General features: G+C 42.2%; 3 protein-coding genes across 3 annotated transcripts; 2 read left to right on the forward strand and 1 right to left on the reverse strand.

Moving 5' to 3' along the window:
- Nucleotides 1-412: 412 nt before the first annotated feature.
- EAF1 (ELL associated factor 1) lies at nucleotides 413-19,879 on the reverse strand. The gene is made up of 6 exons (XM_086614408.1): nucleotides 19,760-19,879; nucleotides 16,548-16,642; nucleotides 13,620-13,756; nucleotides 10,877-11,043; nucleotides 4,093-4,323; nucleotides 413-2,069 (listed from the first exon to the last, which is right to left on the reverse strand). Exons 1-6 carry the CDS (start codon nucleotides 19,860-19,862, stop codon nucleotides 2,023-2,025), a joined length of 780 nt encoding a protein of 259 aa, XP_086470534.1. The 5' UTR covers nucleotides 19,863-19,879; the 3' UTR covers nucleotides 413-2,022.
- Nucleotides 19,880-20,047: 168 nt separating this feature from the next.
- On the forward strand, nucleotides 20,048-28,991 carry METTL6 (methyltransferase 6, tRNA N3-cytidine). The gene is made up of 6 exons (XM_086614724.1): nucleotides 20,048-20,083; nucleotides 21,595-21,977; nucleotides 22,663-22,797; nucleotides 24,033-24,203; nucleotides 25,718-25,859; nucleotides 28,526-28,991. The coding sequence occupies exons 2-6, from the start codon at nucleotides 21,696-21,698 to the stop codon at nucleotides 28,672-28,674; spliced, it is 879 nt and encodes a 292-aa protein (XP_086470850.1). The 5' UTR covers nucleotides 20,048-20,083; nucleotides 21,595-21,695; the 3' UTR covers nucleotides 28,675-28,991.
- A 32,250-nt stretch (nucleotides 28,992-61,241) lies between these two features.
- SH3BP5 (SH3 domain binding protein 5) lies at nucleotides 61,242-112,781 on the forward strand. Its single transcript, XM_086614613.1, has 9 exons — nucleotides 61,242-61,322; nucleotides 63,489-63,551; nucleotides 74,056-74,184; nucleotides 95,183-95,347; nucleotides 103,414-103,544; nucleotides 107,670-107,712; nucleotides 109,627-109,846; nucleotides 111,603-111,863; nucleotides 112,567-112,781. The coding sequence occupies exons 1-9, from the start codon at nucleotides 61,242-61,244 to the stop codon at nucleotides 112,746-112,748; spliced, it is 1,275 nt and encodes a 424-aa protein (XP_086470739.1). The 3' UTR covers nucleotides 112,749-112,781.
- The last annotated feature ends 2,681 nt before the right edge of the window (nucleotides 112,782-115,462 follow it).

A 115,462-nucleotide genomic window follows, 5' to 3' on the forward strand; every position in this document is an offset into this window, starting at 1 on the left:
TCTTATCGCCTAAGTTTCATGTATTTTATTTACAGATAATTAGTAAACTTCCTATGCTATGTCCTGGATTTTAGAATGCATGAGCAGCCAGTGAATGATAAGCAATGAAAACGCTGCACTGCTGCTTTTCCATTTAAGCGCAAATAATGTCAACAGAACTCAGGAATAACCTCCAGTAATGGGGAAATGGCATCAGAGAAATGTCTCCCTGCTTATTCAAATCTTAAGATGGGGAAAAGTCAGAAGCAGTATTAGCATTAATTAGACTGCCAACTACCATGCAGATCTCCTGCACCAAAATATAAAATCCCAAATTGGTGCAAGCTTGGTAGAACAGAGTACTTTTAACTGTCAGAGGAGAAACGGGAAGAAAAAAAAAAAAACACAAAAGAGAAAAAAAAAGGAGAGCAACTGTGGCTTTACATCAAGTATATTTCATAATTGTCTGTTAAAATATGTACCCACATCATAAAACACTTTTACAAAAACAAGTATTTTTAAATGTATGTACAATAATGCAAAAATATGCCTAAATATGTTTCTAATGCAAAAAACCCCACATTTAATAAAATCTCGCTTCAAATGTCCCCTTGCTCTTCAACACCTTAAAAAAAAAAAAACAAACGAAAGAGCTCAGTAAACAAACAGGGGTTAAAACCCAAACTAACAGACAGACAAAAGCAGTGCAAAGCAGATACTTAAGAATGGAGAGGCATCCAATTCAGCTTCCCATTCCCTTGGATTACACCACAACTAGTGTCACTTGTCCTATGTTAGTTGAATTTTGGTTTTCAAAACTCAGTCTGGTGTTCAAGCTATAAGAGGCTGCCCATGGCACTCACTTTCCATGTGAGCAAAAAAAGTTAACGATAATCCAACCAAGTACCCTTTAAACTCCTTTAAACAGAGGTGAATTTCACCCTAGGCAAATATTTCATGTTCTGTATAATCCTGCCAAGCACAGAGATCCTGTCCAACAAACAATATGAACTGAAGTCTTCCTAGACAACTGTGGTGGGAGAGAGACTTCTGCTGTTTCACAACTGTTAACTCATCTCTTCTTTCTGCATTCTCTAGGAAACTGCAAACAGGGCTCTGGTCTTACAATTTCAGTAGTCCAATATCTTGTATTTTTGACGTTGCAATTTCACTAGTAATCGGGTTCATAAATATTTCTGAAGACTAGGTCTGAATGTCTGAATTAAGTAAGACACTTCAGCTGAAGAAGAAAATGCTGATCTGGTTCTTATTTGGATGTGTTCAGGTGACCAATGTATATCTTTGATCTTGCTAGAGTAACTATCCTCAGAGTACAGTTGGCTGTATGTGAAATACAGCTCTTGTTTGCAAAAGCAATCTGCTCCCTATAGGAAAGGTAGCAGGAATTGAAGCTCTATTTAAAAAAACTGCTTATAAGGCACTGGTGCAGCAAGGTTTGTTACCAATGTGGTTTTATAATTTCTCTTTTCCAACTGTTTAAAAGTAAGTCCGTTAAATCAACCATAAATAGCAATAAAAAGACATTATAGAAGTCCCAAACCAAAGAAATCAAGTTAGCATTGGAACTTAATTTATGACAGTCCCACTTCAGTGCACACACTACCTTCTACGTATTTTTTAAACCTCCTTATTGGCTCATGCTCACCCTATATACAAAAGTCGCCCCCCAAAGTCATGATGGGCCGAATATCTTCTACAAACAGGAAGTTTTTAGACGACATCATAAAGTTACACATTAAACTTACAGATGATAGACAGGAAAATAGGAACATATATTGGCTTACTCACTGTACATATCTATTTAAAGCTTTAAAAGAGTGAGAATATACACAAAATATACACTTAATTCACAAAGTAAAACGGCCCTCAACATCTGCTATTTTGTAGGGCTATGCATTTCTTCCATTAAAATTCCACACATGGAACTATCTCTGTGCCAGCTCCTCTTCGTAAGCAATAGGATCACTTCAAGGTAAATTAGTTCTTCATGTATATGTAACAGAAACAGCAAAAGCTCAGCCTCTAGTCATCACTGTCGCTCCCAGACTCACTCAACTGCAAGTCATTTCCTATGGAAAACAAAAACCAACAAAACACAACAAGCGGGTAGGCGTTAATTCACATTTCATGGCACTCACACCAAGGAACAGTCGCATTTACACTGGAAGATTTAAATAAGAATAACATGAGAAATGAATGTAAACCTCATCTGTCATTTCATGGAACTGCTCCTCATGCCCAAGAACATTAAGAGCTGCACGGGGCTAATACATGGTCGGGTGCAGGCCAAACCGAGCCTCCTTGGCACTCCCGGCGCTAGCAGCTGCGGAAAGCATTCCACAGCCTCCACCAGCCAAGCTCCATATATGGCTCTGGGACAAGGCACTGGGGAATTTCCTGGCTTTCTCAGCCCTTTTAAAATACATTTTTTTCGGTTTAAGGCCCTTTGGGTAGACAAGGCAAGGCCTCCACATGTCAGTAAACCAAAAGGAACGTCAAAGCCATCGCAACTCAAGGCTATGGGCTGAACTAAGCCAACACGTGCTGTGAGAGTGAAGACCCCCCTCCAAAGTGCAAAGACAGATGAGACAAAAGGCGGCCGGGATATGGATCAAACCTCCAGTCTCACAATCTGTTTCGCAAAGTACTTGTGATTTGGTGAGGTGGAGGCGAAAAAAGGGGCAAGAATCATGCTTGTGTTCTGGTAACTGAACCTAGCTCTTCCAGCATTCTCCCATGGCCGTGCTCCAAACACCCATCCCCTGCAGAGCAGCTACGCAATGGCTGTGCCCTGAATTCCTTCATCTCCTCTCCCCTTTTCTGAAACAAGAACTTCTCCCCATGTAGACGGTCAGCAGTGTCTCGAATGCTCAAGGACATATTGACTTTTGGCAAAAAATTTTAAATCCAAAGGCAAAAATCATTGCCTGAAGAAAGGAGCTACCCTACCAGTTCCCAAATTCTCCTGGAGTCAGAGGCTTCTTGACATTAAGTGATCTATGCAGTATTGTCGTTGTGGCCCAGGAGAAGCAGGGAAGAAGCAGCTCACAACTAGAAACACGGAAATGGAAAGGGCCCTACTGACTTGGTTAAACTTTGGATTTCACTTAGGCATTCATTACTGACAGGAAGACTGACTGACAGGCCTCTCCAATCTTCCTGCAGGCCTTTCAGTATTGTCTGTATTATATACTTGTCTTCTCGAAGCTGCAAACCCTACATTTATCTGTATTTAAACTCCACCAGTTCCCTATGGGTGGGTATCAAGAGATGTACACAAACTTGCCTCGGGAGGAATTAAGAACCATTTATGATAACAAAGTTCTAGTTTCTTGTAAATGGGATATTTTAACTCCACTGAGTTAGAATATACTTGATCTACAACAAGGAAAGGGCAACACAGATGTACACCATCTCCCCAGAGTCTCGAGGGATGAAAGTGTGCTTTAAAAATTTTTACACATTTTAAATAGTGGAGTGAGTCTGTAGTGATTGCAAACACCATAGCTGCAATAATTTAATCAAATACATGGCACTTTAAATTTCCCTTCAAAATGTGGTATTTGTGAAAATACAGCTGAGACCAACACAGTATACAGTAAATACTTTGACAAAGCAATGCAGCTAATAACGAAGACGCCAGAGACTGTGCATTTATGACCACAGGACAGCCTTGTGTCATTCAGTTCTTTACAGAACTTTAACTGACACACGTAACAACCCCACTATATATGTCTAATCTGTGTTTTCACATTAAAACAATTTCCGTCCTCCAGTGCACCAGATCCTCCTGCACTGATGCTTTGCTAACCACTCATTCCACCCCAAGGCCTGAATCAAGGCTCGGCGCAGTCAATGGGGACTATGGCACTGATGCCCACAGGCTCTAGACCAAACTAAAGCCATCTCCACACCTTCAGACAGGTCTTGGCCTTCTGTTCAAAAAACCTGCCCACGTTCTTCAGCCAGGGCAACAACCTGGGATTACTATTTGGCAAACTGCACTTCAGTTTGAAAGTTAGCCTAACAGGCTAAGAAAATAAGTGGTCTCAAGCAGCTTCCCACAGCGATAAGACACAAGCCTTTACTCACGGAGCGTGTTCATGAGCTGATTGCTTCCTTGTGGCCTGCTCGTGCCGTTAGCAACAGCATTCCTGTTGTTATACTGCTGGTGCGGTGGCTGGGAAGGGGAAACATGTGCTGGCTCTTCCCCCTCACTGCTGGAGCTTTCATCTTCGCTCCCAGAAGAGCTTTCTGAATCCGATGAGCTGCTTCCACTGCTGCTGCTCATCTGCTCAATAATTTCAACCTCTGCTCTCAGCTCTGAAATAAAAGGATATTCATCTGGTTGAAACCATAAACAGGGCCCCATGGAATTTTGGAAAAGAATGTGAAAATGCAATATTTTTGTCAAGTATAATTTATCACATCAAAATATCTTACATGAAAGAGAGAGACAGAAAGGAAAACCAAAAAATTCTGAAAACTTTTTTACTTTGTTGTTGTAAATGAATTTAAAGAAGCAACAGCATAGGTTAGTATAAAAAACCCTTCACTTCCACTATTGTTATTTACATACTTTACACTCCCGAAAGCACCTGCTGCTTCATTATTTTCCACAGGTTGTATGCTCTACATACAAAGTAAGTACATTTCCTGATTTGAGTTTTACAGGCCAACAGCCAGGCCATTTTTTAAAAGCATCTAGATGTGGAGAAATTGGAACTGTTAGATGTCAGTGACATTTAGGCCTTTGGAAAACACAGAGACAGGGGTGGGCATAGGCACAGGACCACAACAGAAAATGCCTTGACTTCATATAATGCACGAAACTGCTCCAGCGCAAAGTCATGCAACTCATTTTAAACAAACTTCAGAAGGAGACGGATGAAATCAGATAACTTTGCAGTGGGGCAGGTGAGAATAGATGAGAATATTCACATGTGGGGAGTGGTAATAATACCTTAACCTGCTATAGAGCTTAAAAGTAGCCAGGAAAAAACAGAGACTACTCTGAAACTGGGAAGTTATTCAAGTCAGACACACCCCCACTTCAGGGTTTCCAGTGCAAAGAAACACTGGAACACTATGACAGCACCACGACAGCTGCATCAGCAACAGCTAGAGTTGGCTGAACAACTGGTTACTAAACAGCTATTAAGGGAAGTCACCCCAAATCATACCGTATTGATACATTTGTCATAACTGGCCTAAACACTATTAGAAGACTATTCTTTTGTATCCACCCACAAAGTCGAGTATCTAATGACTCAGTTCACCTAGGCAGATTTCCATGAAAGAACAATATTCACACACACGTTAAGTACAGGATGTGAAACTCTCAAAATTTAGGCTTTTGTTATGCTAGCAGTTCTATACCCACAGGGCTAGAAATCAGTGCTTGTCCTGGAGAAGTCACAGGCTACAGGGACAAGAATGAAAGAATCGAGAGATGAGGTATTATTATCTCTGCCTGACAAATAGAGAACAGATGCCAGGACTAATTCACCTTAAGTCAGATGTCTGTCAGAATGAGATGAACCCCAGGTCTTCAGCTGGGGACATCCTTCTTGTGTGTGGCATAGCCAGATCACGTAAAATGAGTCCTTCCTTTATGTAAAAATGGTACAGTTTTAATGCTTCCTATCTTCAGTCCCTGCAGGAGTAAATCTGAGCAACTGGAACTCTTCCCATCTTCCTTGGTCTGCTTAACACTACAGAGCAACAGCTAAGTTTTCAGCCTCCACAGTGTTTGCTGGAGAGAGTTCCTCTAGCTCAACATGTATTGGTTTTAGAAAAGGGTTTTTTTTACCGGTTTTAATACTGCTATTTTTCGATTTCCCAGTTCAGCGCTCAATTTCAAATGCTATAGTTCAATCGACTCAGAGGCAAGGAAGGTGTATTGAAAGAGAACAACTATATGCCTAAATCCAATTGGATATTTAAGGATCGTGGGGTTCCTCCAACTTATTTCCTAAATCTAGATCCCTGGCTAGACCACCTGTGTTCTCTGTACTTTATTTGTATGCCAGGTAAAACTTACTCTTTCATCTTGAAGACAGAGCATAAGAGACCATTGGAAGAGTACTTTGTACTGTAATGTCTTTCTCCCTTATTCCCTCTAAACATAGTCTTGCAGGTTTTAAAAATCCATTTCCTGTCTGGAGTCTGATACACAGACAAATGACCACTTGTAAGTCATTGTAAGCCTGCCCATACCGAGGCTTTCAAATGCTATTCTCAGTGTTCAAGGCTAAGAAATTCATAGGGGCAAGCTAAAGGAAAGAGAAACAGAAATAAGTTTCTTTCCCTTTAAAATGCCCGGATTTATTGTTTTTTTTTTTTCCTAGCTTAATGGTGTAAAATCTACACATACCTCTAGTGACAATTAGAGTTGTTAGTTGTAAGTTATAGTGACAATAATAATAATATATTGTTAGAATATCCTGGATTGTAGCAAGCACAATCACTTACAGACCACAGTCCACAGTGCAAAAAGATTCAATGAACAAGTCTAACAAAGGACAAGTGTCTGAGAATTACACACATAGGCTTACAGAGCTCGAGAGTCTACGGCTGAAATGGAGGAGTGCTGGCACACAGGCTGACCAGAACACAGCAGACCAGAAAGCAGCACACAAAACAGCGTGAAGGTGGTGAAGCGATCTAACAGACATTGGTGGTGAAAGGAAAAAGAACTAGGAAAAAAAAAAACTAACCAAGAAGTTTGAACTCAATACACTAGGTGAGGAGAAAACGGAAGTGATGCAGTGTGATGAATGGGAATGGAAGATTAGCCTGGCTAATTTTAAACAGAATTAGAGATTAATGTCAGATTGAAAAGTGAGGGTCTTCTGCTGGGGAAGCAGAAAACTAAGAGCCCTTTAACAAGTTGTTTTGGTTATGCGTAGGGAAAGGGAGAATGCCTTGGAAGAAGTGTTAAGGCCCACTATGCTGAGTACAGACAGAGAAAGCAAAACAGCACCAATATCACAGGCTTCAAGGACTGGGAAGTTAAAGGTGTTATCAGTGACAGTGGTCACTGGTGGAAACTTGGTCTGAGCCCATCTTCTAGTCAACTTTTGCCTCACAGGCTGTCAGCTTCCCCTCAGATCTCTCATCTCTTAATTCCTTGTGCCCAGAATTCTAAACATCTCGTCTGTGGAGACGAGAAAAAAGTAACTGTTTTCACTAATGTTATGGTGGCTGCTGCATCGCTAAGTCTGTCAGGTAGAACTCCAGCAGGTCCACCAAGGAAGTCTGTTCAAAACCCTCTTCCTGTGACACCCTGTCACAGATGACGGCTAAGCCAATGACGACACCAAAGCCTTGTAGGAAAAACATATCTGCTTTAAAACCGCTTGATTTTGTATTTTCCTATTTGCCTGTTACGCTTAGTACAGTTACAGGTACTGAAGCCTTGGCTAAATGTTTCCTTGCGGTGCTTCCAATTAAAATAGTTGTGTGTATACGTGTACATATGCGCTAAGCCGAACGAGGAAAGAGTCAGACCTTTCAAACGCCTCATGTTGATGCGCCTTTAAGGTTTCAAACACGACAAGAGTCAGGATGTGCAGCAGTATACTTTTAAGAAAAACAGCACAGTTTTGAACGCTTGCCTTAATTGAGTCTACATTGTCTGAAAAGGCTTGGCATAGCTAGGGGAACCTTATCTTTTGCACATTTCATGTTACAACTGTAGGCTTGCTTTCAAGAAAACAAAACAGCTTACCGTTTTATACTGGCAGTCAACACAGTTCTCAGAGTGAAAAAAATTCAAGGTCAGAAATCATTATACAAACAGAACAGCCTTTCTCAACAGGGCTGTCTTCTGTATATATTCAGTATTAAATGCCCTAATTTCTTTCCATAATCATATCTAAGGGTTCCTACTTCTCCTCTGAATTCCAATAGGCTATGCAGAATTTTTAACTGAAGCCCTAACCTTGGGCTGAGAGGATACCAAGGACTTATGGAAATAAAGTAATTCAGCTTTAGGGAGGATAAGGTTGTATGGCCATAGCACAATGCTCACTGTTAATAATGGTATGCAAGGTGGAGAGAAATCAACTTCATACTGGCACTTTGAGTATGCGGAGATTGCAGCTAGAAGAGGCAGTATTTTACACTGAAGTGCAAAAAATTTGATTGAGATGTTCTTGAGAGACAAACACAGTGCTATGGCACAATCCTTACAGACTACAGCTGCATTTTAGGTAAACAAGATCTGCTCAGATCTTTAAGCACTGAATTTACAGTCTCCAAACCAGAAATATGTTTCTGCGGTTTTTGTCCAAGTACAGCATGCTGTAATTATGTCAATGTTATTAAAAACATTTCTGTTGTGGTCAAATATGTCTGATAAACGTCTATTAGTTCATGCACATAAATGGCTGTATTGTGGTATATGTGTGCAAATGTTCACTGCTTAATGAAATGTTATCCGATATAGTGAAGTACTCAAAAGAACAAGCTCTTACTCTCTCTTTTACTCCCTTCAGGCAGGAGGAAAATATAAAAGCTTGCAGGGGAAGAGATTCCTCTAGTGCAGGGCTCTAGACACAGCCCTTCAAAGGCCTCTCTGCATGAAGGAAAGGACTGGTTCAACTCCCACATGCTCTGACTCTGTCCTCAGGCACTGTTGTTCAGACGGCTGTGTAACGGGACAGAGAACTGACCTGCCTGAAAGCTTCCCATCTCATATGTAAGGGAAGCTATGGGAATGCACAGCTGAGCGTACCAGGGGAAAGCAGAAACCTGTATGGATGTTACCTTGAAACTACTGTTAACATCATGAGGGCTGTGTGTCTTACCACACCCTTAAGTAGGCCATACTGGGAGCAAGAGAGTGTCATAGCACCAGAGATGCTTTCAACCACCTCCTCTGGGATTCTAAGTTCTGTGCTTTGTTCATGAAAGAAAAAATACAGAATTTCAGCTTTATGTTTATCTTTCCTTTGTATAAAGGGGGTACTTCACCCAAAAGGAAAGCTACTGCTTGAATGGAAAGAACACAGCCTCTTCAGAACTTACAAGTCTTTGTTCATAAAAAGACATGTGAAGGGAAGACAACAGGACTGAAGACTTACAGCTTTTACAGTTAAGTTTTATTAATTATTTTCATTGTAGGATGGTGCCATTTTAGTTCTACCTTTCCCAAATAGGTTCTTACGATATAAATGGTTTAGTAATGTTGAAGCTCTAGATAACCAATGCTGGAAAAAAGTAATAAAGTGTATATACTACAAGCAAAACACCGCCTGCCCAGGTATTTGCACTCTCTTTTTAGGTCTTGAACGACGCTCTCTATAAAATGTCAACTTGAAGTCCTATTTTTAGTACAAGTCAGGTGTTCTTTTGCTCGCTTTTGGAAACAAAACTCTACAGGTTATTTACTTCAAGGTACTTTCCAACAAAAAATGATTGGGTGGCAAAAAAATTACTGAGTTCTAAACAACGTGACTTGTATTATAGGTGACTAGAAAATGGTCTTTGTAGATTAAATGCCACATTAGGCAAAGGTAATTATTTTACTATGACATGATCTTTACGAATTGCTGTCTGTATATAAGAGTCTCCCAATGGTAAAGTAACTTATTACATACCACAAGAAAAGACATTTAAAATTCACAACTGATTAAATTTTTAAATTAATGTATCACCTGTTATGTTTCTCCTTACCTATCACACAGAAAATAAAAATGGCAATGCAGCTAAGGGAACTGTAGCTAACAGACTCTCAGACGTTGATTCTGTCTGCTGACCAGCATCCAGGTACTGAAAATACTACTGCTGGGAAAGAGTGAGACCAGTCAGCACCTATGCAAACACACAGATAGCTTAGCAGCAAAAATGTCACCTAATAATTACCATGAATTGAAAAAATACCCTGCTAAGTAATTAACATAGTCTGGGCAATTAAAATAGGCTAAGTCTAGAGGCAAAAATAGCTATATGGGACACAGAAAAAAGAGAAAGAAAAAAAGAGACCCAGAAAAAAAGTTACTAGGCAGGAAGAACAATCTTAAAGTAAAATTATGTCTGGTGCCAGACAAGAAACACAAGAGAACCAAATAAAAATTTAAAGTCTTCCTCATTCTGACTGTGTTATCCACAGCAAAACCAGGTATCATATCAGTATGAAAGGAAGAATATGGGCAAAAAAGTGTGTCCTGTCCACAGCAAAACACCGAGCCAAAGTGTTGCTTGAGCAGGAGACCGAGTTGAGCCAGTTATCCCTTCAAGGTACTTTAATTAAAGTACAGCAACTATATGGCAGATGTGATCGGAGCAGCAGAGGAGTGGTTGTGGTAAAGGGGAAGCTGCAGGGTTGTTCACTCTCTCGTGCCTCCCCTAATAGCACCGCTTGGCATGGCACAAACTCCACATCTTGTGATGGGGACACAGCCACCCAGCCCTTCCACTCCACTGGCAAATGATTCCAACCTTACTCAGTGCAGGAATAACTTTTGTCCAAGTTACTTGACTGCATAACTAATCTTGGACCATTAGCTTTTGTTGTTGCTGTTGTCATTGCCTAAGACACCCATTCAGCTTGTCTAGCACTCAGCTGCAGGTTTCTGAATTGATGCTTATTTTGTCTTCTTTTCAGAACAGAGAAACAGTTTGGAAGAGAAAATTATCCAAAAAGAGGAAGTTCTCTCGTGCCAGAGAAATATCTATGCTAGCAGAAAAGAATAAATAATTCACTAAGACGCCTTAAAAGGAGACATAAAGATGACAAACCAGCTGTCAAGTATAATCTTTTAATCCCTGAACACTCTAACATGTTTTCGTAAATTGCACAGTCAGTTTCCATTATAAAGAAGAAAGGCAAAACCAACCAAAACTCAGGAAACTACAAACCCTTCTTTACCTCTCTTAATGTCATCCAGCTGAGGCTCAGGAGAAGGATTATCTTTCAAAGGAGAAGTTTTAGGTCCAACTGCTGGCTTGGTTGGGGCTCTGAACTGTGAAGGAGGCTGAGACGCTCGGGCAGACTGTTGTTCTATTCGGGCTTGGATCTTACTGCTGCCCTCTGCTCTGAAAAAAACAACCAGAGACATTCAGCAGTACTGTGCAACTTGTGTTCTGCTTTTTCAATATCACCTGTGACTTTCTTTTGTACAGATCTCTACTTTGTTTTATAAACAGTGAATTACAGCTTTCTATACACAACATTTGCTTTCAATAGCAAATATGCATATACAACTACAATGCAACACCCTTACAAAATGTATTTTCAAACCCAGATGTGGTTCAGTGGTGCCAAATTCTCTACTTGAAGAACAATGAAGGCTTTAATTTAGCAATTACTATTTGTATTTTTAAAAAAGAATAAGCAATCATAGTAATTTAAAGTAACTACATGATAAAATAAATCCATTCGTAACAAAATCCTGCTTAAAACAATAACAGCAAAAGAAACAATTTTCTCACTTGCAATTAAATAATCTCAAACTGAACTCTCTTAGAGGTCAACCTGACTAGAGCAATCTTTCTTACTGCTAAATACAGCATGCAAGCACTTAATTCCCGTTTCTCATTCATTTGCTATTATCCCTTAAATATAGTTTAAGCTGTTTCCTTAGTGGGAAATAGTCTCTGGAATAATACTATGCCTCGCTGTTGAATTCAAATCAGGTGTTTCTTCCTTTTACTGAATCAATGATGTAATTCAGATTGTAGGACAGTCAGTAACCTTGACAGAAAAGAACCCTAAAACAAAATAGATATTCAGGTCCCTCTATGGTACACCATAATTAGGTTAATGTCTGTGGTGTATTTATCACATAGCATCAAAGTCTCTGGAGGTATGGCTTTATGTAGCGTATCACAGAAGCAGTTTATGTGGATATTAGAGCCCAGTTTCTGTTCTAGGAGGGTCCCAGCTCAGCAACATGACACTTTGTGCCTGTAAGCTAATCCCACTGAGAAACAAGTTAAACTAGTCCGCGTGGAACTTCCTGGGACTTCACCTAAACTGATTCTGGTATCTGAGCTAGTACATTTAGCACCTACTCAGGTATCTCTGTGCCCCATCGAATTGTAGATGCAACCTCAAAATTAAGCACAGAATCATCTCTTCATTCATCACTGAAATGCAACTATTAGATACTACATTAATACAGTTTACACAGTAATTTACAACAGACGTGAGGATTGGGAATATGCTCACTGTATCAAGTGAAAGGTAAAAGCAAAAGATTGTTTCCCGTATTAATTATGCTCTTGAGACTACAGAAGATTTTATGTAGAATAAGTGCAATTACTCCCCCAGGAACATAATCAGGATGTTAACACTAAAAACTCTGCTCCCACAGAGTGTCAACAGGTCGTTAAAGATCAAAGTAGCCATGAAAAAAAATGACACTTCTCATCTATTACACCGAATGACTTTGCAAAGCACTATTCCTCAAAACAAGGATCCCCAATTTTTCACTACCCTGCCTCTGCTTGAGGAAAGCTGAAATATTTTTCACCTCACCAGAGCCAAAACTCAGTGGATCCAAACACTTCATTGAACTCAAGCCCTCCTGCACTTCTTTGCTCCTCTCTGACTTGAGCTTCACCTGGACAAACTCCAGCAGAATTTAAATGGGGAATTCAAATCTCATCTATGATGTACTCATATCCACTGGGCATCCAAGTGCCACATGGATGAGCTTTCACATCACTGACTCAGAGGAGTGTTACAATCCTTTCACTCTGAACTTAAGGTGTTCTTGGTAAACTTCCAGCCAACTGCTGATGAGCTGCAACCCACACTTCTAGTAGTTTTATCAGCTAAAAGTTCTATGCTGCAACAGTGGTTTTTCTTTTTTTTTTTTTTTTTTTGTAATGTAAAACTTGTAAAATTACTTAAGATTTCTTCCTCACGAGACATCTGAATAACTGCTTTCTCTTTAGATCTCAACAACCTGTGATCCAGTGATGCTGAAAGAACATGATCCAGAGACTTCAGGTACTTGCAGAGCAGCAAGACTACTAAAAATGTTCGAACTGCACACTTTGTAGTATTTGTGCAGTGAAGTGAGAACATTGGGTCAGAGAGGATTTCTGGCCTCAGCAATTGTAGGCAAAACCTCACAACCATTATTTCTACAGTTTTCTCCAGCCAACTCCTCAGCTGGAGGCTTTGAACTTGTGTTCTGCTTTATGTATCACCAACCCAATACAGGGATGAGTGCTTCTTGTTCCTTAAGAGCATATTATTAAAGCATCGTGACTCCCACAGGAAGCTGTAGGGAACAAACCTAGAAAGTTCAACAGTCCTTTAGACAGTCTAATATTTCCATGTTTTTTTTTCAGCTAACTAGAGATTCCTGAAACACATCCCATCTTCAGCCAGCTTCCAAACCTTCAAATCATCAGCGGCATTTCACTGCAAACGATAATTATGTCCTTTCAGCAGTGGAGAACTTACAGATTCCTTACTCTTGGATTCACGCTCCTATTTGCATTTTTAGGCAAGCTAATTTGCCATGCAAAGCCCCTAAGGCTTAGTAACTAAACATTACTACAAAATAAAAGAAAACTGAGTTCTGGTTCAAAAGACAGTCTGAAGAAGAAATTTCAGCAAGAATTAATCATATCAACAGCCCTGTCCCCAGCTTTACCTTGTTTTCTTGACTTGAATGCTGCTGCTAAGTTTTTCCAGCACATATTCCCCAGTGTCATGATTGATAATAAGCACACAGTCCTTCTGATATGGCCTTTTATTTCCTTTAAACACAGTCATTGGTGGAGTTGAACCCTGGTACCAAAGAAAGAGCACACATTGTTTGGTTATATTCCCCTACCCAAAAGTTTGTAAGTACTAAGAGAAATGAATATATGTATTGTTCTGACCAAGAGGATAAGCAGTTAACATTTAGTTCCTACAGAAAATGCTCACTCATGAAAAGGGAAAAATGTGGTTATACACAGTAGATCCTCATAGCAATATTATGCCTTTCATCATCTTAAGTGACTCTGCAGTGACAAAACATCTTCTCCATGGTTGCTATTATTTACAGTTCTCATTTCCAAAATGGTAACATAACTGAATTTGCATAGCTGGCTCTGACAAGTGTCAGAAATCTTCTTGACATTTCTACTCTGGAAATCTCAGGTTTGGATAAGAAATAAAGTTCTAATTATTTGTGTAGCAGAACTGTTGCCTAAAGAAATACACGGTCAATTGAAAAATAATTTAAATTGCTTTGTGTTTTACCTATCTGGAAAAAAAAGGCAATATTTTCATAATGGATTATGAGCAACTGTCACAAGCTATGTAGGAACAGCTGCCTTCTTCCAAGTCAGATTAGCATGTAGATGCCATGTAATTATACTGAAATGCCTTCTCAAAAGCAAACAGGCTATTTTGACGCCTTCCAGAGAGTCCCCAAGTCCACACAATGCTCCATAGAGCCACAAAAGTCTAATGACTTAGACTGAGAGGCAATAAAGACAAACTCATGTGGTGGTGCACACTGACTAACCGATACTTCTGAGAGCATGCTAGCTGTACTGCATGCATGTGCAGGCTGGCTCATACACCTGGGTTTGGGGTTACAAGAGGCAGAATCAGTTATGGTCTATCTGCATATAGCAGCATGGACACACACCTGGCCGTATCAAAAAAGGGCATGTTACTCAAAGGGGATATATGGCTCAGCTACGAAACCTCAGACTTCTCTAATGTATAGCTACTGTACAAAAGAAATTTACTCATGTGCAGCTTTGCACAAGCTGTAGGAAAGCAACCAAAATGAGGAAAAAAAGGAAGAAACGCGCTCTTCTACATTTTGTTCGGAGCAGCAAAAATGAACAACCGTATTTTAACTACTCAGAATGCAATTCTTATTCTCCATATTGCTAATAAATAGAATATGTTTGAATTTAAAATGGCTTTGGAACAGTAAGGGTGAAAAATCTGAATTCCCAACAAAGATACAGTATGAGATACAGAAAGGATTCAGAAAATATGTCTCAAGAAAGTCCAGTCTTCAAAAGTATGTTACATTTTTATCATCCATACATTTAAGAGATGAAAGCAACATTTTAGAGAATAAAAAGCAAGCTGAAAGTCAAATCTTGCTCTCTGTTGACAACTAAGTCAGGAAATGCGCAAAGCACAAATTTAATGAAAATTTATCAAAGTTTGTTGGGTACTATTCTGCTACCCAGAAGCCTCCTAACTCAGGAAACATTGATTTTGGCTAAAAAAATAAACAGCAATGGAGGCCCCACTTAAGCAAATTAAGAGTGTCACCCTTCTACTTAGATTTAGGTTTTAATGTTAGTGCCTAAATAACAGTGGCTTACAGATTCTTCTGATTACAGGATACAAAAAGGTGGGAGGTGAAACACGTGACATTTAATTTGTTTTCATGTGTGAGGGTTTTTTTAACAAACAGAAATTCTTCACTTACCCAAGCAAAACTGTTTATCAAATATTAAAGCCACTAAATCCACAAGCAGAAATAGTACTTCGATTTATCCAAACAGCAAGGGACAGCAAAATATCTCCACTGCACAAATCACCACAGCTATCCTCAGGGACCAGGCAATTTCAAAAAACAACTTAGAATCTGAATCCTATTCAGTTGTTGGGCAACTGAGAACCAAAGCAGGATCCAAGGGATTCAGTAAATCTTGTCAGGATGAAACAATCTCAAAACTTCTCACTCTTTCCCAGTATGCTCAGTGTTTTCCAGCTCTCTGCTGGAAAAAAACCCACCAGTTGAAAACACCAACATGCTAGAATAAACAATACCGGAAGGATCTGACACACGGCTTCCAAACTGACTGGTGGCCCCCTGCAACCACCAAACCCATCAATGTCCATGAATTCTGGTTTATTGGCTTGACACATAGCATGAGCTTCAGCTAATAAACAAATTCCGTTCCAGCACGCAAGCGCTTTCTTTTGTTTTGGTGAGGAAACCACTGAACCTTCAATTACAAACCAGCTGCACCTATAAACAGTTTCATCACTTGTTTTATTGCTGTTTGACCGTCACCCTCACACAGTAGATCTTTATGACATAATTTGAGGAGGAAGTGGATGGGAAACCACTTCATTGCCACTCATCAGAACCCCCTGCCACCTCGCTCCCTCTGATAAAGCTAAAGGCAGGGAACTCTCTATGTTATCTGTTTTAGGACTGGGAAAAATATGCATACAGGCCTATTTGTGACTTCTGAAGACCAAATCTTGACTACAGCCCATATTATTCTGCTTTTCTTTAAGCCATAGCACTAAAAATGGATGGAAATCAGGCATAGAGCTTCAGCTAACAGTAAAAGTCATCTTGTTATTCAAGGAATAGTAGGAAGGAAGGAATCAAAAGTAAAGAACAGACTGGAATCTTACAAATATAACCCTTTACAAAGACGTAATTGTTACCTTTCCTAAGGTAACACACTACAAGTCTGGCTGCTCATATATTGAACCCACTTGTATTAACAAAGATGAAAGTGAAAATAGCATTTACATTAGACTGTAACTACATTGCAAATTTTTTGGAGAGTAAACAAGGACACACACATAACAAACTTACTGGAATATGTGGTAAAGTGATTGTTACGTCATCTCCTTTCCCAACCTGGAGGTCCCCCTCACACGATGTATCAATCGATGCTGGCTTAAAATCATCTGAAGAGGAAAACAATTGCGGTTACGTTTCTTAGAGTCTTCCGAAGTGTCATCTTGCCCTGCAAAGAGTCCCTGCATATTTACTGTGATTATAGGGAATGTTAAAATAAGCACTAGTGTTTACAGCAGGGGTGGAGTAACGCACCAGTACAATGTGTGTATGCTCAGTGCCCAGCCGTACGACAGTATCAGATTCTAAACTTCCTTTTTAAAAATGGAAACAAGGTTCTAGACCTTGTGTTTGAAGACCAAAAGCAAACTCTCTAAGCCTCAGACTTTAAGTGACACTTAATTTTGCAGGCAAGTGTAAAACTGTACCATGCATCTCAGAACTTCCAGACGAAGGGCTCTGTGTGGCTCCCGCCAATTCTAAACCTGAGGACTCTCTCTGTGACAAAGGCTAATTTAGTGACACCAACTCATTTAGCCTTACTGGTATTTCTGGCTATTTAACAGCCATCTTGCCTCCACAATGCCTCCTCAAGGGTAGAGACCTCAGATCTCACCTATGAGGACAAAAGAGGTGCCCATCTTACTTCAGTAGGCTCCACGCTAGTCCAAAGCCACTGTAGATGGAAAGCATGACTAAGGTGAGACGCTGTAGTAGCTTTAAACTAACACTAGTTTTAAGTATTTTTGCTGCATTGTATAGAATGCTTTGTCCCCAAAGAAGGCACTTCTGTTTACCGTATTTATTCGAACCAAGAACATTTTAAAGTATTTTCCCCTCATTCATCTGTCGTGCTGATGAGCCACAAAACCCAGCAAAAACTATCAGAACCTGTAATATTTTGACAGAAGTTTCAGATAAAGTGAAATAAGACCAGATACCTATCAGTCGTTTTGTTTTGTTTGTTTTTAAAAGAAGCCTCTATTCAATTCTAGCATCTCTGGATATGAACAGATACACTTGCATTCATGATCAAGGCTTTGAGTTACTGCATTAGTTAAGAAATTAATATCTCAGAACAGATTTAAAAAACAATTCCACTATGAAAAGTATATTTGCAGAAAAAAAACCAAAACCCCAGCTTGTAATAAATTCTCATTAAGATGATGTTAATATCTAATTGAGTCTTACTTTGACAGCACAACAAGCAGAATCAGGCACACTTGACTTAATCCTCATGCCCTAACTGCCAGACCAAATCATACCCTTCATTTTCATCTGAGCAATCTATTTCTAGCTATTGTTTCCCACCTACTTTATGTGCAAGCTTGCTAAATAGAACAAACCAGCTACACAAGAGCTGGCATCTTTGCCAAAAAAGGATCAAGAGTTTTAACAGCGCAGTCACTAAATTAAAAGGAATATCACCATCATATTTCTTTCTTAGGTATCAGCAAAATATAGTTACTCTAAACAAACACTCAACAAATTGTTTTCATTCAGTTAGCTTACTACGTGTACGTGCTTGGCTAATCTTGCTGTAGATCAAGTGCACATATGTCCCTCCAAATGTACCCACACTTCTTTTCCAAAAGCCAAATGTTTTTAAGATGTGTTTTCCAGGGATAATCCAGTTTTTCAGTACAGAATTTCATAAACATTACAGAAAGGAATGAAGTATTTTAAGAAGGCCAAAACAAATGTAGCCTACAAAATCCTCTTATTGTAGTTTGTGTGAAGAGGATTACAGGAACAATATAATGCTTGGATCCCAGATAAATCATCCCAGATCAACAGTCAGAAAAAAAAAAATCTAAGCAGGAAATAAAGAGATCTCACTTGAAAGTAATGGATGGAAAACATAGCACACAGGAAGCTCTTTTGAAATAAAACTGCATTCTTTCAGTTGTAGTCTGAAGAGCTTTGTCTTGGCAATCCCTTAAGAAACTGATGATTGAAGCACTTTCAATTCTAGAAACCTAGTGTATTTCTATCTGGGTATGGCTTGGGTTTAATTCATACACTATCAGACAACAATCTCATTCATTTGATAGTTGGGCTATTTTAATATTTTGATTTATAAGTGGAGATTTTCTAGTATGTTAGTGCTGGATAAAAATGTTCAGTGTTATGCATAAACAGTTAAACGTACCAAACATATGGTATGGTATTTTTTTAGCATGGTGGAATTATCTAAAACCAGAGAGGTGAAACACGCTAAATTTAAGTGTTAATCCACTAGACAGAGTTTACTATTGAGCAAAATAGCTTTGCCTCAATCACTGACCATCTGCTTGAGTAACAAGCTCAGTCTAGAAAGCTGTTCCTCCTTCAAGTCGCACTTGGGCGACGAATATCACCAAAATTACTTACTCGTAGTGTACGAACACGGGCCATGAGACTGGGCCTAAGATGGTGCATCATAAACCCCAAAATCCTACTGTTAGCCACGTAAATTCCCCACCTTAACACAAAGCTACTGAAACATAACATTAGTATTACTTTCATTTAGTGTTGGTGATTTACTACTCATAAAACGAAACGGCGAGCCACCCCGCCACGGAGGGGCTTGCTTTACGCTCCCCAGCGATTCATGCGCGTTTCGTTGGAAACTTCATAAGCCGCCCGTCCGCCCCGGCCTGCCCGGCTCTGACCTCCGCCCTGCCAGCGCTCTCCGCCAACACCCGCTTCCCTCTCCTCTCCCCAGGCTGCCCGCCGGGTGGCACGTCTGTGGGGAAAGGACCCGAAAGGGTCGCAGGGAGGGAAGACGGGCGCTGAAGGAGAGGGAAAGGGGGGAGATGGGCGCTGAGCGGGGCGGGAGGGAAAGCGGGGAGACGGGCGGGAAAGAGGGGCGGGAGGGAACGGAGGGTGACGAAGCGCCGGGGTGGCGGCGCGGAGCAGCGGCGGCCGGGGCGAGAGGAAGGCTTCGCCGCGGCGGGCCGCAGACCCCCGCGCGCCGGCGGGGAGGAGACGGCCCTTAACGCGGCAGAAGCCGCGGCGCGACCCCGCGAGGAAGCCTCGGTGAGGATGGCGGGGCGCCGGGAAGGCACTGCCCCCCGCCGCAGGGCCGCCCGGCGGGAAGGGGTCCGAGGAAAGGGAGGAGTGGTGGGTGCGGCAGAAGGAGACGCGCCGCCGCGACGGGGACACGGGACGCAGGGAGCGGGAGAGGAGGGAGGAAAGGGCGGCCGCGGCGGGGCTCGCCGGGAGGGAGCGGGGGTGGCGCTCACAGCGGATGGTGTGGAAGGAGGCCTTGGGCCGCCGCTCGAAGCTCTCGCCCAGCTGCAGCGGGTGCTCCTCCTTGTCCAGCAGAGAGTTCGCTGAGCCGTTCATGGCCCCGATCCGGTCCCGTCCCGTTCCCTCCCCTCCCGCCCCGGCCAGTCCCTTCCTCTCCTCCGTGCGCTGCCGCCCGGCGCCCTTCCGGGGGCCGAGTGCAGCCGGGAAACTGCTCCGGGGCCGGGTGCGGCGGGGCGAGGCGGGGGCGCTGGGCCGAGGAGGGGCTGCTGTCCCCGCAGAGGGAGCGAGTCCCCGCAGCGGCGTCCCTCGGGGGAGAGGTGGGAGCGCGGCGCTCGCTGCCCGCCCTCGGGAGGGGAGGGGAGGGCAGGAGGGGCCTGCCCAGCCGGGATTCAGCGTGGCGGCGGCGGCTCCGGCCCCTCCGCTGGAGCAGCCGGAGGCGGGGAGCTGGTTTCGCTGGGGGGGGGGGGGAGGACCGGGGGCTCGCACAGGGGTGTTATCTGTTTGCAGTCTTAGGGCTGGATTAAACACCTTTAAAGGGCTTTTTAACCTAAACATAGGCTGTCAAAACCGTGTTTATCATCGTGCTAACTTCCCACCATGGAGTTTTCTAAGCGCAAATGGGTCAGTGAAAGGACTAGTTTTGATTTTTGTTTTCCTAGCTTGTCCTATGAAGGAATATAAGTGTTGATGTTTTTGTAGCGTGCGAGGAATATAGTAAAAGTATTGCTGGTTAAGCTTTTTTAAAGGATGTACTCTTATTGAGGAGACTTGCTTTCAAGTGAACCTCTTGTCTATAACCTTTTCCATTGTTTTTGAAAGAAAGAGGGAGTGTCCCTCTCCTGTGAAGCTGGACAAAATTTTGATAGTTCTTTATTTCATTTGCACATGTTTGTATTTTATATTTGTGTTTGTATCATGTAAGATAAAATACGTAAGTGAAGTACCGCTCTTGGTTTTGCTTTAGGATGAGTATTGTTGGGTTTTTCTCATTTTCCATTTTGGTAAAATGACACCAATGCCTGTTTCTGGGCACTGACATACACAGGTAGCACGTTTTGGCTGCCTGGGCTTCCTTGGGAGTTAGAGTGGTGCAGGATTGAGTTCACGTGTGCCGTCATCCAGGATCTGGATGTTTGTGGCAAGGGTCAGAACTTGTTTAACATCAGAGATAAGATTTGGATCCCTTCCCAGCCTATGCAGAACTCTTTTCATTGCTCCATTTTGCTTAACTTCCGAAAATAAAACCACCTGTGATTGTTAAAACCGGCATGGATCCTCAGGAGGAGGCAGTGGAAGGCTGATACAGACCAGCTATGGGCATTTTGGCCACAATATTGATTATGCTCTCTTGTTCGAGTGACGTGGTGTTACAAATGCTGATGTTTTCACCAGTGTTTTCTCACAGAGGTGAGAGCAGGAAGGAGAAATGCTAACATGAATACAGTTTGTTTCATGAACTTTAACGGGGCTTTTAAATGTCCCTTGTTTTTCAGTTAAGATTTTTCTGAAGTGTTCTAACTGGGATTAACAATAAACAAAGCCCTTGCTTTCCTTTTAAAGTCAATTTTAGTGAAAATAAGCTTAGACCTGCACCATGTATCTCTTTAGGTGGCTTTCTAGGATGCAGAGAGAAGACTAGCAGTCTCTGTTAAGTATCTTCTTTAACTTTGACATCAGTATGGTCTCATGCAGTTGTCAGTTTGGGTGGAGGATTTCTGAAATTAAGAGAAATTTGTTGACTTTGCAGTCCACCAGGTAGGACAAGTCACCAAGAAATTGTAATAAGTGTACACTGTAACTCTTTCTCATTTTTTTCTTCTGCTTCTAGATCCTCGGTTATTTTACCTAAGTTAAGTGATGGAAACATACACTAAAGAAAAAAATCACCCTTGGGTCTTCAGCATTCTTATTTGTGTGAAATAATTCAGGATGTTCCAAGAAAACACATCAACCGATTGCTTAAATACAACAACAGCATCTACTGAAGATGGTGCTTTCCAAAAAAAAGGCCATAGTGCAAGAATCCTTAGTCCAGAAGAAGCGGAGAGACTGGCAAAAGATCGTGTTTTGGTGTCTGAGTTCAAACAACTAAAACTGGAGAAAGAGGCACAGAAGAACTGGGATCTATTTTACAAAAGAAACAGCACCAACTTCTTCAAAGACAGACATTGGACAACCAGAGAGTTTCAAGAGTTAAAAGCGTGTCGGGAGGTGAGATCTATACACTTCCTCCGTAAAAGATGGGATTGATTGCTTCCAAATGATTTAATAATACTTCTAACAAACCCATTAGGGTAAGAGCTGTCACATGTTAAGTTTGCAGTGCCCTGTGTAGTCTCTCTTAATGTCAAAGATACCTCCTCAGAATCAGATGCATCAGTTTGGTTTCAGTTTATAATTGACCCATACTGGATACTAAGAATGAAATCTGGAATATTTGTTTTGTGTCCTAAATAAACAACTTGTCTCTCTGTGATGTGACATTTTCAGATGCAAGTTGGTGCACTTCAGAACACTACTTTAACGAAAAGCATCCAGAATTACAGGCTAATTGCAAAACATCGTTAAGGGGAATAGCCAGATGCATCTGTTGTTCATTATAGCTGAATGAAAGACAAGACAGAAATGGTACAGCAATCTGTTGATTACTTAAGGGGTAGATGACTAAAGCAATATTAATATATTCTAAAAAGATTGGTAATTTTGCAGAAATCAAGGTTTCTGTTTTGTAGTGTCAGATTATGTCGGATTATCCAATGGACACCTACTTCAGTTTTTGAATCAATGATAATTAAAATTGATTATAGCTTTAAAAATGCTGATTGTATGGTGTCTCTGCTCATATCATGAGGAGAACAAAAATAATGTGCTTTATCTTGGATTTCTTCCTCCCCAGTTTGCAGAGCAGAAACTGACCATCCTAGAAGCAGGCTGTGGGGTTGGGAACTGCTTGTTTCCACTCTTGGAAGAAGATCTGAATATTTTTGCATATGCCTGTGATTTCTCTCCTAGAGCTGTTGAGTATGTGAAGGTTGGTGTGACATTTGGAACTTCTTTTAGAATGTGTTTACAAGCTTCTGAAATTACAAATGATTGGAACCACAGGCTTCTCTTGCCTTCCTTTTTGTAAGAAGAGTAGAATAGCTTTTGCCAAAAAATGGAGACTGATCCATTTCAGTGGAGCTCCTATGCAAGCAACTGAATCATTGCTCAAGACCTAGTTTTGCAGCATCAAATTGTAGCATTATGGTAATACGTGTATATTACTTTACTTGAATGATTCCTGAAGACTGTGGTTTTTGGGAGAGGTACTATGTCTCTGCCAACTGTGTAGAACAAGCAAAATGTATTAGGATGGAAGCTTGGCCTTGATATTTGTGAGGCAGAGGGAGTCCCGAGGAGAATCTTGAAAACAGGGCCATGAAAATTATTGTTAAGGAAATTGTAGCCTGATTAGAAATAGGTATGTTTATACTCATAGGTAATGGTACTGCAGTCCAAAGTTAAGTCTTCCAGCAAGGCTGGTGGGGAATTTGGGCTGTAAAAGTCTCCTCTTTTATTAAGTTTGGAATCACAGGTAAATGTCTATGTATCTGCTATTTGAAAGCATTCTCATGTGGCACGTTTGTGACTGAGAACCGCCAGACACGTACTGCATATCTCAGGGGAAAGATGGGAAGAAATACGTGTGGCAAACGGGAGAGGACAGCAGCTCGCTGGGATGCTGCAGCTGCACGGCAAGATGAGGTTGGGCTAAGTGTCTACCCTGGGCTTTGGATGACTTAGTGGTGTCTGCCTCCACAGCTCTTGCTGAACTTCTGTCTTGCCAAGGCCAGGTTTCCTTTTACCCAGCAAAACAGCCCAGCTGCAGGTGATATGGACATGAACTTGAACTGCTTACAATCTACTTGTAGCTCAAGAGCTGTACTTTGATAACTTTGTAATATAGAATTTCTTTTAATAATATTTTTATTTATTTTTCAAGGGTAGAAGCAGCAGTAAAACAGAAATGGTATGTTTTTCTGAACTGTCTTAACACACATTCTTTCTCAAATTCCTGAGAACAGACTATTCTAGTAGTTGCAGTTTTGCTATCGGAGTATGGAGCAAAGAATTTCTGATTGCATTAGTCACCTGTTGGAAGTTAATGTTCTTTTGCCACTGTGTTTTGTGTCACTCTACTGATTAGTTTCACAAGATTTTACTTTTCTGCAATAACAAATGCTGCTAGTTTTCAATGAAAGAATGCTCTTTTCATTTCTCTAGCAAAATGCCTTATACACTACTGAAAGATGTAAAGTGTTCCAGTGTGATCTTACCAAAGATGATCTTCTAGAAAACATACCAGCAGATTCTGTGGATGTTGTCACACTTATATTTGTGCTTTCTGCCATTCATCCTGACAAAATGCATCTTGTCTTGAAGAACATTTACAAGGTAAAACCTGCTGCTTTTGCAGCCTTTAAAGCACTTTCCTCCTTTTTAACTTGAGAGTACACTTTTTTTCTGAGAAAATAACTTCTCTTGTAAAGGTGATCTTTAATACTGTATTCCATGGATGTATTTAGTTAGTTCACCCAGTATATGGGACTAAAATATGTTTTACAATGTTTTTTTTCTCTCTTGGTATTGGGAGGTTGTTTGGATTCTGGCCTAATGCGTGCCATCAACATAACCAAAAAGTATTTTGAACCTGTGATTTGGGTTCCTAGGTTGTGTGCTACCAATAATGTTTATGAGTTGCAGAAATGTCTGTGTTGACAAGGTGTGAATGACAGTGAATGAAAACTGACTTGCAGAAGATACAGTGACTTGCAGTTGGGATGTTGCTGTTATTATTAAACACACTTGATCTGTGATGATTTAGAAGTGGAGTGTTCAGAGATCAACATTAATCTAGAGAAACTCATCTCCCTGGGCTGCCTTTGTTAGTTGATATAGGATAGGCCCATCCAGAGAGTGGTTTAAACAATCTGAATTGTGATTGTTCTGAATTTCCCTGAAATGTCATATATTGACTACAGAGGGAAATAGTCAACATATTTTTTTATTTATGCATATGTGTGTATTTGGGCTTTTATATTATCAGATACCCTGTTTGTTTTATCATCAGTGGTTTAAAAAGGGAATGTTAGATTTTTTTTTTTGGTATGTCTCCAGCTGTTTTCCCAGCTCAGGATTGGTTCTTAGCTCATGCACATGAAAAGGCTAATTACTGTTTTCTCTGTGGAGATGCCTGGCTCATTTAGCTCACTTGCAGGTTTCTGCACAAATTTGCAAGTGGCAAGTACTCCTTTTCTCCTCTAACAAATACATCTGGTATTTGATGAGGTAGGAAGGTTGCATGCACCAAATGTCTAAAGTCAGCGTGACCAATGACCATGCGTTTCTAAATTTTAAACTCTATGACTTGATTTCTTTGGTAAAGACCAATTAAAAAAAAACCCAAACCTGCAACCCATTTTCCTGGAATTGTTCCTTTTTTATTTCTTCTTATATTGCAACGTTTTCCTTTCTCACATGAAAAAAGAAAAGTCATGGTGTTCTAAATCTTATTGTTAATCATTAAGTGAAATCAGGTGCCAGACTGTATACTACCCAACAAGAAAATGCCGTGTTAGGACTTCATTTGTATTGTTAAAATACGTATTTTCTTCTTTCCTCTATTTGAAGAGTGTTGCAAAAAGCTTATTTAGCTGATCAGCACCCGAACAGGTATCTTAAAACTATTCGTAGTCTACGGTTAATTTTTAAGAGTGGACAACAGTTTATATACAACTTTTTTGTTGCACGGGGAATGAATTCAATATATGTATGACTTCCGTAGTGAATGTGTTAGGATATCTCGTCTTAGTTATATGCGTATGCGTTTGTATCTGTATACAGATAAAGAAATCTATATATGACTAAATCCATTTTCCTCATTAAAGCATATATGTATTATGTGACAGGTATTAAAGCCAGGCAAGTGTGTCTTGTTCAGAGACTATGGGCTATATGATCATGCAATGCTCAGGTTTAAATCCGGCAGCAAGCTTGGAGAAAACTTTTATGTTAGACAAGATGGGACAAGATCGTATTTTTTTACTGAAGGTAAGTCATACTGTAGAGTGCTTTCTTCTCTGTGGATGTTCTGTTTAAATTTGCTTCAGGGAATTGCCAACATGCCCATGGAAGCTTTGTTTTACACAGGTGAACTGTTAAACCATGGTGTACTTCATTTGCCATCCTGTTTGGGAGGAAGAGGGTATTAGACTGGCAGGACTTTTTGAAGCACTGTCTTGTTTACAAGCTTGTTGTATGTGCTGTAATGTGCCAAAAGCAGCAGTTTCTGAATTTGCTGAATTTCTTTCAGCTTTGCTATCTAAGAGAAAAAGACCCATGTTCAGTAATAGAGTTGATCATCTTCTTGAAGCAATTAAGCAGTTGTCTTGGCATCGTTCTTTTTGCAAGGCTATTCCTTGTGCTCAAGATGAGGTCTTCTGAGAAAGTCAATGACTTCCAAAGCAGAACCCTGACTACAGCGCTGAGAAGCTTGTGCACAAATCCTGCTGAGACAGCACTGACTAGCTGTGGTCACTCTGTCTTCTGTTTAGTAAAGATGATGCAAAAACATTTCCATGTGATACAGTATTTAAACAGTTTTCCTTCAGTAATGCTTTAGGAAGGAGGTAATTATTGCAGTTTGCTGGTGGAGAATTTGGAGCACAGAGACACAAAGTTATTTGCTTAGACTCTCACAATGAGTTGGGATTATAGCTCGTCTTCTAACTCCCAATTCCTCATGCTAAACTTTAGTGAACTGTTACTTCCCTCTATCAATTAGAAGGCATTGTGTAAAAAGAGCTGTGTGTTTATTTCTGTGTGGCTCTTTGTTCTTAGTCTGAAGCGAAATACAGCCACTGAAGAGACCGATTTGGAGCCGAGTAAATGTTATTCATATTTTATGACATAACGTATTACCTAATTGCTTCTGATATATAAAAAACATTAATCTTGTCTGAGCTCTCTCTGTTCTTTATAGGACAATGATGAAATCTAAGATAATGCAGGCTGGGCTACAGCTTCATTGAAGCATTTCTAGAACTGTTATTTACTAAGTGATTTTAGTTCTGTTTAAACAGTTAGCTCTTACACAGAGAACGGATGCTAAAGGGAATAAATAAGGGACTGACCTCGCTGTGGAATCTTAAATTCCATTTTTATTGTGTGTCAGAATTGTTTCTGAATGAGAAATTCCTTGCTAGCATGCAAGTTTGCTTTGGGGGAAGAGTTGAGGTAGGGAGGAGGAAGAGGAAAGAAGGAGAAAAGAGAGAATTTGTCTATGTTGTTCGTGTTAACCATTGTTTTGCCTTGGGCTGGTCTGTGACTGTCACATGGACCACCTCTGCTCCCGTTTTTAATCGTTACGATCTCATTTATCTCACTAATTTTCATATAAATATTGCTTAGTGCTTAACAATTCTTTTGTTACTAGAAACATGACTCCCATAATTTCTGCACAGTTTGCAACCTGTGCTGTTTTTCATTTTAGCACTACGCTGTTACACCAAGTAATTGCTGCATGGGATGATTTGAATGATGCTTATTTATAATATGTCTGACCTCAGATAACAACACTGAGCTTCTTCCATGGGGGGAAAAAAAATCCATTCTTCCACTATTTGAAATAATTACATCTATGGAGGAAAGCATGGTTGTAATTTTGTGTTATGAAATATGTGCAGCTTCTCACAATGAGATTTCAACAGGTCCACAATTAAGTGCTCTTTATTTATGTCATTGATGTGGGTCCCCTATTTCACACGAACACACTATGTTTTACAACCAATGCATGTGGCTTGGTGATGGGCTTAGGTTAATAGAAGCCTCCACTACCACCAAAGTGAGTGGTCTCATCTTCCTTCCTCAGCACGCCACCTCTTCTATGCTGGGGTTCCTGTGCCCACGTGGTCAGCCATTTCATCGAGCCGATCCCCCTGAGCAGGGATGAATGGCCTATCTTTGTTTTCTGTCAAGTAGCGTGAGTTTAGAATGGCTTAAATTTATTGTGAAATTGCCCCCTGAGTAAATGAGACAAGGGGCAGGAAAGGAAAAGTGATGATTTTTAATTAACATGACAAGTCAATAGCATGAGCAGCCCTCTCTGCTGTAGAGGTCACCCTGTTTGTGAGGTACTTCTGCCTTCCCTAAGGGAGATATGTTTTGAGTAAAATTCTTTTGTTTATGGAAAATACTTCCAGTTTGACCTAGTGGCGGCTTGGTACTGCCATATCCGCCTTGCTATTTTGTCCATTTTTCTGTTGAGCAATGGCAGGTGAATGTCTGGTATCATAGGGTGATATTCTTCCTCAAGCAGAGACGCGTCTACAAGGCTGGATTACCTTGGAAATATTTCACGTAAGTGAGGTATCCAGCTAGCGAAGGTCAGCTGCACAAAGTGAAAAGGCGCTGGAGTCAGCCACAAGGAGAATGACAAGGCTCAATGAAGATGAGAGATGTGGCAAGTTCTGGAAACTAAACCAAGTAACTAGCTTAAGCCCCAGTTTTGCAAGCTGTTCTGCTTAGGTGGATGTTTCTAAGGAGATCTGTATTGATTTTTATTCAGCAGTCTGCATGCATAGAGCGGCGTGAAACCTGAAGGCCTGTCTGGTTTTCATGCTGTAACACATAAGAACTATGCTTACATAAATGCTGACTAGTGTTTTAAAAATAGCTTAAACATAATATTTTATCTTATTTTTTAAATTCTTTTCCAGAGTTCTTGTCTCAGCTTTTTAAGGCTGAGGGATATGAGCAAGTGGTCAATGAATATGTGCAGCGAGAAACTGTGAATAGGAAAGAAGACTTGCGTGTTCCAAGAGTTTTTCTTCAAAGCAAATTTCAAAAGCCTTTCAGTAAGACGTAGGTTCTTGCTGATTAGCAACATCATTGCTTGTTTGGAATGAAAGCTAGCATGCAATTTTCCCTTGTGTGTGCTCATCTTTCTGGTAACCAGAAGTGACTGCATCCAGTACCTCTTGTTGGTTTTCATCCTCAGATACGAAATATGAATGCTATTGCTAATTCAAATGTAAGATGGTTTAATGATGCAGGCAACCTGTTAAGTATCTGTATTCCTGCTTCTGAAGTAAATCCTGTGCAGCGTTGTTGGAGGATCAGGTAAAGCAGACTAAATATGGTTAATTTTTAGCACTAGTTTTCATTAGTTCTTATCATAATTGTTGTTTCCATTTTATTAAAAACTACTTTTTAAAAGAAGTATCCTGTGTTTCCTATCACTTATGGTTTTTGTGGCCTGTTAAAGTTACAGTATTTCGTCTGTTTTCAGTACTTGTAGGACTTCGGAGTATAATTTCAGATACAGGAATGAAACAGACTCAGTGTGTGGTATAATATAAGCTGCTTTGGTATTTTAATAATGGTATCTTTTTAATGTGCTCAGCATTTAGATATGTGAACAAATGTTTATATTTTAAATAAGATTCTAATTTATCTGATCTCATACTTGAAGGAAATTGTTAGAGGATCAGGTTGTCTTTATCCCTAGTTAATTTCAGATGTTCTTTGTGCTTCATTTGAGCAGAAATAGTTGAGGTTTTGCAAGTTAGTTTCCCATTTGGAACTGAAATCAGTGAGTCAGAAGTACTCTCTCATATATCAAGTGTAGTCAGCTTCTACTTTCTGGAGCAGAGGTCTTAATTCTTTTCCATCGCTCTGAGGAAAGGTGTTGGTCTTTGCTGTTCCGATCACCAAAAGCCACGGTATTAATGCTATGGCTCATAGCCAGCCACAGACTTGACTGCTTGAAGGAACTTCATCCTTTCCCTTCAACAGCCCTGGTGCTTTGCACTGCAGAACCTCTTCTTTCTTCTTGGATGATATAATCTCAAAACCATGTCTGGATCTTTAACCTGTATTTTGAACAGCTGCTCTGCAGCAGAGGAAGCTCAAAAGTATCTGATGACTTGTGCAATGGGTTGTGCTCATCTTGTGTAATGTACAATGTCTTGTTTGCGTGTAAGAGGAGGTCAGATACTGGGACAGGATCCAGAGAAGTTGTGGAACATTGGAAATACTCGGAAATGGACTGGGCAAGGCCTTGAGCAACCTGTGGCTTTATTTGAGGGTGGTCCTATTCTGAGTAGGGATTTCATCTCTTGCAGTATATATTAGTATGTGATTGATTGACTCAGACTGTCATGCCACTGATGTGTTGCTAGATGACCCAGTCATACACATCTGAGATGGACCAGAGGTGAGTATTTGCCTCTATTCGTGACAAACTAGCCATTAGATGTGACAATGAATTTTTTTTTCTTTTTCCCCAGCACTCTTAACACTGGCTATGTGTGCATGGAGAGACAGCAGTAGTAATTTTTCCAGCATAAAGCCTAATGTTACAAAGTTAACCAGCCAGAATTTTTTTAGCAAATTGGAGCTGCCAGAAGTCTTACTCAGTTGATATATTTATAAATAAATTTGCAGCAGATCATTGCTTTGTGTCAAGGCACCACAGCTATTTCGATCTGATATCATGAGCCCCAAAGCTGGATTTATTGTGTCATCAATCTTTGGCCTCAGAGGAAAAAGAGATTAAACCACACAATTCTCCTAACGACTCTTTGAGGAGGGTTATTACATGACATCTCCTTTTTTTTATGGACAGTATCATCCTGGGGATTTATGAATTGCTGACCCCTGCTGCGCAACCCATTAGCACTTTCTGCCATACTAGTAATAAATATCTAGTAATATTTATAGTAAATGAAAAAATATGCTAAAAAGGGTATAACAATGACAGCGTTGTTGTAATCAGAGCGATCATTTTGTGGCTTCCCTCAGCAAATATTCATCTTTAGTACAGCAGTTCCACAATGACTGCGTGTAGTCTGAGCTGTGTTGATTTTTAGTGGGATTTGAGCCCTGTTACACTGAATGCCTTACAAGACTGAATGTTTGGTTGTTTTAGAGCGTACAGCACATAAATGAGACTGAAGGATTGCCTTGCGTGGCTCCTCATCGTTTTGGCATGTGATTGTCAGCATATGCAAAGGCAAGTGCACTGAAGTGAGCATGCCAAAAAGGAAATGAAATGTAGGCAAGTGTTAAAGATATTAATCGGAAGGTTTGAGTCAATCCAATAGACCTAGCTGCAGACAGACATTGACTTCCTTTTAACACTGAACTGACTATTGCCTGAACAATACCCATTTTGTTTTGGTGTGTTTCTGCTTGAGGAACTGCTGTCAGTTTTTGTGTAGCAACACATCAAATGGAGAGCAGTAATTCTTTTTTTTTTGTTTCTCGTTCATTCTCATTTCCAGTCAGACCTGGCAAATAAAGTAGCATGCATTAGCACCCCTGCCAAAAAGGCCTTCAGCTATAGTTGTCATAAAGCAGAGATGATTTTGAGATGAACAGTCAGAAAGCTCTATTTGGTGTCTATGCCTCTCCTTCTGTGAACTCTTAATGATTGCAAGTTTTTGTAATTGTGGTAAAGTTTAAGGAAGTTGAGTCAGCTTTAAGAAATCCTTGCCTCGTCGTGTGAGACAAAATAACTGATGGGGGGTGCATGTGACGGTTGTAGTGCTGAGTAAAGCAGATATACTCCTCTGCAACCCTTCAGCCTTTGCAGGCTCATTTAAGCTCACCAAGCCAAGGATACCCGTACGTAGTATCCTTACTTGAAGAACTGTCCTTAGGGACATGTGGTAATCAGGCTAAATAGTGTCAAAAGAACTTGGAAAAAATATACATGCACTGAATTGTGCTCACCTTGCAGAGCAAGCTACTGTGCCGTGATTATAATAAATGTATTGATTGTTCTTTGATTTAAGTTGTCTTTGATTAATGGGAACTGCTGAGACTGACTCAATTGCCTGTAGAAGACATTCCTTTTGTTTCCCTTAAGCTGAGCTAGCTGCTCTATCTGGCAAGCATAAGTAGTAAGTGACTTCATGTCATCACCTTGTTCTGAGCAATATTTAGAATAGAAGCAAATTATTACTGAAGTACTAGGACTAAGAAAACACTTTTTTTTTGTTTTTATGGTTTAGTGTGCTGTGATTACATTCTCTGATGTTTAATAAAGTATGAACTCTGGTTAAAGCTTTTTGTGTGATCAGGGAATCCTAAATGTTACTTTCTGGTGTGGGATTCTCTGATGCCTCCTACAGGAATTACACAGCATATATTAAGGGATCATGTTAATAGGGCAGTGTGTCAGTGACAACATTAATAAAGTCTATTTGTTGGCTATTTTAATCAAATTTACAGAAGTATAATGTCTTTGAGTCTTCTGATGTTTCGTGTCTTTTACTGTTCTGTCAGATTTGGTTGATAGCATCCAATGTGTTTGACAACAGGCTCGGACTAGACAGAAATCTGCACTCATATTGTGCATGTACTGTATGCATGGGTGAGCTTTCTTTCCTTAGGAATATGGGCTACTGAGAAGAATCCATTTGAACTTAAAGTAGTGTGATCAAGCAGATTTTGTGTAGTTCATTTGATAGCTAAAAGGCTGTTTTTGTGCATCATTCAGGTACCTGAAGGTTCCTTGGGTTCCAAAGGCATAATATTTAAGCAGTTAATACACCACCATCCCCCTGGTTGACTGTGCATCATTTCTATGAAGCAAAATGGTATAAAAGTGGGGCCTGAAACTCTAGGATGTATAAGCATCAACAGCCACCTGTAAAGCATACAGCCTTGGTCTCATAGGAAGAGACTGTGTATTAAATCTGTAAGGTCATTTATAGGTGTCGTGGTTTTTGGACTGAGGGTCGAGACAAGAACCGAAAAGGGAGCACCCACCAAACATGGTCTCGGGCAAAACATGACTCGGGCTTTCTTCTTAAAAACAAAACAATTTATTAACAGTTACTAACAAGAGACATAGGGGAACGAAAAACCGGTTACTTGAGAGGAGAAAAAAAAAAAAAGAAAACAAGGCCAGATCTTAAAACACAACAACCTCCCCACCCCGTTTTCCTTCGTTCCTGGCTCAAACCCCCCCCCGGCGGCGCAGGGGGACAGGAATGGGGAGTGCAGGTCAGTTCATCCATGTTGTCACTGCCGCCTCTTTCTTAAAGGAGGAGGAGTCTTTACAACCATTTTTCCTTGCTTCGGTGGATCCCCTACTCACAAGAAAAGTCCCCAAACTTTTCCAAAGTAAGTCCTGCCCGCAGGATTGCAATCCTCCCCATGGATCGCACCAGTTCGGGCTTTAACCAGTCTCGGCCTCTTAGGGAGCTGCTGCCACTCGCGTCGGCGTGGGTCGTCCCACGGTCTCCAGATGCCTCCACGACCTCGTCGTGCATTCCATGCCCCATTATCAACAGTACCTGGTCGCGCATCCCCTGCTCCACGACCTCTCCTGGGCTCAGGCATCTCCTTCCCGACGTGGGTTTCTCCACAGGCCACGAGTGGGCCGCTGCTCCGCCGAGTACACCCTGGCTGCAGGGGGGCCGCCTGCCATCTCACACCGATTTGCAAGGGAAGCCTCAGCTCCAGTACACCTCCTCCTGCTCCATCTTTGCTGACCCGGTCGTTGTAATTGTCTTCTCTTAGATATTAATCCTCTCTGGGGAAGCTCGGCCCGGCGGGCACCCCGGGAGTGGGGCGCTTACCGAGTCCCCCATGCGGCTTCCCCGGCGCCATCTTGAGCACATGGCGCCGGCCCCGGGCCCGAGCGGCCGCTCGGCCGGAGCCGGGAGCGAGGGCAGCGCCCTCCTGCTCTCTCCTCGCTCCTGAGCAAAAAGCCCTTTCCCGCCCCTTTGTCCCAACTTAAATAGGGCAATTCGCAGAGGCGCCGCCTTGGCTCAACCTCCCCCGGGGGGGATGGGACTCAGATCTGGTGGCACAGGGAGCAAATCCCCTCCCCTGCCACCAGAACACCCCCCCACACATCAAACTATCACAATAGGCCTAACTGATGTTCTTTTTTTTTTTTCATTTGTTGTACAGTTTATATGTCTGAATATAGTGAGAGTTACAAACTACCAGTTAGGAAGTATTTTACTGGAAGAGTTATTGAAAGATATAAATATAGAGAGATATATATATATTTGGAGAGGATATCAGTGTTAAGCATCAGTATGTCAAGGTTCCTAGTTTTAGCTGGGACAGAGTTTTTAACAGCCAGAAGAGCTCCGTGTTTTGGTTTTACTCAGAGGCTCACTCTGAGAAGAATGCTGATAGCAAGCTGATGTTTGTGGTTGGAAGTGAAACTCCAAGGATTTTTCAGTGTGCGGAGTGCAGAAACACGGTGGGATAAGGGGGGAACATAGCTGGGACAAGGGGGACACGATTCCCCTTGTGATTTGTGGTGGAACTTAAGATTGAGGGCCAAACTGGCCAATTAGTATTCCATATCATGCAGCGTCATGCCCAGTATAAAAGTGAGGGACAGCTGGGAAGAAGGGCTTTTGCACTTTGGCTCTTTTGCGCTTTGGCTCTTTTGCACTTGCTGCGCTGTTGCTCTGTTGTTTTTCTTTCCTTTCTCTCTCTCTCTCTCTCTCTCTCTCTCTCTCTGCCCCTCTCTATTTCGGGGCCTCACGTTTGTCCGGGATTGCAGCTTCGGGACGAGACGGGCTTCGCATACGAGGGGGCGGTGAGCACCTACACTGTATTAAATCATCTGTATTAAATCATTCTTATCTCAACCCACGGGTTTCCCGTTTATCCTTTAATTCTCTCCCTCATTCCTGGGGGTGGGGGAGGGGGAGTGACCGACTGTGTGTGTGTGGGGGGGGGGGGTTCAACCTAACCCACGACACAAGGAAAAAAGGTAAGATTATATTTAAGCTTCTGGGAAAAAAAAAAAGTTTTCTGAGTTTCACAGGCCAGGGACAGCATGCAATTAAATGAGTCGTTCATCTAAAAGCTGAATTTTTGGGAATGAAAACCTGTAGCTTCCAAAACTGGACTAATGTTACTAGGCAGCTAGAAGAATGACATCTAATTGTGTGCAATATTACTAATACACGCAAGACGATCTGGGAAGCAGAATTTTGTATTGGAAGGATAGTATGAAGATACAGTTAATGAAAACAGATAGGTCTATGTTTATGGATTTTTACCTCCCATAGTGTAGCTATGATGAATTTTTCACTGGTTATGCTTTTTATTATTAGGAAAGATTGTGAGCCATTTCAAACATTTGGGAGCAAACATTTACTAGATATACATTCTGCAAAAACTTCTGGCCCTTGGGTGCTGTAGGCTCAGGGTATGAGTATGTTTGTGTTCTGTATTTGTGATGTGAGTTCATTTATTGGAACAAAGGCAGATGGTGAGCCTGTACTGTGGGGAGGCACAGAGAGGCATTGCTTGCAAAGATAAAAGCTATTAGCCAGGTAGATGTTCCATTAGAGAACTTTTTTTCACTCCCACTTCCCATTCGTTGTGTTTGCAGCGAGGAGAAAATACTGCTGCTGTGAAATCAGGAAAGACAAGGGCACAAGGAAAAGAAGTGTGGTTGGTTTTTTTTTTTCTTTTTTTTTTTTCCAAATGACTAGTGATTTTTGTGTAACTCTACTTAAATGATCATGGATTGGGAACATTTATCCCTTTTTCCATCAAGTCTTGTGTCTCATTCTTGGAAAACTGAATCGCTTTAGAAGGTCTTTGCCAAAGACAGAGGTGTACCAATGCATGCTTGTAGAATATGTGAAGTGTAAGATTTGGAAAGGCAGCTGTGTGAGTGAAAAATATAAATCCAAGTTTGTTTTTCTCCCTTCACTTGGCAAGAAGCTTTATACTTCACCATCACTTCAGTGCTTTTTTCAGAATTTCCACTCTGAGGTGTCTGTGCTGTTCAAGCTGGATGTGCACTATCAGCTTCAACTCAGGTTTCCAATGCCTGTAGTATCCAGAGAACTTAGAATGGGAATAACTGAGGGTAGTTGTAGGGAGAAGTCCGAAAGCCTGCCTACTGTCTAGGATCCACTCTATTTTTCTGCAGTCGACTTCTCAGGACCCTTGGATTTCTGTAGTAGACTTTGAGTAGTAGAGGAGCTGCTCTTCAATGGAGTAATAATATCTTCATGCATATGGGATTGTTGTGCATCTGAAACATAAGGATTTGGATGCACTTTTTTTTTGTTGGCTTTTGTCCAATTTTGACTTCAAGCTTTGTGTGAAAGATGACATGTAATTGGAATGTTTATCATTTAATAGGAACCTTTTTCTTTGAAATGTACCAGACCTGTTGCTGTGACACTAAAACTAGAGTATTCAAAAGCAGGGTGGAAGGGGATGGGAGGAAGGAGGAAGAGAAGGAGAGTGAGTTGTTTTCTGCAAAAATACAATGAATGTTCTGTTCTGCTTATTTTACTAGTAAAGCACATTTCATAGAAACACAAAAATGCTTTGAAGAAGCCACAAAACCATTACCACCATTTTTTCTGAGTTACCTTCAGAAAGTTCTGAAACCTGAAATCCTGTACAACTTCTTAGACTTAGCAGTGACCAACTAACTGTCTGAAGTACCTAAACGCACATTTTGCATTCAACATTCAAGGATGCTCTGTAATATCCTTTAGGACTTGGACCCAGAGAACACCATGTTTGTCACCTCTTGTCTGGATGAATGTAATCACTTATTGGATGTTTAATATGTGCATATTCTAGACTCTCCACCTGATACAGCAGCATACCCTCTGCCCTACAGTGTATGCCACCACTGTAAGTCTTTTTGTTGGCTTTGAATCAGCTTCCAGTAACAGTTTCAGGCTTTGATTTTGATTTTGAAAGCAGCTAATAAATTAAAGATTAGCAACTGTCTGTATATTCTTGATCTGTACTTGGCTGGGACGTGATGGTCAAGAGAAAGCCTGTTAGAAATAAGAATAAAACTCCGAATAAAGAACCCACTTTGAAGTTAGCTGAAACAGTCAAGCTGATACAGAGCCAGACTGTGTTTAGAATACTGAAAAATCTTCCTCTTACAAATGTACTTTCTTCTATACAAAATATTAGCCTACCTTTTTACTCCAAGGCACTAAATAAAGGGTTTAAAAAAAAAAAATAACTGCACCTTAAAGGAAAAGAAAATACCACAAATAGACTTCATAACATGAGCCACGCTTATCTCTTAAAGTAGGCAGTGTCATTCTCAAAAGCCTGGTGAAGACAGGGTAAGCTTTTCAACTGGTACTAAGAGCTTTTACCTTGATTCCATAATGTACAGTTTATACTTCATTCATACAAACTTCTTATGGAAGCTCATTGTCTGGTTCAGTCACCAAGAGCAGATCAGTGAGACAGAATGATTTTGTAGTTATAACAGGTCTTAAGATGTATTAGTACTTCTGTAAAGAAAGACCTCTTGTGAATGACGGATGAATTGAAGGAACAAGACTGCTTTGTCAATGCTAGCAGCAACATGGTTTGTTCCTGTGTCAGGCCAGCCTATTGTTTAGCAGGAAATGCAATGTCAGGCAGCGTTTTGTAGTATTGCAATAAAAATCCGAAGATGAATCTCCTTTAGAGAAGGAAAAAAAAAAAAAAAAGCAGCTTTCAGAAATTCAGAGAGAGGAGCTAGAATGTGCCTGGCATGCTCAAAAAGCCTGCAAGTAAAACTGTAGCTGCAACAGTGGCATTATTTGTTTTTAAATACCAAACAAAACAAGTCGGAAGATGTGCAGTGCCAGACTTTGCTCCTGGGACACTCAAATGGTTTGCAGCACAGGTAGCAGTAGTATAACTATCTGTTACTGTGATTATATGGTTTTGTTTCATGTACTCTTGTAGAGAGTTGGAAATATGTTACTGTTGACTACAGTCATAAATATGAGTAAAGTATGAGTCATAAATGTGAGTAAAGTATGTGAAATTTGCTTCTGTGGTTTGATTTGTCATTTCCTGGAGCCTTTAACATCGTATATCTTTACTTTAGCTAAGTTTTTATTGCTATTGATTTTTATGGTGAATGTGTTGAATACTACAGGAGGTGGAAAGAAATATAAAGTGCTTAAATGGTAGATTGTAGGACTACAGGAGAGTCTCTGAAACCAGGGTGAATGGAGCCCAAATGTCAAGTTTAAGAGACGGCATCTTCTGAAGGGGATTCTTTTGAACAAATCCCTTTAAAAATTTTCACTACATGCTTGTTGTGGCAATATCTGGAGACCTGTGAATGAGACAGCATTGTTCTGGGTGCCGTAGACATATAGAGTAAGAGACAATCCCTATTCTAAAAATTGTAACCACTCAATTACGCAAGATGGGTAAGAAGAGGAAGAAAGGATATTATCCCGTTTGTGACAAGACCCAGAGATTAATATTTTCCCTACTTCAAATTTAAATTACTGTGAAAACAGGACTGAAGAAATAATTTCCCATATATTGGTTCAGTACCTAAGTAACAAGCTGTCTTGCTGCAGAGCAGATCCTCTGTTAATGAGAGATACTAGCTCTGATGAAGAAAAAATGGTTCTTGAATGTCGTCACTGCAATTCGAAAGACAAATGTACCATTCCCAACCCTGCTGTCGGTTTCCTGGGTGATTTCAAGCCTTGCCTCTCACTTTCTGCCTGGTAGGGAGGAGAGAATGAGCTTGGAGTGAAAAAAGGTGCATAGGAAACCAGTAGCTGTGTGAATTTTAAGTCTTCCTATTTTTTTCTCCTGCTATGACCATCAAGTTTTTCAAAGTCTGCCAGAAGAAGAGGTAACCACAATGCATCATTGAAAAGGAAAGGACTGGGTAAAAGGGCAGCATCAAAAGTACTTTCCCAGATTGGAAAATATATTGTAAAAGGTAGCTGCTTCTTCTATCACAGCCAATGGGAAAACTTCATCTGGCTTCCTTGACAGCTGTTGCAACTCCTAGATGGCAAAAGGAGTCACACTTCAGGATGAGAGATCTAACGCATCCTTGGTGACTCTCAATGTTGGGAAAAGAGGATCCACTGATGCAGTCAATCCTGTTCATAAAAACTGATGAAGTAGGTACTCAAAATCCATGAGATTGAGGGGTTGGAAGAGAAAAAGATATAAAAGTCTCTTGATGAGGGATACAAAATAATATTTTCGTTTTAAGCAGAAGTGTTTAAGTTACAATTGCATGGTGCCAGCGGGAGACACTATAGTAAAAATGTTAGTATGTTATGAGAAGTGGCAGTGCTGCTCTTTGCCTGATCTCTCCTGTCTGTCCAGTTTGTTCCTGGTCAGAGAGCAGCAAATCTAACCCTCGTGGAGTCTGTAGGGAGATTGGCGAGTTGGTGATCCCTGAGTTTGGCAGCCTGCTGGATTTATAGCATAAATCGCTTTATATGTGATCATTTTAGTGCCACCTTTTCTTCCACTGCTGTTTGAAGACTGGGCACAGAAGAAACATAGGTTTTAAAAAAGAAACTGACCTAAAAAAGGAAGGCAAGTTTGTTTGTCAGTGTTGGTTACCAAAGTCAGTGGCTGACATGATGTCTGTTTCTTGAGCAAGGGTAGCATTAGGTATTGTTTGCAATGCAGTGAAAAAGGAATAGCTTCTGTTACTGTCAGCTGTGCTGCAAAATAATTTTTTTTCTCTCTAGACTGTCTCTACTTGTGTCAAGCTCTTATCTGGCCTGGTTGGAGGCTTAGTCTTGTGTTTTATGCCTAAATGTGGAGCTCTTATTATGAAGTTACTTGTTTGTGGAAAAGTTGGATTTTTTTTCCTCTACCCTGCTGCATAGGTACAGTTTGACTAAAAAGGATGAAGGAAGGGTGTTTGAGATTTTGTTCACAAGATGGCACTAGCCACTAACCAGAGCTACCTTCCTTTTAACCCTAGCACTGAATTGTCAAAGTCTCTAACGCAGTGGTACGAAGAGCTGGTAACGATTAACTGTAGACAAGATAGCTAGAGTCTTTTCTTATATGCAGTTAAGTTGCCTTTTTGTCTACTTAAATAGCTCCTGTATCTTGAAGAAAGAAAATGATTTTTTTGAAATAAAATATAGTTGCATCTCAGAGATGCTTGTTATTTAGAGGGAATGTTCTTAGCACAATGTAAGGGAGAGCAAGGTGAAGTACTATTACTGTTAATGGCAGCATGCCGTTAACCTCTACCCATGAAGCAATAATTTATTGCATTGACAACTCGCGCTTTGTTTCTGTTGAGTCCCACTAAACACTTACCTTAGAAACTACAATGACTTCAGATACAGATTTCAAAATGCAGTACCTTAACACAAGATGGTTTTTAACTCCTCAAAGATATTAGACAAATTTCTGTTTGTATGAACTGTACCTGTTTTCCTCCCACTTCTTTTGTTTTATAGATGAGCTGCTCTCCAGTTGAGCAGCCATTCAAGCAGAGCTGCATAAGAGACACATGACCAGAGAGGCTATCTCTCTCATTGATTAAACTACAGCTGAGATCACACAGTAGTTTGCCATTTTGCAGTTTCTCCTACTCTAGTAATCCCCATTTGTCTCCAGCAAGCCCTCCGCATTTCAAGGGAATGAGGAAGAATAGAATAAAATTACATTTACGTCTTGCTGGGTTTATATCTCACTTTAAACATTGTGTGTTTAGTATAATTGCTTACCAAGCAGCACTAATAAGCTGCATGTAAAACTGCCTCAACTGCATTTTATGCAACAGTAATTCTTTGGCTATTAAATATTTGAATTAGTGTAAAGGCTAATTATCTGCCAGCGCAGAAACCAATTTGTAAAAACACAGTTCCTCTCCTTGCCTTTCTTACACTTTCCCTTCTCTTTATTTAGGACTAGCTTATCCTTACTTTTTGCACAAGTGAGTGGGATCTGCCAACCACAAAATAAGGAGCTCCATGGAAAGGCTTCTTGGAGTGAAACCTGTCACCAAGCAAAGAGCAGAGGCTGTATCCTAGATGCTTCCTTCCCAGCAACTGGAATGGTAGGCAGAAATGGAGCAGACTAAAAGCTGCTTTTTCCTACTTCCCAAGACAATGGTGAGTGGGACTAAGGGGTATGTTCAGCCCAGGAGAAGTGTCTCTTTGCACAGGCAGCCTCTTCAGGCACAGTTCTTTCCTGCCCCTCTCCAAGCAGTATGCCTATCTATTAAGTCTTCTTGTGGGCTTTCTTGCTTAGAGTCTTCTTATATATTACCAAGGGCCTGATCCTATAAAATGCTAACAGACTTCCATGGAGGGACCACAGGGCCCCATGGGTTCAGGCCTTGAGACATTTCAAGAAAAGGTTACTTTGGGCAATGAGCAGGAGCTGCAATAGGGGTTTACAAGTGACTCTTAATAGTACGATACTGGAGTCCTGGACATTCTATTCTTTCTTCCGGTCTACAAAACTTGTCCTGATTTCCACTGTGTAGAAGTAGTTTCTGGCCTACCATTTCCTCTCTAAATAGCCAGTGATTGAAAAGAAAACATGTCATTGTAGTGTCAACATTCCTGTATCTGTATGGGCTGAGTGAAGCAGCAAACCCAGAGACAAAGCCAACTGAGAGCATACAGGTGCAGCTGGGCAGGACAAGAGGTCTTCCCTTTGTGGTTAACACAGGCTGCTGGGTTATCACAAAGCCATGAGACTGTGAGGTTTCTCCATTTAGGTCAGAACTGTATTCAGCCTTGGCATCTCTTTTTAGAAGATACTGAAACAGCAGTGGAGCAGGGATGTTGAGCAGTACCCTGCACTGTGGTGTTTCTGTTGGCTGGTTGGTCTGTGTCACTGCCTGCGGCTCAGAGGAGCCATAGCCAACTTACAGGGGAGAGGATGAGACTGGCTGCTTGCTTTCTACAGTGCTTGCACCAAGCCAAGTGCTCAGAGCCAAGAGGGGTACTAAACCTGGCATCTGCCCTTTGTTCAACAGGTTGGACCATCCTGGCACGTACTTACTGAAGCTGCATCCAATACACAGCTAAAGACAGCACCATAACCCCAGCCTTCCTGCTCTCCGGCCCTCAAGCACTCTCTGGCATGAGGCAGGACAGCAGAATGACTTGGACAATTTGTATCCTGGATGTGCAATGCTTTGCTCAGCTCCTAGCCTCGTGGCCTCTTCCTTTCTGCTATGTTCCCAGCATGAAACTGAGAACAAAAGGCATCGGGAGGTCTACAGAGTGGTTGCTTCCTCCTCTCTTCACAGAAGTTGAATGGAAGTACGACTGTTCTGTGTTGTAACTAACCGGTGGTCACAGCTGCCCCTGAGACTATGCTGGAGCATTGTATGCCTGAGAAACTGTGGCACAAGCGGTTAGAATTGGATGCTTTGCTGTGTGATGGCTCATGTTGTGCCAGGCTAAGCAGTTAGGCCTCGTCCACTGAATAATGCAGACTGTGGCCAGGCTTCTTGGCAGTGTATGACTATTGTACAGCAGATGGTACTTGGAGTATAATGGACTAAGAAATATTCTGAGTGGGGAAAATGTCACAGCTAAAAATGCCACCACAGCTGACTTTCTCTGGAAAAGCAGAGGCCAACTGAAAAAGCCTTTATGCAGGACAAGTGGGTACCAGCAAAAATTAAGACAGTCATGAGATATTTTCTTCTCGCATTCTGAATCAGTTGATGTTTCTCAGGAAACTGAGGAACCAGCTTTTTCCATCGGGGGAGTTAATGTAGTCCCTGATGAATTGCCATACACTGATTGGGATCTGAGACTACAGAACACAAAACTGACTAGTTATATTGATCAATTTTAATTTGCAAAGCAGAGGAAAACACCTGGACCAGTTCGTGAAATTTATGAAGGCAGAACAACTGTCCAATACTGTGGAGGTACTAGAAAACTACAGACTACAAGTAAGGAGATCTAATGCAGAAAGGCATGTCAGAGCTCAAAACTAGGGTCTCAAGAAACAAAATGTAATGATGCAGAGGCTCTGGTGAACATTGTGAGCTGAGACAATGCAGCAGTTGAAAGAAGGATACAAGAACACCTGTGGGTTGTATTATTTGCCAGTGGGCAGCAGTGAGTATAGGTTGAACTGGAGGATGGTGAGCTTCAGGAAGGAAGGAAAAGTGGATAATGCTGCAGCTGAAGCTATATAGACTAATCTCCCCTAAAGCAAATAAGATGTGTTATCAATGAGCCAATGGGGCACAAACTAGTATAACCTCAGAAAAAGGAAAATCGACATTGAAATAGTGCCGATAAGGCTGAAGACAAACAGATAAAGCTTAAGTGATGATGGTAAGAGATGTGAATTGACTCGATAAGTTGTGAGTGGGCACTATTACAGTTTGCTAGGGGGCCAGGAGAGGAGAAGGACACTAATTGTTATGGGAATCTGGGACTTACCTAGTTGTTGGCCTCCTCATGGAGTATACTCCTTAGAGAGGCAGGAGGCAAAAAAAAGTGATGAAAGAATTTGAGAGTGTGTTCACAGATCAGTAATACTTATAACACAGCATCAAACAGAGGCAATCCAACATTCCCATAATTCACAGCCTTAGTAAAGTTCTCCTTGCCTTGAGGCTGAATTTTAGGAAAAGACAGGCTGATTCATTACACTGGGAGTCATGAAATCAATAGAGGAGCTAACAGAATGGCTGCCCATTTGCTCATTGTTGTGGGAGAGGGCAAAAACACAGAATTATTCACTTCATATATGAACCAAAAGAAATTTAATAGCATTTAGGAAGAGAACATTTTTCCATGATGTATAAGAAAAATGCTTTAAGATGTCCACATATTTTTCTTAAGCCGAGTGCACAAGCAAAGTTCTAAAAGATGCTCCTGACCTAAAACCAGTGCATGCATGTATTCAAATCTCCTGCATTCCTGTGGCACTGCTTTCTCAGTTTGAAGCTAAACTGTGGGACTTGGACCTGCATGCTGACGCCCAAATGACTGAATGTTGGGGTAAGCTTATGTGTTTATGCTTATGGATTTTCCCTCTTCTCTCTTGAAGTCCTAGCTTTCACTGGAAAGGAGCATAGCTGTGTGGGCAGGGAGAGAGTCAGAAGGACCTCCGTTGGCACTCTCGTGTGGCTGTATTATGCAGCATACTAGTCCTGATTGCCTTAAGTTGCCATTTAAAATTTCTGCCTTAAGTTGCCATTTGAAATTTCTTGGCACTTGAAGGATTTCCCTGGAAAATGCAAAGGACAATAAATGGTAAGAGGAGCAAAGGTTTATACAGAGAGCTGCTTTGGCAGCATGGATCTCCTTCTCTCACAAACAATGGTGAGATAGAGGTTTTATTAACTGACTTCTGTCAGAGTGATCAGGCCCATGCAGTGTGTGGATGCTGATGGGCACCAGCTGTGCACAGCTGGGAAGGGAAGGAGTGATGCACCTTTTGGGAGGGCCCTATCTTACACAGGGCTGTGCGGTGGCAACCCACAGACTGTGTGAGGCAGCTTGGCTCAGGGTGATTTCTGAACCAGGAAATTGAGCCTATAAGCAAGTCACCTCCTATCCAGCCCTCTTCACGTGCTTTTCCACTCCAGGATTTAGTTGCCTCTTGTCTTATTTATCATTTACAGAAGACAAGCTCTGGCAAAAGCAGTGCTGCTTCCATGGGTCTCAGTTCCAGCTGTGCCTCATTTGCAAAGAAGATTGCTGGAGGAAATTGCTCTACACCCAACATGAGGTTAATTGCTCCTTATTATATCTTTATATTATATCCTTCAGCATTTCTTTGCTTTTTCTTCTAATTTCTCCTTTTTCTATTAAGCACTAACAAAATGTTGACAATTCAGATCATTTTTCTCTCATGAGCAGTAACAGCCTTCTCTGGCTCCTCATTACTCTGACTAGTGAGTTCAAACAGTTTCGTGTCATTCTTCACATACAGCTATGCAGAGTATGTCATCCAACCCCTTCCCTTCAGCCGTTTGTTCCCATCTCAGCAAGCTCTTAGGCTACTAAAGATCGTAAACTGCATTAATTGGTCTGTGAGCCTACATGTAATGCAGCCTGGTTTGTAAGGCTGCACAGAAAAAGGAAACCTCATTCATTGTAAGCTTATGTTCTAACTTCTTTCAGCCAAGTGATGCTTGCAGACATTTGTGCAAAGAAAGCACCTGTTCTCTGTAGAGCCAGGGCCAGTGCCTATTTCCCAATTTTGGGTCATGTTCCCATCAGAAAGTAGAGGTGAGAAGAAGAGCAGCCCAGCTGAAGACAGGAAGTGAGAGATTTGAGATAAGCTTCAGCCATTTCGCAGAACAGAGGAGAAGCCTGTTTGAATTATTGGCTCTGATATGTATGAGAAAAGGCACTCAAGCTGGTGGGCTTCTGCTTTGGTTCCAAAACCCAAAAGTTACGAGATCTTGCAACCACCAGGGAAGCATGAGTAGAGCTAATTATTACTTAGGGAGTTGCTTCAGGTGAGAATCCTTACTATAACATGAACACAGACAAAAGTCAGCAGTGGTGCAAGACAACATAAGTGCTACTGCTAGCTGTGCTCTAAGCAGTTGGCTTTGTTCCCAAGAGTTACCTGGCCAGTGGGATTGACACTGGCCAGGTAACTCTTGCCTAACTAACTTAAAGCTGGCTAGCAAATGGATCGTAGTGCCTTACACACACAAAATCTATTTGGAGAAACTGAAATAGCAGCTCGTGTTTCTTGAGGCAGAGGAGGATTAAGCAGGAGAGAGTGGTGAGCCAGGCTCCCAAGGAGATGCGTATCGCTGAGCTTGTGCACCTAGAATAGCCAGGGCTAACTGGCTGCCAACTGTACTGCCCTGCAAGGAGCTGGAGATGGGAGGAAATGCTGTGTTATGCAGCCCTGAAGGATCTATTTGGCCCCTCTCACAGAGTGTTAAGGACATGAGAAAAGGACCAGAGAGAAGAAGGCTCTGGTTTCCTTGAGGCTGGAGTTTCTTGGCTGTGTTTGCTTGTTTTCAGCTCTGTTGCTCTGTGTGCTCTTGGGCAGGCATGTAGCCTGGATGTCAGACCAGGCTGAGAACTGCAGGCAGTCAGAGGTGACTCCGCTCCTCTTGTTTTCACAAGCATCTCTAGCTGGCTTGTGAGGTTCAAGCTCTTAGTCAGTATAAATAGTGAGGATTGCTCACTCAACAAGACTTGGCTTTAGCTCTCAAGAAAGCTTTCATTGTCATGCCCTGAGTTCCTCAGATCCCTAAAAAAACCGAGGTTGTTCAGCTGGCCTTAAAGTAGGGAACAAATGCAGTACAAGAAGGATAAACACCCACTTCGGACACTATGAGAAGAGAAAACAAGCAAGGAATGTGGAAATAAGGTTTTGCATGCAACCTCAGCTCTCTATTCTACGCTGTCTTCCCAATGTGCAGTCCACTTTCATAATTATCCTTTTTCTTTTTCACTGGAGTCCTGGTTCAGACTGTTGTGTTACAAATTCAGTTCTCATTACCAGAAGTGGAATCTCAGTTCCTAGTCCTGTGAGTTACAGACCTTGAAACTACAGCATAAACGACACAGTGAGACCCCCAAAACGAGGCTGTACAGTAAGTCTATTTTAAGCCATTTTGTGGGGAGGAAGAGGATTCGATGTATGAGGCTGGCTATACCATGCAGAAGCTGCAGAATTTCCTTCCCCACCTGCAGTTCTTGTAGATGAAGAGATGGGAAATTTACCATGTTACCTGGAGTTGATGGGGGAAACCTAGTTAGGATTTCTTGTTTTAAAAACTGCTGGACTTTTTGTATTTTAGGAGTAATATTTCGCCAAACTCAGCCATGTTTAATATATGTCCCTCTTCAGTGCTTGTAGTTTTTAAAGGTATAGTCTTAGATATAATGCGCATAAAATATATCGTGGATACTGCAGACAAGAATGCATGCGTGTAATGGCTGTTAGTGTTGGCAGGATAGCAATCTAAGTCAGTAGGTGTGTTAGAAACACCTAGAAGAGAGACCTGCTCATCTGAGAAACCACACAGGACTGTAGACTCGAAAGCAGACCATATGGCAGATAAAAGCAATCAGTGTCTTTTGAACTTCTTGCTGACTTTTTATTGCTTGTCAGTCTATGTGTAAAACAGCTATGAGACCCTTTTAATACATCTTTTGGAAGGAAGAGTAGTTTTAAACTCTAATTTTATTTCTTTCTCTGCATTTATTTTTTCCCTTCAGGGTGTACAGGTGTTTCTTTGCCGTTTCTGTGCATGCTCATATCGCAATCTTCCATGTCAGTGCTCGAGGCAGGGGTGGCAACAGCAGCCTGGCTCTGTGTCAGGCTGTGGCAAGCACAGGAGGAGGTATCTGGCAGATCATACACGTGTTCTCTACCTCTGTTTTGAAACAGGCAGTGGGATAGCTCTAACCAACAGTCCTCCAGTTAGACAGTGTGAATTTGTGAAAATATCAATTTAAACTGCCTGGCTGAAAACTATGATTTAGTAGAAAAGTATTTCAGTGCACTTACTAAATTATTTCAATGTAAAGAATTCTCGCAGTTTTAAGAATAACCTTTCTTTAGATAGCTTAAAAAACCTGCTACTGTTCCTTTTCTACTTTTTTCAAAAATAATACAGCTTTCTTAGAGAAAGTGTTTCTATTTTTCTACTGAATAGAAGAATCGATGTTCTTTGTTGTGAAATCAGACTGTAAATATATAACTCCTGAAAGCTTAGCGTTTACCTCTTGCATGAGAAAACAAATTCAGGTCAGGAGTCCAAATGTCAAAGTTTTCTTTATGTGCATTTATCTTACGTTTTAAAGATTAGAATTGTGGAGAAGTAGGGGGAATTGGACTAATAATATTCCAGAGGAGATTTCTGAGCTCTTGAGTTTGGCGTTCATCACCAATGTCCAAGTTCCTAAAATTTTGCTTATTTTTAAGCCATTTATTTACTTTGTCAGTAGTTGAATTATCATGAAATTAGGCAACATGTTAGCCACACATCTGTTTAATTAGAGTGGTTCCATCAAAGTCAAATTATAGTAATTTTTAAGATCAGATCCTGTAAGTGAAGTCTGTAGTATCTGTTTTCATTAGGATAAAAAGCAGCACTTTTTTTTTGAAGAGGAATTGATCTGACTCCACACACTTGGATACTAATTAGGAACAAATTTTAGCTGTAAAAGCACAAGGAAGAGCTGGTGGAAGGTTGTACATCTCTTTAAAAAGGAACTGAAATAATACCCTTTATACAGTCATGTTAATCTTACTGTATGAGTCACAGAATATACAACATCTTGAACTCCTGCTTTTGGGTGTGGGGAAGGTGCATTGGAAAACAAGCCATAGCTGATGAAAGGGTGCTGTGCTGCTCTGCTTCAGCAATGACGTACTGTTAAGTATTAATGCAAAGCATTTCTTGTAGATGGTGTGATATGCAGAATTTTTGTACTTGTTTATGTATTTTTAGTAGAGAGCCTGTTTCCTCCCAAAATAGCTGCAGTTATTGTAAACCTGTGTAAATAGTATCAGTAGCTTAAAAGGAGCTTAGAAAGATGTTGCTGTTTCCCATAGGGGTATAAGGTCAGATCCGTCTTGCACATTCTGCATGAGACTGAGGTATTTGAGTCTTAGGTGTGCTCTGCTGTGTTGCCTTCATCTCCAGCCTTGTGTGTGGCTGCAGTGCAGGAGAGGCTGTCTGTAATTTTACAGTGCAACTGGGTTTTAGAGCCAATGGACTTGTTGCTAGAAGGTGATTTTCTATCAGTAGTTTTCTACCGTGGCCCTTCCTCCATCCTGCAGGTGGGAGCCAACCTTGTGCCCTGCCGTGGGATGCAACCGGCGAAGCATTGCACGTTGGACTGAAAGAAGATGGGAAAGGTCTTCACCTTCGTGCCCATGGGCTCAGACAGGCAAGCAAGCTATAGCATGTGAGTGGCTCTGCAGCAATTGTTTGTGGGCATACTCCTGTCCTTGGGGAAGCTCAGGGGAAATTGAGCTAACTTTGCCCTTGTTCTGAGTGTTTTTGTTTATACAAAGAGGGTTGTACTACATTATATCATGATTTTTGCATGTAGGCAAGTCATAACTAGACTCCTTGCTTCTGTATCATAACATTGTCCCTGCTGTCAACAAGGCTATAGGTGATCCTTCCTCTCCATAAGTGACCTGAAGGAGGTTGCTCTGCACCCTCCCCCTTTGGGGCTCTTCTGGCCGCTCTCCCCCCAGCTCTGTTGGACTGGCTCTTGAACTCAGTGGAGCTCTGCTAACGTATGTGAGTGATGCATATGATCCATTATTGTTAGTGTTCCCGGGGGGTCATATACATCCAGATGATGTTGCTATAGGCAGGGGATAAGAAGCCACAGTTTTGGTCTTAATCTGTGTCTTTGTAATGCTATGGTGGAGAGAAAAGGTGAAGCAGCATCTTGCCTCCTCTCACTTCTGCTAGTATTTACTCATGGATGTGACAAGCTGTCATTTTCTAGTTTGTGTGAAAAGTGACACTTAATTTCCCTTCCCCCCATTGCAACCTTGCCAATGTATTTGCTGCATGCAGATATAGATTTGTGTTCATTTCCCTAGCAGATGTCACAGTGATTCAGTGCAAAATCTGCCTGGGGACATGACTATAATTGAACTGTTCTCCAGGAAGGGTAGATGAATGCATTGGTATTTTCTGCTTCTGTTACAATAGTAGAGCTTTGTATTTCAGGTCTGTGATTCAAAGTTTTAACTTCCCAGTTTGCACAAGAAGGAGGCAATGTGTGCAACTGTTTTAAGCACTTCAGAAATTCTGTAGGACCAAATATAAATGATGAAAGTATCTGATCCTAAAAAATAAGTTAGGTCTATGTCGATTTCTATGATAGGACTCTGAACATCCAGGCAGTGGCATACAGTGCAAGCTGCTATTTCTAAGGTGTTCTAGGCAAGGCTGGATGAGATGTACGGATGTACCAATGTGGAGTTGAGATGATGTTTCCTGCGCATTACCTAAAGGTGTTTAGGAACAGGCTTTATATTCAGTGCCATGGTGAAGTGACAATTGTTTGATATTGAGATGCAAGAAAGTGTCTATGAGTAGAACTTAAATACTACTGCTACTTAAAGTAAGGTTTAATTAAATGCAGGCTCCTATTACTCAGAATTTTACTGAGAATGCTTATTTCCTTTCTTTCACTTCTGCATCCAATTTATATGGCAAAATCATTCTCTGCTGAGGAAGTAGCTCAAGAAGTTTTGGCATGCTTTTAATGACAACCCAGAGGCACTGCTTCCCTCTTCAGAATACAAGTTAGATGTATAGCTGTAGCAAAATAATACAGGACCCAAATTTAAAAAGAATAAAAGGCAATTATTAGCTGCTCACATGGCTGCTGCTATGCTATGGTTTGATAGCTGTATAATCGATGTGTGTGGCTGTGATATGCAGTCTGTAGTTTATATGCATGTTGATGCCTATATATTCTTTCAGGAGTTCCCAACTGCCTGCTATTTTCTGTCATTACAAGTGGATGCTTACATAGTAGTGTGTCTCCAGCTGGCTCTTGACCAAGCCTTCTCAGAGCTTGTGGAAATACCCCTCCTTTAATGAAGTTAGTATTAGTGGAGGTTGCCACCTTCAACCATTTTGACGTCCTTGGCACAAAGGAAATGCTGTTTCCTGCCTCTGGAGGATTAGATAGCATTAAAGCTGCTCTGTGAAGATTAGCACACTACTGGGTGGTTGTGTTTTCTCCGCTTCCCCCCCTTGAAGGAATCATTGCTCCAAAGGGTTGCCTGCAAGGGGAGAGCTGCACTGCAGGCTGCTTGACATCTGCTTTGTTCCTTTCACTCTCTCTGCAAAACGCCTGCATCTGAAAATCAATTTTATCTCCTACTGTTTGGAGAGGGTGTCCCTGTTCTTGCATCCGCGCATCTCTGGCGCTGTGTGGCGGCAGTTGGAGGACTGATTGCGCCACTGCAGCTATTGTTACACTGGGACTCCCTCCCAGTCCTGCTTGCTGGGACTGGGAAGCAGTGTTGATGCCAGACTGAGCTAGAGCGACTTCTGTCCCTGTATGTCAGGACTGCATCTGCACCATTGACAGTTTTCCCAGTTTGCTTGGGAAATCTCAGAGAGAAGCCTCTGGGTCCCTAGGATGTTGAACACACTGAACCCTTTCTTGTGATGGTGACCAAAGAGGCAGATCTATCTTCTTTCTGCTAGGCTTGCTCGTGAGAAGATCTGTGTGTCAAACATTCTCAGAATATTTTGCAATTCGTGGATCCATGTCCAAACAAGGGCTGGATGATCCTGACACCTGGCAAACACAAACCTCTTCAACTACCTTCCTCCTTGTCTGCATTTTGGCTGGTGACCGCACTGAGCCATTCAGTCCATTCACTGAAATGGTCCTGGCAACAAGTCACGTAGGCATCTTTTCCTTTCCTAGACACAGTGCCTGAACACCTCTTTTTCACAAAAAGCAGTGTGAAAAGTTTAGATAAATGAAGGTACCCTTTCAGATCAAATTTCAGACCTGTAAAATCCCACTGTCCTACCCAGATCCTGCCCCAAGTATTCGTCATGCCTCCCAGTTCCCAGGGAATTCAGATACTTCGCATCACAGGAGAGCTGCGTGTGCCTTGGTAGCTAGTCAGAAGTCTTGGAGCAGGGGTGTATGTGTGTCTTCTGGTCCTAGCAGCTTGCTTGCAGCAAGTTGCCCTGTGGGAGGGCAGGAAATGAAAAGATAGAAGAAAACTGGGGGGAAAGGCCAAAGGGGCTAAAAGAGAGGCTCAGGGGTCACATTTTAGATCAGAGGAACATAGTCCCCAGTGTGGTGTGATTTGTGTTCATCTGTATGTTAATGAAGGACAATCTGTCAGGCTCCCAGTGGTCCTCTTGGGCAGGGTTTTCCGGAGGGCTGAAGCATGCTCCCTTATCTCTTCCTGCTGTTGTGGAGCTTGCTCCTGGGATAAGCACTGCCTGTTACAGTTGGGAAATGGCCTGCCTGTTCATTTGAGCTGGAAAAGTGTTGTTCCAATATAGTCATTGGCTGAGAATAAGGGAAATGTCACCTTACCTCCTTGTGTCAACAGAACAAGGAAAACAAAACAATGAATGGTCTTTTGGGATGAAATGGAGCAGCTTTTGAATCCAGTCATTTGAAGCAATTGTTACTTGGCACATAACAATCCTATGTACCCCCCACTCCGGAGGTCTAGAGGCCATTGGAGGTCTAGAAGGTATTTAAAAAAAAAAAAAAAAAAAAAGGAAAAAAAAAGATAATTTCCTGACTGTTGGGTGGGTTGCAGGGACTCCCAAGGTGAAATGCTTCACTTCTGCCCCTACAAACTCATATTCCGTGGGATTGTAAAACTGCCCACATACTGGAGAGATTTCAGTGGAGCAGAAGTTGTAGCACCATATGTTAGTCTTCTCTAGGCTTAAGCATATTTTCTGTGGCAAAAGAGACTGGTCTGGTCTGGGGATGATTAGCATACTCCAGGTGGTACTGCAAGAATTCTCCAGTCTCTACAACAGGCAAGGAAACACATCACCAAGTGGGAGTTAAAATGATGCAGCTGAATCATTTGGACAAACACTGGTGTTGAACCATAGGTTTCCTGGCCTTGGAAACAGTTTTTTTTTTCTGATATATTAATATTTTTAAGTCTACATCTGGAACTTGTCTGCACCTGCTGGTGAAGGAGAAAAATCAGAAGCAGTTCAGCTGATAGTGAGATCAGAGTGCATGGTGCAGGTATCTGTAATCTAGTAACTGTAAAGGTTTGATCTTGCGCATTCACAGATCTTCAGTTGATGGAGATCTGAACCATTTAACGTCACAAAACTTTCACCTCCTGCTCCTGCATATCTATGCTGTACTTTCCAGACATAATTTCAGTTCGTAGAAGGTGTAAGGATATTCCCTAATCCTCAGAAGTCCCCAAAGCAGTAGGCAGTTTTGGTTTCACCTTTTTTTTGCAGAACCTACACTGTGTCTTCTTGGTGTTGCCTCTGTTCCTCCCCAGGTCTCTGAGGCAGCTCTAGCAGCCTCTGCTTTGTGCTTGCCTTGTCGGTGTGGCTGAGGGACCTGTGGGGAAGAGCTGATGAGGGATGGGATGGCTGAAGGTCAGCCTGAGGATTAGTGTCTAGTCTGGGTTGCAATGCTGAGAGAGCGCTACTGGGACTGTGTTTTGGTGCTGGAAAGCTGAAGTGTGGGGAAGTGAATGAGGGATGGGGTGAAACAGAGAAACGAGAGGAAAAATTTCAGCCAGGGAGAGTGAACAGCAAATTCTGCCTCTGGGAGAGGGATTTCTAGCATGTAAAGTTAGGGAGGTCAGAAAAAGGAAAAAAAAAAAAAGAAAGCCAAAGTCAAATGAAGGAAAGGAGGGAAGCAATGGGTTAAATTATATTTGAGATGGTAGAAAGATGGGGGAGATATTAAGACTGTGGAAAAGAAGAGGCTGAGCCTGTATAGTGAGGGAGAAGTAGGGATAATAGAGCTGAGGAGTGGGGAGCAGAGGTGAGAGGGAGAGCCTCTATCTGCATTGCAATCCAAAAGGGTTTTTTCAGCTCTTGAAGATGCGAGGCGCTTGGTCCGATACTGCTGGCAGCACGGTTGTGGCAGCAAGGCTTCATAACCTGCCCTGTGTGGCTGACTTTGGACTGGGGCAGGTTTCACCGTGTCGGTGCTGCTCTGGGCTGCTGGTGGGCACCAAGGCGGAGGTGCGGGGATGTGGCTCTGCAACAACACGCCCCTGCAGATGGTGGCATGGGGGAAGGCAGGAGAGGGAATGCAGATCATCGCTAGTTCTTGTTCTGATATACAAAGTCGGGTGCTAAAACAGACTCCACTTCACTCCTACACACAATGTGCTCAATCGCTTGATTTTTATGTAATGGGAAGCACTGAAGAGTGTGATTCTGTCAGGTAGTGGGTGGAGGGCAGAAAATCTTGCTATTAATGGTAGGAGAGGGGCGAAAGGGGCTTTGTACACAGGAAGCATCTCACCTTTACAAAGCTGAGATGGATTTTTTTTTTAATTTGAATATTTTAAAGGCTTGTGGATTTCCATAGATATCTGAAAGAAGACACTTGAAGTGTGGACACTTAGGATCTTGCAGGCATCAAACTCGAATTTGTTAAACTGACAATTTTTTCTGTATCTAGATACTTGATAAGCTCATCTTTTCTGGCACAAGGAAAATTAGGCTATAACGGGCCTGGAAAGGAAACTAAAGAGGAGGGTAGAAAAAACATTTCCTGTTTCCCTTGTCACTGCTTATGGGTCAGCCAAATGTAGTTAGGAAGCAAAGAGACCATGCAAAGACCTTTCTTAATACCTTGCTAGTTAGGCTTGGCTGTGGAAGGGTCTGTCCCCATCTCTGTGCTTGCCAGCTGTTTCTCTCGGTTGCCAGTCTGCTTTCACAACTCAGAGGCAGGAGTTCCCCTTTAGTTGCCAGCCCATCTTTTGTTTCTCTAGATGCAGACCAGTGTTCTGCCTTTTCCCTTTGCACTTGAGCTATCATGATGATAATGGGGTTCCAAATCTTTCTGTACCTACCTGATCTACTCAGCCCCTGTTCGAAAGCTCGTTTTGAATAAGTGTCCCTGATCCTCTGGGCCATACTTGTGCTTCAAATGTCTGTCCTATTCCCCTTTATTTAATCAGTTAGCACCTGTAAGAAATGGGATTTGTGCAGGAAACCAAAGGGAAAGCTTCCCTGGATAGCTGATACTTAAAGAAATTCTCTGAGATCCTCTGATGAAGGTTGTTCTGAAGGCTCAAAGTGTTAATATTGTGTGCTCAACAGCTTAAAATAGGATATGGGTGAATTTCCTGTCTGATAGCAAGACTAGTAAGAAGCAAAGTCTGTGGTCAGGGAGCTTTCAGTGGTCACCAGGTTGCTTTTGCAGAGAGCTGTGCTCCAACCTACACACATGGGGTAGCTGTGCTCTGTAGGATATGCCTCACTGGCGGCAGGAAAGTGTGGGTGAACAGTGTCACAAAGCACCTCTCGGGAGCATTGCCCGTGACCTGGAGGCATAAGGAGCCCCTTTTCTCGAGAGCTGAAAAAACTGCTCTGTGCTGAGTGCGTGGAGTAGCCGTTGTGTGTGAGGGAAGGGTTGTGGCAACTGCTACCTTTGGATAACCGTTCGTGGCTCTCACCAAAGTACAATGGACGCAGCAATACCCTGAACCAGACCCACAGGAGCTTCACTACCTGGAGTTCCTTGTTTGTCATTACATTTCCATGGTGCTGTGTCGCAGGGACTCCTGCCTTCATCTATCAGTGTTGCTCTTGGTATCATCAGCAGTGTGAACTGGTGGCAAGAGACTAATGAGGGGATTTTATCCTTTAAATTCACCAGTGAGAAACCTACTAATACCATCACTAAATAGCCACAAATATGGAACCAGTCTGAACATTAAGCAAAGGACTGAAAAAATGAGATGTATTCTTGCACATGGCTAATGTTATTTGGGAATTAGAGGTGGTTCTTTGAATAAATGTTTTAAATATGGTTTGCACAGGTGTCTAAGCATAAAGAATAAAAGATGAGGGTGAGTGTCTTTGTACTGAATAGCAATGATGTGTCTGCACCACTGCAGAAGCGTTGCTGAATTGTCAGGCTAGATAGAAGAGAATGGCACTTGCATCTCATTTTGGCTCCCACAAAGCAACACCTCTGTCTAAGGCCTTATTTTGAGTACAGACTACCACCTTTGCATTTGATTCTGCTCCCATTGCAGCTGATAGGAGACTACTTATCAAGAAAAGCAGACAGCGGGACTGGGAACCTGGGTGGGTACATTCAACTTAAAAGGGTGCAGTATAGGGTTTTTCCCTGTTCAAGTATCGAGCCCTGTAAAAGGGATCTTCCTTATCATTCAACAGCAGATCTGAGGAAGAGTCCCATATTACTCTGTTATTTCCTAAATCTCCAAAAGCAGCACACTATATTTTGGCCAGATGAGCAGCTGGACGGCTCTGTTCCTCTGCAGATGTAGTGTTGTTGTACTGGTGGTTTCCAGTGGGAAATTCCATCCACCACCCGCCTTGCCAAAAGACAGCTAGAAGAAGGAGAAGATAAGTCCTGTGATGATGGTGGTTCTTTCCCAGTGAAACAATAAGAAGCAGGGAAATCCATCAAGCTGTTGGTCATGCAATTATATATAATAGTATGTGTGCGTGTGTGTATATATATATGTACATTAAAACTATGTTGCACTCATACTATCTGTATAAATAGGCTTCAGAATAATAAGAAAAGTAGCTCATGTGATATACGTGTATATCTAGTAGAAATTGGCCCAGCAGGTAATTTTGCTAATAATCCTTGTATTTAGTTTTTATGAAAGATATTAAGATTAGTGTGGCTAGAAAATAGATTGCACCTCTTCAAATAAGCCTCCTTTCTTTGTAGCCTTGTGAAGCCTAGAGGGTATTTTTAATCATCCTTAAATAGTGCTTGTTAAAAAGATGTGAATTTAAAGAGTAATTTGGGATGTAGCTTTTTCTTTAAATACATTCCTTGTAGGTGGGGAAATCTGCAATTATTTGTACCATAGATGCTCAAGCTCCATTAATGTGTCTTTGTGTGCATCGTTTGTATGCAAGTTCATAAGGTGATAGCATCTTACAAACTGATGTAAAAAAGATAATTGATTTTTAGCGCTTCCAAAAAATGCAGAGCACAAGCATGCCCCAACCATTGTGAGTATGGAAGCGTGAAAATTTGCTTGAGAAATAAGTCAGAGGCAGTTTTGATGCTGACCATTTCTTAAGTGTTTAATACCTTGCGTGTGTATCCAGGGAATTTGAAATCTTCAATACATGCAGCGCATATCTTCAAAAAATGTATGCGCTCAGCCTCTTATCAAAGATTAAGATACGGAAGACAAGATCTTCAAATGCACTGTGACTGTGGGCGAGATACTACTTAATGTTTAAAAATGTTTCGAACGTGTGCAATGTACTTCTGAAAACCAGGAAAGCATCTGGGGTTTGAACGTTGCTGGAGCAATGTCTTTGCTGCAGTTTGGAAGAGGGAGATGGTGGCTTTGCTTTTAAATGAGGCATGCCCTGAGCTGAGCTAAACTAATTTCTGGTGTAACATTTGAAAAGTCAGTGTAGTAAACTGGTCTTCAGGATTACTTCAGTTAAGAAATTACTTGAAGGATTTTATGCCCATAAATGTATTTTGGAGACCATGTTTTACATGCTTTTTTCCCTCCTTAGAATTTGAGTGTTTATACTTCTGTGTTTGTTTGATGGTAAGTTATTTAAAACCAAATTGCAGCAGTGCCTCAATATTTGAGACCAATTGGAAGTTAGCCTCTAGCACCATAATCAATGAAAGCAGAAGAATTTTTCAGAGCAGAACTATTTCTCGAGTCCCCTTGAGGAGGGAGGCAGTATTGTGTAAGCAAGGCTCTGTCTCTCCGGCTCTTTTCTCCACAAAGGTTTCCATGAACTGCAAATGTATCTTCAGTAATCAAATGTGCGTTAATTAGTCCTGAACTCCGCTCAATATGCTATCAGTGTTCAAAAAGAGGAGGTACTTGTTTCTGAGGAAGGAATTGCAAATGTAATTTGTATTTTAGGCCCTTGCCTGTAGTGCTTGGGCAGAAGCAAGCTTTGAGGGCAAGTATGAGCAGAAATTTGAATATAAGATGAGATTTGGAAAAAAAACCAACCCTTCCTTAAAATCCATTCAGAATCTACTGTTATCAAATATATGTAAAATTACGCTGTCCGTTTACTTTGATTTTTTTCCCCCTCTAAATTAACTACAGTCATTAGTATGTTTCCCCAAGCGGTTCTTCACTGATGCACACTTTTTCCCAGCTGATTTTATTTAAAATGCAACTTCTAGTTCCCCAATGCCTATTCAGAGATGTAATACATAATTGACGAACTATCTTCCAGAACAAGGGAGAGAATTCCTCTCTGTACTCCTCCCTCAAAGTACAGACATTTCCCTCTTTCCCCTGCCACATGCTGCCTGTACACTGAGGATTTCCTTGGGACCAAAAATTGAGGTTATCTAGCAACTTCCCCCAAAAGTAAGACTGTAGCAGTGCTCTTGGCCAGAGCGTCACCCTTGCCCAGGAGTTTCTGTGCTCCAGGATCTGGTGCTAATGATAAGGTTTGTACCCCAAATGCCTGCTGTCATGTCATGACAGAGAGGAGTTGACTGGTGCGATTAAATTGATTGTTGAAGTAACTTGGATGATGGCTCTTCCTGCACTGATATCTCTCCTTGTGCTTTTTGGGCGAGTTGTACCATCTCCAGCACAGCTTGTGTCAAGCTGCAGCCCAGCCCGGCAGGTCTGGCCTAATTCTCTGCTGCAGCCACTCTGGAATCCCATTAGTGAAAGAGCAAGCTGTTTCTTCCTGCCTCAACTTTGCAGTGCTTTGTTCAAATATTGAATGCTCGGGACCAGGGTTTTGAAATATTGATACAGAAGAAAGCACAGGCTGTCTTGGTCAAGCCTTGCGCAGGCTTTACTCAGCGCACGTGAGACCTGTGGGGGAAGCGAAAAGGTCAGCATGACGGGCTTGTTGGGAGTGGGGTGGGGTTGGGGAGGTGTCTGGCTTTTAACAGATCATGGAGGAGAGATTTGCTGAGATGAGATCACTCAGGACTCGGCACATGTAATACCCAAATGCCATCATCCACAGTTGACTTCTTGCACTGTATTGACTTAAGCGGAGTGTGAAGCCTGCCTACGTGCTGTGCGGGATTGTTCCTTGGATACTCCCCGGGCTCTGCTGCTCTTTGCATGTGACAGCAGTTTCAGCCAAAACTATTTCACAGGGAAGAGAAAAAACTAAGCATGCAAATAATATTCTTGAGTCTTCTGTTGATCTTCATGTGTACTGAATATTCTCCCTTTCCCTTTTATAGAATCATACAATCTTAGAATGCTTAGGGTTGGAAGGAACCTTAAAGATCATCTAGTTCCAACCCCCCACCTTCCCCTAGATCAAGTTGCTTAAAGCCTCATCCACCCTGGCCTTGAACATCTCCAGGGATGGGGCATCCACAACTCCTCTGGGCAACCTGTTCTAGTGTTTCACCACCCTCATTGTAAAAATTTCTTCTTTATCTCTAATCAAGATCTCCTCTCTTTCAGTTTAAATCCATTGCCCCTTGTCCTACCACTATATGCCCTTGTAAAAAGTCCCTCTCCAGCTTTCCTGTAGGACCCCTTTAAGTACTGGAAGGCTGCTATAAGATCACCCTGGAGCCTTCTCTTCTCCAGACTGAACAGCCCCAACTCTCTCAGCCTGTCTTCATAGCAGAGGTGCTCCAGCCCTCAGATCATCTTTGTGGCCCTCCTCTGGAATTTTCTGTCTATTTTCTCCCTTAGGGTCACTTTTCTGTTTATGCCTTAGTGATGACAAACGTATGATCTGTGCATTCTTCAGCAACTTTTAAAATATACATTTTTCCACTGTATTGATTTGATATAGAACGATCTCAGTGACCCTAGGGATCTGTGTGAGATTTTGGAGCCATGGGAAAAGGGGCCTGTGAATTCATACTGTCTCTTGCACAGAGCTGAGCTCTGCAGGCAGCTCTCCCAACATGCTAATCCCACCATACGACTGAGGAAAGAAACAGCTTGCTCTGCCTTGATGGTAGCAGATTGATGAATTTGGCTGGAGGTTTTTTGAGCTGTGACAGTCACGGGGACTGTCATGGTGGCAACGGAAGAACAGAGTCCTCGCCCAAACATTATGAATCCCTTGTGGAGAGCATGGTTTGTGCAGGAGTGTTTCCACACCCCGTGCAGCAGGCAGTGCTTTGCGTGACATTGCCGTGGGTCAGACTGCGTAGGTTTTGGAGAAACGTGGCCGAGCTACAGTAGCTGTTTTACGTAGCCTTGTTTTCTAGAAGTGTAAGAGAGAACAGTGGGATTGCCAGCATTAACTCTTCCATATGCTGCTTCGTTTTCTGTGCTCTTTTAGCATGATGAGAACTTTGGATGTTTGACCACTGCAGTCTTGGCATGAGCCACAGCCCAGCAGGCATGAGAGACACTAGGGCCCTGGGAACCTCTGGCTGTGTGTACACATTGAATTCCCTTAATGGACAGCAGTAAAACAATTGGCTTTGGCAGATGTTTCCCCCCCCCCCCCCCCTTTTTTCTTCTTTACATGGTTTCTATTTTCAAATGCTTGTGCCACTGTCTTCTTCCTCTCTTTTTTTTTTTTTTCCCCAGTTGCTTTACAGTTTTTGGAAGCGCTTGAATGCTTTTCTTTTACCTCCTTTTTGACCTTAGGAACGTGAATTTTTGTCTTCTTTTACTTTGCTGAGATTTTTTTTTCATCTTCAGTCTCTCAAAGGAAGCTTCTTCACCATGTCTTAAGGACTGTTTTTTTTAATTCTATTTTTTTTTTTTTGTTATCTTTTGAGGAGTATTCTAACAGAAACGAGGTTAAATCAAAAGAGGTACTTTTAAGGTGGAGATACGTTCCCCATCTGTTGGAAATTACTTGTTACCCACCTAGAGGGAGTGAGGAAGCAGTTGAGTGTGGTTGGTGTGATTTGAGGAAGGGCTTTGGCTCAGCCAGTTGCTGGTACTTGCCTTGTGTTCCTTATGTGGGTAGCCTGGCCCATGTGCTCTGGTGGGACTGTCTTCTCTATGTCTTGAGGAGGGAAAAGACAAACCACAATATTTTTCCTTTTCAATGATGAGGGAACATGCTGTTAATGTCTCTCTAGGGTTGCTGTGAGAAGGGAAGAGAAAGTAATTGTCTAAAATGTTATTTCTTTGCTGTAGCCCACAGAAGAAGTTTCAGCCATGCCCAGGGCAAGTGAGATGAAGAGGCGCTGGAGCCCATCCCTGCTGGTATGCGGCTCATCAGAAGGGTCACGCGCTCTTTTCCCATTAGTGTTTGGGTGCCAGTTTGGGCACTGCCCCCTTGATTAAGGACACCCTAATCTGAAGTGCTCTGCTACCCAGGAGCCATGCGTGTACATCGTATCAGCGCTTCTTGCAAGAAGTTCCTTTTTACTGACAACAAAAGGACATGTCTTTAATATGTCTTTTTCTGCTGCATCCAGTAGGTACAATAGTGGCTTGCTCAGCTGCCACACAATAGAAATCTGGGTTTCATTTGAATTTCCAAGGTTGTTGAAAGTGCCTTTATTATCTTCTCCCTTTCTCTCCACTTTTCTTCTCCATAGACATGTCAGCCTCCAGCAAAGCCTGAAAAAGAGGAAAGAAGAAAAGAGGGGGGAAAAAATTAAAAAAAAAAAAAAAGAAAAAACCTATGCCAAGGTATCGTTAGCATTTCCCTCTACTCGAAACTATTCATTTTGGTTTTGTGCACTGCAGTTGTGTGCTCTTGGTCTGCCCGGCGGCGAGGATGGCAGGGCGAGCACCGAGCACGGCAAAACACAAGCGTTAACACAAAAAAAAACCCCAAAACAAAACAAACAAACAAAAAAAAAAGGGGGTGGGGAGAGGAAGAGGGAAGGTGGGTTAAAAAAAAAGAGGAAATCCCGCAATTTTGCGGTCGTTTCTTCCTTGCAGTGCGAAGGCACAAAGAGACGGGGGGGGCGCTGTGGGGAGGGAGGGAGGGGTTCCCCTCCGAGCCGGGGCGGGGACGCGCCGCCGGAGCGGGAGCCGGAGCCGGAGCCGGAGCAGGAGCCGGAGCAGGCAGCGGCGGAGCGGGAGCCGCGGGCAGGCGCCGCCATCGCCATGGAGCCAGGGGGCCGGCGCGGCCGCGCCGCCGAGGAGGGCCCGCACCCCGAGGAGGAGGAGGTGGATCCCCGCATCCAGGTGAGGGGCGCCGCGCCTTGCCGGCCTCTCCGGGGGGCGTGTGTGTGTGAATTTTAACATTTATTTTAGAATGTGTAGGATTTATATAGTAATGATTGTGATGATTGGCTTTTATTTTTATCTTTGTTGCTTTTTAATGCGTATGTACATACATATACGTACATGCATCTACACACACACACGCGCATATATATATATATATGTGTGTGTATAGATATACATTTGCCCGTGCCGGGTGGCGGTGCGGAGTAGCCCCGGGTGTCTCGGCGCCCGCCGGGTGCGGGGGGAAGCGGCCCCGGGGCCACCCAGCCTTTTGTTACCCCGCGGCTCCGGGCAGCGCGCTGCGCCGGGCTCTGCTGGCCGTCCTTCCTTCTCCTGCTGAAATCCCCCTCCCCTTTTATTTTTGACCATGACAGCGTGACCTTGCTCGTGAAACAGGGCTGATGCTGGGAAATTTGTAAATGGGAGAAGACATATATTTTTTTTAAAGTTATTTTGATTTGTTTAAAAAAGGAGCTTTAGTGGAAGATGGTGTTTCCTCTCTATGAATGCCTTCTGAAATGCTTTTTATTCTTGCATCGTTTCTAAACAAAGCTCTTCTCCCCAAAATCGTGTCTTGACCAATTGCCTGGTGCAAACTTCACCACGCTATGGTCCCTGAAATGAAACGTATTTTTAGGTCTCTGCAGATTTATGGCTTTTGCCTCCAGCGTTGCTGGGACCGTTCGTCATGAGTGAACATAAGCATGTGTGTACATTGCTGAGAGGATGGATCCTTGGCATAGGGCCCTGCTTGCTGTAATTGTCATTCTTTTCTCCATCGTGAGCGTTTCTTTTCCAGGGCCGAGCAGAGCAATTGCAAAATTCAGAAAACATGGTTACACAGAGTGAGGCCCTCAGCCAAAAGCTAGCCTGTTACTGCCCTGATTCTGAGAAGCTGAGGTCTGCTAGCGCCTATTGATCTAATTTTGGCCTTAGATTCCTCAGCTTACAACATGTTTCGACATAGTGATTTTTAAGTTGTTGGTGAAACAGTGTTGAGTTTTCTGTTTGGTTGAAAAAACAGGCTGCTGTGTCTGCCTCTGTGAAACCCGTATCCTTCTTAGCCTTACAGTAAAAGGCAACTAGGTAATTTCTGTGTAAATGTCTGTTTCATAAAACATGGGTTGGAAATACGTGTCTTCCAAATCCTAGGAGCTGGAAATGAAATGTGACCTCTGAGGATAAGAGAACTAAACTGTTGTAATTAATTCCTTTCTGATTGTAACCAGAGTCATTCTTGTAATCTAGTGGGAAATTGCTCAAGTGACAATCAATTTACAGTGTTCGGTTTATACAGCTAAACATGTCAAGGCGGATTCTGTTACACTAGCTGAAAATTAAATAACGTCTGAGTTAGAGAACACTCCAGTTGAAATCGTAGGATCTCACATGGAGTAACATGTTGCTCAAATAAAGACAACTTTTGGAGTCTGCTTGTGAGAGTTGCTTTTCATGGTAAGAGAGTTGTTAAGAATGAGCTTTGTTTTTACAATAACTTAATTCATGCCAACACCACCTCTAGTAAATATTTATTCAAGGGATTTAACACCTTTGTTTTTGCTGTTAAGAGATCAAAATGTTGGCACGAAGGCAGACTAAGTAAACATAATCATATGTCCCATTGACTGGTTGTGTTATAAAATGAATTGCCATAACCCAGAGTAAAATGCCCCTCGTGCTGCAAGATATGTTTCTTATCAATGCTGTGCTTTCACTGTATGTCTCCTGTGATAGTACTATGCTAATTAGTATTATGCTAATCCTTTTGGGGAGTGTGTGTATGTATCTCACTGGAAACTAGCAGTTACTGACTATATTGATTAAGAAGACAGAACTTACTATACCTTATGTTTATTTTTAATAGTGAGGAATAAGCCAGAACAGGAAATGTACTGCCTTAAAATAAAACTGTAGAGCTACTCTGATTATTTTTTGTGTAAGTAGCAAAATAGAAGACAGTGGCAAAGTTATTCTAAATGTCTCGAGGTTTCTTCTTTTCATTGAATTTGTAAGCCACAGCCCTTGTGAGCTTTTAGTGGGGATGCTGAATGAGCCTTCTCAGACACTTTTTTCCCTTGATTCCTTAATACGTGTTTGACTTTTTCTTGGTTTCTTTCCTTCTAGGGGGAGCTGGAAAAACTAAATCAATCTACTGATGATATCAATCGCAGAGAGACAGAGCTGGAGGTACCAAATTCATCCTTGCATTTTCCTTTTGTACATGTTGGATTTTGTGAGCAACAGAACAGTATTTTTGAGTAGATTCCCTCCTGAATTGTGCCATCCTGAATGGTAATTTGGCAGCAAGAGTCTGGTGATGATTATTTTTTTTTTTTAAAGGTGTGAATTGAGCTAACAGCTGGAACAGAAAGGGAGAAGGTAGAGGGATGCTGACAGTCTAAAACCCCTATGTGGAGAACCCCACCCCCAACTGCCAAACCCTATTTTTAGATTTTGAAACTAAACTTAAACAAGTTCTGTTTTTACAAGTCACTGTTTTGGGTTTGTGTTCTTGTGATTATAGACAGTGAAAGTTTATTTGGTTAAGAGGTCTTTGCCATACAATTACCTGCCATGATCTCCTCGGTGGCTATTTTTTTTGGCTTGTTAGTTTTGCCTTTTTTTGTCATTGCTTTCTGAGTAAGGAAAGTAATGAAGAAAAGTTGAAGGAGAAGTCTTCCTAGCTGGAAACAGGGGTTTTCTTGGACACTAAAAGATCTAATAGAAAGTTCTGAAGAAATTGTTCCTAACACCTCAAATTTGAGCTTCAGCTACTTGGTAATTATTCTGGAAGGCTCAGCATTATTGATTTAATAACAAATCAAGACAAACAGTTCTCCTTGTGTGTCTAAATTTTCTTTTGTTAACTGCAAAACAAAGATGATAAAGCCAGTAGAAGTGTAAGATGAACATGCTGCTAAAGGAAAACTGGCATAAAATACTGCTTTACATCCTAAATAATTTTGATAACTTTACAATATTTTCAATACTCTTATCAAAACATGCTGAGATTGCAGTGATGAACGTACTCTAAAAGTATGTCTATAGATTTCTGTTCTGCATCTTCAAAATGTCGAAGTCTGCATTGATTTTTTTTTTTTTCTTGTATGCATGTTTGCATGAGATGAGTATCTAGAGCATGGGGTGGTTCCTGGTAGTATTCTAAAATATTGGAGTATCTACTATGTGAACCAAACAGAATATAGGGTTATGGACTTCTTTGGAAACAAAGCAGCCTTGTCATGCAGCTATTTTCTTCTCCCTATTTGTTTGCATTTTCTGCGTTTTGTGGCATGTAAATCATTAATTTATTGGCAGATAAACTTAGTGGAATTGGGGACTATTTGTTATGCAAAATTAAACTACATTTCAGCTGTGAAAACTGTTCAGTGTCACTAGCTTGATTTAAATTTTATGAGTGAACGTTAAAAATCAGTATGCTAGTCTTCAACAGTACCAATTAAATGGACTTCAGGACTAACTCTTTATATACATATATTGAAAAAGAAAGTAATTCTATATATCTTTTCAGTCTCCTTATTTCATGCTGAGATACTGAAATTGAAAGATGATGCTATGGATAGTTGCCTGGATTTCATTAATCTTGTCATAACCTTGCACTGAGGACATATTATGAAGAAGATAGAACAGTAATAATAATGCAAATGAATACTCATGAAATAAGTCCCAATGACTTAAGATGGGATTTTACTGCTTGATTAAAATTATTCATGTGTTCAAGTGTTTGTAGAGCTTGGAGATTTGTAGCTACTGTGTGTGTGATGTGCTGAGCTCTAAAGGCCGAAAGGCTCCTGGATGTATCATTGTGAATAAAAGAGCAGTGTTTCCACATTAGCTTGATCTTACATTGTTCCTTATTTTGCTTAGTCTAAGAAATACTAGGTGTCAGGTAATGCAGAGAATGATTATATGATGCTTCCTACCTCTGTGTCATTAAATGTTTACTGCAAGTCTGTCTGTAGTACTTACTGTAAGCAGTGTTTGATGGAATTAAGTTGAAATATCAACAGTATGCTTCCATGTTTCCTCTTCACTTTTCATCCAAAAATCTTGCTGGATTGAAGCCAGTGTGTGGTATCATGCAACTGCGTAATTTTTAATCTGGAAAGATTTCCATTACTTTTGATCTGCTTAAATTTTGAGGACGAATGTAGTTGGATGATGTAAGCAGGGCTTAATTTATATACGTTTTGATAAATGCATTTTAAATGGACTTAACACCTTTCTAGAGGAAAGATATTAAAAACCCCCACACACTTGTGGTTAGAAGAAAATCCCTGCATTCATACTCTGGACAAGAAAAGAAAGCTTTGCCAAGCAGCGTTATAGGATAAATCCAGAGTTCAGAAGGGGGAGTTTGGAACTGAGATCATTCAGCTTCAAAGACTTCCAAAGTCCTTGAACGCTGCTGAAAACGTGGGCTTCTGGGAGAGCCATGCAAAGTTTGCCTTTGAAGATTTGCTGTTTTGGCTGCTATTAGCTGCTTTGGGTCCCTCTTGCTCTGCCTTCCTAGTTTGCGGTGTTGCTGCTATTGCAAGGTGTTTCATTAAAAGAAAGATGTGGGTTTTTTTTTGAACCAATAGAGTAATATTTATCCTATTCTTCTATTATTATTTTCTTCATCTTTTCAATATCTGATCATAGTTGAGTTTAATGGGAACATAGGCAGTATCATTAGGCTATTTACAGCACGAGATGCTGATTGCCAGCTTCCCGTAGCATTACTTTGTGGTCCATACATTCCCACTATTGAATTTTTTCCTGGAGTAGTCTGGAAAAGCAGTGGGAGCATATGAGTAGAAGGTATATTTCTTTGAAGGAAGTCCAGAAAAAGACACTCATGTTTTTCTGACTTGATGTACTTGCTGATAAGCAGGAAGAGTAACCTTGTGGCATCTAAGTACTGTGAGTCTCTTCTGGACTTCCTGTAGCTTTGCACGAGTTTCTCTAAACGGGATTGCTGACTGTCTCCAGGTCCCATTAACTGGAAAAAAAAAAAGGTTGGAAGTGTTAAATGCTTCTAAACCCCATGCTTTTGTTCTCGCTGTGCCTCAGGTCTACATCTGCAAAATGGGAGTAAAAATGCTGCCTTATCCAATGGAAATGTTACAGGGCTGAAATTGGTAGAGGCTTCTAGGGTTTTGAGGCTACACTCTCTTGGTGTAGCCACAGACTTGTCTGTGTTTGAACTACATAGAAAATATTGCCATTTGCTGCTCACAGAGGTGATAAAATGAGGAATTCTCTTATAAGTTGATGAGTGTGCCTTTTTTTGTTGTTTTGTTTTTGAAGTTCTGCACCCAAACTGCCATGTGACATGTGATCTGTTTTAAGTTGATCAGCCTGCCTTTTTGTTTTTTTAAATCTTATAAAATAAGTTCTGCACCTAAACCATCTGTGAAAGGGGTGGATTTACATGTGTGGCAGATACATTGAAGTTGGCTGCATCTATTCTTTACTTGATATAATTGCTCATTTTTTGCTCTTTTGGCCTATCCTATTAAAACCTGGAGAAATATCCTGACCGGAGGATCCTCACAGCCTGTTCAGGAGTTGCGGAGCTGCTAAAGGGCACTGAGTGGCTGGTAGTTACATGCTGTGTTAATATATTGCCTGTTAATGAATCTTTGATTAGGCTTGATTTAAAATCCATAATGCTGCTCATACTAAGTGCGATACTGAGCATTACTGACACAGCAAAAGGATGATGGGGGTCCTCCGAGGGATTTAACGCTTGGCTTTGCTAATGTCCCTGTTTATGTTTGAAGTGTCTGTGAACAGGCAGGGGAAACATCGTGCAGAGGAGATACAAGTATGTTTTGGCCAAATGTGAGTTAGAGCTGCACCTTGCTATTTGAGCTTTTTTCCTGTTTATTGGAAATGCATCTCCTTCTGAACTCGTATCAGGAGTTGCAAATGTACTTAACAACTGTGCCTGACTCGCCTGTCCAGCTAAGTCATACACGTCTTTGGCTCCTGAAAGTACAATTCAAATATAACAAATTCACCCAGGGACCCTCTGGCAGCATTGTGGCAAGGGGAAATACAGCACATTCCATTAAAATTACCACTGGAATCCCAGCTATCCCAAATGTGGTTTTTGTTAGAGTTTTTATGTTGCTGGAGCTACAAGCTTGCCAATGTTTGTTAAGGGGAGGTGACTGCACGTGAAAACTAGAGCTGAACAGTGCTGCTTTTAGCCATACTTGTTGTAAGTAGGGCCTGGTTAGGATCCTTCTTGTATGCTTGCCTAGATCCTCTAGTCCTGATCTGCAAGACTTTGTGTAACTTTTAGTTCTGGATTTATCCTAAAGGTCACCCTGGGTTGGTGGTGGGTGGAGTCAAAGGAAAGGAGTGTATCAGCTGTGGTGCTCCTTGACTCCTGAGCCTTTAAACCCCTCTCAGAAGCGGAAGAGCTGTTTTATTTAGAGCTACGCTTCTTACTTCCTTGCTAAAATGCTTGGTTTTGGGGTAAAGCTCAAGCTTTTGACCATGTTACACACAAGAATTTTAAGCAGACTTAAAAAAAAATCCTGTGTCTTCCAAGTTTTAGAAAAATGCCCTGTCAGTGGCAGGAATCTCATTCTGAGCATCCCTGCTTGGCCTGGGGAAATATCTGTCTGTAGAAACATCTGTTGCCGTATCAGCATGCCTGTGCAGCATTTTCCAGTGTCCATAAAAGAGTACACAGATAAGAGAGAAGCAGCTCACTGGCTGGTGTTCCTGCTGGTTTCTGGAGTGCGATATACATGCATGATAGATTTGACCAGCACTAGCACGACAAATCTTTCCATGTCTCTTTATAATCTACTTGTTTCCATAGGAAGTGGCTCCTGTGTGTGGATAGCTTGTTGTTTTGCGTTCAGCTTTCATCCATGGATGAGTAAGGAAAGGCTTCTTCCTCAGCTATGGCTCTGGAAAGATTTTGTCACCTGAGTGAGTCAAAGGGCTTTACTTGAGTCGTATTCTTGAAGCAGAGATGGGTTTCTAGCCTAAGGGAGGGAGGAAGGGTTAGGCAGAGAAATCTTGTTTTGGAAGGAGCACCCAGTGCCTTGCCCTGCCTGCTTTTCTCTCCCTTCTTCTAAGAGGACTAAAAATACCAGTGTATTTGTAGTCTTAGTCTGTAACTGTCTGCAAGAAGGAGGTTAGTTGGAGTAACTTCCAAATGCCAATTTTTATTGTTCTTAGATGGCAAATTAGTAGCTGTGTGGAAAGAAAGACTTTTCTCCATGCTTAAAAATTGAGATGTTACTTAACCCCTTCCTTGCACTTTGTTTTTAAGGTTTGGTAGCCAGTCTGGTTTACTTGAACTGCTTAGGCACCAAATAGATGTTAAAAGTGTCATTAAGCTGTTCGATGCTCTGAGGTAGATTTCCGAGCACATGCCTGTGCATCTGTCCAGTATGTATGTAATCGGAAAGCCTACCTGCTTTCACACTTGGAAGTTGTTGATACTGATGCTATTTTAACCTGGAAATGAGCTTTTACAGCTGGTAGATCTCTGTAGCAGAGGAAGGCATGTATGGATACTGCCTGCCTCTTGGACATAGATGAAGCCTGTCTCTCAGTCAGCAATTTCATTTCCCACGCACCTCCCAGGCTGATTTAATGGATTGTCAGAGATTCCATGCACCAGATTGTCAGAAAGGTCTTAGGACGACCTTTGTAAATGAAATTTAGATGCGATTGGTACTAAGATGCTTTATACTCGGCTGATGTGTTAAGTTAATTTTAAAAAGAAAATAGTTTGAAAATACATGCTTTATTTGATGGGCAGAAATAGTTATTTGCCTGTCATCTGGCATCTAACTTCAGCTCATCACCATCACTCATGGAAAACAAACATGCTTTATTCTCCAGCAGGTGCAGTGGAAGTGTAAAATTTTATTTCAGTTTCTTTCCACGTTTGAGGGTGGATCTTCAAAATACTGCTGTATGGATGGCCTGTTGTTCAGTGTGGTCCCTCTTTTGGTGCAGTAGCAGATAGCTGCCCAACACCAAGTTGCTGGAAACAAAGTCTGCTTTTAATAATGAACTATTGCAGCAAAGCTTATATGGGGTAGGAGTCTGGCATGCTCCGTAAAAGTCTGCTTGTGAAATCTGTCATTTGGGAGAAAAGCACTAAGGATTTCCAGGAAGAAAGTTGATAAGAGTGGTACTCTTGCAGCCGTAGAACCAAATGTTGAAAAGTAAACTGCAGCTGTCCATGTGATGCACTAAGAGCCGTGCCTTCTAGAGTGTGTGTGACAGGCACCTAGGTAGTGAGAGTCTAGTTATTAAGACTAAAGTGAGAAGTTTCAACTGCTACTTTTTTTTTTTTTGGCACCTTGCGACACGCATTGAGGGTCAAGTGCCTTAATCAGCTTTGGTCCAGCTTTAGAAAGGCTTATCATCATCTCATTTGAGCAAATAGGAGGGAGAAAACATTGGAAATGGTAGCCAGTTGGCTTTCAGTATCGCCTTTCTATTTGCAAAATCAGTAACCAGATGTTCTTAACAATGATCAGGAAAGATTGAGTGAGTAGGGGGGAAAACGTGCTTTTGCAATGTTGTCTGGGTGTTTGAGATGTCTTTTGTCAGTTGCATTGCTTCTGTTACAGTTTATCTGGTCTGTGTATGCATTCAGTGCAGTGATGAGAAAAACAAACCCATGTGTTTTTTTTTTTTAAAAAAAAATAAAAATCCAGAAACGTTGAGTGTGACTCACAGGATATGTACCTAAGGCTGCACACTTGCTTTTGTTAATAACTAGTGTTTCTGCTGGGAAAGCATCATCTCTCAAGGAACTGAAATATGGGAACTAGGCACTGAGGACTGTTCTATAAAAGTTGCATGGCATATGCTGTACTGTCTCGGTTTTGCTCACGGCAGCAAGTTGCAGGAATTGTTGTATTTTCCTTCCTCTGTTATCCTTGTGTGCTAGGTAAAGGTCTGAATGAAGCAAGAGTTGGCAGTTCAGTAGTAACACTTGTAGGGAGGCACATCGCACCAGAGGATTTGATAAGTAAGTTGAAGGTGGTGTGATTGTCTTCCGAACATGGATGTAAGGCTTCCCTCATGCTGGGCACCGTGGATGAACCACACTGCTGTGCTGTTCCTGAGCCTCCAAGTTTTTTACATGAGTGTTTTTACAGAAAACAACATTAAGAGGATTTATAGCTTTGAACCACTTCACATGTGGGTCGAAATGTGTCACTGACAGTAACACAGGAAGCTGGACATAGAGCAGGGAATTAAATTGATTCCCAAGTTACTGTCTTGACCACAGGCCCATCCTTCCTGTGAACCACAGATAAAAGAAGGTAAATTTTGATTAGATCTAAGGAAGAAATTCTTCACTATGAGGGTGGTGAAACACTGGAATAGGTTGCCCAGAGAACTTGTGGATGCCCCGTCCCTGGAACTGTTCAAGGCCAGGCTGGATGAGGCTTTGAGCAACCTGATCTGGTGGAAGGTGTCCCTGCCCATGGCAGGCAGGTTGTAACTAGATAATCTTCAAGATCCCTTCCAACCCAAACCATCTTATGATTCTATGTGCTTTTCACGTCACGTAAGCAGCAAGCGCACCAAACCCAGTGCTCCTGGTGCAATTGCTTTGGTGCTTCTGGCCTCCCCAGTTTCACATGAAGAGTCAAAATAGCTGCTGCACCTGTATTTCTATTTCTTATTCTCCCCAGGGGCACCTGCCAGGAGAATTTTGCACTGTCCCAAGGGTGATGACTTTTACAGATGCTTTGCCAGCACAGGGCAGGGCTGCCACGCTGAGCTGATGCACTGAGCGTGGCTGTGTGTTTGCAGGAGGGGGCTGCGCCCCTGCTCACGGGAGGTGAGCTCAGCTCCAGGTAGGAGCCACGGTCACTGGGACCACGAGAGCTGGGTTGGTTCCGGTTGAGGAGGCTGGCTGATGTGAATGCACTGGGTTGCCTCAGGAGCACACACGGTGTAGATATACAATGTGGGGTTGTTTTCTTTTGTAGTGTAGCTGGGGCTAGTTGGGAGTAAAAGTGGTGTGTGTAGTGCAGGAGAGGGCACGGGTTTGGCATTACACCTTCTCAGGGACCTCAGCATCTTGCTGCTGTGTCTGAAGGCGATGGCTAGAAACCTTTGGTAGGGAAACTGATCCCAGCAGAGTACCAGCATCTGCTTATTCCCTCGTGCAGAAAGTGGCAGAGCCTGCAGGCTTGTGTTCCTGACAGCCTGACAATAAATGTCATTCAAAGTCAGTCATGTGATGGATGACATGAGTATAAAGTTCTAGGGTGTTTTGGATTTTGTTAGTGATTTTCACTGGAAAAAAAGGAGAATGGTTGGACCCAAGTAAAGGCTCAAAATAGGAAGCAGGCATCTTTTGGAGAAAACGATAAACTGGAAGTTGACACCAGTATATGCTTCATCTGAAGCTCCCTGTTCTGTGTAACTACCTACTGTGTGGAGCGGGGCTGTGCTCACGGGTAACCGTGTGCTTAACCACTTGCAACACTTGTGCCCCAGGTGCCAGTCACAGGATTAGTTACAGTTTAGTAATTTGTAAGCAATTCATCTGAGCTGGTGGGAGGTTAATGGGTACGGAAGTTGCTGTTAGTTTGCTTGCTCTGTCCTAGGTGACTTTTGGTTTGTTTTTATTTTATTTATTTATTTTTTTTAAACTCCAGGTGGAGACTAGTCTTCTTTTTCCTAATGGATAAGAGGATACGTAGTAGTAATAATAATAATAATAGTAATAATAATAAATTTGGGGTAGGTCTCTAAGCACAGATTTGGTAGTAATGGTTTCTTTGTTCCAAGTGCTTATCTTATAAACAGGGGAACTGAATTTTTTGATAAGTCACTGCATAGGGCTTTTTTCACTTAATGTGTATACAGTTATGTTTTTCTTTAACTTTGCACAACTAGTATCCTAATATGCAGCTTTCACAAAAAGTGAAAAACAAACCTTCAGGCTCACTCATTTAGAAATGAGTTTTAAATTTTGTTCCTGCACTTGTAGGAATTTTTTTTTTAAATATACTTCAGTACATAATGTTTTTCTTGCAATATAGTCATTGTACTTTCAGTCTGATTTCAGTTACTTGTGAAACTCATTTTGAGCAGTGAACCATGTATCGTCCGGTACTTCAATTGGAAATATTCAAATTCTTCTCACTGAGAAAATCATTGACTTGATACATATTGTTTGAATGATACATTTCAGGCTTTCACTAAGAAATGAGATTATTGACTGAATGGGAGTTAATAAAAGAATAAGTTAATGTGCATTCTTCATTTTTTACCTTGTTACCCATATGAGTATTTCCTTAGAATAAATTGGAGTACCTTAAGAATCTAAAGCTATTTGCATTGAACTAAAATATTACCAATGCTCATTAAGGTTTTAGAGAACACTAGAAAAGAAGCAAAGAAGTTTTTACTGAAGTATGTTGCTTTTTCTGTAAAAACTAATGTCTTATTGCAGTTTTTTATTCCACTTCTGAGAGCATAGTGGTAGGTTCCAAAGTATTTTAATTCTTTCAATGAATAAACAGTTGTGCATTCTAGAAATCCTCCACAATAGTGACAAAAATGTCCCGAATTGGAGCACTTCTTCAAGTCAGCTGCTTCCTGATAATCAACATGTCACTCCAGCAGTCTGCATAAATCCTGCTCTCTAATTAGAATTACAAGGCTTGTCAAGAGCTCATGTGGCCCTTCCTCTTCATCTCCTTAAGTCCTGGGCCAGGTCCCAGCCTGAATTTGCATCTCTCTGCAATAATTCCGTTGATTTAGAGTCTACATTGGATGCTGAGATCGAAATCAGAATCACTTTATTTAAAGATGTGGAAATTTCAGTGAAGCAGAGAAAATATTTTAATTGCTTCAGCTAGTCATGTAAAGAGGGCAACTCATCCAGTTTGGAAGTAGCTGGAATTTACTTTTCTTAAATGTAGTAAGTAATAACAATCAAATGGAAAGTAGGTGTCCTTACCTACCGATACAAACCATAGCTGAAAAGATGGGCTTTTATGGCAGGAAGTCTTGCCACATGGACCTGGAAGCTTTGTGCTGCTACTGAAGTAAATAGGTTGTGTTTATAAAAGGAAAGAAAGAGGACCTGAATTGAAAATATACCATGTGGGAAGTGTCCAGTTCTTCCTGCAGAAAGCAGATCCTGTCCATCCTCATTTGCATCGTGAAACAGTACTATGAGTGTGGCATGCTAAGGTTTAGGAGATGCTGATTCCAGCTGATTTGCCAGCCTGCTGTGGGGATTTGGCCTGCTTGCTGGCCCCATTCTAGCATTGTCTAGATGAGATGTCTTTGCCATTGAACTATTTCTCAGAACTTGTTAGGTTGCTGTTTGCGTCTTCACGGAGCAATCTGCAAGCTACTTCTGTCTGAGAAACCCTGCCAGAGGTGACATCTAGCACAGGCTATTGCAGGCTTTGTATAAAAGCTGTCTCTGAAAGACAAAGATTTAGTGTCCAGGATGCCAGCTTTCAGATGTGATTCTGAGTTTCTGTTATTACCTCTACTGAAGAATTCCGGCTTAATCCAAATGCCAGTAACTGTTTTGAATGTGTCAGCTCGTGTGTGAATCTAAAGAGCAACCTGAAGGTAGGAACAAACAGGTAGAAATAAATTTTAAAGCTCTAATCTGTCTTTGTCCTTTCTTTCCTTCTGCAACGTTTTGAAGGATGCACGCCAGAAGTTCCGCTCCGTGCTGGTCGAAGCAACAGTAAAACTGGATGAACTGGTAAAGAAGATTGGAAAAGCTGTAGAAGACTCTAAACCTTACTGGGAAGCTCGAAGGGTGGCCAGGCAGGTGAGAACTTTCTGCCTTATAAGCTTGTGCTGGTAATCGGAGAGCACATACTGATTGCATTGCTTTCCTGCTATTAATAACATCTTAAGCCCATGCACTTGGCTGACACTGGTCTATGTGTTGAGTTGCATGTCAGCCGTGTGAATTGATGGCAAAAATGTGTTTCTTCACAGCCACAGCTGCACATGTTCTTCAGTCCAGGAACAGCTACCGCAGACACAAACGATCAGTAGCAAAACACTAGTTCTCTTCTCTCATTATCAATGGCCTTTCAGAGCTGTGCTCTTTCCTATCAGTAGTTGTAATTATTTGAAAATACAGTGTAGGCTTTGTGTATCTGCTTTTTCTTCTTAAAGTAAAATGCTCAGCAGCTAAATGGCTGCAACTGGAAGCTGCTGGGAAAGAGGCTGGAGTAGGGCAGACTTGGGGAAGCCTGCAAGGTTCAGTGCTGATTAGGTTGTGCTGAAGCAAGAATGCGCTAAATGTGGCTTTAAAGTTTGGGGAGAAACTGAGCTCTGCTTTCTGTACTGTCATCAGGACCTTACCTCCCTTGCCCCAGCTGCTACTTGATTATTTATATGCCTGTGTGGCTGAGGCAGGGAAGGATGAGGCGTGGAAGTAAGGGTGCGATCTGCTGGCTGCAGGGAAAGCAAGAAAGCTTGTGAGATGTCAGGCAGCTTCTCACTGCAGGGAAAAAGTAGCTGAGAGCTGAGTGCGTGGTGGCTGAGGCAGTGCTTCTGCTGGTGGCTGAGGCATTTTGTTTTTTCCCCAAGGGGGAGGCTGTTCCTGGGTGCTACTTCTATTTTCTTTTGAGGCAGGGAGAGGCAGAAGTAGAGGAAGAGTTGCCTAGAGCTGCTGCTTCTGTGCTCAGCTGGAAGGGTGTGTGAGGTGGCATCTGTGGCTGGGTGGGCAGGATGTGATTCTGTTCAAGGGCAGGGAGAGAGATGGGGTAGCATGTGTGAAATACATGAAAATTACAGAAGGATTTTGTTTGTAAAAATAGGTAGGGAATGAGGCTGAGGGATGAGAAAAGTAGTGTAGGTGTGTGCCAGAAAGTAGAGAGTAAACTTGCAGGGTAAGAGAAAGGGAGAGAAGAGGATACTTCTTCAGAATAAGGCACAGGAAAGGGAGGCATGACTGCAAGCTTCATTGCTTTGAAAGCTGATGAAGCAGGAATTGGGTTGATGGGATGTGGCATGCAAGATACGTGACCATGTCGATCCTTTAAATTGCAAGGTATTGTTTCAGAGCTGCCATCTCAGGCAGTGGGGATGATCTGTAAGGGTTATTAGGCTTAATCCTTCAGACTAGAAGCAGCATGGCAAATAGATGAACTCTGCTTCAAAGCACAGTAAACGTAGTACCTATTACTCATCTGTAACTGCTTTGAAAGCAATCCCTGCTCATGGGGCCTGTGGTGTGTGCTAGAGATAAACCAGTAGTGAGCTAGAGAAAGAGAGGAAGTTAGTAACAAAATAAGATCAAGGAATTGTTTATATTGTGTTAATGAGTATGTGCAATTAAAAAAAAAATCCCCCAAATCCCGCCTTGAGTATGATCTTTTACTTCTATTACTATAAGTAGCTATGAAGGCACAGTATGCATAGGACTTTATGTGTGGAAAAGTCAATGGTAGAAATGCACACTCTACAGTACCAAAAAATCAGATGACTTTGTTTGTAACGTCAGGCACTGAGAGCAGTGAACTTTGTCCTCTGTCTTGAAGTTGGCAGCAGATTATGCCCTGAAAATGGAATTTTTTATTGCTATGTCTTTGCTACCCCTGAAATCAGTTCAGTCATGCTGGTTCAAAGTTGCTTTGCAACACCACTAAAAAACACAAATCACTGAGGGTCCTTAGATTTGTAGAACCGCTGCTCCAGTATTTGCCTTGTTAGAGAGAACCACGTTTTTCTCCTGTTCCAGTCTGTCATTAGCTAGGTTTGAATGCTGTTTATCCTAGATCTGCTAATTAGCTATACACTCCATTTTCTTTTAATTCCTTGATAGCATTTTACTGTTTTAAAGCAGAGATTCCGCTTCTAACTGTTCATTTCACTTTTTTTCTATTTTGTGTTATGGAGCCAGTCATAGAACAGACTTCCCTCTTTGTATCTGCTCAGCAGACAAAGCTGGAAGATGGTCTCTGGTTTCCCTTTGGCTCTTTGTCTAATAAAATAGTGAAATAGGAGATGTGGGTGCCAAGAGGAATATTAGCATTGAAGGACGGTGAATCTATCTGGAAACCAGAAGATTGGAAAAATTGGTACCTGTTGTCAGCATAGCATCTGCCTAAAGAGTTTTTCTAGCCTTAATTTGGGCTTCAAATGTTCTGTTTAACTGGGAGCAGATTCGCTATATTAAAGCGGGGGGGGGAAGGGGTGGATGGGTAGGAAAATATGAAACTGGAGAAATGTACCCGAATATCAATATGTTTAGGGACCAGCCCACATCTTTCTTTTATACTTCAATTTGTAAAATTGTAGAGGAATCGTAGCTTGATATTTTTCCATTCAAATTTAGCAAAACATCTAGCCCATGAAGACTGTCTTCCTCCTTCTGTCTTAACAGTTATTTTAGTGCCATTAGGCTGCCTCTGAAAACAAGGTTCTTGGTGGTTGAAACAGCTTTAATTAAACAATAAGGAGGAAAATGCATGACTGTGCTTGTAAGAGAAAGGGAAGTATAAGTTCTTGTTTGGTTCTCAGTAAAGGGAAGTAAAAATATGACCTACGAATTGAAGTCTTCTGGGAACAAACAGCAGCATTATTAATGACATGTAGTTTGGCAGAAATGCAGGAGTTGTCCAGAGTTACTTGCATTTAAGATGTCAGTTGTGGGGTGAGTTGGCTGATGCAAACTGTATTTAGTCATACGGAGGAGCTTGCTTTTACTTGGCATGAGCATGGTTCTCTTCTGGAAATATTTGTTTCACCTATTAAGATAAAACCCATTAAAATGGTATGGGGGCACTGATGTGGGGTAGGCAAAAAACAGGTCCCTGAGTCAAGTACTTCCCTGGAGAAACTTTAGGACCTTAAGCCCTTTTGTCTCCTCACCCTTATCCCCATCTTGTGCAATCCTGCCTTGGCAGAAGATGGCGAATTCAAAACAAATTAATTCTCCCATGCAACAGTCCTGTAGCATCTTGTTTGTGTAACGTATGCCAAGAGAATTTCAACTTAGCCTATCTCAGGGTGAAACTTTGTTGTAACAGAACAATGGTCCCTTAGCATTAGGATTTGAGTGCTTTGCCCTCTGACGTGGTGGCACAGGGAATCAGGATGCTCTCTGTTGGCATCAAAGTGGTAGTATCTAGCTCTTGCTGAGGCTGAAGTGAGAGCTGGCTAATATTTTTGCCCTTGCAGATTTCATGCAACTTCTGCCAAGACACCTTTGTTGTGATTCCTCATTTGGTGTATCAGTGGGCCTTTCATGTTGATCACAGGGGCACCTTTTGGTTTTGGAGCGTTTTGGTCCAAATTGATTATTTAATCAAATTTGAATGTATTTCTACTGCAAGAACCTTTTTCCATTTAGTGTATTCTGTTTAACTTATGCCATAATGCACATGTCCAGTGGAAGAACCTCGGCATGTGGCTGAGGATGGTGTATGTACACAAGCAATGACCACGTTGCAGCAATATGAAATTCCTATAATCAAGAACGTAGTCCAGGTTCTGAGCGTTGGGAAGATCAGTCTTCCCGTGTCTGTGTTATTATTTTTTTTCCCCCTATTAATCTGCTTTCCTGGTTAACTAGTTGGAGAAATAGACTTTTCTTGCCCAAAGGTAATGGGGAAGAAGAGCGAAGTTGCCAGGAAACATTCACAATGTAAACAACAGTGTAGGTCTTGAGCCTCTGAGGTAAGGAGTGTCTTAAGTCACTGTTGACTTAGCATTTTGCAGGGCTGGGGCTGGAAAGTGCCTACGCAGTAGTGTCCACAATAGTGTCTGAGCTGGTGATAGCGTTGGAGAAGTGTTCCCTCCCTAGTGACAGCACGCTCTGGGACGAGATGCTGTGCAAAAGCAAGTGTGGTCTATTGCATAAGTCACTGGGCTGGTAGGAGCTGATTTTGTGCTGCTGCATGGCGTAGATAAATTACTTCAGCTCTCTCTTAGTTCCCATGTATAATGGAGCTGTCAAGCTGCTGTTCATTAAGGGAAGTAGAAGCACTTTGGGGTCATGGGGTGAGAGGTGCCCTTAAAGCACTGTTATCTGTACGTCATCACTTGTGAACCCAGGGACAAACTGAACAGAAGGACTTGCCTTTCTGCTTTGCTTCTGCTGGAAAAAAAAATCTGATAAAAATGTGTTCCCACCCACCTCCACAAAGAAAACAATCCATGCATTTGTAGTGACCCTAACCTGAATAAAAGCCTTAGGAGTGTTGCTTTTAATTAAGCTTTAGCTCCTACTTCTGAGTGGTTTTTTTGCAGAGTGAGGAGTTACGTTTTAGTTCCCAGTACTGGCTCAGACTGAGAGTAGATGTTGGTGCTTTGCTTAGCTTTAAGGGACATGGTTTTGCTTTGTGATATTCCCCTCACCCCCCTGCCTCATTTAGCTTTGACAAAAGAAGGTCAGAAACTTGCTTCAAGCAAAAATAGATGAAAGATCTGTGCTAGGTCATATCTATATGCATCTCTTCACTAACACTTGTAGCAAGTGTTCAGAGAGCAGTATGTCGAAAGGGTATGAGTGTTCTGCTTCCTGTTGGGTCACTCTTCTGGTTCAGCTTTACAACTAATTCTTCTTTTCGTGTTGTTGGCATACTTTCTTAAGCACCACCCTTTTACCTCAAAAGGCTTGGAAAAACAGGCTGGAATCGGTACGTACGATGGTTTTTCCCTGCTGAAATCTATAGGCATACCTGAGAGGAAATGCAGTTGACAGACAGGTAGGTTGTGTTCATCAATGACAGCTAACCTGTCCCATTCACTGCGACTCTTGGTGTAGCAGAGCTCCTTCTTCTAACCTCACTAATAGTCTTTCTCTCGGGTAATGTTTTATCCTGGATTGCCGCATCTGTTTGAAGAAATCGGCTGACAGGGTAAGGAATTATTTGGAGTGAGCTTTCGGAGATTAAGATCCTGGGTCTCCGTTCTGCCTGTCTTCACAAAACTTAGGGCTCTTAATCACTGAATGTAGTCAGTGGTGAGAGGAGGTAGGTGCATTTGAAAAACCTTCTGAGGTACATATGTCTTCCTTAAATGCAGAGGTAGTTCATACATCTTGTTTTGGGTTGTTTAGCCATTTGAAAGTTGTTGGGTGAATCCTGCATCAAACAATTCAATGAATTTTATATCCAAAGTGAATCAGGATGAAAAGTAGCTGCTGTGATCTTGCAGAACAGGAACTGAGAAGGAACTGAGACACTTGATGGTGAAGGTGGGAGGAGTATAAGCAGATAAAAGCATATTTACCTAGTTGGGAGACTCTTCCTCAGCAGATGAGGCTGATACCATTCTTTGCAGAAGTCAGGATTGCAGTGTCTATGAATGAACAAAACTTTACAAAGTTGCTGTTGTATCTGTGTTTCTAGGGGTTCAGCTTGATGTCTGAAAGTAGTGTGACAAGCGTGGAAATTTACAGATGGTAACTTTCTTAGCTAGGAGACAAAAGCTTTTTAAATTCACATAACTTGGAGGTTCAAAACTGCCAATCACACTTAAAAATTAATTAGGACCTGGAAACTGTAGTCTTGCCAGTGTCACTTCCTGCAGCATCCAAGTTTCCCATCCAAATTCACTCAGTGAGTGAGAGCTAATTGGATCACAGGGCCAGCTGGCTCTGCTGTGGACAGGAGGGCAGCATTGAGTGTGGGTGAAAGACCCTAGGTCCAGAGCCAACAGTGGTGGATATCCAGGTCTTCCCCTCTGGTTCCTAGGCACTAGATGTGTTATCCATCGGTATATTGGAGGTAGCCATGTCATAAGGAGTCTCCTTTTTGATCCCGCTTTTATAAGCTGAAGTCCTCATGCTCATGTTTAAGACAACAAGGAGTTAAGACTGATTTGTATTATCTGGTAAGCTTATCTTGGCAAAAAAGGTGGAGGGAGAGGGAACTTGAGAAGCAAAAATTAAATGTCAGCAGAACTGTGACAGACTCGCATTCTTGTTTGGCAACGTGCCGTGGAGCTAGTAAAAAGCAAAATTTTTGGCACAGTTACACTGGAACAACCAACTGACCTTGCCTGGCTGAAGAAGTGTTTCTGGTTAACTGTTTAGAAACCAAAAAGCTGTCTGGTGGATTCACATTTTCAAAGCAAGGATACAGAAACTTGAAAATTGGCTTTGACAGACCTTCAACAAATCCTTCCAACTGTTGAAGAAAAAACCCAAACACCCAGAACACTTGACTGCTTTCCATGGCTGTTGTTCAGTGCTGTGTTTTCGTCAGTAAGTAATGATCATCTGCACAGCACTGCTGCTAATGGGCTGTTAATTCTGGTCTCTCTAACAGTGTGTTCATCTTGCACATGGAGAAAGCAGTAGAAAACGATGTGTGCAAAAGTGTCCTTTTTATTGAGTGAGAACAACTCCTGTCGGCATGGGGTCAGTAACTGCCCTAGGCTCCTAAGAGTATTTCTACCCAGGTTTGTGGTACTGGAGCCAATAGAAGGTATTTAGTGTGGACGTTGCTCCTCCAGCTATTTGCAATAATCAGTCTAGGCTGGCAGTGGAGGTTATGTTATTTGTGGTCTGCCTGTGCTCATAGTTTGCCCTTTTAATTGAAGATGCTGTATTGCAGCTGCCCTGGTGATACCTGAAAAGGAAACTGAACTTTCCAAGACTCGTTTTAGAGTTTTAGAAATCAGGTATTCTTTATTGCAGCGCTGGGTGCACGGGGGATTTCTCCTCCTAGCATGCACACCAGCTTCTGGACAGAAAATTAGTTATACACTACAATTATGCATAATTCATAACATATTTACATATTCTTAAACAATTGGTTAATTTTTTCTCGCTTTTCATGTAAATTACTTTGCATGCTCAGTTTTCCTTCTCTGCCCCTTTCTTTTGGGTCTGGGGTGTAATTAGGATAGGTGGTCTGTGAGTCGGTGGTCGCAATCTCCCCCTGCCGGAATTACCTTTTCCCCCAAGTCACTGCATGTTCACAGTTTAGAAAAACATGATAACAAAGTTTCTGCAGTTTCTGCAGTTTCTGGGATGTTCTCTCCAAGGGCAGACAGTTCTTGATAAAGAGTCTCTGTTTTAATCACTGCTGACAGCTTCAAGGATGGACATCTTGTTAGTTTCTTTAGGTATGTGTAGATCACCTACTGAACCCTTCATGAAACTGTTACACAAAACTTTAACCCCTTTATTGTTGGGTAACACTGGTGACTCTTGGGGAGCCTCACAGTAGTGCGTGGATAGAGGAGGTAATGATTTTCGTTTCAGGAAGGTGGAGTGAATGGTGTGAGAAGCGGTTTGCTCCCCAGGAGCGGAAATCAACCATACAGAAATGGCTGTGATTTGGTTTTGAATTACTTAGGCTGGTGGGGTGGAGAGGCTGCTCAGAGACAGGGGAGCAGCTCCCTTCTTAAACTGGGACTTATCTGTTGGTGGTCGAGAAACTTGTCTGTGGGGTGGAGGCTGATGTGATGGCTTGGGTTAGTGCTGGGGCAGGCCAGGCATGGGAGGAAGAGAGGCAGGCAGCGTAAGCCTTGCCTGGGAAGAGATGGCTGGGGTGCTTTGAAGCAAAAGGAGATGTGGGAGTTGCCATGTGGGCAATCAGAGAGCCCAGTGCTCTAAAGAAATGGTAACAAGATGAAATGTAGGTAAGCTGTGCAAGAAGTGGTGCCTGAAAGGATGAAGCATGGAGGCTGCGGGTTGTACCTGATGGCCTAAGAAGTTTTATGTGTGCTTTTTCCCTTTCTGCTCCCTGTGTACCTGCTCTAGACCTGCACTCCTTCTTCCCACCAAGTCTCGCTTTTTTTTTTGTTATGAAACGCATCATTAAATCTTGGGGAAACCACGTCGATGTGACGTCAGTCCTCTTGTGAAACGTGGAGTTCCCATTGCTGTGATCCCAAGGGACGTTCTCAGTATATTCGCCTCCCTTTCCACATGGTATGTGGCTGGCTGTGGTGCAGGCACCCGTCTGAAGAGGAAATAAGCCAAGCAAGGGAATCTGACATCAGTAATTTTACTACTGGGGTGAGGAGTCACTTCCTGGACTTCCACCAGGGAATCCACTGAGTTTCGTAAACTTTAGAAATAAAGTAGGATGCACTTTGGGTTAAGTAAAGAAAATGTTTTGTCACACTCAAAATTTGATGGAGTGCCTCTTGTGCTTTCTTGTCATGTTTGCACAGTTGTGATTGAAATCCTGGGAGAAGCGTGTAGGAGTCGCTACCCTGTGTTCAGGTACGTATGGCTCAGTGTTTCACTGCTGCCAGATGGAGCTTGTGCTCGGTGTGTTCAGTTTGCTCCACTTGAATGCTTAAAACCTGAAAACTGTATTTCAAGTCTTGCATTATGGTTCTGTTGCGTTTTTCTTCAGGCCAAAGTTGTGCTGATGAGCAGGGAACTCAGGGAGACTTACCTGGCTCAACCAGCTGGGTTTTGCCTGGTTGATTTATTAGCACTCTTCTTTGGGGCCTTAAGATTTAAGTAAATAATTTTACATTTGTGTTCTGGCTCTGTCATCTGGTTGAGCAGTGTGATATTAGAGTGTCTCAAACTAGCTGTCCTTAAACTGATGGGAAGATAACGGATGTTGCCTGGTCGGATTTGGAAAGTTACGGCAAAGATCTGGTCTGTGAAGGAAAGCTCCTCAATGTGTTTGTCTTCCCATCAACCCTGCTAATGCAGGATAGTGGGTCAGTGTGACTGTCAGGTTTCTACCCAGTTAATCCTGAGCAGCTGGAAATCTGCCCCATGTTTGGGAATGCTATATAACAGCTGCTACTTCACAGATGAACTGAAAAAAACGCTTACCTGATTCATACTTAGTGCTCTGTTACTTATATTTCCTGCAGACTAGGTGGCATCTGGAGCAACACCATCTGCAAACACCATGTTCTTGGCACCTTCGGATAGTAGGGACTAAATTTTAGCTGCTTGGTTGTTGAAATACCTGTATTGATCAATTCTGTGCATATATGTGCCCTCTCTAAAAGTTAGCCCTCCTGTGTCTATCTGTGCTTTATACGTCTCAGTGAATGGATCTAGTTATTTTGGGTTGGTATTTGTACATTTGACATTTTCATTTTATATGAAAACTATTCTGTTGATGGATGATTAGTTTGTATAAGCAAAAAGTGTAATTGGTCTTCTCATCATTAGTAGAAGACGTGCCTTGGAGGGCTTCATTCTTTAGATTTGTTAACTGTGCACTGTAAATTAGAGGTTCTTCCCTCTTGCGCTTTTCTTTCCAGACGTAGGAGAGAATATTTTTTTCATTTAAGTATTTTGAAGAATTTACCTAGAAGAGATGAAAAAAAATTACTCTCCCTTTTTTAGTGTCTCTTTCTCCCGTTTCTCCCACCCCACAAAGCATCCATCTTAGCTAGTTCTTAGCTAGTCTGGATGGCAGCCATACAAAGCCAGCTAGCTGTTCAACCTCTTCTCCAGTAACTGTCAACAATACAATGACCTAATTATTTTCCCTACCCTTCAAGAGTGTTTTTTCTTTTTGTGTTGTGAAATACTAGAAGTGTTGGGCAAGTAGGTCTGAAGTATTGGAATACTGGGGTAAGTTGGTTTAGAAATGCCCTCTGTTCTTTGGAGTAACAAAGAGGGCTTGGGCAGGAAAATTTGTGGGTTTTTTTGTTAGGTGTCAGCTGATTTAGGCAGAAGGAAGTCATACAGGTGATCTGGCTGTTACGCTTAGACACAGCTGCAATGAGAGATGCTGAAACTGTTGGGAAGGTGTAAGCAGTTCTCAAAGGGTGCTGGGACGTGAAAATACGTGCTGTTGTCTGAAGATTTGACTAACATAATTTTGCATCCCCTTCAATTTGGAAAACCGCAAGAGATTTAGATTGTGGGTTCCTTTGCATAGCTGTAGCCTTTGCGTAGCTATTGCCAAAAGGCAAATCTACAGCATTTGAAAAAATTATAATTTAAAGGAAAGATTGCCTTGCTTTATTCTCTCTTACTGTTTCTCCTCCTGATCTTTTCTGGCCATTAGTAAAGGCTATTTCAAGAGATCGTAAGCCACAGACAGGATCATCTATTAAAAATAGTATCTGGCATTTGAGCCTGGGTGTCTTGAGGTCAGGATGATATCCTGTGTACCTGTTTTGCCTGGTAATTGCTCAGGGATGACTGCTGAAGGCATCACCAATCTTGCAACTTTGGGGAACTTGTTCAGCCACCCCAGTCTTTGTTATGTACAGTGGTCTAAATAGGTGGGATTTTATTATGAAATGATAAATGCTCATGGTAGGGATGGCTGCCAAAACAAATCTGATATGGATGTTGGTTACTGCCTTCTGGGTGTGTTTCTTTATGTCTTCTAGTAAAACAGTACGAATTTATGAGCTCTTGTCTGCTCTTGCTGGAAAAGATTATCTGAAGAGTCTTAATTTCTCTGTAGCACATGTGGGAACTGCTGTGTACTAACTCAGTTTCTGTAAGAAAAGTCTTTCTTAATTGCAGCAAACTTGCAGTTCTACTGTTAGAAGACAAATTTCACTGCCGGGATGTGGAAGAAATGCCATCTTTTTTAGCTGTATCTGCTTCTGATATTTGTTTTTTTCACTTCCTAAAAGGTGCTCATGGCTTTTTCTTAAGGAGGCTTTTATTGCTGTGCATTGAAATTGAAATTTTGTCTATTCCTGCTCCTACCTAGACCTTTTCCTTCAAGGAATGGACTTAGCCCTGCATTTGTCCAGGACACCACCCCCAACTTTTTCCTTTAAGCGAAGCAAGCCTGTTACTCACACATGCCATGGAGACACGTATAATTATTCCATGACAAAAAATTTTGAAGAGTCAATAGATTAATTGTCTTCAACAGGTCCCTTAGGAAAATTACTGTCTCAAAAGTAGCTGTGAGCATGCTGTCAAAAGATGTACAAGGTCAGCTTGGGTCTTTCTTCCAGAGCATGTCCCTGCTATTGAAGATGGGCAGTTGTTGATGGATGTGAGGCTTTCTGGGGCTTGGGAGAATGTGTCCAGAACAGCCAACCACCCAGGTGAAACTCCTACCCATGCGCCTTTTCTTTGCTTATGTCAATATCCATGCATGCAGAAGATGTGCTTTCAGAACCATCCTGCCATTTCCTTGCCAACCCTCTGGAAACTTCTGCAAAGAAATATTTGCTGTTTCGGTGGCAATTAGGCGAGACAACGATCCAGTGTTTCTCCTGAATGTATCTGCTGCATCTGCATGTGCTGAACATTTATCTTGTTGTAATTAGCAAAATCCACTAAGGCAGGCTATGTAACTCTTGCAGTGTGTGTTTGTGGGAGTTCGTTCCTTGCTTCTGGATTTGATTTCAGCAAAGGAGGTTGCTGCCAGCTGCAGATGAGCATGCAGAGCCTCTGTAAACCTAGAAACCCGCTGTAAACCCTAGACTCGCTGAGTCACTGCCTAAGCCCTGAGAATGCAGGTGCATATTGGGGGGGAGGATTATCTTGATATTTTTGTCTCTTAATAAGGTATTTTACCTTGGAGAGAAAAACCTGGACATATTCTATGATCCTTTCTTCCAGAAGGCAGCAACTTTAAAATTTTGGCCACAAACAAGTGCACAACTAACAAACAGATGGCAATGAGTGCTCAAGAAGCCTGTATCTAGATGGTATTAGGATGAACAATTTGTCGTATTCTGGTGCCATAGACTCATTAATTACTGGGAGTACCTCCAAGCAGACTAGCATCTCACAACAACCTCATGAAAAACGAGGGAGGGCCAAGAGGCTTGGTGTAGTATTTCCCATACAATCTCTATGCCCAGATGAGCATCACCTCCCTACTCCTGTGAGGCAAAGAGCTAGATAGACTAAAACCAGCGAGGAGTCCAGTAGGTTTCAAATGACCGAGTGCACAGTGGGAATGATCAGCTCAGAGATTATGTTCTTGCCCTTGTTTCACAAGATCCTAGTGTGCAGCCTAGATGGGAGCCACCAGAGAACAGAGAAGGGCTGGCAGCTGATTGTTTGGTCCAGTCCAGGATTGGTCTTAACAGCATTTAAGGAAATTGTGTGTTTAGCTATTTTCTTTCACATTTCCTTCCATAGCTCTTCCTTTCTCTTCCATAGCTTCCCTTCCATAGAAGGGAGGTGGGATTCTATCTTTGAGGAGACTAACTGTCTATACGCTGGTAGCTAATGAAGTGAGCTGCTGGTTGTGCTCCAAACTTTTTGCCTCTTGGAACATGGCTTGTGATCCTGAGTTAAGGGAGTTACACATATTGCCTAACTTTAGCACAGAGCTAGATGTCTCTCAGAACATGCTTTGTAGGTCTACTCTTGATTTCCTGGGCCTTTTTATAGACCACAGGTTTACCAGAAGATAAAACAGGGTTAGGAATCCGGTCAGTTCTAGAACTATTAAGCTATTAGGAGAGGTGGATGCCTGGATGGGACCAGAAAGCTCAGCATGAGAACAAGACACCTAACCAAAAGCAGAGACTAAGGGACATCTGGTCATTGTATTCCATAGGCATTTCATTAGTTATGTAGCAGGAAGGAAATAGTTTGAGCTCTAAAAAGCTATAGCAAGGCTTATTTTTACCTTCTCCTCCCTTTTTCTTTCTCCATCTGAATAAAAATCTTCAAATCTGCTTTTGAAAAAGAAAATTTTAACCTATGTACAATTTTATAGCTTTTCAATAGACAGTTTAAAGAATACGAGGGTGTTTCACACTCTCGGGAGACTGTATCTTCTGTAAGTAATGCAAACAGTCATCTCAGATTAATATATAGCTCACAAAAAGCCTCATAGATGTGCCAAAATGAGATCACTCAGAAGCTTTGCATTTTGTAAGTTGTTTATAAGCATCTGTACATGACCTATAGCAAGAAGGCATTTCTGTTCTTTACTACCTCTCAATTCTAGTTTGTCTTGGAGTTTTTAGTCTGTACGGAGAGGGGAAAGGAAGGTCATGGTTCTTAAAAAAAGCAAACAAAACCCTCACCCCGCAACTGCATCACTATTCTGATTATTGAAGGAAATAAATGCATGAGTCTGAGAATCTAGAAGAACATTCAGCATCACTGCAAATATTTTGCAACTGTGTTCTTTGTTTTTTGATACACTGTAAAAAAAAAAAGATGGTGATATTTGATAGAAATGCTTGTTGTAAAGGACCTCTGGAAGTCATCTGATCCAGCATCCTGCTCAAAGCAAAACTGTCACCATTGCTGGATTGCATCAACCATAGCTTTGCCAAGTCTTGAAAACCTCCAGAGATGGAGATTTGTAACCTGTCTGAGGGTCACACTGCCCTCCTGGTAGGAAAGATTTTTTTTTTTTTTTTTTTCTCTTCTCTAATGTGCAACCTGAACTGCTAAGCTGCCATCTGTGGCTGTTGCTATACCTGTTATACCATCCAGTACTGCTGAGAAACATTCGTTCAACTCTGTCATCTTTGCAGCTCCCCTTCAAATTTTAGCTGGCAGCTAATTAGATTACTCCTTAGTCTCCTCCTTACTAGACTAAGAAAGCCCACATTCCTCAGCACTCCTTGTAGGAGTCATTGTAGGCTTCTGGACCCTGTCTTGACATCCCTCTTGAACTAAGGGGTGTGGATGTAGTATTAAATGTGCAACCTCATCAACACTGAGTTGGGGGGAATGATAGCTTCTCATGATTGCCAGCCATGGCCCTCGTAATGTAGCCTAAGACATGGTTTGCCTTACTCGCAACAAGAGTACACCTTTTCAGCTTATTCAACCTGGCACTCGTCAAAATGCACAGGTTCTTTTTGGCAGGGCTGAACTTCTCATCTGTGCTGATAACAGGATTATTCCATCCCAGGTGCAGGGCTCCACACTTCTCCTTGTTGAACCTTGTGAGGTTTCTTTTGGCCCAGTTGAGTTTAACAAGGTCCATCTGGGTTCTGCCATTTGCCTTTTCAACCACCTCCTCTGACTTAGTATCATCCACAGATTTGCCAGGGATGCAGCTGTGCCAGTATCAAGGTTGTTGTTAGGATGTTGAGCATTACGGGCCCTTGCGTTGACATCTGGGCTGCTCTTCTTGTTACTGGCTGCCAGCTGCACTGAAACAGGTTGAGGAAAACTGGAGCCAAAATACCAGCACTCAGTGGCTAGTTACTGTGGATGCCATTGCAAGTGCTTACTGCCTTCACCTTGTAGGCTTCCAGATTACTGAACCCACTGCAGTGGTGGACAAGATAGGTATGCTGTGGTCAAGGAGCGGTGATCCTGCTGTCCTCATCCGTGCCAGAAGCTTGTACAGGATGCTGCGGTGCAGTCACTACGATTAGAGTGATCCCGGAAGATCCCACTCTGGTGGGCGACTGGTGGAGGAAAGTTCCTGTTTTCAAACACGTTCCCTGTTGTACTTCGCACAGCAAATTAAGCGTGGGATGTTGTTAAACGAATGAGAGGGGGCCAGAATGGAAATGTCTGAAACTTGCTTCCTTCTGAAGAGTGTGACTGGAAGCCAGTAAATCATTATCTACTTGGTAGTAAGCAAGTAAGTGTTTGCTGGTAGCAATTAAGCTATTGTTTTAAAGATTAATGAGTGGGAGAGACATTGGTTTCACATTAACAAACAAGCGTCTTCTAGAGCAAAGGCCTTGGGCCAGCACGTGATGTGCTGGTGCCTTGTTCTGAGCAGCAGCTGTGTGTTCCCTTCATGCTCCAGTTTACAGCGATTTTATAAGCAGAGGTTGTTCGTGCCTTCTATTGGCAGTAGGGCAGAGACACTAAAAGAAAGTGAGTGTCAAGACCTTAGCAGTGTGGTATGAGATACTTTCACCTGGCAAAATGACAAGCCAATTTTTTTAAATATTTGAAAGCAACTGCTCACTGTCATTTCTCATGGGAAATACGCAGGTTGTTTTAGTGATGCCCTTTTCATGAATTTACCAGCACTTGTGGTCTGGTCCTCTGGTGAGGGAGGCTGGCCAGGGGGAGAAATTCTGTAGCAGGCTTGGCTCCACAAAATGTACCCTCTGCATCTATTTCTGGCAACCTGGCTTGGCTGTTAGCTACGTGCCATGTGCTCATGGTTTCAGAGGCTGGGCAGTGTCTACCAGATTGTATTAGATGTCAGCTAACCTCAGAGGAATGCTATAGCTGTGTTCCACCTGTGTCAGTGATGTTGTGCAGTTTCATATAACTAGGTAGGCAAAACCAAAAATGGGCGATTAGATGAAATGAGGAAGAGAAGTACATATCTTGGTTGATGTTAATGCAGAAAATTCAAGCTATGCATGGTAGAGTGGAAGAAGTCGTCTATTAGGTCAGCTAGGCAAGAGCCCTGACTACAAAGGAGGATTGGGCAATAAAAGCTGTGTAGACTAAACAGAAAATTGTATTTCATAATTAGAGTATAGGGTTTTCTGCTTTGAAAGTGGACAAGCAGATGTGTCTGTGCTGGTCTAAAAGTCTGTCTGTACGCTGCTGCTAATGCCAGAAGAATGACTGCATTTTAAAAAAATGCCTGGTTTTATTTTCTTCTATTAGCCTGCCATGGCCTAGTTTTCATCACTATCTTTAGCTAACAACATAATCCAGCTGTTGTGCATGGTTCCCTTCTGTACAAGGCCCTTTGTGGACTAAGTAGAGGATTGCCTATGAGGGTGCAGCTTTTATCCCCCCAAAAGGAATTTGTCAGGAGTGAGCTCCTTTCAGCAATACATAATGGCTTGCAATTATGAACTCTATCAGTATTTTATATGTTTATTTTAGAAGTTGACATATTTTATACTGCAGTGCTCCATTTGCTTCTGCAAATGCTGCTACTGCGTGTCACCTCTGAGTCTTTGGGAACTGGTTGGGAAGTTCAGGGCCGTGTGTATTGGAGCCAGGGAGATCAGTGGTGGATGATCTGGTGAGAGGAAATCACCTGTGCGGAAGAGCACAGGGTGGATAGTGGCAAAGAGAAAGCTCTTGGCCATGAGGAGAGTTAGAGAGGAGGGGGCTGAGTGGGCAGAGTAGGACTCTTGGGCATGCTGCTTATTGTAGGGAAGGGATTTGCTGTTGTGGGAGGCTTGTTTGTAGCAGGTTGCTTTTAGAGTACTGAGTTGCAGAGGAGGGACGAATGCAATGGCAGAAAGAGTTTGCTCTGTGCGGATGGTGTGTGACAGACTGCTGTGACGGTGGGATTCGCCTTAGCTGAGATCTCTGTGGCTGCTTAATTGCATTTCTCAAGGGTTCCCATTTTATATTTTATGCTAATAGGGGAAGGGTCTGCAGAGGTGAAGGCATTTAGTTGAGTTTCCTGGCAGAAAGCACTGAGGGTAAGGCACAGCGAGCTCCTGGTCACTATGGCAGTGGGAGCTGGGGCACAGGCTCTCCAGTTCCCGAGGTGTGAAGGCTTTCATGTTTTCAATAGGGGTTTCGCTGACCTAGCTCCTTCTGACTTTTTCAAAAGAGATCCTCGCTTTTATATCGGGTAGACTCCATCAAGCACCAGCGATATGGGTGACAGGCAGAAGGTTGACATCCCACTTGCCTTCAACCTCACTTGGAGATTTTTATCCTCATCCCTAGTATATTTTCCCTCATGTTACACCAGGGCTAAACCTCTCAACTCGAACACCAGTTTGTGCTTGAAAGCAAAATAACCTGGTTTTCAGCCATTCATTTGAGTTTTGAATTCTGGTCTTTTGAGAGAAACAGTCACTCTCTAAAATGGTAAAGCTCATATGTAATGTCAGGAGGTTGGATGGAGACATGAGCTCCTGTTGTTCTCTATGGTTTTAAAAGCACACGAAGAACGTGGCTCCTCTCTCTTCCATCAAACTGAGTGACCTGCAGGCTTGAGACGGACCGTGAGAGCAATCTGTCAATGATGGTGCAGAACAACTTGTACGTGCTGGAGAGAGTTTTAAATAAAAGCTAATTATTGAGTAACTGTACTAACTAAAAAGTGTTTGAGTGTCCTTTTTCACATCAGCAAAACCACAAATCTGTTGATGTTTCTCTAATGACTGATGTGTCATTCTTTACTCTAGCATTTGGCTTTTTTCTTTCCCAGGCTTTCAGTAAGTTGCTTAAAATAAAAGACTGTAGACTGACTTCAGATAACTGTTGAAACTAAATTGCTCTTTGGACTAACTCTTTTGCTTAAACCCAAAAGCATTTTGTGTTCCAAAACAGTGTTTCCAAACTGCTATTTCAGTGTAGCATTCAACAAATACAGCTGGGGGAGAGAGTATTTAAGAACAGTTTTGTTTCAGTTTTTCTTTTGCCCACACAGTTACGGGGCATGAAGCTGAATGTGGCCAGAGTTATGAGCCTGCCTGTAAACAGCTTCAGCTCTCAATGTCCTGCAGGTCCAGGTGCAAGTGGAAATCTAGCTGAATTGTAAATTTAGCTTCTGTTTTTCTTATCATACAGAACATTTTCCTGCTGTGCAGCCAATTGTGTTTTAGAGGCTTCATCAGAAGAGCTACTAGTACTGCAAGCTACCACTGAATGTTTTTTTCCGTGGGGCTTTAGTAACTCAGCTCCTAATGCTCTGCAGACCTTTTGCTGGCTTAGATGTGTTGATCCCTGACCCAAGTATCTGTGCCAAGAGAAACTTCCAAGCGCTGGTGCAGTTACGGTGAGAAAACTGTACTTTTCCTGTGCTCGCATTGCCCCTGGGATGTGGTTTTACTGGAGCTTCGAAAGCAGTTACTTGCCGGTGCGGTTCTGCCTCTGCTAGAAATGGATTGCCAGTGGTTTTCCTGCATTCGTGTCTTGTGCGAGCAGGCCTGCTGCTGCAACCTTATTGTCTGGAAATTCCTGGGACCTGGCTCCTTCTTGTAGGGTCTTCCTTGAAAATCAGTCCTGCTCTTCCTCCCAACATCCTCAGCATTTTTCTGCAGTACTTGGTGCAGGCTCTTACTGGAGTCTTGCATTTTATTTCACTTTTAAAAATCTCATTTCAGATTGTTTTTATGGCAAAGTTTTGGCTTTTATTTGCGTTTGATCCCTTTACAGCATAGGTCAAACTTACTGGAAGGAAAAAAAAACCAAACAAGTTGTGACTTTGCGGAGAATTCAGCAGATGGTATTTTGGGGACTAAGATTCAGGCTTCTTGCTGTGTCCTTTGTTGGAAGCTTACATTGAGCCTTGTTCAAAGATCGTCAGATGGCTTTCCTGTGCTTGGGGAGTACCGTGGTTTAGGTTAGTTAATGGCTAAATTAAAATATTTTTTAGTCAGGCTTATTCTGAATTTATAAAATGCATTATTTGAATGCGTATTTGAAACATGCAGCTGGTGACTGAGGTGATGAGGAGATGTAATGTGTGAGGGTTTTTTCTTAGACTTTCTAAGAGACCGTATTAACGATGAATTTACGCCAGGATGCTCTTCATCCACTAATACTGGCCCAAAGCTCTGTGCCGCTTTGGCATGTGCAGTCCTGGATGAAAACTAACACTTCAATGCCCTGGATCTTCACGAAAGCTTTAGGTTGGTGTGGTGTAAGCTGCTTGAAAGCAGCAAAGGGCATGGTTAGATGAATTTCTCTCCTGTCGAAAACACTAGCAGCCGCTTCAGAAGAAAGTGCATCAAGGGCCTTGGTCAGAAGGAAATTACTGCACTGATTGTGATGACTTTGATTTCCCTCCCCAGCTAGTAGCTGAAGGACCTCTGACACATAACTCCTGTTTTTCCACGGTCACTTTGGGGTGAAGTACCTCTCTGTGTGATAGGGGGAAGGAAGCAAGAAGAGCTTGCTGCTATTTCAGGACATTGTAAAGGAAACTTAGTGTGCTTTGTTTCCTTTTGAGACTTGTGTTTAAATTAAGAGGCCATGTCCCCTGCCATGGGGCAGGGTTTTTTCCATTATCTTTACAAATAGCTGTGGTGTCTCAGGTGTGAAGATATTGGATGCAGCTGCTGTTGAGGAGGTGTAGCCAGCTATTTGCTGGAGAAATGCACCATTGTTCTACTTATTTCACATTTTGTATCAGGGATTTTTAGCTGCTTCCCAAATGACCACCATTTCTTCACACTGAAACCTCTTCCTTTATTCATAAGACTTTGTCGTCCTCAATTTAGTATTTTCTGTGTCAGAGTACTTTCCTCTGTTTCAGCCTCAGACTCCTCCTCTGTATATCATGACATGTAAAGTTTTATTCATTATTTTGTTCTGTCAGTCATGTCTGTTAAAAAACATTTCCCATAGGTATAAACTGGGTAATTCCAGTTTATTCTTAAAAAGTCATTGAAGTGTAAATGAAAACTGTCTTCACAGTGCTAGATGTTCAATTAATTGAATATGAAACTTACATTTGAAAGGTGGTGTTTCAGTGCAAAACAGCTCAAAAATATAAATAGAAATTTATGAAATATATGACATAGAAAAGTTCAGGTAAGGGTTTTACTTTTGAGCTGAACAAGGCATTTCTGCATCAAACCGAAAAAGGCTCTAGAGCAGTAAAGTGCTGATATAGTTAAGAGACAGCAAATGAACACAAAAGCTTCAGAAATTAAAAATTTTTGATGGAGGAAAACAATGCGAAACCTGCATGTTTGAAAGCCTGAATGTTAAAATTTATAGTCATTCAGTGATAACTATAAAAAGAGAGGACACCTCTATCTTATTAAAAAAAAAAACAACAGCAAGCAACCAACCAAAACCCAGCCAACACCAGTAATTTGTTTATGGATAGTTGTTGTCTATTTGTTGTAGAGTCACCTATTTGAACGTTTAAGACTTCTTGCTGGTACTAAAGTGCAACACTACAGACTGCTGAACTCTGATGACTTTCGTCACCATGGTGCTACTGAAACCTGCATTATGACTGGCGTTATTTCTGCTTTATTGGCTGCTCTCCCTTTTGGGGCTGAACAGGCGAGGGCTTGTTGCTGCGTGAGGGCCCTTGGAGGACTGATGCTCAGCTGTGAAAAACAGAGGTGGCTTCAGGCTACAAGATGGGACATGAGCATTTTACTTGAGGACTGTTAAGAATGGGATTTGGATATTCTAAGAGCCTTGTTAAAACCTTCAGGAGAGATAAAGGTGGTCTGTAAATGCAGTATCTCAGAGAATTTTGGTTTTGGTCTGGAATAAAAGAGATCACAGCTCATTGATTAGATGGCTTCTAAGCTGCACTTGCTTTGCTGGGAAGGTAATACGTTGTTTTGGAGCAGTCTATGGTCTCAGATCAAGGCCCATATAGTTTGTCAGAAGACTGTTCTTCCCTGCTTCCATGTAGACACTTGAAAGTGCTTCCTTCAAGCTCAAACTTTGTGTTATTTTGCTGCAAAGAAGCAGCGGTTTCCAAAGGACATAGCAGGACCTTTATCTGTGTTTTACTTGCATTGCAAATTGCCTTGGTTACCTTTGTGTCCGTGTACTGGGGACTTGCTGCACCAGTTGTGTCCCAACGATAGCAAAGTAAAACGTCCAGAGAATTAGCAGCCACCTTCTCAGAAAACTTGTTTATGCTTTATAGCAATGTAATACTTCCAAAACCTTTCCTCAGTGTGGTTAATGGTGCACCAGATAAAAATCCACCCTGACTAAACTCAGGGAGTGCCATTCTCAACGTATTCTTGACATGCTACAAGTTTGCTATTGTGTTTTGTTTTGTTTCTCAATGATTAAGCCTACATCATAAGGTATTTATCTCTCAGCCAGATCCTTATTTGTAGGCCATCAGTTACGTGTTTCTTGACTACGAACACCATGAGACAGTTCTTTGCAAATTATCTGTTTGGGTGGGAACTGCTGTCTTAGCAGTACTTACTCCAGTGAGGAAATACGTGTCACTTCCAAGTAAAAGGTTGGGAAACAGTAACGCTGGCGTGGTGTTTTTAAAATGCGAGGATTAGTGTGGTAGGTTCTTCTAAACGTGACTGTGAGGGTTCCTTTGTCTCTGATGGCAACTTCTCTTTTTCAGGCACAGCTGGAAGCTCAGAGGGCGACTCAGGATTTTCAGAGAGCCATTGAAGTGCTACGTGCTGCAAAAGAAACCATTTCGCTTGCTGAGCAGAGGCTACTGGAAGATGACAAACGTCAGTTTGACTCTGCCTGGCAAGAGATGCTCAACCATGCTACTCAGAGGGTAATACAAATTTGCCCCAGCATCTCTCTGTTCCATATATTATGTTCTGTTGTGTACAAGGCTTAGTTTCTGAAAGACCACATTTTTGTATTGGTCCAGATACATGACATGTAGGAAATGAAGCTACAGAAAATTATGAAGCCTAAGGTTAAATGATTCAGGCCTTGGGCTGCTACTGAGACAGCTATAGTTCTCTATCTGACTGTGATAGTAGCTAGTGGAGTAGGTCTCTAAAGAAAATAAATTACCATCTATTTTATAGGGATAAACAATGTCTTAAGGCAAATCTGCATTTGTAGTTATGCCAGAATAATTGCATAGGGATGGCTATTCCTGAATACACGTTATGGAAACTCTTACTCTGGAAAAAAAGGGATATGTTCCAATTTTAGTATAACTTGTTTTTAGTATGTAGTTAAGTTGAACAAGGCACTTCGCTTTGGAAACGTGTGTTTGAATGTAGAATTACTCAAAAACGTGTATTGTATTTTAAGCTAGCACACTGCTCTATCCTGAATTAACTTTCAAATTTAGACAAAGTCTTGCCTCCTTTGTAAAGTCTTTTTAAATCTACAGAAGAGGTGCACTGTGTAACAGTGAAAGGCGGTATTCATTTTAGCAGCTGTCAAAAAGAATTTTTCTGTTATTTGCCGTGTCTCTCTTTTCCTGTCTGTTAAAAAAAAGGCAGAAAGTTTTTTTTTTTAACATTAAAGAACCAAAAATTGAAGTTAAAAACCTTTGTTCTGTCGTAGTTCCCTTAATACGCCACTGAAGCTGAACTTGCTATTCCAAATATGCTAGCATTCCATACAATGCTGGTATTGTCTTGCAGTCCTCAATGCAGTAGCTCTGTTCTGTTGCAGAAGCTTCTCAATTCTAAGAAAGCCTCTATTTCAGAGTGAATTGTAAAAAAACAGCTGCCTGATGAAGAGACAGGGAACAAAAAAGCATGCAGGCTGAGCGTAGGGGAGAGATGGAAAACCTGGTATATATTAAAAAAGAGAAAACAAACTCCAGGGTATTGTGTTATTGCCCCTGTTGTTATTAGGTATTTGCAGATCTGGTAACCTCTGTGTGTTTCTGAAAGGAGCCCCACCTGTGCAGTGCGTGTGTGCCAGGACACCAGCAGCTGTCATTTTCCCTGGTTGTTATCCCTGTTCAAAGTTTTGATTCTCAGAATAGATAGGTGAGAAAACTGGAAGCATCTAAGGAGTTGCTTAGAGCTCCTGACTGCTAAACTGCTGAGATCTGGTGAAGAGAGAGAGCAACCAGGTATCAGCTGCCTCTCTCTAGCTGGCATAATGAAAATTGGTGTTGGGGTGGGTGAGGAAGGAAGTGCTTGCAATTTTGAGAGTTCACATGGATTCTTGTTTTCCTTTCCTTTTCTTTCAAGGGGGATCCCTGTGTCCTTCTACAACCCTTAATCCTTCTCTGGCAGTCTCTGGCAGAGAGGAGTCTCTCTGGCAGAGAGGAGTACCCCTGAGATGGGCAAGCACAGTGATTTAGAGCAGAAGATGGCTGCTGACAGTGTTTGGTGGGGTCATACTGGTGGTGTTGATATGTACCATCACTGAATGCAGAATATCTGCTTGTTGGAGGACTGATTCAAACCATAATGTCTGGTGGTTACAGCCGAACGGTAAAGAGGAACCTTAGGTTTATTTACTGCGGTTATGAGATCTCCTAGGCATAGACTGGATTGTGTAGAGCAGCTGATGGCTCCTTGAATGGAAAGTGTGTTACCCAACTCTTCCTGGTGCTTAAAATAGTCTGTGTAAGCTCAGTTCCCAGAAAGCACCTGTCTGCACCTTTCCAGGGTACAGCGGATGTTGAAAGAGTTATATGGAAGTTTGTCTCACAATTTTCATTGGCCATACTGGAGGTTTAAGGCTAGGGCCAGAGCCAAGAAGGGAGAAAATGCTGTTGGAAGTCTTGACTGAACAGACCCAGCATTAGTTTGTTTGGAGCGCTTGACTGAGTTTTATAACTTCTTTAGGAACAGAGTGAATGCTTCCTTGGTTTGAGTGCAAGCAATTACTGAAATACTTAGCGTTCAGTGAGGTAAACAGAATAATTGGGGTCTCCAGGAGCAGAAAACATCGTCACTCCCTACCAAGCTATGAATGAAAACAGGTTGGAGGATGAGATCTACTAGACTTGACTGCCACAGTGTTGCTGTTAACTCAGATTGTTAACTATTAATTATGTTAGAAATTACTAATGGAAAAAAACCTGTTTCTGAGGGTTAAGAAACAGGATTTCTCTACTTCCACATATAAAATCACTCTCAGATAAAGTTTTTCACTCTAGTTGTTTGGATTTGCTAGCTTTTTTACATGTATTTATAAACGACAGTTGTACTGGGCAGAAAATACTCTTGCACTGGGCCTTGTACAGCAATGAATCAAGTGCAGAAAAGCACCTCTGTGCCAAATGTTAGAAGTGGGCTACAAATTAATTTGTTTTTCTATTGTTAGAAATGTCAGGCATGAGTAAAGTGTTTTGATTTGCTGTTCTTAGGCAGAGGTAGCAGGCTCTATTGAATTAATCTGAAATTTGGAACAAAACTCGAGCCCTGTAGCAGCTTGGTAGCCAACAAACAATGCAAACAGAGAGCACAAAGGAAACGGGTAGGCAAGAGAGCAAATGAGATGCTGATTTTTTTTATACAGGCGTGTATGGAAATACTGCCAGATTACTTTTGCACTTGACCCACTAGATGTGGACAAAGACTTGGGTTCTAGAGTACCAAACAGGAAATGCTGTTTGCAGACCCTCACTGGGAAGAAATGGAGATAAGGGTTGCATGTTGTAATTGCTTTTTGATTTCTTCATAGACTGAAAAGCTGTTAACACTATTTTTCATGTGGCAGTCTAATGGGCTACTGTAAACAAGGCTTTTGTAGCCACTGATACAGAAAATCATATAATTAAGCTGATGATAAATGGGAGAGTTACTGAAATTTTTATTATCCTGGGTGGGCTGGAAGCATGACATGTGGAAGATGTTTTTATTCATGGAGCAGACAGGAGCAGCATGAATAGGAACAGGGAGTACAGGCTGTCACTCACCAGTTTTTTCACCGTGCAGTTTGAGCTGTGTTTCCAAAGGAAGCTGGGTGCCTAAATAGGAGCTGGATGTCTGCCGGCCTGTGAAGATGCGACTAATCTCTGTAAATGTCTGTGCTTGAGCTATGTGTTGACCGCAGTGAAGCACAGGACTGTGATACAATCCTGCAAGTCAGGCAGCTGCTTTACCTGCTTCTACTATTAACTCGATGAGTATTTTTGGGTAAACTCCTGTGTGTTTTTTTTTTCTGTATATCCATTTCTCCACAGATCTGAGATAAGTGTAAAAACACTTAGGCTAGGATTTAGCTCATCGGTTTCAGGTGTCTAGAACATTACTTTGTATGTCCCAGTTACTTGCCTGAACTTCTGTTATAGTCAAAGGAGGTCTGATCAATAAGTTGATGGTGTCTGGAGAACAATTCATGTGGCCAGAGGGGCAAATTCATTGTAAGATGAACTATTTGTTGATTACAATGGAAATGTAGACATGTAGACAGGTTTGATGAGCTCTTAAGCTGCCTGGAGAAGGAAAGTAGCATTCACTGTTAGCCATTGGCTTACCATGTTTTTGCTAACTGCAGTTTGTCTTTAAAATTTGGAGAAAATGTTTTTGGAAAGTGGAAGTGTTTTGCCCATCTTTTAGGACCTCAAATTATAATGCTGCAGTTTGGGCTGCAGGGAGCAGGGCTATGAAAGGACCAAAGGATGGATAATTTTGGAGGGACGAAGGAGGGAGATCTTCATATTTATACACCTGTTGAAAAGAAGTCATAAATGTGTACAAAAGGAAAGTGCTGACAGATGAGTTACCTTAAGTTTGAGACAAGCTGAAGCAGAAAGGAAGATCCTTCATGAATTTCAAGAGAAATTGCTAATTTCTAATTGCTGATGCAATCTGCAATCTTAAAAGGTTCTGCTTTTACAGTCTTTCCTGAGATATGTTCAGTTCATACATTCTTGGCAGGGAGAAGAAGTGCTTTGGCTCTTGATCATGAGACATTTTAAAAAGGAAGGGATGAAGGGAGAGTGAAGAGGGAGGAGACAGGCTCCCTCTTGGTTTAATTTGGCTTGTGCGGCTCCCTTTGATATTACACCATGAAGTACCATCTGTCAGTGTAAAATGCGTGGGTGCTTTCGTGATGTAGGGAGAAGCGATACTTCCCGCAGATAGAAATACTTGGAGAAAAAGGAGGGGAAAAGAAAAGTCTGTGACAGAAACAACAAAAATACCCACATCCTTCCCTGCCCTAATCTCTCTGTCATTTCACCATGGAAATGCAACGGTCAAATGCAGTCTCTTGTGTTGTTGATTCTGTCCTCCTGGTTTACTGATCTTTCGTTGTCTCTTACATCTTCTGTTTCTAATTCTTCCCCTAGAAAAGCCATCAATTTAGGTTTTTGAGAAAGAAACAGTCCAGAGTCCTTCTCTGGCTTAGATGGTCAGCTTTGCTTAATTTCACTGGTAAATTTTTCTTTTGCATCTGTTGTTATTACTGAAATTTTGCCTGGAGTCCATCTTTGACTTCAGATCACGCAAATCTTTTGGGGGGAACAAAGCTACTTCTACAGACTTAATCATTAAAATTATATACTCTACACCGATATTCCTTTTCCAGACGATCTGGGTTGGAAATAAAGGGTAGGGGAAGGAGAAAAGAGGAATCGATTGATATCCATGGTGTTTTTTTGTTGTTGTTTTGTTTTTCAATAGTTGTATCTTGTAGCCTGTGCTACCTGGGAGAATGACTTTTGCCTGGAATAGGTGATCTAGTAATTAAGGACAGGTGTGGGCTACAGAAATGTCCAGTGAATGTGTGGGCATCCTAGAAGTTCACCCACTCTGGATGTTTTTGTGTGAGAGTACATTGTTCCCTGCTCGCCTCAAGGGTATGAATGGCAGGTACAATGTCAGGAGGAGAGGTGTGTCTTAATTTGAGCAGTCTTAATTTGAAAAGGTGTCATCTTCACTTTTATCTCTGCCTTTTTCTAAGGGATGCCGTTGCATCTGCGATGGCTTAGGAGCATAAACAAGGCAAGGTGGGTGGTAAAAGCACAGTGACTTTTATTAGATAAAACAGCTTATTCGGTAACCGTGATGAAAAGCTTGTTTACGAGTCCATGTAAGACTGTTTTTTCCCCAACAGTATTATTAAGTCTAATAAAAAGTACTTTTTTCCCCACACAAGCCTCGTCAGTTTTCTAAGACCTTTTTAAAAGGCAAGGTGTTTCCCTAGCTGGTCTTACATTGAACCTTGCAGAGGCAGAGGTGGCAGGATGGTTTGCAGTCTGTTTCTGTTCGTCCACCTGCCCTGATGGACAGCTTCTCTATTTAAAGGCTGTTTGGCTTTTGTGGAGGGGTGGATGATCTTTTTGTATTTTCTTGTCTGAATGAAATGCTTAAATGCATCTTGACAGGTGATAGATCTTCACAGAGATACCTCACAATCTCTCAGGTATTGTCCTCACCCTCAGGCGTGCACCTTGAGCTGCTGTCCTAGGGGAAGGGAACAGGCTGTCTCTGGCCTCTCCGCAGACTTGTGCGAGTGATGTGAGCACGATGACAGAATGCCCATAGGAAAACAAGGGAGTGGGGGGAGATGCTTTTCCTTACATCACTGATTTCTCAAAAGGATGAAGTATACAACCTTTTTTTTTCTTTTTCCTTTCTGAAAAGGGTAATGAATGTGGGTATATATGGCTGGCAGCAAATTCCATATTTTGTGAGATATTCTGAGATGTTTATGATCTGTTGTCCTCAAATCTCAGTTCTGCAGGGTTCAGCATTTCTGTGATGTTTGATATGAAAGACATGCAAAATAAACATGACCCTGGACACCTAACCTGGTTTACGACCCTGATGCTGGTAGTTCTTATCATATAGTTCATCTCAGATATCAAAGTTGATGCTAATTTTGCCCCAAGAATGGATGTGAAGGATTGATGTTTAATTGATCATTGGCAAATTTCAGCCGCTCCATTATTTTGTAGCTTGCAGCGTTTTTAAATTGCAGTTTCCTTGCTACAAGGATTATTACAAATAATGTGAACCAGCTTCTGTGTAGTCTTTGCAGACTGCATTTTAATTTAAGGCACTTCTGCACTAAAACCAGCCTTGTCTGACATATTCCACTAGAGAAAGTCATTGCATCAATCTAGTTTTTGAACATTCGTTCAAGGTAAGAGGCTACAGCTCGTTTTCAGGATGCAGGAGAAAGCCTCTTATGAATCTGATAGTTTTTGTTTTGGTTTTTTTTTAACCTTTCTTCGAAAGTGGATGCCTTATTTATATATAAAATAGTTGAATGGTTTTGGAGTTAAGTATATTATTTTATATCTACTCAAAATAGCCTTTGGAAACTTTTCTTTCTCATAGTTTAAAGTTCTGTAGCAACTTCTTTGTTTACTAGTAAGCGGTGCGTGCAGATGAGCAAAATGTGGCCTCCAGTTGTGGCAGCAAGAGCTTCTAGTGAATCCTGATGCAGTTCAGCTTTGGCATGTAGCAGTTTCACGGTTTCATTTAGGCATCAAAAAGGACAACACAACAGTTTTCCTGAGAGGAGCAACACTCAAAGTTGACTGTGTTCTTTTCCGTGTTAAGTTCTGCCTGAGGGCTAGGACACTTTCAAGAAATTAGAGCTTTTTGGGTGAGGCTATTTAAAATCAAGATATCTTGAATATTCTCTCTCTGAATGTGAGAGCTCAGATGCGTGTTCTGGTGGTGGGAGTCAGTGGGAGCAAATTTTCTTGAAGTTGTGGAGCAGTTAGTTTCACAGCTGAGATGTTTCAAAATCTAGTACTGGAGGAAGTCAAGGCCTGCCATTTTTTGTATAGATTCCGTCATAGCTGCAAGAGAGAGAGGCTGAAAACTGCCTGCTTTCTCCTCATTGCCAGGCCGATGGAGAGATGTCGCCACTTTTCTTAATTGAAACAAATCAGTTACCTCCCTGTCTGGATCTTGACTGCTAGTGCATTAAAGAAAACTAATTTTCTGATTTAAACCTGTGATATCTCAAATTGCACAATAAAGGTATCCTGGATAGAATTACTGGCAAATTGTGACTATGGGATACCAGCAGAGCAGCTAGTGGGGGGACATTTACTTTTCCTGTTGCTTTTGTAGACTCCTAATTGCTGCAAAATGCCATGGCAGTGAGCATTTGTTTATAGAGCTTTGAAGAAATGATTGCTTGAAGAATTTGCTGGTTTGTGTGCAGGGCTGCAGCCCAACTGGCTGGGGAAGGCGTGGGCTGGCCGTGGAGAGCGGCTGACCTGCTGGGCTCGGACTGCCGCACGTTGAGCATTTGCCTGCTGGGAAAGCTGGAGAGTCATCAGCATCGTGTCCCCCGTCTGCGTGATGGAGGTGTCAGCTCAGGGCTCCGACCTCTGCATTTTTGGTGTTGAAGCTACGATTTGAGGCTGGTCAGCTGGTTTAAGAGAAAAGCTGCCTTCCTGGCCTTCTGCAAACAGCCAGCCGTTGGACACGCTGTTTTCTGGTGACTGGTGATTCAGGCTGAACTGCGTTTCAGTCCTTCCACTGCTGTGGTTGGTTTTCAGCCCTTTCCTGGGTGGGACTGCAGCTGGGGGCAGCTCCCCACTGGGAAAGGCAGGCTCCCATGGGAGAAGCAGGAGGGAACAGAAACAACACTGTTAAAAGTAGCTGGGTGCCTTCTGTTTGCACTGCTCCACTCCCGAATATCTAAGCGGGTTAAAAAATGGATGATGCCAACATGTGAGGCTCTTCGGAACTTCCCGTAAGAGATATTATGCAAGAAGCTGCAGCACCTCTGTCATGATTAACACAGTGTCTGCAAATCTGACGTATCGCTGATGCTTTCAGGAAAGACTTTTAAGTAGGTTCGTTGAAAGTAATTTTTTCTATACCCTCGCTTTTCTGACATGAGCTGAGTGGAGACCTTACGAAGATGCTGTTAACTAAAATGAAAATAAATGGATCATTGTGTCTTGCTGCTCAACCTGTTTTTTCCTTCTTGAAGGTGATGGAGGCGGAACAGACCAAAACGAGAAGTGAGTTGGTTCACAAGGAGACTGCAGCCAAATACAATGCCGCCATGGGAAGGATGAAGCAACTGGAGAAGAAGCTGAAAAGAGCCATTAATAAATCAAAGTATGTTTTACGTTTGGAGATGAGTTTAGTGGTGAAATCTGTTTGGGGGAATACCGATTCTATGGGGTTTTTCAAACTTGTGAAGTTGTGTTGCTCTTTGCACCTCTCCCTTTGGGCTCCTGCATGCAACAGCCTCAAAGTAGAATTGATGCTGGTATTTGTCCTTGCATTTGTTGTTCTTCTAAGTGTCTTTTGAAGCACCTGACTTGATAGACTGGCGAACTAAGTGGGATAAGAACCCTTTTCAGGGCATTTTTGTGGTCTTGTTCTAGTGCATTGAACCCTTTGGTGACGTGTGACTTGAGAAACAGGCTCATGGGAGTCACATAGATGCTGCATACAGAGCTGCGGAGCTCTGTGCACGGATGTTTTGCAGCTTAGGATTGTTTGCAGTTTAGTTCTCACTTTTAGTTAGGAGAGAATAAAGCAAGTGACAGAAACCTGAAAGGTGCGAGACTGCATCAGTGTAGCATGCTGTACATCAGACTTGTTTACTTCCCAATGGTGCTGTAGCAAAGCTGTGCGAGAGCTGTTCTTGGGGAAGGAAATGCACTTCAGAGAGCATAGCTAAGCAGCAAGTGTGATTAATAGATGTGTCTGCATTTGATGTGCAGTTTTGCTCTGTTGCGGAGAAGTGAAACAGCTTTTTGCTCAGAACCTGTTTAAAAATTTTGGCCCTGTTTACAGCCAATCCTTAATCCTCTTTATATTTCAGTCATTTTCTTTATACTTCCAGACTGTAGCTTGTCTAAACAATCTGCTTGCTGTATTTAGCTTTTAATCCTTCCATCTAAAAATGACTTTTTGGTGAAATCAGTCAACTAAAAATCTATTTTGATTGGTGTTTGCTCAATTCAAGAAAGGATTAGCACTTCTCAAGGAAGATTGAAGCATGTTTGCTGAAAAAGTGTAGCAGCGTGGCTTTGTAGAATGAGCTGCATGCTGTTTGTCTAGCACTGCACAGGGACTGTGAAAATCATCATCAGGTCACTAAATGACAGATTCTTCTGGATAAGAGCAATATCTGAGAAGTGGTTTGGCTGCTAGGAGTTCCTTCCTTACAATAAGATTTAAAATAAAGACCCTGATAAGTTGTTGGTGGAGTCCTATGTACCTTTTCATAACAATGATGGTGCTGAGCCTGATGCCCCAGCTGCTCCACGTGTGATTCACCTTCTGAGTCTTCATTTTCTTGCTGAAACTACTCTCATGGGGGTGTTGTCTTGTGTCATTCTCCTCAGGACGAGCTGGTTTTCACTGGTGTGGAAGAATCCCAATGTATTCCTTTGTCTCACAGCAGGGCTGACTGCAGCGTAAACCACCTAAGTAGGGTGTTTTGGAGATCCTTTAATAAGGGGTGTACAGAAACACCAATTCTAACCTAGTATTAAAGTGGAAGATGCCTGATAGCACAAACAAGCTTATTGTGGATGTATTTGAAGTCATACTACGTAAGGATGTTGGAAAGGTCAGTCATGTCTCAGCATTGCAATTTTCACGTAAAGGAAAATTGAAACTGAGCTGAAAACATGAGTGCTGTCAAGTGAGTACATAGAACTGTGGAATGAGGCTGCTGAATTTGCGGCTGCTTGTATTGTAGGGTGTAACTGGCTACTAGCTGCTTTTCAGGAAGGATTTAACACCAACAAATTGCTCTACCCTTCTCCATGGGTGGAGCAGAGGGTTGGCTGTAATGCCTGGGCCTTTCAGGCCCGTGTTGTCCATCTTCTCTCTCTCCATAAACTCACGGGTAGACATGCTGAATAAGTTGCTCTCTTCCATGCAAAAAATTATTTGCACTTGCTCTTCACTTCAGTCTAGATTAAGATGCTTAAAGCATTAATATTTGAAAGTAAGACTGGGACAGCCTGCAGGAAAGTAATTTAGATGATTTGCTGTGTAAAGTTGATGAGTGGATGATTATAAGATTGTTTTGTTTTGGTTTTACTTTTGTGTTTTTTTTTCCCGGGTGCTTACTTGCTTGTAAGCTATGGATGTGCATACGGCTGCATGTTCTTAACAGTCATCAGATCTTCTGGCTCAGTGCCTCTGAGCTGTAGGATAATGAACTCACCTGTGTTAGCTGGTTTTTGGAAGTCACTTTCTGCTCCGGTAACTTGGGCAAACTGCCTTTTGCTCTTCCTGTCGTCTACTTAAAAAGCACTTTGTTTGACTATGCAATGTCATGGACTCAGACAACTGATGATGTACGACATCGATTGCATGAGTGAAGGATTCCCCAGCCCTGCTGTGTCATGGGCCAGGTTTCAATAGTTACAGGGTCATGGATGTAAGAGAATGAAGTGACCCGTGGAGAAGTGAGTCCCTACCCTGCCAGTGCTTTGCTTTCTGTTGGCATCAGATGCCCAGCTGTGTGTTAGTGGGGAGCGAGGAAGAGTGCTTATGTTAGAGCTCATATACATCAGGCTGTTGGTATCCTTTTCCCGGCTTAGGTGGCATCTTTCTTGTCCGTTACCTGCAAACATTCCCACTCATACATGCATGTATATGTATTTGTGTATATACACACACGTATATACACACACATACATGCATATACATATATGTATTTTTTTTTACACCACACAAACGTGCTTGCTTGCTGATAGAAAGGGGACAGGCCTGTAGAAGCTGATGGGAGGTTAGGATTCAAGCCTGGTTGTTCCCTCCCAGTTGGCACCAGGGCAAGGAAGGGAGAGAATCTGGTCATTTGAGGTGTGCGAGTTTCACTGATTTCCTTGCACGTTTCCCTTCAACACCGTTTTGTCAGTGTCTCTGCCCTTCCGTTGCTTTGCGCTGTGGCTGTAGGTGTCCTGTAACCGTCGGATGCAGACTCCCACCTGCGATGTTTTACTGCAGTGGCAAGTCCATCTGTGTAGACTTTGGCAGGGTTTTGTCCCTGTGAGGACAAACGCAGAGGTGCGGTTTGACTGGATCGATGTCGCTGGAAACACGGCGTACTTGGCTGTGCGCTCCTGGTGACGGTAGGGGAGTTGATTGAAAACACAGAAGCTGCTCAATAACCGAGTCGCATTTCCCTGAGACTAGGTTATTTCATCTATGACCGTGTAGTGAATTCAACCCTTCCAAGCCTGTAGGATCGGAAAGCCACAGTTTTACACTCCCGAGTTCTGGTGCACAGTCCAAAACGTAGCTGCAGTAGGACTTCTCGCTCGAAAGAGGCTTGCTGTCAGGGTCGAAATGGGACAAGGGTAGTTAACGTTCTGTTTCATATGAAATGGAAGATGTCTCAGCCCGTGGCAGGGGGTTAGAACTACATGATCTGAAACCTTTCTGTGATGATGAAAACACATCTGATTGTTCATCTCTCCTGTACTTCCCAGGAGAGCTTCTGAGAGGTGAGGACGGTAGTGAGCCTTGCTAAAAATCAGGACTTTTTATGCTGTGCACTGTTATATCAGATGATATTGGCTTGTTGGCTTTGAAACTTTAAAGCTGGAATGTGGTTTCTAGGCTTTGTACTGCACTCCTTGTGCCCCTGTCTTCCTGCAACATTATAGGCAAGTTTTGTTGTCTATAGCGGGAAACAGACACTGTCCTCCGTGCCCAAAAACACTGTTGGAGAGCTGCACAGCGGGAGGGAAGTGCCTGGTGGGCCGCTGGTGGGAAGTGCTGTGTCCTTGCACATGGTGCTTTGAGCTGCCTTCATCTTCTCTCCTTCACTGAAAAACCTAAGACCTGCCACTCCACCCCCACATCTGAACATGGGGAAGTTTAGAGTTCACCTTCTGTGGGGAATTTACACATGTTGTGGGCTCTAAAATTAGGTGGGTTCAGAGAGGATGCCTATGGCTGAAGCTGGGCTTTGCATTTAAATGCCTTGAAGAATTGAGGCCTGAAGGAATTACACTGTCAACTCCAAAAACTGGAATTTTGTGAATGTGGAATTTTGGGTCAAAAGACCTGTGAGATGAAGATATATTAGAGGGGGAAAGAGAGACATTGAGAGCACATGTAGGTGTTTTATCATCTAGACAGTAGTCTCTTGGGATGACAGGGAAACACAAAATAGCTATGTTAATGCTATGAAGAGAGCAGCTCCCACTCCGATACACTGCGTTCCGTCCCAGTGATTGTAAACAATTGTTCTTTGTTTTTCCACAGACCTTATTTTGAACTCAAGGCAAAGTACTATGTTCAACTAGAGGTATGTATGTAATTTGGGTTCATCTGAAACTCTTCACTGCTTATGGTAAAACTGACATTACATCTAAAGTGCTCCAACAACTGTGTTGTGTTTCTGTACAAAACCAATTCAATTCAAAACTTCTTGAGCAATTTGTGAAGCACATTTTAAAGATAAAAGACTAAGAGAGGCTTTGTTTCTTCGTGTGAAATAAAAGTGTTCAAACCCTGCTGCTTACTGCCAGAACTGAAAAAATACGGTTTGACCGTCTTTACTTCTTGTATTTTGAAGTCTCTGGGGTTTGTGTTTGTGGGTTTTTTTCCTATGTTTTATGGATCAGACTGTTTAACTGTGCTCGGGATTCTCTCTTCTGTTTGCTGGTTGGATGAAATGAACAAGTAACCTGCTTGTAGTACTCAAATATCACACAGATGTGAATTTTCGATTTTGGGTTTGACAGAAGTGGGATGTCAAGCCCACGAGCATTTTTTTGGCCTTTTCTGCACTGCACTCTGGTGCAATGATGTCTAGCCAGCGCTTGGGCACAGTGCACGCCTTGCAGGGCACAGTGGCCCCGGGCTGGGCATGGCAGTTGTGCATGGGATGGTGATCCCTGCTGTTACAGCCTTAGTCTTGGAGGTGCCAGGACGGGGAGAGGAAAGTCGCACTAAAAATTCAAATGCAAGAATCATCATGTGTTATCCTGTACAATTTCTTTCTATTTGAGTGACTTTTGCTGCATGTGGCCCCCAAAAATTGAGTCTGGCACCTTTGAATTGAAGGGTAGTGGCTGGTGGCTGGTGCTGTAGGTGTGTGGGATGTGCACAGGGTCTAAGTGGAGCGCATTGCCTGGCACTGTTGGCCATGGGTGTGAGAAGGCTCCAGCAGTGGGCTGCTAGGTTAGCTGGAGCCTAGCTAGAGGCAGAGCCTCATTTCTTGCCTGGATTGCAAGGTATGTCCCAGACCTTTCTTGTGAGCCCTTCCCTAGGCTGAGATGCAATAGCTCTTCGAAAGCTACAGACTCTGATGTGCACCTTTTCTGTGCTGGGATCCTGGCTTGAGCTGCCCCTCTGTTTTGCCTGCCGGTGGGCCCGTGGTCGGTGGCTGCTGCACAGAGACGAACCCTCAGCCGTCCTGGCTAGAGGCATCTTTTGAGAAATCCCCTTTTCTCCAAGGGCAGAAGCCTGCTGTTCTGGAGCCTGTAGCTTCTTTATGACAGCTGCTCAGTGCCCTGCTGAAGCAGAGTGGTCATGTAAAATCTAATACGAAGGAGAGCACAGATTGCTTTTAATGTACAGTATAACACAGAGTTGAGACAGCTACAGGTGCACAAGCAGTGTTTTACTTTTGGGAGAGAGGGTGTACTACACTTGCCCTTGATGTAGAGTGTGGGGTTTGTGCCTGGGGACATGAAAACTGCTGTATTACAGCTTTTGGGGTTTGATGGTTGCTGCTTTCTGTTCTGCAGGTTTAGTGACCAAGAATGTATAGGTTTGGTATTCAGAAGAGAGTGAGGCTTAGTCCTCTAGGGTTGACCCACAACTGTGCTCTGCTGGCATGGACTGCTAGCAAAGCCTTTGGGGTGGTTGTAGGATGAGCAGCGATACACAGTTGAGAGCTGTGCTCATGTTAAGGAGAGATCTCACATGTTAACCAGGGGACTCCTGCTCTGTGCTTAGTTGAGGGCCCATTACCATGCTCCAGAGGCAGCCCCAGCTGCTGGCTCCCCTGGTTTGCCTTGCTGCTGTCTCCTGTACAAGTGGCACTGCTTGCCCTGGGGTGCTCTTGAATGACAAACTCTCCCATCACCTATATACCAACCCTGGTTTACACTAGCTTGCCTGCACAGAGCAAGTCAGGTGGACATGTAGTGAGAACCACATGCTGGGCGTCGTTTGTAATGAAAGCACATCTAATACCCGTCTTCCTTGTTAGCAACTGAAGAAAACGGTGGATGACCTGCAGGCAAAACTGGCCCTGGCAAAGGGAGAGTATAAGACTGCCTTGAAAAACCTGGAGATGATCTCAGATGAGATTCATGAGAGGAGACGGTCGATGGCCATGGGGCCCCGAGGATGTGGTGTGGGTGCTGAAGGGAGCAATACCTCCGTAGAAGACCTGTCAGCAAGTAAACCGGAGTCGGACACCATCTCCAGTGAGTACAGAGCGCTCCAATGCCTGGGAATATCCCATGGCATCATAAGAAATGCTGAGGTGAAGGCCACTCTGCGTGTTGTGCAGCTTGAAATTTGCAGGCTGTTGTGGAACTGTGGCTAACTTGTTTTGCTTCTTGTTATTATAGGAGTTTATTGAATTCTTTAATAGCCAGTTTTCAAGGGGAAGGGATATGAGTTGAAGTGCATCAACTGTTCCCTTAGAATCGCTGCTGGTTTTTGTATGGTGTTGTACAAAAGGACCAAAATTAATGCACTTCAAAGCAGTATGCTAATGCGGTGTACTGAGCCTCTGTATGAGAGACATTTCTCTTGGGTGAGAGCAGCAGCCACCAAGCAAGCTCCAAGTCTAGGTAACCTCTGCCTTCTGGTGGCACATTGGGACCTTGGATTGCAAAGACTGGAACGATCTGTTGTATTGCAAGTTTCCTTTTGTCCTGGCTCCAGGTGAATGTTGACAGATGGACATTGCATGTGGCCCACTTTTTCCTCCCTCCTGGACACTTTCTCCCCTTCTTGATGCAGAAAGTCCTTTTTTTTGCTGCCCACTCTCACAAATCCCAGTTTAATTTGTATTTCAGCCCCATTTCTGCAGGGAAAAGTCTAGGTCAGGATTGCAGGACGGTTGCTGCCTCTATTGGCACCCTTTGTGTCCAAGGGGTGCAGTAAGCCCCAGGCTGCCAGGGTAACAGAAGAACTACTTTGAAACTTCTCCTTTGAGCCATTTCATTAACACTGCTGCTTTGCTCCTGCTGCTCTTTCAAGCCGGTTCGGAGCCTCTCTAACAATGGCAGGAATTGCAAGGAGGCGTAATTGAAGATAACCTCAGGTCACTGTAAATGTCTTGCTGTTCATGGGACTTCTCCAGACCAGAGTGATTCCAGCACATACTTTTGTTGTGTAGAGGCTGATGCACGTAAAAAACCTTCTGATCCCAGTGGGACTACTTGTGTGCAGAAGCCTTTGGTTCATAGGTCTTCATCCCGCAATGAGCTAAGATTGAAAAATGTTGAAGTGTAGCAAAATCTACACCCCTATGTTGCACAAAATGGATGCGATCTTTAATGGATTCCTCCTTGTGTTGCTAACAAAGAGCCTGTGGCTTAATCTCGACAGACAGTTTGGAGTTGGTTGGTTTTAATTAGAAGTCAGATCTCAGCAAACATGAGCAGGGAAAATGATATATGTGGGTGGGGATTTTTTTAATTTGATGTTGCTTGGTGATCCTCCTCCAAAAAGAGATCTTGGAAGTTCATGGTGGATTTTAATGGTGAAAGTGGGACGGCAAGGTGGAAGCAATCTGCCTTCTAATTAGTGCCTGAAATAACCAGGAGTCTGAGGGAGGATCAAGATGCTGCTGGCTAAGGTGGGCACAGAGGACCAAGCCCCAGCCTAAGTTACTTACACAAGTCAAGTGAACAAGGCCAGCTGGGCAAGGGGCAGCAGGAACAGTGAAAACCCAAGAGCATCTTGGCATGAGGAGCAGTAGCTTGTGTAGAGCTGGTGTTGCGTGACGTGGCTGGCAGGCGTGCTGTTCCTCAAAGCAGAACCAGGCCATCGTGATCCGAGAACGAAATGCCGGGTTAAGGCTTTGCAAAGGGGGCAGAGTAGAAGAGGCAGCCCGTGGGTTAGCAGCGTGTGCACGTACGGAAGATGCAAACCTGAGAACTGCCATTGCCTGGGAAGGTGCAGGAGCAGGGGAGGTTTGCTGACTGGAATATTCTTTGAACGTTGCAGTGGCTTCAGAAGCGTTTGAGGATGACAACGGCAGCAGCTTCGTATCAGAAGAAGATTCGGAAACTCAGTCGGTGTCCAGCTTCAGCTCTGGTCCTACGAGCCCCTGTGAGGTGCCCACTCAATTTCCTCCCGTGACGCGACCTGGAAGCCTGGATCTGCCCAGCCCTGTATCCCTCTCCGAGTTCGGGATGATCTTCCCTGTCCTCGGCCCACGAAGCGAATGCAGCGGGGCGTCCTCTCCCGAGTGCGAAGCTGAAAGAGGTACGCACAGCTGGATACGCCCTGGGCCGATGTTTTTCAGCTTTATAAAGGGAGCAGGAAAAGCCTCTCAGCTGCCCTAGGCGCATCGCCAGCTCGCTGAGCTCTGACCGCTGGCCTCTTCCTTGGGGAAGGCAGTTCTTGAAGGCCCTGCGTCCCACCCTTAACCATGACATCCAAAATGTTTTAACTATTCTTCTCTTGGCTGGGGAGGTTCCCAGTTCTGTCTCAGTGGAGGGGTTCAGAATTCCTCATGAAATAAGTGATCAGTGGGATTCTGATGGTATGTTTATTTTAAGGAAAATCTGAGTTTTGTTTTGTTTTGTTTTGTTTGTTTTTTTTTTAAATTACTGTCCTGCTTGCTGAAAATCCTGCTTTCCAGGAAAAAAAAAGAATGAAATAAGGTGCCAAAAGGAACCCCTTGCAGGCTCTGCCAGCCCTTGCTGACCAGTTCAGACTAGAGGATTACCACTGTTCTTGTGTACTCCAACCTAAGGCTGTTTACGCTGTAATTTGCCGATGCAGTGCACAAGACGAGCGCGGCTTGGAAGGCCAACTTCGGTTTCGTTAAAGCATCTTGCTCCTGCGTGGGTTGTTTTTATTTTTTTGCGCACTTTGGCAAAGGAAGCTGCAGAGGCACCCGCTTGAAGCTTAAGGTGCAGAATGAAATCCGGGTTTAACATCTAGTTTAATCCTTTCTTTGCAGGGGATAGGGCAGAAGGGGCTGAGAACAAGACAAGCGACAGAGTGAACAAGAATAGGAGCAGCAACAGGAGCAGCTCCACTGAGGGGCTGGCTTTGGATAACCGAATGAAGCAGCTCTCCCTTCAGTGCATGAAAATCAAAGAGGGAATATGCGCAGGCAGAAAAGCTGCCCAGATTGGCTGAGTCCTCCTTGTGCCCTGTCCTGATTAATGGGAGTATAAGTATTTATACATGAACTTCTAAGTGTTTGAAGAACATTGTGCCAATAATATATGCCAAATCTTAAGCGTTTAAGAATTTAAAACTGCACTAAGAAGTTTAATTGATGTGGAGGGCTGAAGTTTTTATTCAGTAAATCCTTTGTAGGCCGGACACATTATCAAATGTTTAAGCTGTGCTCATATTTCACAGACTTTGTAAATTGTTTTGTAGCAGCCTGGCTGAAGCAATAACTAGTAATGTTCCCGTGTAAATTCATGCCAGTCGGGGGTCTGAAATTCAAGCCAGACGTTTGCAGAGAGCGGTTTGGCTTCAGTTTTGTAGAATGAAACGCTCTTTAGATACAGTGGATCTCTTGAGTATAAGTGGCATATTCTTTAAACATCTGTATTTGTCTGTATTATGCTGAAACTGTAGAAATATTTTGTATACAGGAAAGCTGTTGCATGTGTGGGGTCTAAAAGCCTTCACTCTTCCCTTGGTGCTCACGGAAAGGATGGAGCTGAGTCACGCCTATAAAAACGGGTGTTAAGAGACTGACGGACCGGAAGGGGATGGTAACGCTCAGCGGCGGTAAGCCCTGTCAGCCGCCTTCCCCAGCCTGGCTGGGACTTGGAGCGTAATTCTAGTGACCAAAAAGAGTTGATTGGCCCCTTGCCCTTCCCCTCCCCTGACAAGTGAAGTACTATTTTTCAGCACTTTAAGTGGTTTGGGTTTTTTTTTTTTTCCTCAAAAACGAGAGTCATAGATGTATTCGGGACAGTTATGGTAAGGGATTCGCCCTTGAAATATGCATGAAGAAAAGGAATTGCCAGTGTAGATTGACCATGTGTTCTTAAGCTTCTCCGTAGGTTGTACTGTGTGGGGATTTATAACTGTTACAGGGACTTGGGATTTTAGCATGCCCTAGAGAAAGTGTTCGATAAAACTAGAAAGGGCACGGGCCTGTTTTGCCAGCAGCTGGTAGGCGGTAGTAGTGTCTGGTAATTATGCTAATAAGTAGTAGTAAAACTCCTAGGACTCCTCAGTTTTGGTGGCTAAGCATTTCTGAAAGCACCATTTTATCCAAGATGTCAGTTTATATCGTTAATTTGATGGTCATTTTAGTATTGCCCCCAAAGTATTTTCTATTCTATGTTTTTGCAGTCCTGTTGTATTTCGTCCCTGCCACAGCTTGTGTATCTATTCTCAAAGTTAATGTAAAATTCTTCACACTACAGTAAACATTTTTGTTTTCCACATTTCATTTTGAGTGTGTGCAAGCCAAGTGTCTCTCAAGTGCTAAGAACTGAATCTTCTCCCACAGCAAGTTTAGTCTTTAAATACCCACTTCCAGTCGAAAACTGCGGCCTGGTGTCACGCTCTTCGTTTTAGCATCTCTTGCAGTATGTGGACAACTGTTACCTCCTGCAGGCTTCCTGAATCCCTGCATTCAGGATTCACTTTTTATTCTGGATCGTGCAAGACCGGAGATTTAGTCAAGTTTTCCAAAATCCCTTCAAATGTGGAAAAGAGGAAGGTATTCCGTTACATAACACCTCTGCACTTAAGGCTGCTGAAATGTGCTATAAGGCTGTGCAGGATTGAGGTAGAAAACCTGTTTTCATGAAAATTAGATTTAACATGCTGTAGCTGTTAAGCTGTAATAGCTTTAAATATATCTACGTTGACATCTTCCAAAGACCTGAAGGCTGAAGTCTTCCATTGGTAGCATTTCCCAGCCCAATAAATGCTTAGGAAAGAAGTTGGTGGTCCCATCTTCTGGTGTGACCAACAGTTGGGGAAAAGTTGGGATTGACAGTATTAAATATGAAGGGAAAAGAAGTACAGAAGTGTCACATTGCATTAAATGTTTTTACTTAAACTTTAGTACTTAAGCTATTGCCTGTGCTGCATGCAGTTAGAAAAACTAGCAGAGGTATTTGTGATTGAGTATCTTATTTTTGCAGACTTGTCAGTCCAACCCCTGTTACACTTCCCTAGATTGTGTGGTTTCTCGGTTGTTTTGTTGTTTTTTTTTTTTTTTGACCTCTCTTGCTATCAAATTTCCTCTCACCTTGCCAGTTCTGACTGGAAACCCAAACTCCCTGCACTTGGGCAAGGAATTAATTTTATGTTCAGCAGGATATAAAAACAGTCGCATGTGCTGCCTTGCATATGTCCTGACTGCGTTCAGCTCCCAGCAGGGTAAAACGGTTGATCAGGAAGTACAAAAGGGTGTGGAAACCACCACACCCTGGCTTTTACACCACACTTCTGCAAGATTTGTTTAAAGATACTACTGCAGCAAGATCTTGCTTGTTCCTTTGGCGACCCCTGGGCTTGGCAGGTAAGTCACCCTCCAAATGTGCAAGCAAAGAGGCAGAACTGCGTGTCTAATAAATTAATGGAAAATTAATTTTATTTTAAACTTCATAAAAGCCATAATTATAAATATGACAAACTTAAAACGAACATACATCGCTATGGAGTACAGGCAAATAATGAGCTTTCTCGAGTTACTTTTCTGTTGGAGCTCTTTCTGCCTTCTGAAGTGTAACATGATGGTAGCTGCCTTCATGGGTATAAAAATAAGACTCTGGTGTATCAAAGTATATGTGATCGCTTCAGCTGCCCTGAAGTGAGAACATATAAAGCAAATACTAACCTAGGAATTCTACTTCTCTTTGGTTTTATCA

Source organism: Tauraco erythrolophus, chromosome 7 (genome assembly GCF_009769465.1).
Source record: "Tauraco erythrolophus isolate bTauEry1 chromosome 7, bTauEry1.pri, whole genome shotgun sequence".
NCBI lineage: Eukaryota > Metazoa > Chordata > Aves > Musophagiformes > Musophagidae > Tauraco > Tauraco erythrolophus.

Coding starts and splice junctions, on each gene's coding strand:
- EAF1 (XM_086614408.1), bottom strand. CDS start 19,862: ATGAACGGCTCAGCGAACTCTCTGCTGGACAAGGAGGAGCACCCGCTG. Junction 16,643..19,759: donor CTCCTTCCACACCATCCGCT/GTGAGCGCCACC, acceptor TTTCCTCTTCAG/ATGATTTTAAGCCAGCATCG. Junction 2,070..4,092: donor TCAGCTCATGAACACGCTCC/GTGAGTAAAGGC, acceptor TGTTTTCCATAG/GAAATGACTTGCAGTTGAGT.
- METTL6 (XM_086614724.1), top strand. CDS start 21,696: ATGTTCCAAGAAAACACATCAACCGATTGCTTAAATACAACAACAGCA. Junction 22,798..24,032: donor GAGCTGTTGAGTATGTGAAG/GTTGGTGTGACA, acceptor TCATTTCTCTAG/CAAAATGCCTTATACACTAC. Junction 24,204..25,717: donor TCTTGAAGAACATTTACAAG/GTAAAACCTGCT, acceptor ATTATGTGACAG/GTATTAAAGCCAGGCAAGTG.
- SH3BP5 (XM_086614613.1), top strand. CDS start 61,242: ATGGAGCCAGGGGGCCGGCGCGGCCGCGCCGCCGAGGAGGGCCCGCAC. Junction 61,323..63,488: donor AGGTGGATCCCCGCATCCAG/GTGAGGGGCGCC, acceptor CTTTCCTTCTAG/GGGGAGCTGGAAAAACTAAA. Junction 109,847..111,602: donor GGAGTCGGACACCATCTCCA/GTGAGTACAGAG, acceptor TGAACGTTGCAG/TGGCTTCAGAAGCGTTTGAG.